Raw genomic sequence first — 125,843 nt, 5'->3', positions numbered from 1 at the left:
AAAAAAAAAAAAAAAAAAAAAAAAAAATTAATATATAGAAAGATGCACTGAAATAAATTCTATTTTAAAAATAAAAGTAATACTCAAGCTCATCCCTTCCTAATTATGTTATTATATTTTACTATTATCTATGTTCTTTGGGTTGTTTATGTGTATTGGTGGAAATACTACATAATGGAGGACTTCCAGTCCTGCCAAGGTGCAATAGCCCCATTCCTCCCAGATCCTCCCTCTTACAACTAAAAAACCCTAGACACTGCACAATAAACAAGCATAGGATGACTCTGAAAAGTACAAAAAAGAAGGCAGACCACCTGGGGGAACTCAGAATTTGAGGAATGCCATGCCAGCAAATTCTCTGGGTTTCTTTATTGCCTCCCATGTACATATGCTGGACAAGATGCTACAGAATCTTCCAACCCAGAATCTCCAGCAGACACAGACAAAAAGTACTCCAAGAGAAGCCTGTTCTCCTTAGCTGAAGGATGCAAAAGGGTCTGAAGTTGCTGGGCAAACAACAGACTGCCTTTGGGAGTGTGGGCAGGGAAGCAGACCATCAGAACTGGCAGTGTGGATGTGCAGCAGGATGCCCAGCATCAGTTGGGACAGGAGGCTTTCAGAGCGCATGGGCTGCCAGGGGGCTTGCAGAGACGTGGGCTCAGCTAAAATCTAGCCTCAGAGTGGGGAGCTCTGGAGTATAAGCGGCACCACAGAGTTGTCCCACTCTGTCAGTCAGTATCTGTGGGCATTCCCAGGGAGAAAGCATAACCTCAGGCATTTCCTGGGAAGGTCGCTCCCATTGGGCAAGGACAATTCCAAGGAGCTTTGCTGTGAGTTGATACCAGTCAACGTTGATAGCAGCTAGGAGATGAGTGTAGAGGCCTGGTAAAGGGATCAGGGTGGGGTATCAACAGCAACTGCTACAGCAGCTGACTACAGAAATCAGGAGAAGAAAATAACAAATTAAACAAAAGGAAAGGAGAAAAAATAAATTATTAAAAGAAAAGCAGAAAAGTAATCAGTTAGAAATCCGAAAGCTGGCTCTTTGAAAACAACCACCATACGGGTTTTTGTTAAACATTGTACTGGGGGAGTCAGCCAATGCAATTAGACAAGAGAACAAAATTTAGAGAAATCGAAATTGGAAAGAAATGGGTAAAACTCTCACTATTTATCGATGATGCATGTGTTAGGTTGATTGTATTGATGGCCCCTCTGCTTGACCTCTCCTTGATCCCTGTCCTTTGACACTGAAGTTCTCATAAAGAGGCAGAGTCTGCTTCCCCAACCCTTGAGTCTGAGCTTGGCCATGTGACTTGCTTTGGCCATTAAGATATTGGTATCTTTGAGAGACGCAAAGGCTCGAAAAAGTATTTGTGCATTTTCTTGCTCTCTTACTCCTCTGAAATCCCCCCTGAGAAGATGCTTGAGATAATCTAAGAACATGCCTGGACTAGCCTATGGGGTGGGGTGGGGTGTATAAAGTAAGAGACAAGTACGAAGAGCTCAGCTGTATCAGCCAAAGCCATCACAGACCAGCCTACCTCCAGGCAACCCCTAAACATGTGGAAGAAGCCAGTCAAGATCAGAAGAGCTGCCTATTCAACCTACAGCTGACTACAGATTCATGAATGAGCCCAGACAAGACTAGAAGGACCCCCCCCAGCCACCCACAAACTCATGGTCCATAATATTGATCAATTATTGTTTTGAACTGCTAAGTTTTGCATTATAGGTAACTGATACAATAGTCCTATATACCTGGAAGCCCGCAAGACAACTAAAATTACTACAAACAATAAGAGTTGGCAGGATACACAATTAATAGAAGTTAATGGCTTTCATATAGATACATAAACAATCAGTTAGAAAGTACATGAAAGAAAAGATCCCAGTTGCAAAAGTAATAAAACAAAAGAAAAATATACTTAAGAATAAACTTTTTATATGTACATAACTTACCTGAAGAAAACTTTAAAACACTCCTAAAGTACACAAGCAAAAACCTGAACAGATAGAAACATGGACCATTTGTTTTAATAGGAAGAAAGGCCACAAAGAAATCAATTCTCCCTAAGTTAATTTATGCAGTCAATATGATCTAAATAAAAACACCAATAAGGGATTTTGAAGTTCACATATGAAAGGAAACAAGCAAAAACAACCAGAAAAACCCTAAAAATGAGGAGCTATGATCGGTGTGATAAGGCCTCAGTAATTCAGCCGGTGCAAAAATAGGCAGATAGACCAATGGAATAAAATAGAATGTCGAGAAACGGAATTAAATACATATGGAAAGTTAATATATTTCAGAGAAAGCTGGGATATCAAATCCAAAACATTGAGATGTTCTAATTGGGTAGCCAACTGGAAGAAAAAATTAAGTTGAATCCCTATCTCACACCATATACTAGAATAAATTCCAAATTGATCAGGATTTACATGGAGGAAAACAAAACCACAAGGTATTAAGAAAAAACATAAAGAACTCTTTCATGATCTCAATGCAAAAAATACTTTCTAATATGATATAATATTTAAAAGCCATAAAGAAAAATTTGATAAATGTGACTATATAATAACAAAAACTTCTGCATGACAAAAACACCTTAAGAATAGTCAAAAGGCAAATGACAAACAGGGACAAAATACTTGTTACTGATGTCATTGCAAAGGGATGAAGCTCCCTAATTACAGAGCTCCTATAATTCATTAAAAACATACCAGCAAGCACAACAAAGGAAACCATCAACAAAACGAAAAGACAATGTAGTGAATGGAAGAAAATATTTGCAAATATATGACCAACAAGGGGTTAATATCCAAAATATATAAACAACTCATACAACTCAATATCAAAAAAACAAACGACCCAATTTAAAGTGGGCAGAAGAAAGACCTTAATAGACATTTTTCCAAAGAAGAAATACAGATGGCCAACAGGTACATGAAAAGATGCTCAACATTGCTGATTATTAGAGAAATGCAAATCAAAACAACAATGAGATATCACCTCACACATGTCAGAATGGCTAGTATCAAAAAGACCACAAATAACAAATGTTGGCAAGGATGTGGAGAAAAAACCCTTGTACACTGTTGGTGGGAATGTAAATTGGTGCAGCCGCTATGGAAAACATTACGGAGGTTCCTCAAAAAAACTAAAAATAGAACTACTATATGATCCAGGAATTTCACTCCTGGGTATATATCTGGAAAAAACACTAATTGAAAAGATACATGGGGCTTCCCTGGTGGCGCAGTGGTTGAGAGTTTGCCTGCCAATGCAGGGGACGCGGGTTCGAGCCCTGGCCCGGGAGGATCCCACATGCTGTGGAGCAACTGAGCCCGTGCACCACAGCTACTGAGACTGAACTCTAGAGCCTGCAAGCCACAACTGCTGAGCCCACGTGCCACAGCTACTGAGGCCTGCCCGCCTGGAGCCCGTGCTCCACAACAGGAGAAGCCACGACAATGAGAGGCCCGCACACCGCAGCGAAGAGTGGCGCCCACTCGCCGCAACTAGAGAAAGCCCGCGCACAGCAACGAAGACCCAACGCAGCCAAAATAAATAAATTTAAAAAAAAAAAAAAAAAAAGAAAAGATACATGCATCCTAATGTTCATAGCAGCACTATTTACAATAGCCAAGTTATGGAAGCAACCCAAGTGTCCATCAACAGATGAATGGATAAAGAAGATGTGGTATGTATATATATTATATATATATATATGTATGTATATATACACGATGAAATATTAGCCATAAAAAAGGATGAAATTCTGCCATTTGCAGCAACATGGTGAGAATATTATGCTTAGAGAAATAAATCAGACAGAGAAAGACAAATACTGTATGCTACCACTTATTTGCGGAATCTAAAAAATAAAACAAACTAAGGTATCTAGCAAAACAGAAGGAGACTCACAAACATAGAAAACAAACTAGTTGTTACCAGTGGAGAGAGGGTGGGGGAGGAGCAAGCTAAGGGCATGGGATTACGAGATACAAACTACTGTGCATAAAAGAGATATGCAACAAGGACATATTGTACAGCACAGGAAATTACAGCCATTACTCTGTAATAATTTTTAATGAAGTACGATCTATATAAATACTGAATCACTATGCTAGACACCTGAAACTAACATAAAATTGTAAATCAACTAAACCTCAGTTGAAAAAAAAAAAAAATGACCAAAAGGGGGCAAATGATTTGAACACATGGGCCACAGAATAAGAAATACAAGTGATACAAATATATTTTTAAATCTCTGCTCTCATATGCAGTAAGAGAAGCACAAATTAAAACTACACTGAAATACTGATTTTCACCTATTACATGAACGAAATCCAGACAGTCTGATAACACACTACGTTGGCAACGTTGTGAGGAGCTGATGCTCTCACACACTAGCCTGAGGGACGGAGGGTACAAATTGGTACAGTCTGCACGTGCAACAATTAAACAATATCTATCAAAATTACAAAGGAACCTACCTTTTGACCCAGCAATTCCACTTCTAGAAACTTATCCTTTGGACATCCTCACACATGTGAGGAGATATAAGCTATAGAATAATATGAGGTATGGATCCTCTTTTTTAATATAAACTGTAGTATTCATCAATTACAAATTTTGTAATCAAAAAAGAAAAATGTGGATCAAGAGAAACATCAAACTAAAAAGACCAGACAGCAAAGCCTATGGAAATGCCATTTGGTGTGTTTTACAGACAAGATTCTAAAACGTAAGTAACTATTGGTAGTTCTCTCTTTACACTTCCATTCAACTAACGTTTTGATTAAATGGTTGTTATTCATCTGTTTTAAAATCCCAAATTCAGAGCGAATTCCCTGGCGGTTCAGTGGTTAAGACTCTGAGCTTCCACTGCAGAAGGCACCAGTTCATCCCTGGTCGGGGAACTAAGATCCTACAGGCTGCGCGGCGCGGCCCAAATTCACATTAATTTCACATTACTTTCACATTAAACTAAGCTTCTTACTCATACAGATACCAAGCATCTCACTGGAGTCAAATTTTAGTAATGGTTATGTCAGTCTACAAAGAAAAATAGGACACAGGACAAGAACAGGTGAGGACTATTAATGCACAGATAATATATACACTGGCCAGAAGAACTGAGAAATTATTATAACCAGTAAAATAAACATACCTCAAGAAAATTGGGTTACTACTAAACAGCTCTCAACTATTAATACCCAACCTCCTTACATTAAAGAAATTTCTCAACAGGGACAAGTTAGACATTTTAATTATAGGTCTTTCACATTCCCCACCCCCAACTCCCAAAATGCACTATTAGGGGTAAGCATAATGTTCCATGGGCATAAGCTACTCACTGTAGTGTTGTAACAGCGCAACATTGCAAACATCTAAAACACCATCAGTAGAAAAGTGATTCAGTAAGATATGGTACAGCCATACAATGGGATATTACACAAAAAGAAAATTTTCTTTCTATGGCAATATGGAAAAATTGCCAAGATATGTTTTAAATGAAAAAAATCAAGGTGCAAACAAGTGAATATATTCCTTTTACTGCTGCTCTATATGTTTTTAAAAAATGGGGTGGAGAAGACTAGATGTTTGCTTGGTAGATGTTGTTTTTTTAAAACCAGAAACTAATAACAGTGTTTAGCTTTTGTGTGAGTGGGGTGGAGGTGGGGGGGAATTGGGCAGAGAGGGGACAGCACTGTACCTTTGTATGCTTTCTGACTTTTGAACCGTGTTAAACTAATACCTATTCCAAAAACAGATGTTTTAAAACGTGTTAAATTGTACACTTAAACATAACCACTAGATGGCGCTTGATCTTCATTCCAACTGCCACCCCCAAGGAATTCATTCCTATTTAACAAAGAAATTAAAGCTGGATGAAGAAGTTTTAGAAACTGTCTCCCTGAAAGCTTGAACATCTGCTTATCATAATATGAATATTTAAATTCCTAACACTTTTCAAGCAAAAAGGTAACCATCTCTGCAATGGAAAAGTCAGGGTTTCAGGAACATCTCAAGCTCTCCCAACTCCTATGCAACATGCGTATTTGTTTGTGCATTTTCTGTCTTTAAATACCAACCCCCACGTTTAGCAATCTTAATGGGACACCTTAAATACTATGTGTATAACGATACGGTATAAATCATAAACAACAATGGTTTTGGGTATTTTATAATAACAGATATAATTTCTCTTTTCTGGTTTCTTGGGTCTGTAAGATATAAAGATTTGGCAAATATTATTATCTCTGTGCCTCAAATGGCAGAGAGAGGCCCTATAGAATTAAGAGACTTGGCAGGCCCTGGGTGGATGGCGTTAGTGTCGAGATTAAGAGACACATCTGCAGGGGTGTGTCTGTATGGGGTACAGAGAGGGCCCTGCTCTACCCTCAGCAGCTCCACCATCATCTGACTTATCGGTGGTCTGTGTAGGATTTAGCTTGAGAAAAAATGGTTCCTTTACTAAGAACAAGGTTGAAAACCTCTGAACTAGGATATGCTACCAGCAAGAACTAAAGCAAAAGATACGAATCTCACCTTCCCTCGGAGAGGTGAAGGGTGTGGGCATCCAGCGTGAGTAAGACGAAGCCTTACTGGGAAGTTTCACACGTGGAATTAGGACCAAACCACAAGACACAAAGTTTCAAAATCGAATCATAAATACCTACTAGAGAGGCGAAAATAAAAAATACTGACAATACCAAGTGTTAAGAAGGTGCAGAGCAACTGGATCCCTCATTCACTGCTGGTGGGAAATATTTAAAAAATGGTACAGGCACTCTGGAAGAGTTTAACAATGTCTTATGAAGCTAAATACACACTTATGTTTATAACTCAGCAATTCCACTCCTGGGTATTTACCCAAGAGAAATGAAACCCTTTGTTTACACAAACACTTATACATGAATGTTTATAGCAACTTTATTTGCAATCACCAAAAACTGGAAACAACCCAAATGTCCCTTGAGTGGGGCATAGATTAAACTGTGGTACATCCATACAATAGGTTACTACTCAGCAATAAAAAGGAATGAACCACTGATACACATGACAACTGGGATGGATCTCCAAGGCATTGTGTTGAGTGGAAAAAAGCCAATCTCAAAAAGTTACATATGATAGGATTCCAATTTTATAACATTCTCAACATGACTAAATTACAGTAATGAAGTACAGATCAGTGGCTGTCAGGAGTTAGGGTTAGGGGGAGAATCTGACTCTAAAGGGGAAACACAGGAGGTTTCTCTGTGGTGATGGAATAGTTCTATATTCTGATTGTGGTGGTGGTTGGTTACACAAAACTATACGTGTGAACTACACACACACACACACACACACACACACATAGATGTCCTCCAAAAGATTTGAACAGACACTTCACAAAAGAATGACCAATATAAAAATGACCGATAAGTATAAGAGAAAACGCTCAGTGTCATTAAGTCACCATGGAAAATCAAATTAAAATCACAATGAGATACCATTACACACCCACCTGAATGGCTAAAAAAAAGTTTTTAATGAGAAATCTAAATATTAACAAGGATGTGGAGCAACTAAAACTCTCATGTTTTGTTGTGATAATGTAAAACAATACAGTCACCTTGGGGAAAGGTTCTGTCAATTTCTCATAACACTAAACATATACCTACTCTATGACCTAACAATGACACTCCTAGTATTTACCTAAGAAAAGCAAACTGTTCATAAAAATTCTTGTAGAAGAATGTTCATACCAACTTTATCAATGATAGCTCCAAACTGGAAACAGCCAGGGCATCCATCACTAACAGAGCAGATAAATAAACTATGGTCTAGTCATGAAATGGAATACTACTTAGCAATAAAAAGGAATGTACTATTGATACACATAAATGGCATGTATTAATTTAGAAAACATTATACTGGGATCACTTGCTCTGGAGGAAGCCAGCTGCCATGATGTGAGGACACTCAAGCAGCTTCGTGGAGAGGTCCACATGGGAGAAACACTGAGGCTTCCTGCCAACAGCCATGTGAGTACAGCTCCTTGGGGGTGGATCTGCCAGCCCCAGTCAAGCCTTTATATGACTTAAGCCCCAACCAACATCTTATGTACAACCTCATGAAAGACCAAGAGCCACCCAGCTAAGATGCTGTGAAACTCATGACCCACAGAAACCGGTTGTTAAGTTTTGAGGTAATCTGCTACACACCAATAGATAAGGAGTACACATGGCACTGTCATACACACAAACAACTGATAAGCATGAACTAGTATCTTATTTTAAAACACTTTAATAATATGTAACACACCAAGAACAAAGCAAGAATCATAAAAGTATAGCCTAATGAATTATCATGAAGGTTACACACACCTGTATAATCTCTACCCAAGTGCAGGGAAATCACATTACATGACCAGACTCTCCCCTTGGTCTCCCTCTCAATCGCTCCCTCCCTCCTGCCCATACTAGTTGCCGTCCTGACTTGTAACTCCATAAATTATTTTTGACTGCTTTTAAATAGTAAAGAAATGGTATTAGACACTATGTATTCTTTTCAGTCTGGCTTCTCTCACTCAACGTGGCTAATAAGATTCATCTTAGTGTCTACTGTAGCTGTGTTTCACGCATTTTCATGGCTGTGTGGGATTAAATTGAATTAATATACCACCAAAAATATGCTGTGTGAACATATTATGTAATTCCATTTGTATTAAATTCTAAAACAGACAAAACTAAAACACAGTAGGAACAAAAACAGAATAGTGGTTACCTCTGGGAGGGGAAGGGCAGGGCCTGGGAAGGGCATGAGGGACCTTTCTGGGGTGATAGTAATGTTCTCTATTTTGATAGGGGTTTGGGTTACATAGGTGAATGCCTCTGCCAGAATTCTGAGAGTGTACACTTAATAGTTTTGTATTTCATTGTACTTTACAGCAAAAGAAAAAAATCGGAGCCATGTTGACAGGATGTACGCCATGCAATGATATGATGTGACATGACGTGACAGGACAGGATAGGGTAAGATAGGATATATGGTATGATATATGATATGATATGATATGATATGGTGTGATGTGATGTGATAGGATAAATGGGATGGTAGGATATGATACGATATAATGGGATGTGATGTGATGTGATATGATGTGACGAGAAGGGCATCTCCCCTCATACACTTCCCCAGAACCCATAACCTCAGCCTAAACATGAGAAAAACATCAGACAGACCTGAATTGAGGGACATTCAACGAAATACCTGACTGATACTTTTCAAAAGTGTCAAGGTCATGAAAAACAGGGAAAGACAAAGGAATTGTCACAGCCCAGAGGAGGCCAAGGAGCTGTGACAATGAAACACGTGGTGTCCTGGATGGGGTCCTGGAAGAGAAAGAGGCCATCTCGGGGAAAACTGAGGAAACCTAAGTAAAGTCTAGAGTTTAATTCATAGCAACGTACCGATGCCGCTGCCTTCGTTTTGACAAATGTACCGTGGTTCTGCAAGACGTTAACAACAGGGGAAACTTGGTGAGAGGGAGATGAGAAAACTCTGTTATCTCTGCAACTTTTCTATAAATTGAAAATTATTCCAAAATAAAAAATCCATTTTAAAAAGAGACAACAAAGCAGAAACTAACACACCATTGTAAAGCAATTATACTCCAATAGAGATGTTAAAATAAATAAAATTTAAAAGAGACAACAAGCAAGGCAACAACAAAATCAAAAAGGCCGTTGTGTATTAAAACACACACACACACACACACACACACACACACACACACCACTGGACAGGAATAAAGACACAGACATAGAGAATGGACTTGAGGACACGGGGAGGGGGAAGGGTAAGCTGGGACAAAGTGAGAGAGTGGCATGGACATATATACACTACCAAATGTAAAATAGATAGCTAGTGGGAAGCAGCCACATAGCACAGGGAGATCAGCTCGGTGCTTTGTGACCACCTAGAGGGGTGGGATAGGGAGGGTGGGAGGGAGACGCAAGAGGGAGGACATATGGGGATATATGTATATGTATAGCTGATTCACTTTGTTATAAAGTAGAAACTAATACACCATTGTAAAGCAATTATACTCCAATAAAGACACTAAAAAATTTATTAATTAATTTAAAAAAAAAAAAGCAGCTGTGTGTGGGACTTCCCTGGTGATCCAGTGGTTAAGACTTCGCCTTCCAATGCTAGGGGTGCGGGTTCGATTCCTGGTCGGGGAGCTAAGATCCCACATGCCTTGTGGCCAAAAAACTAAAACATAAGACAGAAGCAATACTGTAACAAATTCAATATAGACTTAAAAAAAAAAAAAAGCAGTGGTGTGTGTTTTTCTCTAAGTCAAAATGAGTTTTGGTCTAGGGGAAAGAACATCTTCAGATACCAATGCGAATGCCCTCATGACAAGGAACATCCTTGGCACCTAAGCTTTTGACCACCATGTGACTCCTGGCAGCACAGATGTTCTGGAATAAAATACCAACAAGAACTTGAAAACCAACCCTGGTTTCCCAGTAGGGCTCTGCTTCAATAACCCGTACCTTGGTCCTGGTCTCTTTGGTAACTTCCTTCTGGAGACACGTCCAGCTCAGCCCAAGATAAACTCCCTCTTCTCTTTGAAATCAGCAAGAATCAAAAATGCTCCATCTCCATTAAAAGGTGAGGTGCACCCCGCTACAAGCATTCATGGCTCCCCAGAGGCAGTGAGCACAGGGGCCCATCTGCCTTCTAGCAAATACTGCGATCACAACTCGACCTCCGATGCCCCAAACCTTGACACCACCCTGAGAACACCACGCACAACCTGGATGAGTAGACGGTGAATGAAAGAGAAACTGTTGAGTCATCTTGCGGTAACTGTCAAAGGCTGCAGGCCCTGAGCCAGCGGGCGCCTGAGAAGATGCAAAGGGGGTCGTTTCTAAGTGCTGAGGTTTAATTCTAGCTGTGATGTTCCCTCAACTAGCGAGAGGTATCTTGGCTGATGGGCAAAGTCTACAAAGTTCTCAGGAAGAAAGGCTCTGAAGACGGAGAGAAAAGGGAAGAAGGGGAAGGAAAGATCCCTCCCCAGAGACAAAAACCTCACAGGAATCCCTGAAGGAGGCAGTGCCAGACCCCACCCCTGCATCCTGGGCCTCCACTGAGTGACCGAGTGATCATGGGAAGGGAGTTTCCCTCTCCATCCTTTTTCTCCCCTTCCTTCCTTGAGCGTTCATTAAGCGCCTACACCAGCTAAACACTGGAAATTCAAAACAAGCCGGGCTGGCTCCTACCTTCAAAGGGCTTGGAGTCCAGCGTGGAAGACAGAGCAGGAGGAAGACGGATCCCATACAAAGTGCACATGTCATCATTAGGCCTCAAGTGGCTGGATGGGTGCCACCTCCCAGGGGTGGCCTGGTTGTTTTCTGGAATGCAGAGCCTTTGGTCTAGCAATTACCCTTGCCTGGCTCCGTCAGGAGGACCCGAGAGAAGGCAGAGCAGTGAGAACCTAGTCGCTCTGCAGGATCCGCTGAGGAGTGGGGTGTCTGTGGGCAGAGAGAGGAAGTCCCAGGAGGGAGGGAGGGAGGCAGTGGGGCGAGGAGGGCAGGAGGAAAGGGGTGGAAGGGTGAGCAGGAAGGAAGAGAAGGGGGAAATGGGGCCGAATGAGCGGGGGATAGGAGCAGATACAATCTCCTGAGACAAAAACACGAACTGTCACCAAACTCAGGCATGTCTCTCACTAGGTAAAGGTACACGCGGCAGCTACTGCTGGGGCTCTTCCTCCCCTGCCCAGGATCCTGGCGATGCTGCATCAGCTCAGCCCGAGGGGGCAGCTCCTGACTGGTCCAGGTCACCACGGGGATCTCAACCTCCAGGACAGGGAGTGGTTTAGAAATGAGACTTGAAGCTTCAAACAAGGGGGGTTACTTTTTGGGGTGCGTGTGGGGAGTGCTGAGATGGGAGTGGCACCTGAGAGGTTAGCTAAGAAAGCAGTACTGGGTTTACGGCTGACAGCTCAGGGTCTTGGAGGATGCCCAGCCCTGTAGTCTACAGGTACAACCAGGCCTTAACTGGCTCCTCAGACCATGCTCCGACCACAGGATGGTGGAGTCTGCTGGCTTAGGGGGCTCCCTGTTTCCAATTGTAGTGACACCTCTGGTAACCCAAAGGATGTCTCTGGTGGAACATTATGGTACACAAATTCTGCAGGAGAAGATCTAGAGGGCAAATCCATCATCTTCAACAACGAATCCTTTCACTGGCTGTGTAGGAGGCACCCTCGGTGAGTCTAACATGCACAGGAGCCAGGGTTCCCTCCTAGACCTTGAGAGCTACCCGTCCACCTACGTGTCCAGTTACAGGTAAATGGGAAGATGGCCATGGAGATTCCCTCAGGGGCCCATGATGACCTAGACTTCAAGGCCTGGGGTCCCTGAAGGGCAAAGAGGAGGTCAACACTCTCCCACGGCTGCCAGGAGGGCATGGGGAGACACCCTGGGGGTCTGAGGGTCTCCCATGATGTCTGAGTTCCCACAATAAGTCCATAAATAGTGTCAAAAGAAACAGAGGTTTGCACAGGGTCCATAGAGCCGTCCCTGTGAGAAGAAGGGCAAGTAATCAGGGGCCCTGCAGTCACTTTTTGTCATGGTCATAACCACGTAAGAACCAGTCTCAGCTCCTGGAATCAACCCACCTGCAAAGCCTTATTCACAGAGGGAGAACAGGGTATAAATGTTGTAGCCTGGATGTGATTGTAAGGTAGAGGATGGACAGAAGGGAACTTAGAAAGAAAAGAGATGCTATCGAAGCTCGGTGCAATGAAGTAAATAAAAACAAAAACATATCCACACTAACAGGAGGTCACAGGAGAATCTCAGCTCCCTGGCAGGGAGAGAAGTGGGCAGAGGACTGCGGAACGGCACCCCGAAAACAGCGTCGGTTCTGAGATCTCATGACACAGTCAGAATGGCTTCCGTTAGAAAATAGGCCTGATTTCCTCCGAAATTGCAGTCCCTCCCAAGGCTGAGAGGAATGAGCACCCATGACCCCTAGTCTGTCTACACAGACATTGGTCCCTTGCATGCATAACATTTCCTTTTGGAATCAATCAGCAAGTCTCTGCCCAAAAAGCCAAGCTATTGCCCAGCTTCAGATCAAAGTCACGGCCAGAGGAAGGAGGAGGGAACTTAACAGGCAGTGTTTAAGTGCCCCCATTCAAGGCAGAAATGCCTGACCTGGCTTCCCAGGTGCTCTTCTGAGACATCCTTCACTCACTGCAGTGACCCAGAGACTCAGGAAGAAGCCAGTGATGGGCGCCCAGTGCTCTGTCGGTCTGGCACGCATTTCCCCTCTTCTGGGCCACATCACCTCCTTTTGTCTTTAGCAGCCTCCCACTCCCTCCCCCACCCACGCGGTTCTGGTTGGTGACCCGCCCCAGGGGCCACTTCAAGGAAAAGCAATGGCAATGGCCAGCTGGGCCAATGAGGGTGACCTGGGCCAGGCTGGAAGCCAAGAAGAGTCTCTCTCTTCCAGCCTGGCTGCTGAGCTGTGAGACATGCACCCAAAGCTCCAAAGGCCACGAGGTGGCCAGGGTCTGTCTGGACGTAAGGAGAGCAGAGCTGAGGACTCCTGCCTGTGTCCCCCTAGCAACCTGAACTCCAGCCTCTGTGCCTGAAGCCAAGGTGAGCTGTTTCTGTCTCTGCAAGTGAAACAAAAGTGAAATAAAAGCAAACTAATTTGGGTGCTTCTGGTTGAAAACCAAAAGTTTGGTTGAAACCCAACTCACAGTGGCCTGAACAGTAAAGGGAACTTGCTACTTCACGGAACTGCAGGGACAGGACAAGGGGCAGGGGTCAGGGCACGTTTGACTCCCTGGCTCAGTCATGCCCTGCCTCTATGAGTCACTTCCTCCTAGGGCACGCTTCCCTCTTGGTGACAAAATGGCTGCACACCTAGCCGGCCTCACATCCAGACTCCACCGCATCCAAAATGAGAGGGCGTGCCCATCCGGCAGATCTCTCAGATAAGCAAGGAAGCATCTTTCCCAGGAGCCCTCAGAAACCTCCCTTCCTATTTCATTGGCCAAAACTGGATCACGGGACTATTCCTGTAGTAGCACTGGCTTCCTCAGGGTTACGGGTCAATCCCTTTGTCAAGGTGGGGGGTTGATGAGGTGACTGGTCTACTTTCTCTGAATTATACAACCTACGGGAGAGGGTCACGTGCCCAAATGAAAACCTAGGAAGTTCTGGGAAGAGGCGTCATGTGAAGACAAATGCTTACTTCATTAACACTGTGGCAAACAAGGAAGAAAAGAAATTACTATTGGGTTGGCCAACAAGTTCGCTTGGGTTTTTCCGTAAGATGTTACAGAAAAACCCGAACAAACATTTTGGCCAGCCGATAAATGTTAGGTGTTATTATTGTTGTTTTCATTGACCTGTAATTACCCAAACATTTTGCCTTAAGTAGTACTACTATATTAGGTTTGTATCTTCCTTATGGTTTTTCTCCCTTTGCCGTAATTTTTTATTATTTATTTATTTCCCAATCATTTTTTTAAATTGACGTATAGCTGAGTTACAATATTGTATTAGCTTCAGGTATACAACATAGTGATTCAAAAATTGTATAGATTAGGGGCTTCCCTGGTGGCGCAGTGGTTGAGAGTCCGCCTGCCGATGCAGGGGACAGGGGTTCATGCCCCGGTCCGGGAAGATCCCACATGCCACGGAGCGGCTGGGCCCATGAGCCATGGCCGCTAAGCCTGCGCGTCCAGAGCCTGTGCTCCACAACGGGAGAGGCCACAACAGTGAGAGGCCCGAGTACCACAAAAAAAAAAAAATTGTATAGATTATACTCCATTTAAAGTTATTATAAAATACTGGCTATAGTCCCTGTGCTGTACATGGTAGCTCTATATTTAATTTATGAGGAACTCCCATACTGTCTTCCATAGTGGCTACACCATTTTGTGTTCCCACCACAGCGTACAAGGGTTCCGCTTTGTCTACATCCTTCCCAACGCACGCTGTCTTTTTGTATTGGTCTCTTAAAGCAGGTAGAAAACAAAACGTGGAGTTACAAACCAATGTTACAATAAAGCTAGCATTTATAATCACCCAGGTATTTATTGATACATCACAATCTTCTCTAAGGGAATTTCTCACATTAAATTAGTAAACAGAATTTATAATGATCAAATCCTGCAGATCCCACCTCTTCACTGTCTCTGTCCTCTCTTCTCTACGTATTTCACCAGAACTATTCCCTTTTCACACTTCATCATTATCCCCTTTGAGAGTCAAACGAGAGATCAAATATAAAAAGTGTGCAACCAGCTGCACAGACAGCCCTGTGAAGGGGAAGTGGGACCACTGAGTCTCCTGGCCTTTTACCAGCAGGGGTTTTAGTTCCTTTCTCTAGATCGCTCTTTCTCTCAGTCCCTCTCAGTCTCTTCCTGTCTCTCTCTCTGCCAGTATCCTGTGGAGGGACCCTTGGTTAGTTTACTATTTTCTTTCCTTCCAACTGTTGGTCCAACCGGGAAACAATTCTGCCTTTTACAACCATAACTGGGAGGCAACACAGGCTAAGTCATCATTTTAAATCCATGATAAAGACACTCACCCAGTTGGAGAACTAGCACAATGACAGTAACTTCTAACCACACCCATGTGTCCCCCTCCCATCTCTCTGCCCTCCCCCTCCAATCCTCTAGAATCTTGGTTTAGCATTCCTTTACTTTCATTTTATAGAGTTTCTCACATATCCAGGTATGTCTAAAGAGTATATTGTTGGCTTAATTTATGCTAACTTTGTAAAAAAAAAGGAATCAGCACATCAATGTTCATAACAGCACTATTCACAATAGCTGAGACATACAAGCAACCTAAGTGTCAATTGACAGAGGAATGGATAAAGAAGATATGGTACATATATACAACGGACTACTACTCAGCCATAAAAAAGAATGAAATAATGCCATTTGCAGGAACATGGGTGGACCTAGAGATTATCACATACCAAGTGAAGTAAATCAGACAGAGAAAGACAAATATTATATATCACTTACACGTGGAATCTAAAAAAATAATACAAATGAACTTATTTATGAAACAGAAACAGACTCACAGACATACAAAACAAACTTATGGTTACCAAAGGTTAAAAGGGGTGGGGGAGGAATAAATTAGGAGTTTGGGATTAGCAGATATAAAATTCTATATATCAAATAGATATACAACAAGGACTTACTGCATAGCACAGGGAACTTATTCAGTGTCTTGTAATAAACCATAATGGAAAAGAATATGAAAAAGAATATATATATTCATATATATATGTGTACATGTATATATATATGAACCACTTTGCTGTACATCAGCAACTAACACAACATTGTAAATCGACGATACTTCAGTAAGAAAAAAAAAGCCTTGGGCTTCCCTGGTGGCGCAGTGGTTGAGAGTCTGCCTGCCGATGCAGGGGACACGGGTTCGTGCCCCAGTCCGGGAAGATCTCACATGCTGCGGAGTGGCTAGACCCGTGGGCCATGGCCGCTAAGCCTGCGCGTCCGGAGCCTGTGCTCCGCAGTGGGAGAGGCCACAACAGTGAGAGGCCCACGTACCACAAAAAAAAAAAAAAAAAAAAGCCTTCTCTTTAGCAAGTTTGATGTTTATAATACAATATTATTTTCTATATTCACTATACTATGCCTTAACTCTCCAGGCCTTTTTTATCTACTGGTTGCAAGTTTGTACCTTTAAACAACATCTCTCTTATTCTTCCTACCACCCAGTCCCTGGTAACCACGATTACACTCTGTTTTTATGAGTTCACAGCTTTTTTAGATTTCACGCATAAGAGGAGCATCATTTTCTAACGAGCCTAAAGTCATACATGGAGGATCCCTGCTCACCATCCTTTCAGGCACCTGGGCTTATGACCTGTCATTCATTCTCCACGCACCCATCCCTCAGGGACTAAAAGATTCATCTCTGGAGAAATTAACCCTGACCAAAACAAAACACTAATACTGGTCTGCCACTGAAAGGTTGGTTCTCTCTGATCAAGAAAGCCTGTGGCCAAGGACCCTGCCTGATTACAATCAGCATTTTGCTCATATTACTCACTTCACTCCTATTTTGAACAAACACCCAAGACTGACTAGACACTTAACAAAAGCCTCCGACACAAAAGCCAGAGGTCAAAAGTACAAACGGGAAAAGAAAAAGGAACTCAAAGGAAATAGAGACAAAGCATAAAAGGAAACATCTCAAAAATTACCATCAACTATTCCCAAGAAATAAGAGACTTTGCAACCAGAAAACAAGAACAGATGCTATAAAAAAGGAATAAAGAACTCAAAGAACTTTTGAAAATTAAAAATACAATAGTAGATATTTAAAATCACTCAAGAACAGTTGGAAGATAAAATTGAGAAAATCTCCCAGGAATTACAATGAAAAGGTAAAGAGATGAAAAGGATTAGGAAACTAGAAGACAAGCCCAGGAGGTCCAACATGTGAACAAAAGGAGTCCAGATAAGAGAGCGGTGCAAATAGTTGAAGAACATGAGTTTCCAAAGAGCCCATCGTATGCCCTCCATAATGAAAGAAATGAAAGAAAGAGGCCCACATCAAGCCACAACATGGTGAAATTCCATGAAACCAGTGCTAAAAAGAAAGTCCTAGAAACTTCCAGGAGGGAGGAAGAAAAACAAGTCATATATTTATATATTAAAATGCCAGGGTGCAGAAGTGATCAGATTCATTAATAACAATGTTGGATACTTGAAAGCAATGGCATAATGTCTTTAAAATTCTGGGGGAAATTTTACTTCCAGCCTAGAATTCTACACCTGTACAAATATTCAGCCGATTTTGATAGTAAATATTTTCAGACATGAAGATCTCAAAAATCTCAAAAAGTTAACTCTCTGGTATCCTTTCTCAAGAAGCTATTAGATGAGAGACTGTCCTGGTTATCTATGGCTATGGTAACAATGTACCCCAAAACTCAGTGGCTTAAAACAACAATTCATTATCATTATATCTCACTACTCTTTCTAACAGGAATTTGGACACACAGGATCAAGTAGAGATGGCGTGTCTCTGCTTCTCAGTGTCTGGGGCCCCAGCTTAGATGACTTAGATGGCTGGAGGCTGCAGCGGTCGGGAATGGTCAGCATCTCTCTATGGGGCATCTCTACATGGACCAGCTCGGGCTTCCTCACAGCGTGGCAGCCTTAGGCTGGTAGAACGTTTCACATGGAAGCTTGGGGCCTCAAGAGACAGGAAGTGGAAGGTACCGGTCACTTTAGGCCTGAGCCTGGACACTGTCACTTCAGCCATATCCTGTGGGTCAAAGCAGTCATAAGCCACCCAGATTCAAGGGGAGGGTTCACAAAGCACACCTCTCAATGGGAGCAGTGTTAAAGAACTCATGGCCATCTCTAATCCTCCACAAAGGGTAACCAAAACAGAGAAGGCCTGGGGAAACAGTGACTTGACTATAGAGGAGATGCAAAGGAATTTCCCAAGATAATGGTGAAGACGATGGTAAAGCCAGTCCAGACTAAAGCCCCAGAAGGAGGCCTCCTGGATGGATGTGTCCGTGGCGGGCCAGGAGGAACAGAACTGCCAGTTAACTGACAGGTTTGACCAAATTGAGAGGAGTGCAACTGTTGTATCCAAAAGTTTGGAGGCCAGTGAGTGATGAGTTTATACAAAACTAAGCAAATGAATAAAAGGGGCAATTGTTAGCCCAAGAGAACACCAGAAGTTGTGAAAGAAAGGAAATGAAATATGGTACACTAAGGGGCATGGCTGAGAATAATACTTATGTAGTCACAGCGATGTGAACACTGGATAGTGATTTAAGTAAAAATGGGGATGCACGGATTTGGGGGAATAAGGAAAGAAAGTGGGCATTAGTGGGAATCTTCATTTTTTATATGAGTAAGTCATTATATAATCAAGAAGTAGCTGCTTACGCATGCTTTTAAGGAAATAGAGGTAAATAACATAAGAATCCAATGAAAGACTTGGAAGTGTTTGCCAGTGAGGAAAGGGGATGAGGGATGAAGGGGGTGGAACAGGGGTGGATGCTTCTCACTCCAAACCTCATAGTATTTTTTGTATTAAGTAGGTTCATACATTATATCATGAACATAAAAATTAAATTGTAAAAGAGCAAGCTATAGGACAAAACACATAGCATGATCTTGTTTATATAAGAAAACGTTCGCATGTATATGTGAACTCATAGGAAAATAGAAAAAGTAGAAAAAAACCCTACAACACACTAAAGTATTCAAAGTGGTCGGAGGACCAAAAGTCCATCAACAAATGAACGGGTAAACAAAATGTGGTCTATCCATGCAGTGGAGTGTTATCCAGCCTTAAAAAGGAAGGAGATTCTGTCATGTGTCACAATATGGACGAACCTTCAGGACACTCTGCTAAGTACAAAAGCCAGACTCCAAAGGACAAATATTGGATGATTCCACTTATGTGAAGTAACTACAGTAGTCAAATCGTAGAGACAGAAAGTAGAATGGTGCTTGCCAGGGGCTGTGGGGAGGAAGGAAGGGGGAGTTAGTGTTTAATGAGTAGAGTGTCAAACTGTGAGGATGCCGAAGTTCGTGGGTGATGGTCGCACAACACTGTGAATGTACTTAATGCCACTGCACACTTAAAAATGGTTAAAATGGTAAATTTTATTTTCTGTGTATTTCACCACAATCAAAAAAGAAAAAATGGTTGGGGGAGGGGACAGTTTAAGAAACTTTCACGTTTTCCATATTATTTGACTCTTTGCAATGAGAAGTTTTTCATGAAATACTTGCATGTATATAGAAGACTGAGGGGAAAAACTAAACCTTTGCAAAAGTTAAGGAAGAGAAATGTGCATTGCTCCAGGGAAGGAAAGAAAAGGCAGTGAAGAGAAACAAGGGGGAGGGGGAAACAGGCAGGCCCAGCGCAGCCAGGTCAGGGAGGGGAGCCCTGAGGAAGCGTGGTGAGGGGGTCTGGGGGACCCAGAAAGGTCAGGTGGGGCCTATAAGCCTTGCATTGTGCACGCCCACTCGCCCCCCAGGCCCTCAGGAGAGAGCTCCGGTTTGCCAAGAAACAAACTCAAAAACATTTTAAAATCTTATCTCATTTCAGATGTTGCTTTTAAATATTCCCTGCAAACCCCAGGGAGGAGCCTCAAGTGGCCCAGAATCCTCTGGGGTCCCAGTCAAGGACATGCTGTCCTATGCACCACAGGGCAGGTGTGACCCTCAGCAGCCGGGGCATTCCCGGAGCCTGGGGGACCCGCCACCAGAGTAGGGACAGGAAGGACTCGGCCTGGCAAGCTGGTCTTGGGGAGAGACGGGGGACCTTGGCTGTGCCCACACCACACCTGGGGAGGCGGACTAGTGGATGAATCCCTGCACTGAGGGCAGCTGTGATGTGCACAGAAAACTGCACAACCAGGTTTTTGTTTTTTGTTTCCTGGGCTCTTATGTCCTGGGAGTGCCGGACCCTGTACAAACTTCCCACTATACACACAGCACTCACACTAATGAACCCCACCCCCTCCCATACCTACTTGAACTTCAAAGGCCTGGGGAGGGGAGACCGGCCACAGGAGGCCTCACCTTGCCTCAGTGAATCTGAGCTAGAGAAGCTTTATTTCTGGCCTCCCATGGAGCGTTTTACTGCAGCAGAATGTTAAAAAAAAAACATCGAGAAATCAGGATCACTGCCTTCTAACCCCCGTAAGATCAAATCTGATACAACGTGAACTTTCAAGCAGATAGCACAATCTTTAATCACTGGGGAAAAACAATATGAAATTTAGGCTCTTATTTCAACTCTGAAATTATGAGGTCAATAAGCAAGAACTGGTGAGAATGGAAAAGTGTTTGTTAGGGTAATTTGTACCTTTTTTTCTCCTTTTTTTTTTTTCCTTTTTGGTGTCACACCACAGCCAGCAACACTAAACAGCTACTCAACAGTTTATAAGTGTCCCAACAATCCAGCGGCACAGATATTATCCCCATTCTTTTGAATCAGCAAATGTAAGCTCAGGAAGGTAAAATCACACTTGATGACAATCACACAGGCAATAAGCTGCCGGCTGGCTTTCCAGCCCCCGCCTGCCCTTCCCTCTGTCCCTAAGCAGACCGTTTAATTCACAGCAAAGAACCTTCTACAGGCCCAAATCAGTAGTTTGGATATTAGCATTCTTTCCCATCATTTAAACTGCAGTTACCTAAACTGAAAAGACAAAGAGATGACAGCCCATGAACGAAACTGAAAAGATGGAGGAAGATAGGAAAAGGGGTGTGACAGGACTAAATACGACTTAAAGCGGTAGGACCTCCTTGCCCTCTGAAAAATTATTGAGGCCTCCACACAAAAACCTGCACATAGATGTTTATAGCAGTTTTATTCATAATTGCCAAAACTTGGAATCAACCGAGATGGCCTTCAGTAGATGAATGGATAAGTAAACTGTGGTTCATCCAGACAATGGAATACTATTCAGCAAGAAAAAGAAATGAGCTATCAGGCCATGAAAAGATATGGATGAAGCTTAAATACATATCACTAAGGGAAATAAGGCAATCTGAAAAGGCTACATACTATATGATTCCAACTGTATGATTGTAGAAAAGGCAAAACTATGGAAACAGTGAAAAGATCAGTGGTTGCCAGGGGTGGGTGGTAGAGAGAGAAAAATAGAGCACAGAGAATTTTTAAGGCAGTGAAAATTCTCTATATGATACCAAACGATGGGTACATGTCATTATACTTTTGTCCAAACCCACAGAAAGTACACCACCAAGAGTGAACTGTAATGTAAACTGTGGACTCAGTGATTATGATAAATCAATAGATTCATTTCTGGTTAAAAAAAAATACATACACACACACACACAAACAAAAAAACACACAAAAAAACAAAAAACAAGTACCATTCTGGTGAGTGATGTTAATAATGGAGGGGGGGGCTATGTCTGTGTGAGGACAGGGGGTATATGGGATATCTCTGTACCTCCCTCTCAATTTTGTTGTAAACCTAAAACTGCTCTTTAAAATTGTCTTTAAAAAAATTATTGGGGGCCCCAAATATCTATTGGTATTTATCATTTCAGAAATTATAACAGAAAAATTGTTCAAACATTTATTAAATCATTTGAAAATAACAGTATTAAAATTTAATTAGAAAAGTAGCATTGTTCTGCATTTTTACAATTCTCTTTCATATCTGCCTTAAAACTGCTGGATTCTCATATCTGCTTCTGCAGACACGTTGGAAAACTATACATCATGTAGTCTCTGGGAACTACCACTGTACACTTGTGAGAAAATGAGAATGAAAAGGCCAATAACTGCTTCATATTATTACTAAAATAATTTCTAACTTGTGAAGCTCCTGGGAGTCCTGGGTACCGCCCGGAGTCCCTGGACCGTGCTTTGAGAATCATGACATAAAGAACTAGGTGTGAGAGAGAAGGAAAAAGAAGGTGGGGAGACACTCAAGGGCACACCCACCATCTCACACCTGTCAGCTTTCACCTTCCCTAAGCTCCCCTCTCCCCAGTGGGTACCACCAGGGCAGAAACCGCAGCTTCCTGGCCAAGGACAGGCTGCTTTTACTCCAAGCATCTCCTTCCCTCTCAGCCCAGCTCAACCTTCAGACATAAACTAAACGTGGGCTAAGTAGTTAATCTTTCTTCGGAAAATACTAGTGTTCTTAATTGGAGCTTTCTTAAACTAAAACTCCAAAGCCTGATTCTAAAAGTGGGCTTATCAGTCGGCCTGAGATGAGGTCAGCCGCCCAACATAGCACAGGAGAAACAGTCCCCATTGAGACACAAGGGTTGAGTTCTGGTCCTGACTGGCCGGTCCCTGGGTTATTTTCTCCCTCTGTAAACTTAGGCTGTACCAAGCCCTCTGCCCACTTCTCAGGGCTGTCCTGGCATCAAATGACCTCGTGGACCTGAGCCCACCTTACAACCCAAGCACCCCAGCTGCTCTTAGGCCGCCCCTCTGCACACCTGGACTCCGCGGGGCCCCTGGGAGCCTGCCCCACACTGACGACCAGATACACCCTGGGCAGAGCCAGTCCACCCCTGTGCCGGGAAAATGCCCTCACTTCCCGGCAAGCACGACCCGAGAGACGCTGTTCTGCCCCCGTTTCCGCGCTCCTGGTCCGGACAGGGTTGCACAGTGGCCCTGGGCGCGCTCCACTCCCGCCTCATCCTGCGTTTTCTGCCCCTTATTCCCTGCAGGGGTGGGACACGCGGAGGCAGGGAGTCAAGAAACAAGTTTAGAAGCAAGGCCGATCCTTCCAGCCACCACTCTCGGCCGAGCACCCCGCCCGCCGCTGTGGGGGCCCACCCGTGCACCCCGACTCCCGGTGTAGGAGGGAGCTCGGCGGGCGGAGGACACCTCCAGGGGCAGATGAAGTCGCCACCTCTGCTGCGCCCACAGGGCTGGGGAGGGCAGTCCATCATCTGCCAAGTCGGGAGGGACCTGCTTCTCGGGCACAGCAACCACACCCCCAGCTCGCCCTCGCCCGGGGCGCACCAGGAGGGCGCTGCCCGCAGGGACGCGCGGGGACCGAGGGGATGCGGCCGGCGGCGGGACGCACGGGGCGGGGTGGCGACGAGGCCGGTACCTGTGCCGGAAGAGCGGGCAGCCGCCCAGAAGCCAGCGCAGCTCGTTCTTGAGGCTCCAGAACTCACAGTCCAGATAGCGGTGCAAGGACGAGTCCCCGAGCCCCAGGTCCGGCGCCGGTTCCATCGCGCCGCCCGTCCTCTGGCGCGTCCGCGAGGCCGCTTCCCTGCGCACCTCCTCCAGCTGCTGGCATTTGGGGCCGAGAAGCGCACGCCCTCTCATCCGCATGCAGCCACCCAGTCTCCTCCCTCTTCAACTGCTCGTCCCCTCCCTCCCCCGCGCTGGCCCTGCCCCGACCGACTCCCTGGGCACCAAGTGAAGAAAGAACAGGCCAGGGAATCTGGGCTCTTACAGAGGTCTCCCCTGGAACAAACTACTGCCTGGCCCTGGGGCTTTAGTTTCTGCCGCCCATGCCCACGGCTCAGTTGTCCCTCCAGTCGCTGGCCCACAAGAAGTATTAGAACCCTAGAGGGGGAGTTGGTGAGGTAGACACAGGGTACGCTGTGGGCACGGGGGTCCTGGTTGCTCAGAGCTGTGACATCTTACTCAGAGGACCTCCTGTGCCAGCCTCTCTGCCACCGAGACCCAAGATGCCCCAGGCCATGCTCTGGTCTCCTTACGGAGTCCAAGCTCACTCTGCTCTCTGGGGTCAGGCCAATGAATGGAAGATGAGGTGCTGAGGCAAGGAATATGACTTTATTATGAAAGAGAGCAGGCCGAAAAGATGGCAAAGTCTCAAAACAACCATCTTATGGGGGTTTGGATGCCAGTTTCTTTTATAGCACAGAGAGGGGGAGGAGACAAGGAAGTAAAAAGGCGTAAGTTTTTCAAATATCACCTGGAATGGCCAGCCTCAGGGAGGGGATGCGTTAATTTCTGCTTTCTTGTAACCAGCCACAGGTGGACAGGGTCCAAATGTTTCCCTGAACAAAGGCACTTTGGTTTAACGTTCAGGCAGAGGGGCAGGGTTCCCCGAGGCAGGCCACTGTGTATAGACAGTATCCTTTTAGTGAACAAAAGCAGCCAAAGCAAAGGTTAAAGTAAAAGAAACATGCAGTCTGATTTGGCTCTTCCCTGTTACAGTCCCAACTCAGCTGCAGCTCAGCTCAAATCCTTGCCACCCCCAAACTGGGCATTCCAATGAACTTTAATATTACTGTAATCTGGGGGTGGCCAGGGCCTGCAGAGTAGCTGGGAGATGCAAACAGAACAAGGCAATGAACAAACACTAACTCATCTCCCAGCACCCTCCTTCTGTTGTTTTAACAAGTGACCAATGTTCATTCCTTTCCTCTCTCTAAGTCTCATATACTTTATTGATTCTCCTTTTAAGTATAAAGGAAATGTTAGCTTCCAAAGACCACCCTGCTGGGGAGATGACTCTTGGGGGTGTAGTGTAGCTGGCAGTTGGGTCGCTGTCTGCTGTCATTGGGTTAATGGACATCACTCGTATCAGTTTCCTACGGCTTGTGTAACAAACATTTATTGTTAAAGTTCTGGAGGTCAGAAGTCTAAAATGGATCTTACAGGACTAAAAATCAAGGTGTTGGCAGAGCGGGACCCCTCCTGGAGACTCCAGGAGGAAAATCCCTTTCCTCATCTTTTGCAGCTTCTAGAAGTTGCCTGCATTTGTAGGGTCCCAGCCCCTTCCTCCATCTTCAAAGTGCATCCCAACAACCTCTGCTTCCTTGCTGGTCTGCTGATTTTGACCTTCTTGCCTCCCTCTTAGAAGGACTCTGGTGATTACATTGGGCCCACCCAGATAATTCAGGAGAATCTCCTTGTTTCCATATCTGTAATTTAATCACATCAATAATAACCCCTTCCCCAGGTGAGATAACATAACAGGTTCTGGGGATTAGGCTATGAACGTCTTTGGTGGGCCATTGTTCTGTCCACCATACCACCTGCGCAGCTGCAAGTAACAATACCTACCAGAGGCCATGAATAAGGACTTTGGCTTCTCATATAACAGGGAGGCTGGGGGTAGGAAAGCCCAAGGGCTAATTCAGTGGCTCTACCCCAGGGACCCAGGTTCCCTTTCCATCTTTCGTCTCCAGCATCCTTTCTCAGTGTGTTATCTTTATCTCTCAGTCATCAGATGGATGCTGCAACTCCAAGCACCACTTTGTGCCAAGCAGAAGAGGGGCATTTCCTTCTATATCAGTCAGGATAGCATAGTAGTAAGAAACAACCTCAAAACGACACACACTGTGGTCACAAATACCCCAAACCTTAGGGTTTAAAAAGATAAGACTTTAATTCTCACCACGCCACCTGGGGGCTCTGCCCCATGCCCTCTTTCTCCAGGTCCCAGCTGAGAGAACAGCCACTGTGTGGCCACACAGGCTCTTCAAGCTTCCAGCTGGAAAGGACCTGTGTAACTTCCACACACAATCCGTTGTCCAAAGCAGTTCACTCCTGACTCTATGCGGGAAGGGAAGTACCATCCAGGACATGCCCAGAAGGCCAACACCCCAAATAATCTGGGAGCAGCACTTGTGGCTACGAACGAAATCTTGCCAAACATTTGACTCACTGTCTGTCCCATAGGCAATGTACACTCTCTACTCCCCAAAGGAGACAACCAAACAAAGTCCCAGACTATCACAATGTCAAGTCCAAGGCCCCTGGGGGGTGCACAGTAGTCTCTGCATCAAGTCAGGATGTGGTACCTTTCAATTCAGAGACCTAAAAGCTAAAAAGATAAGTTACTAAGTAAGCTTCCAAGTCTATGTAACTTTAGTGAGAAAAGAATCCTTTGTAGTTATAAGTCACTAAGATTTTGCTGGAGCTTTGTTTGCTGCCCAACCATAACCTAACCTATCCTAGAAGATCCTGGAAGAATTCTGATGCTGAAATAAAACACCAAAGTATGTGCAACTGGCTTAGAGACAGTGAAGGGAGAGGGCAGTGAAGGGAGAGGGCAGTGAAGACGATATTAAACAAAGCTGGATGGAAGGAGGTTCATGTTATGAAGTGGCAAACATTTGACAGCACTGTCACCAACAGATGACACAGCCTAATGAACTTATCACTTCAGAAGAAGATGCTAAAAACAATGTTAGCACTGCATGTTGGCTGCTATTGGTTGTGTTGGACAAGTTATTATAAGAGATGAACTTAGAAAAGAAGGGGTTTCTACACTGGCTGCATATTAGATTAATTTAGGGTGGTTTGTTTGTCTTTTACTGCTCAGTGGCGCACTCAGTGGTCACTTAGCCCTTGGATAAGCCCCATCCTTCCCATCTTGCCACCGCTGCTAGGCGCCCTGAGAGGTTTCTCCCGTGTGATCATGAGCAGCTCCGCTGCCTCTCCCACTGGACACAGTCTGACTCCATGTGGAGCCCTGGGCTGCGACCAGAAGGTGCATGTGGGGAAGGGAGCCTGGAGACACAACTCCCTTTATTATCATGTCACTTTGTGAACAGGGCCCTCCAGCAGAGTTTGCAATGAGAAAACTCAGCAGCCTTTGCTGACTGCTTCTCTTATCCCAGGAGCTAGACAGGTGTCCAGGGATAGGGAAGGGGAAGATTCCAGAAACAGCCACCACGCTGTCCTCAGGAATACCCACCCCTCCAAACAGCCACAGCTTCATTACAGGATCACCCCCGATGTGCCTGCCTCCTTTTTCTCCCCAGGATGGAATCTTTGACAAATGGACTCCAACGGGCACACTCCAGCCCCACCAGGCACAAGTGGCACATGCTGGGAATGCCCAGTGTGAACATGGACCAACGACACACTAAGGATTATCTCTGTATGTTGCATGCAGGGATCTCCATGACGAACTGTTTAAAAAGCAAGGGAAGAATGGTGTGTAAAATCTGCTACCTCTTGTGTAACAGGAGGAGTATGTGTGTGTGCACATTTACTTATGTTTTCAAAAAGAAACAAGGATAAACCAAAAGCTAATGAACTGTATGAGCTGTTTGTATATTTTGGAGATTAATCCTTTGCCAGTTGCTTCATTTGCAAATATTTTCTACCATTCTGAGGGTTATCTTTTCGTTCTGTTTATGGTTTCCTTTGCTGTGCAAAAGCTTTTAAGTTTAATTAGGTCCCATTTGTTCATTTTTGTTTTTATCTTCATTACTCTAGGCAGTGGAATTGAAAAAGATCTTGCTGCAATTTATGTCAAAGAGTGTTTTGCCTATGTTTTCCTCTGAGAGTTTTATAGTATCCGGCCTTACATTTAGGTCTTTAGTCCATTTGTTTTTGTGTATGGTGTTAGGGAGTGTTATAATTTCATTCTTTTACATGTAGCTGTCCATGCTGAACAGCAGAAACTAACGCAACAATGTAAAGCAACTATACTCCAATAAAAATTAATTTTAAAAAAAGCCAATGAAAATTATTACCTATAAGAGGAGAGAGGGAATGAGGATGGAAGGTAAACTCTCTGAATACAACTTGTTTTATAATTTTTACTTTGGAGCTAGGTAAATGTTTTACATAATTTTAAAAAATTAAACCTAATGGGAAAATAAAGTGGCCCCTAAAAATGCAAACTGAAACCAATTTTCTCAATTCTATTTCAAGTTGACATGATCACAAGAGAAAAACTATTCAACTAACTTTAAATTCATTACTTTGAACAGCCCACTAGGAATATAGCACAAGAAGGGTAAAAAGAAATAGAGAAATTTTATACTACATTTAATAGTCCTAGTAGTAGTAGTAATATTGGTGTTAGTTTGAAACTGTTTTGTGTATGCTGTAATATAAAACAAATAATTAACTAGATAAATGGCATTAGAATCCAAGATCATTAACATAAAAAAGTGACAAATACAAAATCAAAGAAATTAAGGCAAAATCCTTAGGTTAAATCCTTACCTTAAATTTGAATTGAAGGGACTTCCCTGGTGGCGCAGTGGTTAAGAATCCGCCTGCCAATGCAGGGGACACGGGTTCAAGCCCTGGTCTGGGAAGATCCCACATGCCACAGAGCAACTAAGCCCATGTGCCACAACTACTGAGGCTGTGCTCTAGAGCCCACGAGCCACAACTACTGAGCCCGTGTGCCACAACTACTGAAGCCCGTGCACCTAGAGCCCGTGCTCCACAACAAGAGAAGCCACCACAATGAGAAGTGCATAGCAACGAAGAGTAGCCCCCGCTCACCGCAACTAGAGAAAAGCCCACACGCAGCAACGAAGACACAACGCAGACAATAATTAATTAATTAATTAATTAATTTTTAAAAAGACTGATCTCAACAACAGAAAAAATTTGAATTGGAAACAGTATGACTTTACAATTTGTTTAACTTCTATTTCTGGGGTGTTTTGTCCTATATGGAGTAGCAGCCAGTCTGTATATGAATGCATGAGGGTTGAACCCCCAATCCCAACTTGGGGACACTGATACATGAAAGCTAAGAACTTAACCAAACAAAAAGTGGGCAAGAGAACGTTCCCAGCAGTGGGACAGCAGAATCAAAGACCAGAAGGAAACAGGGCAAGGCTACCACATACAGTTGCTTAGGTTGTATACTGTACAAGGGCACCACATCCAGAAATTACACATACTGAAGTAATTGATGAGGAAGTACATAGGTGGGTTATGAGACCTTATTCCTCCCACCTAACACCTCCCAACACATAAATCCAAACTGTCAAATATGGCATGCACACACTAGGACAGCACGCACATACACACATATGATCAATGAGACACACAGGCACTCAGCTGCAGCCTGTCCTGACTGGGCTTGGGCTTCCTGAGCTCACCTTTCTCCCTCACTTGCCACAATTACAGACCAATTTTCACATCCTGTTATACAAACCTGACACAGTCATCTCCTCTGGGAGGGGGCAGGGGACAGGTGGAGTGTGCTTCCCTGTGGTAAGAAGCAGAGGGGTGTGTGTGTGTGTATGTGTGTGTGTGTGTGTTAGACCTTAGGGACTGAGAATTGGAGAGGGGTCGCTCTCTCTGCTAAAGTACTTGAAGATTATTGCCAGAATATAGAGAATGGAAACTAGAGGGGCAAACAGCAAATGTCACTGTGTCACATAACAGGGTTTGGCACAGTGCCTAGTGCATGGCACTCACTCAACCAATGGACATCGCCGTTCTAGCCAGAGCAATTAAACAATAAAAGAAATAAAAGGCATCCAAATTGGAAAGAGAAAAGTAAAACTATCACTTTTTGCAGTCTGCACTTTTGAAGACATTATCTTATGTATGGGAAATATAAAAGAATCCACCACAAAACCACTAGAACTGATAAAATAATTTAGCAAATTTGCAAGATACAAGATCAACATACAAAAAGCAGTGGTATTTCTACACAGTAGCAATAACCAATCAAGAAATGAAATTAAGGGCTTCCCTGGTGGCGCAGTGGTTAAGAATCCACCTGCTAATGCAGGGAACATGGGTTTGAGCTCTGGTCGGGGAAGATCCCACATGCTGCAGAGCAACTAAGCCTTTCCGCCACAACTACTAAACCTGCGTTCTAGAGCCTGAGAGCCACACTACTGAACCTATGTGCCACAAGTACTGAAGCCCACACACCTAGAGCCTGTGCTCCGCAACAAGAGAAGCCACCACAATGAGAAGCGCAGGCACTGCAACGAAGAGTAGCGCCCGCTCGCCACAACTAGAGAAAGCCCGCACACAGCAATGAAGACCCAACGCAGCCAAAAATAAATAAATGAAATAAATAATTTTTTAAAAAAAGAAGCAATGAAATTAAGAAACTATTTTTCATTTACAATAGCATCAAAAATAATAAAACACTTAGGAATAAATTTAATCAAGGTGGTGCAAGACTTGTACACTGAAAACTACAAAACATGGTTGAAAGAAATTAAAGACCTAAATAAATGAAAAGAGAACCAACATTGCTGAGTGGAAGGCTATCACCACTGTGCCTCTAGTTGCCTAGGGTTAGTTAGAAATTTTTGTCATTCCCTGGGGAAAAGAAATCATCTACACATGAAGCATGCCCATGTAATATATATGATAATTAACTATTGTTGAAATCTTTATTTAACCTAACAATGATCTTTCCTCAGCAAACCAATTAATATTGATTCACGATCACATCAGCAAGCCAAAACCTAATATTTAAAGTTTCATGTTCTTGTAAGGATTCCATCTGCCCAGAAGTTACACCATCCATGAGACTAATCCCCGATCACCAAGTAACTCGAATGTTTTCCTTGTCTTTTGTTCATTTTTTATTTTTCTCTACCTTGTTCATTTTCTACAAAAATTTGCCACTTCCTCCCCTGCTTCACAATTCTCTAGACTCTTGAGAACAGAGACCACCTGCTTCATGAAGTATTAAATGAAGTTTGTTTGTATCACCTCAATTGTCTTCATTTTTTTTTTTTTTAACACCATATATATGCCTAGACTAAGCATCTGGTAAACTAGGCTCCAGGTAACTCATGGTACCCTCACATCACTCCTTTGTTTCCTAAAAGACAAGCAAAAGGACCTCATTCAGACTTTGATACACAGACAAGAATTATATTAGTGCTCAGCTACACAGACATTGGTCAGGACTATCCCGGAAGTTGATGTTTTTAAATAAACAAGTTTGAAACTGGATTTTAGCTCTTTTCTCTAGATTGGGAAGTGTCCAGCTCTTTGAAGGGACAGAAGCAATCCAATCTGAGCAAGAATACTAAAGACTTAGCAACTTGACAAGAGGAAAGGACTGCTGTCCTGAAAGCATAGATAATGTTATAAGGTAGAGAGGCATTAATGCTAATGAAATTTCGAGCTTATGCTCAGAGATGCAGACCACCTCCATGGTATAAGAAAAAGAAATGTCTGGTCTTTGACCAGGGTTCCTGGCACAGAGCTTCAAAACCACTGGTAATTTCTTAAGTGATCAAGTGTCTTTGTTATACTAATGAGATGACACCTGGTGGGTCCCTACATAACCTCAGGATGGGGACTGGTCAGCAGAAAGGTTGGGGCTTTGAGTCCTAACGTCAGTCAGACCTCCTGACATCAAGAAAGGGGAGGGAGGGTCGGAGACTGAGTTCACTCATGTGCTCAATGATTTAATCAGTCATTTTTACATAATGAAACGCCAGTAAAAACTCTGGACACTGAAGCTCAGTGAAGATTCCTGACTGATGAACACACTGACGTGCCAGGGAAATAACACACCCTGACTCCACGGAGAGAGGGTCCACATTGAGGACAGTCCCAGACCGTGCCCTATGCGTATCCTTTATAATAAAGCTGTAATCATCCACATAGCACTTTCCTGAGTTCTGTGAGTCATTACAGTAAATTGTCAATCTGGACGGGATTGTGGGAACCCCTGAAATTGTAGCCAGTGGATCGGAAGTGTGGCTAGCTGGGAACCCCTGGAACTTGTGGCTGGTGTCTGAACTAAGGATGATCTTGTTGGGGACCGTGCCCTTAAACCTGTGGATTCTGACTAACTCCCAGGTGGCTAGTGTCAAAGTTGAACTGCAGCACACCCAGTTGAGGTGGAAACAAAACACCTTCTATGAGAACCAGGAGAAGGGTTGGTCCATCATCACTCAAGAGAGGTGTGGTCAGCTGTCACTGCCTATATGGCCAAACTGCTACCTTTAAGATAAAGCTGGCTGGGGCCTGATGATGGTGTAGTTTTTCCTAAAAACCTGACACTTTTTTGAGCAGTGATTTTCCCCAAGAAGCCAGAATTACTTTCTTCTAATTAAACTCAGGGTGGTATTTTAGCAACAAAACTTTTCTGTAGGCTATACCTACTCTACTCATAACCCTAATTCCTACATGGCAATTCAAGTCCCCTTCACTCCAATCCTTGAAATGAAGACATCTTTTCAAATACACGGCAGTTTTGCCCAACATTCTACTTTTCAATGTAAAACTTTCCAACTATTCATTTTTTCCAATATAAAACTTTCCAACTATTCATTTTTTCCAGTAAGGGTGATTTATTATACTTAGAACTAAATGTGAGTTAACCATTGTAAGTACTTTTTTTTTTTTTAATTTATTTATTTATTTATTTTCGGCTGCATTGGGTCTTCATTGCTGCGCACAGGCTTTCTCTAATTGTGGCGAGCAGGGGTTACTCTTTGTTGCAGTGCGCGGGCGTCTCATTGCAGTGGCTTCTCTTGTTGCAGAGCACAGGCTCTAGGTGCATGCGTTTCAGTAGTTGTGGCTCGCAGGCTCTAGAGCACAGGCGCAGTAGTTGTGGCACACGGGCTTAGTTGCTCCGCGGCATGTGGGATCTTCCTGGATCAGGGCTTGAACCCGTGTCCCCTGCATTGGCAGGTGGATTCTTAACCACTGTGCCACCAGGGAAGTCCCTGTAAGCACTTCTGAAATAAATTCTCAAATAAGAAAACAGTATGTCTGGTCTAAGAATCTTTTGGTTCTGGGGCCTGTTATATGATCCAATAGTTGTCCATCCTAACAGGTCATCTCTCTATTGAAAGTGAGATGGAAGAAATTCCCTGGCAGTCCAGGGGTTAGGACTCCACGCTTCCTCTCCAGGGAGCACAGGTTCGATCCCTGGTCAGGGAACTAAGATCCTGCAAGCCAAGTGGTGCAGCCAAAAATAAAATAAATTAAATTCAGAAAAAAAATTTAAAAAAGAGAGAGATGAAAAGATTCTTTTGTGGAGGAAACGAATGAGGTTTGATTCACCATCAGTCAGCAAAAAGGAAAGAAAAGACTTATGAGAGCATGTAAAGGAAAAGGCAGAAAATACAGATCAGGCAACATCTCTGAACTCTACAAAATGTTTTTTAACATATCCATTTGGGGAAACTTTAAAATAAACAAAAGCCTCCATTTCTCAGGGATCCAAAGGAAAAATGGTGGGATCTGAAGTGACTGTTCTCATCCATCTTATTTTGTAAGTCATGAGAGATGGAATGGGTGACAGCAGCTGTGAAGAGAAAAGGAAGACAAGCTCTATCTTAGATGCTGGGGGACAGAGGGAAACTGGAGAACAGCCCTAAGCCCCTGACATTGATCACAGAAGTCATCCCACTCAGTTAGGGATGGAGAAGCCTAAATCAAGGGGAGTGAGTCCCACAAACTTAGGAAAGTGCCTTTGATGAAGGGAAGTAATATGTTTCATGTATGCTTTTGATTCCAAGACTAAAGTTTGCTGTATCTGGTTTCCTAAGTCTTAGGAGAACGACTTGCCCCAGAATCCAAGACCGCACAACTTACACAGCAATGGAAGGATACAATCAACGTTCGCGTACAGAAGCTGAAGAAAGAACTCTGTAGCTGACAAGAGGGATGAATTCCGAAGAGATGCACAGAGCTAAGGTAGGCCAGTTTGGAGAGAATACGAGCAGTCATTTATCAGGATGCAAGACAAAGCTTATGAAGACCTCAGAGGCCTCTAATAAGGGAAGAATAGGATAGAGAAAGGAACAGGGTCTCTGGTCTCTAGAACCAGGCTCAAAATGTAAATAACATCTGGGTATCACTTAGGTCCTTTAAACAAATACCAGCCTAGTACATAGGACTGAACATTCTATTAAAGATTCTTGGGGAGGCTGATGGGGGCGGGAAGCTGGGATTCCCATTCTTTCTCCTAGGCTGCAATGATACAAGAGTATATTCTGGGTTTTGACCACACAGGCATCTTCTGAAGTCACCAATCACTCTCAGATGAAAAACATTTCAGATGGGCTTTATTTTTTCCTTTCTTCATATCAACTTTATTCTTAATGTCAATACTTTATAACCCCTTAAATCACTTGTCAGCTTTCTGTAACTATTTTAATTATAAATCCCTAATCTTTTTTTTTTTTTTTTTTTTTTTTGCGGTACGCGGGCCTCTCACTGTTGTAGCCTCTCCCGTTGCAGAGCACAGGCTCCGGATGCGCAGGCTCAGCGGCCATGGCTCATAGGCCCAGCCGCTCTGCGGCATGTGGGATCTTCCCGGACCGGAGCACGAACCCGTGTCTCCTGCATTGGCAGGCGGACTCTCAACCACTGCGCCACCAGGGAAGCCCATAAATCTCTAATCTTATATGATGTTTCAGCAACATATCTAATACTGCTATTCTAAATTCTTTTAAATTTCCCAGTGGAAGGAAGATATATGTGTATCTGTGATTGTTTGCATCTGTCAAACAGGCAGTACCTAGAGAAAAATAATCACTTTTCTAAGCAGAGGTCTAACTTTGATATCATGTGACAACCCAAGAAATTGAGTGGAGAACCTTCTGAGGCTACAGGAGAGTGGAATTCAGAGAAACATTATGAAGACAAGGAGGCAAATTTCTTTTTTCATTTTACAGATCAGGAAACTGACACCCAGATTAAGAGTTTAAGTCATTTGCCCATTATCTGCTTCTTGGGAAAGTCAAGGTTGGAGCTCACGTCCCCTGACATGGCCTGGTTTTCCTTCTCCAATAAGTCTGGAAATTATGATGCTGGAATAACAAGTCACTGAAAGCCCAAATATGAATAAAAATACTTTACTCACTGGCCTTCCTATAACTTAGAGAATCTATTAGTCATTTGACAGAAATGGACATTTAATATTGAAATTAGCAAGCAGGTAAAGTAAATTAGAGTTTTAAAGGAAGAGAGACTTGTAACTGCACATTTCTGCCTCAGAAGCAGGAAAGGCAAACTTAGACACAGGTGGACCATTTACTCCCACCCAGATCAAAACAAGCCTCCCCCATCACGTTCTGGGGTGGGTTTGGGAAGATAAGATAACAGATTCACTAAGGCAACAGCAATGCCAAAAATTAAAGGGAGGGCTAGATCATTGAAGCAAGGATTATTATTTAACAGATTTTCAGATATTCCATGGCAATCACTACACTCTCAACACAAATCTGAGAAAAAAGCATAGAGGGAGAAGATTAAAGAAGATAAGAGTCACAGCAGATGAAATGTGAAATGCTGTCGGTGGCACAAGCTTCCAATTAGTGATTTTTTTTTTTAATGGGCAACATATTTGCGAGCCTTTGGGTATTTTCTGCTTCTATTGATTTATGTAAACTGCCAGCATTGGGGGGTTTATAGATTTGCTTCATCAAAGTATCAAACTATTTCTTCATCAAACTATTTGCAAGTTCTTCCTTTATTCCTGACACGTAGAGGTAATGTGAAGCTCTTAGAAGAAAACAATCATTCTAGGCTTAGGAAACAGCACATGAAACTTCCCTCAATAAGAAGCTCCTGAAGCCTTTCAACCTGGCCTGTCTCTCCCTTCCTTCCACGGTGCCCAGGAGGAAGGTCCAACGCCTGGTTACCTCTCCAACTCAACTCATCTGAAAACAAGCATCAGCCTTGCCAGCTTCAATGGCTGTTTCTGTCAATTCTTCTAGGCCACGAAATCATCTTTCTTTTCTTTTCCTTACATACTGAAGACATCACTGTGTTCTGAGAACTCTCCCTCCTTGAGATCTGATTCCCTGCTTTACCTTCTTCCATTCCCTCTGCCTCCAATACCAGTTTAAAGTCTGCAAATTACTGTCCTCTGCCTCTGCTACCCACCCCTCCCTTCCCCTGACCCCAGTAAATCCCGATTTATTGGGAACAGGGTCCATTAACCTAATAGGCACATTACGAAGAACCCATTGTGTGGGAGGGTCATTGTAATTGCCCCTCAGAACAAGAATAATGGCAGAGAGGGGCGTCCATAATTAAGGACAAAGGGAAGGCATTGAGTAAGCCAGGAATTTATTCCTAGAAACACATCAGATTCTAATAACTGCTGACAACCCTAGTACTTACTTCTGTTACTCCTAGATATACCCACAGTGATTGGCATCAGGGCTTTATAGGAGATCATTGTGACCTTTTCAAGGGGCAGTGTGGAAGAGGCATCCACAATACTTTACCCTACTCTACAAACAAGCCTGGTGGGAAAGAAGCTCCTAGCAGTAGAAAGGAAGGAGGGCAGACAATCTCTGCAGCTTCTGGAAAACAGGGTAGAGGTAAGTATAATTACCGTAAGGTCCTATAACCACAGTGCTATTTGTTCCCAAAAGGCCCAGTTTACTATCAAGATCAAGTGCAAACTCCTTAATCTAACATTTAAGATTAGACATCAAACTATTAAACCAGTCTTTCAAAAAGAATCTCCACTGCTCATTAGCAGGAGTCCTCAAGGGTGAGTTTCTTCAGTAACCCTGATTTACATCAGGAATGTCCTCCCCAGGCTCTCCCCAATCCAGATCCACCAGCACCCCCTGCACCCCCTGTTAAGGCCCAAGTCAAAAGTTAAGCCCCCCTTGCCCCATGAAGCTTTCTCTGACAGACAGCAGACAGGTCCCACGTCCCCTCCCTCCTATGGACTCCCCTAGCAGATAGGCTAAATCATTTGTATTAATTTAGCACTTAATACACATTAATTTAGCAATTAATATTTTCTATGTCTGTATCTCCATCTCCCAGATAATACTAGTTTCTTAAGGACAGGATCTGTTTCAGTAAGATAAGGTTGTAATTAGGAATAAATCCAATAGCAGTGGATGCCCAATCAACGTTTCCTGATTGTTGACTGAGGTGCTATCAGACAAGCTGAAGACCTAAAAATGTGTTAATTCCTACAATGGTTAGCAGAACCTAAACTTGCCTAAAGACCCCAGAGTGAGCACCCTCTGAGTTAACAACCCCACAAACTGGATACTTGTGTAGAACCAAATTAATTAATCAATGCCCTGAAAGAAATTCTGGACTCAGAGAGCATCAAGATTTCCAAAAGCAGCTAATTTTTTTTTTAGAAGGAATTTAACTTAAGGGCCCTAAGGGAGCAAAATATCCACACAGCTTCTCTAAAAGGAAGGTAATCACATGAATAGCTCTTTATATGTTACTTGCATTGTCAAGTGGCTCTTGAAAGAACCTTGAGAAGTAGAATGGGAAGTTACTAAAAGACCAAGGGGCAGAGAAGGTTAGGCTGACTGTTTTCCAACTCACTCTCAGGTAGGAAGCATCAGCGTATTACATATGTCTTCTTAGACATCTGGGCTCCGTGACAAAGAGGTCTCTTCATTTTTGGTTTTCGAATCCGTAAGTCCTCGGTCTCCAGAGCTTCTAGTTCCAAGGAAGATGATGAAAACTTTCCGGCCGCCATTCTATACTCTATCCAAACTTCCGTTCTTTAATTACCAGTTGGCTGCAGGAACAACTCCCAGTCCCTTGAGCCCTCATTTACTCTGTCCACACAGCCTTTCAGATCAGTTAAATCAAGCCTGGAGGTTTCCAAGGGTACCAACCCATCGCTTTCATTTGCCATGTATCAATATAATTTACATAACTAACCCTGAAGTGCCTACCGACGTGCCCTCACGTTATAGGCACTAAGCTAAAACCCACTTAGGCTCTTCCCTGGGCTTTTGATGACTCACTCCCTAGCTCTCTGCCACAGCATTTTAGGGTCTGGAACCAAAATTTCACGGGCTTCAGCATCTAGGTTCTTTCCTTACAGAAAGGACGCGGAACAGAAAACTGCGGGAAACCGGGAAGTGTGCCACTCGGCGGGCTTCCGTTTTCACCCCACCTGCCTACCTCTTAAGCCAGAGACGGGCATTTCCCCCAGGACTCTGCGACCTCAAAGAAGTCTCCACTCTACAAACGGGATTAATTTTCTTTTTTCCATAAACCAGACATAACAATTCTGGTTTAGTTATTTAAGTAAAGGATGGAAGAGGCACGACTCTCCGGACCCAAGGGCCGAGGCACAATTTTTTCCACCTCAGGAACCTCAAGTTAGTTTTTTTTCTCCTACGATACCTTCCCTAGGATGATGCTTTAACCGTGAAACCATGTAAGCCAGTTGCAGCTTGGACAGCTAAGGAAAAAAAACCCATTCCCTACTCCTGAGCCAACCTAGGGCGCCCTCACCACGCCGTACCCGGAATCCCAGCCCCCGCTCAAGACTCCGCGAGCTTTCGGTTCAACATGGCTGCGGGAAGTGAAAGGAGAGGCCGGCGCGCGGGATGGAGGCGGGGCTTGGTCTCCTGGCAACGGCCCCGGCGATTGGCCAGCCCATCTGCAGCTGAGGCCAATGGTCAGGCGCCTTGCAAACGCTCGGCGTGGGGACTGCGGCTGCGCGGGAGATTCGAATCGGCGGCGGCTCCTCGCTGGCGGCGCGGGTGGGGCTGCTGCTGGCTCGCGTCCTCTAGCCATGGATAACCCGGAAAATGTTTTTCAGTAAGTGTGGGTCTGTGGGAGGGGAGGGGCGGGGGCGTGATCCCCAGCTGCCGGCAGCCAGGGGGCTTGGGTACCTGGGTTCGGGCCTAGTGGTCTGCAGGTCCCCGGCCTGCCCCACCCCAGACCTGCCTCCCTTTGCCCTTCCCAACCCCTTTCCTTGGCTCCGGAGTTTGTCCCCTCCCACCGTCCCGCCACCCACCCCTACCCCATCCCAGCTGGGCTGTGGGCCACTAGGGAGCCGTGGAAAGGACCGCGCACCGTGTAGCCGGGACTCTCTACCGAGACCCGGGCCCTGCGGCTGAGCTGCAGCCGGAGTGGCAGTTTGGGGGGATTTGGACAGTTCCTGAGGCCCTCAGCGCTCCTTGATTCTTTGTAAGGAATCCGCTCTGGGCAGATTGCCGCTGTGGAAGTAAAACGTCTAACCCAACAAAAAACTAAAACTTACCTTTAGGTTTCATGAGAAACTTTCAAAACCACTCATTTTAAAATTCTGCGAAAGAGAGAGAACTTAAAATTGCTTTAACCCCTAATCCCACAGTCAGTTTTTAAAAGTCTTTGAATAACGTGCACTTTAAGGGGAAAAATGTTCCCTTATGTTTATCATCATTTATGTCAACCTGCTAACAATTTTTAAAATTCCTACGCCTTTGCTTTTTATTTGTATGACTTAGGTGATTTATCCAGACTGTTTCAAAAGCATTTAAAACACTTAAACCATATGCGACAGGAAGTAAAACTGGTTAGTTTTATCAGCACCAAGGTAATCTTAACTCTCTGGGGATCCGAAGACTCAGGTGGTTAAGTGCTGTCAAAACAAAAATTTGTTTGCCTTAAGACTTTTTCTTTAGCCCAGCCTGCAAAGGATTTCGATATTAGAGGCTCGTTTTCCCCCATTTTAAAAAAGAAATCAGGTATTTCCGACCTTATTTTGACTTTTTAGCTTTTAAAAATAAGTACTACATTTACATGGTTAAAAAAAGATTTAGAAAACTGTTCACTGCGCTCTATACTTGACTGCTCTCCCACTCCCTCATATGCAGCCATGTTTCTAGTTTATTTTTATATTTATTTTGCAAATATAAATATTTATATTATAATAACATGAACATGTCTATATACATATATGTACACGTGTGTACAATTCCTGCCTTTATTGCACGTAAAATGTAACAGAGTGCACACACTGCTTTTTTTGCTTAACACTATCCTTGGAGATTTCACTCTATCAATCCATAGATTCTTTTCTCCTTCTTTTTTACAACTACATGATATTTCATGTACCACAATTGATCTAAAAAGTCCCCCGTTGATGGAGACTTGGGTTGTGGACAATATTTTGCTATTACAAATAGTGCCGCAGTGAAAAATCTTGTACACGTGACATTTTGCATATATCTGTCCTCTAGATTCCCAGAAGTGGGTTTGCTAGATCAAAAGTAAATCCATGTGGAATTTTGGTAGATCTTATTACCAATTGCGGTGGCAGGGACTGTGTACACTCCCACCTGCAAGCAAATTGTAAGAGTGCCTGTTTTCTTTGCTTCCCATCCACACTTGTCACATTGTTGCAATCTGGTGGGTGAGAAGTTGTATCTCAATGAGGTGAATTTCTCTTATGAGAGAGGTTGAGTATTCTTCTGTGGAATACCTTTTGTTCATTTCTTAAATTGGGTTGGGTTTGGTTTTTTCCCCCCAACTTCTAGAAGCTCTGTTTGGTTATCCCAGTTTATCATTTCTCTTTTGACTCTGCTTGGTGTTTTGTTTTATTTGACACATAGAAGCTTTTAATTTATATATAGTTGACTTCATCTAGCTTTTCTTTTGTGGCTTATGGATTTTGAGTCATAAGAAACATTGATTTTATCTGTATCTTGAGGTACAAGAGCTAGAAGAAAGTATTACTTTCAACCCTTTTTTCCCTACCCCCCGAAAAAAGTCATGTAACAAATGTCATGTAGCGTCTCTGATAGAAACCTAGAGTGTTCCTTAGCTTGACTGTCTCTTACCCAGTGTGCAATCCCATCAGCAAGTCTCATTGTTTCTTTCTCCAAAACACCCAAATTCCACAATGTTCCCACCATGGTCCACCCTGTCACTGGGGCTCTGCAGTAGCTTCCTAACTGGTTTCCGGCTTCTATTCTCATCCCCCACCCGCTTCTTCACTTGGAGAGACAGATGCACATTTTAAAATGCAAATTAGATCTTGTCATCCCCACCCTTCTCCTAGCTCCGCGTACTTACATAGCTGCTTGGATCCCTGGCACCGATCAAATGTCACCCCCTCAGAGAGGCAGGCTTTCTTTCCCTGACCACTCTACCTAAAAACAGTAAGTCCCGTCACATTCTTAGCCCTTCTCCCATCTTTTGAGGGTTTTTCCTGTGTGCTTAATGTCACCTGACAATACTTTACAGTTTGGGTTTGTTTGTTTCTTTACCGCACTAGCACCTGGGGGCCCCTGGAGAACTTTGCTGTGCTTGGTTGTTTTTTTTTAAGCTGTGGTTGGGTACACGGAGGTCGGGCCAAGCAGAGTTCTCAGGGAGCCATAGCCACTGACTTCTGAGCATTGCCATTGTGTGTTCTTCCTCAGGGATGTTGTGTTCCACTGAGGCCCAGAAAGCAAACTGGATCTGGAAGTCCTGATCGGTGGGACCCTGGGCTGTCGCGCACCCTTCCCAAGCCCTCTTCAAGTCTTCCAGCCAAGCTCCTGAGCAGCAAGGGGAGGGGTCTGAGGCAGTGCCACGCCTGGGTCCCAACATGAGGAGGAGGGGCAGCAAACTTCTGGGTGCTGCCCCTCGTGGTGGTGGTAGTGACATCAGGAATCAGTGAGAGGAGAAGGAGACTCCTGGGGATAGACCTGGGGACCTTCTTTTAGCTGCTTCTTTATAAGGCTACCTCAGGGGCCTTGCGTCTTACTTTCTTCTGAAGAAACACTGACTGCTTCTGAGTGTTCTGACTTCTGAGGGAATGCTGTTTTCATTTTTATTATAGCATTTGAATTGATATTTAAGATTTCTATTTTAAGGTGTATAGTGATAAATATAAAATATATATTTTAGGAAGTATTCCTAATAATCCCATGTACATATTTTTCTCTGCTCTAGAATGTTTGAAGCCCATATGCAGAGCTACAAGGGCGATGACCCACTTGGTGAATGGGAAAGGTTAGCATTTCGTTTATTTATTTTTTCTGTAAACAAACTATATGTGCTGCCCTGAAAAATTAATGTTATCCGTATTTTTTCTAGTTACATACGATGGGTAGAAGAGAATTTTCCTGAGAATAAAGAATATATGACAACTTTATTAGAGCATCTAATGAAGGAATTTTTAGATAAGAAGAGATACCACAATGACCCAAGGTTCATCAATTATTGTTTAAAATTTGTAAGTATACTTTCAGATGTATAATCACATCTCTAGTCATGTTGTCCTTTTGTTTTTTACCCCAGATTTGAAGATCATTTTAGACTGTCTTTTATTCTGATACCTTATGTTTCATAAATTTTTTTTAAGTTGTATGGCCAGAGACACGTATTTTACAACCTTTTGGCTTCTGTACTGTGGAATCAGTGATTTAATTTTAAAATCCTTCATCTCTGTGTATCAAGTCTGAAATGTGACAACACGAGGTAGAAACCATTAGATTAAAAGAAGGTTCGTTGGATGAGAAGCATGCTTGGGGAAGGGGAGATAAGCAGGTACTCCCAGCGGGTTCCTGGGAGTAAATTAAATTCATTGTGAATAACTAAGAAAATATTAACTCTCAGAAATGAAATTTAGTACTAAAAGGAGAAGGCCGCCTCAGGTTAGGCTGGGTCTCTTCAATCTTGAAATAAAGGCTTGGGGGCGTGATTTCTAGTAATAAAATCATGAATGGAATAGGTAAAGTAAACAGGGATTTGTTCACTAAGTTTCCGAATATGAGGATTAGAGGAAGCCTGTGGAGCTTGAGCAAGTATAACTTTATATACTACGTTACAGAACCTGCTGTCTTGGGAAATAATGTGGGTTGTCTGGGGACATTGAATGTCAAGGAAAGGAACGAGCTTAACTTTGAGGCTTGCCATCAGAGGACCACACAGGCCTTCCCCTGCACAGTACGTCCTGAAGCCTCCAGGAAGACGAACGCTGAGGGCTGGCTGGCCTCGGCCACACTGAGACTGGCAGTGCCTTCGTTCTCATGTCTGTCTGCTTTGGATTTCTGCAGGCTGAGTACAACAGTGACCTTCCTCAGTTTTTTGAGTTTCTGTACAACCATGGGATTGGGACCCTGTCAGCTCCTCTGTACGTAGCCTGGGCTGGGCATCTGGAAGGCCAGGGGGAGCGGCAGCACGCCAGTGCCGTTTTTCGGAGAGGAATTCAGAACGAGGCCGAACCTAGAGAGCTGCTGCAGCAACAGTACAGGTAGTTTGAAAATAAAACTCCACGCAGCGTCTCCTACCTTGAAATGCAATGTTTGCTCTTAAAAGATTTTTATTGTTATCTGTTTGTACAGGGAAATCCTTCTCATTGGGGAAAATGTGGATGTATAGAATAGTAGAAAAGCTGCCCAGAAATATTGCTGTTAACATTTTTGTGCACTTCCTTCCAATATCTTTTCCGATGCCTATGTGTGTGTCTTAGTGTCTGTGTATTTTTACGGTAGACCATACTGTATGTCTGATTGTATGTACTGAGCTTTATACTGCTCTTAATAAATTATGCACTTTTATACTGCTTATAAAGTGGTTGTGAAGTCTGTCGCAGAGCTATGTCATAATTTAATTGTTCTCCAATGGAACATTAAAGTTGTTTCCAACATTTTGATTTTTATAAATAACAACATAATGAATATTTTAATGAATAACTTTGTTTTTCACAATTTTTGACTTTTTCAGTGATTAAATACACCTCATTTAGGGTGTTATTTATATATACCCTAATACAGAAAACTAAAGAAGCAGAAGAAACCCATCAATTTTAATTCGCATTTTTTTCTCCGCTTGTAATAGGATTGCAGGCGTTTTTTAATGCAGCCCTGTGTCAAGGTCTTTTTTCTTCATCATAAAAGTATTTCCTAATGTATTTCCTATTATTATCTAGTTCCTTCTGATAGATTCTCAGAATTGAAACTGTGGAGTCAAAGGGTGTATGAAGAGTGTTCAGGCTTGTGGTACATGTAACCAAATTCCCTTCTCAAAAGGTGGTACGGGTTTCTGCTGTCTCTGTCTAGCAGCATAGAGACAGCTTGTCTCTCTGCACCCCTTGCTGGCTCTTAATACACTCATTGTTTTCAACTTTGCTCCAGTGCGCATGCTCTTTTTAAACTTTATTATGAGAATTTTCAAGTATGCGTTAAAAAAAGAAAAGTTAATATAATGAACCTGCATTTACTTATCACTTGCTTTTAATTATTATTAATATTTGATCACGCTGTGCTGAAGGATTTTTTTTTAATTAATTAATTTATTTATATACTTTTGGCTGCGTTGGGTCTTTGTTGCTGCACGCCGGCTTTCTATTTGTTGCCGTGTGCAGGCTTCTCATTGCGGTGGCTTCTCTTGTTGCGGAACACAGGCTCTAGGCACGCAGGCTCTAGAGTGCAGGCTCAGTAGTTGTGGCGCATGGGCTTAGTTGCTCCGTGGCATGTGGAATCTTCCCGGACCAGGGCTCGAACCTGCATCACCTGCTAACCACTGTGCCACCAGGGAAGTCCCTGTGCTGAAGGATTTAAAGCAGATCCAAAACAGCAAAATATTTTACCCTAAACACTTCCATAAACATCTCAAAAAGGTGATTTCTTACAGAACCTTACATCATTTTCATACCTAACAAAATGAATAGTAATTCCTTAATATCATCTAATTTTCAGCTATTCTTCATTATGTAAAATGTTTCTGTTTTTTGCCCTTTTTTTAAACCATTGGTTTGTTTGAATTGAGTCAAACAACATTGGCATTTGTCTGCATTTGGTTGTACATCTCTCAGTCTCTTCATACTATGCACCCCTCCTCATATCACCCAAAAATGTCGAGCTTGGAGGTTACATGTTACTTGATAGATTGATTAACATGCAAAGATGCATGAAATGACATGTTTAAGAAGTCCTCACAGCATGAACAGTAATATATCTGCTTTTTAAAATAGTTTTGTACTTTAACATCTTTCTTCAAACCATTATACTTTTCATATGTTCCAGATGTAGAGAATACCTAAAATAGAGAGTTCAAACACCCCATGTTGTAACATGTACATACTTGATACCCTCAGAAGGAGGGTATGTTTGTTATATGAATTTAAGAAATACTAATATAAACGAGGCAAAAAGAAGAATTTTTCTAATATTAAGTGTATTGGGTATGAAGACAATCCCAGAATTTTTTTTTTTTTAATTTTGAAGCAACTCTAAAATTCAGCTTTACATTCTCTCTTAACCTCAGTCTTTACTAGCTTATAGTAAGCTGTCTATCATGTTTAGTTTTCACTTTTTTTAAAAATTAATTAATTATTTATTTTTGGCTGCTTTGGGTCTTCATTGCTGTGCGCAGGCTTTCTCTAGTTGCGGCGAGCAGGGGCTACTCTTCGTTGCGGTGGCTTCTCTTGTTGTGGAACACAGGCTCTAGGTGCACGAGCTTCAGTAGTTGTGGCATGTGGGCTCAGTAGTTGTGGCGCACGGGCTTAGTTGCTCCATGGCATGTGGGATCTTCCCGGACCAGGGCTCGAACCCATGTCCCCTGCATTGGTAGGCAGATTCTTAACCACTGTACCACCAGGGAAGTCCCTAGTTTTCACTTTAATATAATATATATTGAACTGTAAATTATAATCTATACTGATGCCTTTATTGCTATCTTTTAGGTTGTTTCAGACACGCCTCACCGAAACCCATTTGCCAACTCAAGGTAAATAATGCTTTCTAAAATGTCCAAGACGTTGGTAATTTAGTCTGATTTTCACTACTTTTTTTTTTGTTTTCCTTAAAAAACAAATCCATCCACTATTTCTTGATTATATTATCTTAGATAACAGGGGCAGTGCTATGATAATAATAATGCCTGATAAATAGCAGAGCAGGGGCTCTGTCATAGCACTTTAAAAGAAACCCCCCTCCAACACACACACACACACACACACACACACACACACACACACACACGCTTGGTGATTTCATTGTATTTTTAGGATTTTTAAAAAATAGAAATTGCCCCACATAGAGGACAATACCTACTCTGAAGTGAATCTGTTCTGAATTGAATCAAATAATAGATTACATTCTAGCATTAAGCATTGACTATCCTATTGTTTAAAATAACTAGAGTTTACATGTCTTTCAGGGACTTTCTTGGGCATTTTGAATTGATTAGAAAGCTACCTCTACCATATTTCTCTTATTTATAAAGTATTTTAGTTGCATTTTCTGAGACAGTGTAAATGAGTTTATTTTTTAATGCTACTTATTGAAAGATCAAGGGAATATATTTGTAATAATTTTATTTAATATGGTTTTACCCTTATTTCTTTTTATTTCATCTTTTTCCCCTCATAGCAAGAACCTCAGAACCTCTGAATAATGCTCAGATTTTAAACCAACTGGTAACATTAAAATCCAATCCAGGAAATAACTCAGCCTGCATTTCTAAGAATCAGGTAATAATAATGATTGTAGTTCGTGTGGGAACTGGGAAGGGTACGGAACGGTCATCCAGCTGCCTTCCTTGGGCATCTCATTTCTTTGACCTTGTCTCCCAAGACTCTAACCTCCATGTCAGCCACCTGTGCCTGTGGCACCTTTCCGGGCCTGTCATCATCCACCATGGCTCACCTCAAATATTAAATTTAAAATAACTCACTGATCATAACTTCCTGCATTGTCTGACCTAGGGAACCCTGCTCCACGACCTCCTGTCTTCGCCTCCTCCCAGCAGCCTCTCCTCCTTTGTTCTACGGGGCTCCCTTGCACAGGCCCAGGATTCCCTACCGTGGGTCACACCCACGTGGAGGCACCTGAGCTCACCTAAAACACTCCTGGCTTCGAACTATAACCTCAGCCAGGGCTTTACTACTCCCCGGCAATTATGCTTCCAATTTCCCAGTTCACTTTTTATGTTTTACATATCACTTATGTTTCCCATTTTACTCTCTAATGCCAAATTATGATGATTTTACACTTCTTTTTACTCTCCTCAAACTTGGGACCTGACTACCTCCAACCCCTTCCTCAGGAACTGGCAAAAATACTATTTCAGTGAAACAACAGAAGCCATCAGATGATGTCTGTCCATTTCTGCCACCAACCAATAAATAACTTCACCTTTCCCTGCCATTGCAGTGGGGCGAGGTGGCTCTTCTGCCCTGATGGCTTATTAGCATGTGAAAACGCTCTTTTCTTGCTTCCCAGCATCTTTCCTCTTCATAGTACTGTTGCTCTTTCAGAGTTTGCTAAGGACCTCCTTTAAGCTAAATCCCATGGAAATGCCTCTGTTCGTAGTACACATGTGCAGGTTTTATTAATGTAGCACATTCCTGATGTAGAATATGAATTTCCAACTTCGACAGATACTCAGATGATCCCAATTTACATCCTACTCATGTTTGCCAGTCTCATTGCTTCCTGTTGTCCCGACTGTAAGTTTCTAGGCAGCAGAGTTGGGTCTTGTTTACAGTCACTTCCCAGGACCTAGCCCAGGACATGACACGTATGAGATGTTCAGTAAATACTTGTCTAGTGAATGAATGCTAGCATTAGAGACTCCTCAACATAGAACAGTGCCAGAAGAAAATTTTAATGATTTTTTTTTTTTAATGTAGCTATTTGGAATGTTAAACTCATTACGCGTAGGTGCTGTGGCTCAGCTCCTGGACTATGTATCAAAGGGAAGTAAGTGCCCTTCTTGACTACCAAGCAGATATTTTAAAATCGCTTTCTTATCGGAGTCTAGTTGCAAAAGTTATCATAAAAGTAATAATGCAAACCTAGGCTTTCAGATATTAATTGTAACTTGAAAGAACATATACAAATCTACTCGATGATTCAGAGAGCCCCCCTCAAGTGTTTTCATATTGTTTTGTGAAGTAATTTGGATGATAGATTCTTTCCAGATAAGTGAGTGCTTGTGTTTCTTTTCTGTCTTTCTAGGGTTCAGAGCTTTCTGGAGTAACATCTTCAGCTTGTGATAAAGAGTCGAATATGCAAGTACAATCAGTGCATTCATCTATTACTTAGTTTCCTTCAAGAGCTGCTTCAGTACACTGTTGTAAATAATGTATTTTCCCCATTTTAGGGAACAAAGGGTGATCATGATTTCTAAATCAGGATATTCTGCACACCCACCTGTGGCAGCCAAAGCTGATGTGCAGCAGGTTGTCATGTATTGCAAGGAGAAGCTTATTCGTGGAGAGTCAGAGTTTTCCTTTGAAGAGCTGAGAGCCCAGAAATACAATCAACGGAGAAAGCATGAACAATGGGGTACTTGCAGTCTTACAGTCTGAGCTATCTTAGGTCACTTAATATAATTCTCATCTCTGAGTAATTACATTTTAGCAGATAATTGACTATACTGAAAGAATCTGCCAGAAAAATGTCTCTAGCTCATTCTGTCAGGAGCCTAAAAATCTTTAATGCTAGTGTAGCAACCACATTTGTCCAAAGGCTAAATTGGTGTCTTTTGACAGCAAAACTCGGGGTTGAAACAGCAATAAAGGAGATAGATATCCACACCAGTGTTGCCTTAGCTTTTAGTGAAGTAGATTTTTTTTTTTTTTTTTGCGGTATGCGGGCCTCTCACCGTTGTGGCCTATCCCGTTGCGGAGCACAGGCTCTGGACGCTCAGGCTCAGCAGCCATGGCTCACGGGCCCAGCCACTCCGTGGCATGTGGGATCCTCCCGGACCGGGGCACGAACCCGCATCCCCTGCATCGGCAGGCGGACTCTCAACCACTGCGCCACCAGGGAAGCCCCGAAGTAGATATTTTTAACCTTTCAAATAATATCTGTATGGATTTGAACTTCTTTATCTAGCTATTCTAAACCTCTGGGTCTGTTATTTGGACTGTGAAAGGATTAGGTTAGGAACTGGAGTTGAGATTTTTCAAGATCTGCAACTACTGTAAATAAGACATTCAGGAGTCCTCTGATGAAAGTGCCATGTTATTCATGGCTGTGCTATACAGTGGGTCAAGCTTTGTTCCCCAGGGAAAACAGTGTTAACACAGTGTTGGCACTTGGCTTTGCTGTAACAATGTGGACCTCAGGAAAAGGAACCTCTGTCCTACTCAGGGCTTTTACACCATCTAAGTATTTGTGCTGTGCCCACTCTGTAGGCCACTTTTTGTTCATTCATTATTTCTCTTTTGGTTGACAACTGAGAGGACAGTCAGTTGACGCTCGTGGAGGACTCTTTTGTGCCTTGCACAGATGCTAAAGTCTGAGCTGGACGGTTAGATTTGTACGTGATGTGGTTATGTTAACCAGTTACTGGAAATGGGACCAAGAGCAGTGTACTTGAGACACTGACCATTCGGTGCACTTTACTCTTACTCCTTCTTAGAAAGCACCTAGAGGTTTAAATCTTTTAAAAACTGTTCCATTTTCAAATGATTTGCACAGTCATGATTGTTCTACAAGCGGTGCTTAGTATCATACCGTGCTATTACCAAATATTTTTGTTGCTCATCATGTAAATTTTTATAACTTACACGCCCTGAACTTAAAAATAACTGTGCTACGGGAAGGTAAAAATTATAACTGAAAAGTAATACATATTTCAGTTCTCATAATCTAATACACATGGAAAAGACTAGTAAAAACTTTGCCGTCTTAAAAATAACCTTTTACTGATTTTGCATGGATTCCTCTGATGACCTGAATTTAAATTTCACATGCAAACCATATTTTCTCTTTCCTAAAGTTAATGAAGACAGGCATTATATGAAAAGGAAAGAAGCAAACGCTTTTGAAGAACAACTATTAAAACAGAAAATGGATGAGCTTCATAAGAAGTTGCACCAAGTGGTGGAGACATCACATGAGAACCTGCCCTCTTCCCAGGGGAGGTCTGAGGTGTGTGTGCTCCTTGCCGATGCTTCCCATGCCCAGTACAGGGATTTCTGTTTCTATTTGTCCTCTGTGTGCTCTATTTTTAGAGTTAATTCTGATGTTAATTTAGTTACTAGCTTTCTGAATTATTTTCCCCCCAACAATGGGGGAAAAGGCAATCCAACACGCTTCCAGAGACGAAGAGGTCACACTTAAAGAGCCAAGAATCAGAATAACGCTGGGCTTCTCAGCACCAACCCGGAAAGATCTTCAAAATGTAGAATGAGAAAGGAAGTTACAGGACAGAACGTGTAGTGTGTTTGTGTGTGTGTGTGTGTGCACGTGTGTGCGTGCGTGTGTGTGTGCGTGTGTAGGCACATACTTACATACTTAATTATTAGCATATATAATCCTTTTTCTGATTTTGGGGGGGTGTACAATGACTTATTTAATGAAAATTCAAATATAATGATTTCTTTAGTTTGTGTTGAGAAGCCAGCACGCACCTGCAAGAATGGGTCTCAGGACCTGTTTTTTCTACAGACTTACTGTGGCCACATTCCTGTTTTCAGCTCCACCTTCACGTCCATCCTGAGATGTGTTCAAATTTCTGAACTTCTCTGGAGATCAGCCTCCTCCAGCTGCTGTTTTAGGTGTTAGGATTCCTTTACTGTCATTTTGGTGAGGTTTCGGGAGGACGTGGGTGATAAAGCATGTGTTTAAGCCACTGTCTTTAACCAGAAGCCTGTTTATGAACTTATTTCTGTATATGAGTGGTATAAGGATATATTTGCCAAATGGATCTCCATTTGTCCCTAAGTCATTTATTTACCAGCTCAGCCTTTCCCTATTGGTTTAAAATATCTATCACATACTAAATTTTTAAGGTATAAGATCCATTTCTAAAATAGCTGTCTCTTTGTTTTAGTCAATAGGTTTCTTCTTGATCATTCCATATTGTGTGTTTACTATAGCATTGTTGTATGTTTTGATATCTGGTGGAGAAAGTCTGATTATTATTTTTTTAATGTATTTCTTCAGAAATGAATATTATGTTTATTTTTAATCTTTACTAATTTGGTATGTGAGAAAATGTTATAGGTCATTTTTAATTATCTTTTTTGATGACTAGTGAGAGTAAACTTTTAATATTTTGTCCATTTGTCTGTGAAATAACTATTCTTGCCCTAGATATTTGGTGCTTTTCTTTTTTTTTTTTTTTTTTTTTGCGGTACGCGGGCCTCTCACTGTTGTGGCCTCTCCCGTTGCGGAGCACAGGCTCCGGACGCGCAGGCTCAGCAGCCATGGCTCACGGGCCCAGCCGCTCCGCAGCATGTGGGATCTTCCCGGACTAGGGCATGAACCCGTATCCCCTGCATCGGCAGGTGGACTCTCAACCACTGCGCCACCAGGGAAGCCCTTGGTGCTTTTCTTAACAATTTGTGAGAATACTTTTCTATGGTGAGAAATTAACTCTTTTTTTTTAAGATTTATTTATTATTTATTTTTTTTATTTTGGGCTGCGTTGGGTCTTAGTCGCGGCACGCGGGATCTTTCCTTGTGGCGCATGGGCTTCTCCCTAGTTGTGGAGTGCTGGTTTTTCTCCTCTCTAGTTGGGGCTCGCAAGCTCCAGGGCGCCTGGGCTCTAGTTTGTGGCACGCGGGCTCTAGTTGAGGTGTGCAAGCTCAGTAGCTGTGGCGCGGGCTTAGTTGCCCCGCAGCATGTGGGATCTTAGTTCCCTGACCAGGGATCGAACCCACATCCCCTGCTTGCAAGGTAGATTCTTTACTACTGGACCCCCAGGGAAATCCTGCTCTTTGTCTTTTAACTTGGTAACATTGGAGTGTACATGTACAGTCTAAGTACATGTGAGTAGAAAAGCAAAGACTTCATGTTAAAGGCCCGTGTCCTTCCCACTGTGCGCCATGCTTTTGTGGCAGTCAGTGCAGTTTATATTCGTGTTTCCTACTCATTAAAGGGAAGATGGTTACTAAGGGTATTTTAATAGCAGGAACACCATTATGAGCATTTGGTAACATTGACTGTTAGTCTTTTCCCAAAATTAAGTAAGGAGAAATGTGCCAGTTCTTAAATACTAATGAATGCTCAGGGCTGGTATTTTATTTTATTTTATTTTTAAAATTTTTTTTCGATTTTTTAAAATTTTATTTATTTATTTTTGGCTGCACTGGGTCTTTGGTGCTGCGCCCGTGCTTTCTCTAGTTGCGGCAAGCGGGGGCTACTCTTCGCTGCAGTGCGAGGGCTTCGTGGGCTTCTCATTGCAGTGGCTTCTCTTGTTGCAGAGCATAGGCTCTAGTTGTGCAGGCATCAGTAGTTGTGGCACGCGAGCTCTAGGTGCGCAGGCTTCAGTAGTTGTGGCACGCGGGCTTAGTTGCTCCGCGGCATGTGGGATCCTCCCGGACCACAGCTCAAACCCGCATCCCCTGCACTGGCAGGTGGATTCTTAACCACTGTGCCACCAAGGAAGCCCCGGGGCTGGTATTTTAGTGGTTAGAAGTATGAGCTGCCAGTTGAGTGTGTGGTTAAGAAGCTACGGAAGCATCCACCACATAGAGTGACCTTTGTTGCTGACTGTTCATTTCAGAATACCTGGAGGGGTAAGGAGCTGGCTCAGGAGGAAAGGAATCTACTGAAGAAGACAGGTGCCATTCTTTGAAAAGCTGTAATACCTAATTAGCAGTCTGGACCTCATGGCTTTGTTTTTGTTTGTTTGCTTACCATGAAAGGTCAGCCCAGCACGTATGGGGCCACACACAGGCTCCCCGCAGGAACTGAGAGCTCCGAGTCTTCCAGCTGTCCATCAGCAGACCTCAAAGAATGCAGGAGAGACACCCAAAGAGGCATCTGTTGTTCCACTTATGGCAAATGCTGTCACCGCTGCTTTGGTGTCCCCAGCCGTCACCCAGAGTGTAGCTCCCCAGGTTCCTTTGGCAGCCCAGCCAGTGACAGATGCCATGTTGACGGTGGCCAGCAAAGATGCCAGGTAAGCCAAAGGTAGCCCTAGAGATGATAGTGATGTGAATGGTGTCTGACGGCTTCTTTACGTGACCTGCAACATCAAGAGCAATGTGTAAATGATGGATGAGTCTTGTTTTTCAAAATAATTTTTAGATGGGCATGTAGTGGAAGAAACAAGTTACCAAAACATTAGCCCCAATTCTTCAGCCTCACTTGTTGTTTCTTTTAGAGTATTTGTTTTACTTCATATTTCCCTCTTGAATTATAATTTTTCGATACACTGAAACTTAACAATCTTTTTGTAACTAAAGAATATACAGCTGTTAAACTGAAATTGCCTTTGCTTACTGGCTTTGACTGAACATATGTAGGGGTTCATTACAATCCAGATAGTTCCTTGACGTATATTCTTCTCATATTCCTTCTGTCTTTCCACCGGGAGCAGTTTGGGATTAATATCTGCTACACAATATGCCAAAATAGGTCTATACACTACTGTGGAGGTTTTTTCTCCAATTTTGAGGGATTTTCCTAGATTACAGAAATTACAATTACTGTCGCATCGCTTGTTTATATTTTCCTCTTCAGTCACTTTGGTGCTCTCTCTTTTTTAAACGTAAAAATTTTATTGATCTATTGGAACAGATAAAAGCTACAATGTAACTCACACCCTCCCCTTGGGCTAAACCCCTTGGCACAGATTATGGTTCTTAAGTACTGGCTCTCCTCAATGTCCAAGGTTAACTTTTACCAATGATTTCTCCTGGAAATAAGATTTAAAGTGATCATGCTTTTTCAGCCGCATTAGGACAATAATTCAGACCTGTGTCCTGTATCAAACCATGTATGTAAAAAGAGGACTGTTGTGTGGGGCTGTGACTTCATTAGTTCTTAGTAGTTAATTTACACAACAATAAGATGGTCACAACAGCAGCAATGACAGGCCCCCGGAGACACAGTTCAGCGTGTCCAGCTGAACCTTATAAAATTATGAAAATCTTTAACCTAATGAACATTCAGAAGCCTTTCAGACTGACCCTGACCTTAGCCTAGGCAAGGGACTGAAAGTACCCTCCTTACGCTCTCAGTGGCCTAGACGGCTGACCACGACAGAGAAAGGGCACCTTTCTCTGGTATCTCTATAAAACTCACGTTTTTATGACAGTTTAATGGGGATTTGTAAGATTAAAAGTGCTTTGCCCTTTTTACTTTATACCCTCACAGGGTCCATTAAGGGAGGCAATGTTAAATAGACAGATGAGGCCCACTATCACGACTGTACTTAAAATAAACTGTGATGTAAGTGTCTCACGTACCATTTTTTCCCCTCTTGATAACTGCTGAAGTCTAGAGGACAATGCACTGTGGCTACCTGCCCATCACGAGAGAGGTGGCCCCTGTGGCGAAGGCGCCAGCGCTTCCCCACGTCACAGCGCAGGAGAGTGGTGCCGGACGGCAGGCCCGGAGCTGGGGGTTAGCCCTTTAGCCTGTGTAATAAATGGGATCGTTCGAACCTCGTGTATGAATGATTATCGGGTGTTAAAGTACAGAATCACTATGTCAAGCAAACGTGAATACCTGGCCTTTATCTGTAAGAATTATTGTCCTCGAAAGGAAATGAAAGAAAACATAAAACATCTTATTCACTTACACTGTAGACCTAGGCAGTCCCATCTGTGTTTTAACAACAGGCTCGTAATTGCTGACATTTTTTACTGTTCTTTCTTGAGAGTTATTGTGTCTCAAGAGTTTTCTCTTCCAGGTGTATGAATAAAAGTACTCATGAATTCAAGCCACAGAGTGGAGCAGAGATAAAAGAAGGTAATGTTTAACTATTGATATAATACATTGCTGCCTAAGCTGTTTGCCCAGACTCGTCCAGGTCGCTCAAGGGTCTGTTTGGTGGCTGCAGTTCATGAAGGCTTCAGGCCTTAATGAACCTGGGTGTCAGCTTTCCCGTTCTTAGAAGGCAGGGGTTAGTTAAACCCCAGACCATTTCAAATAAAGGTAGAAATTCACTTGACAGTCACATCTTAGTTGGAATCCTTTGGAAACTTGATTTGTGAAAACTTTCCTATTAAATTTCTCAGCAGATTTTAATCTAAAACCAGAGTCATCTTTAATATGTTGTGAAGACGGAAAGGTGATTAAAAGTTTAATTAGGAGTGTTATACTTCCGTTTGGTACTACTTTGTTAGAGATATTTGCATAAAAGTAAGTTTTATAAATAAAATAAGACACCTGGATTGGGTCTTCATTCCCCCCACTCCTTCACGTACTGTGCCATCCTTTCCAATGACAGTTTAGTGGGAGCAAAGCTACTTGAAAAAAGCAGTGACACCTACATTTAACCAGGACCTGACTGAGCACTAGTAGAAGCCAGGCACTGTTCTAGGTAGTGAGAGATGCAGTCGCGAACAGAAAGGACAGAAATCCCCACCCGTGAAGAGGGGGAAAGGAAGTGTGGCTGGGGGGGGGGGGGGGGCAGGGGTTGAAATCTCAGGGGCAACTGGGAAAGACCCTCACAAAGAAGGTGATATCTGGGTAGAGGGGGGAAGCGTCCCACGCAGCCCTTGGAAACCTGGTTCAGGTGGAGGGAGCAGCAAGGGCAGAGCCCTCAGGTAGGAATATCCCTGAACTGTTTGGAGCACAGCAGAGCGGCCAGTGGCCACAGGGAGCAGGGGAGGAGGAGGAAGGTGAGGTGGGAGCCAAGAGGCTCAGGCTGTGCAGGGCCGTGTACGCCATGGTTTGGGCCCGGCTGAGGGAGATGGAAAGCCAATCCTAAGATATACAATGTCACTATTAACTATTTCTGGGGTATAGTGGAGCAAAGAGGGCTATTTATGACCAGTCTGCTAATTTGATATGATCTTAGATCAAGCCACTTAATCTCTGAGCTTTTATTTCCTTTTCTGTAAACGGATACTTCTTGCCTTACCTACCTCGTGGGACTATTATAAAGAGAAAAATGAAAGATATGGAAGCATTATAGTAATGGAAGTCCTTAGTGAGGATTATCAAGAATAATAAAAATGTATAATAAGTATAATAAGTTTCTTAAATTGTGCCTTCTAAACTATTCTGATTTCTCTACTGATGCTGCATTTTGTCCCCATTTCTTTAATAGGGTGTGAAACACAGAAGGTTGTTAACACAAGTTCTTTTCACACAACTCCTAACACATCACTGGGACTGGTTCAGGCAACGCCATCCAAAGTGCAGCCGTCACCCACCGTGCACACAAAAGAAGCATTAGGTATGTAAGGCCTTTTGTTTGAATGTGTAGCATCTGACGACAAATTAATGAAAGCTCTTTTGCAGCCATGTTTACCATTATTCTTTCTATTCTTTTAAGGTTTCATCATGAATATGTTTCAGGCTCCTACACTTCCTGATGTTTCTGATGACAAAGATGAATGGCCATCTCTAGGTCAAAATGAAGATGCATTTGAAGCCCAGTTTCAAAGTAATAACAGATTGTTTAATAGCTACTAAGTGGATAGCGTAGTGGGTGGTTGCCCACAGAAATAGCAAGGATTATACAAGAAGTGGTCCTGGCCTTGGTTAGCTTGTCACATAAGGGCATGGAGTTTGTGAAATAAAAAAATACAATGTTGTTTGGCAAGGTACTCAGTGTGTGCCCTAGACTTGGTTTGTTTCTTAAAAAATAATAAATAGTGCTAAAGAAGGACAAAATCTGCATGGGTAGGAATGGCCAGGAAAGGCTGAGTAGTTGAGGGATACTTGAGCTTTGCCCAGCAGAGGAATGTTCGGGCTGGAGTGTTGGGAGCCAGGACTAGCCCACCTTTGTCTAGAGTCAGAGGATTTGTGCTGGAAGCCAGAGAGAGATCACGATGAAGATAAATATAGAGCTAAGAGCTTAGTTCCTCATTGTAGGAAAGCAAAGACATGGAGAGCTTTATTCAGTGTCAGTGACCATAGCAGTGTGTTAGGAGAACGGCGAACGCTGCTTTATGTGTGGCAGGAACTCGAGATCGGCGGCTCGCGTGCTAACCCTTGTGACCATGGTTAGTCCCTTCATGTCACTGCAGAGTGACTTACCTCGTTGCCTAGTATTTCAAAAACTGACATCAGTTGTTTTCTGTAGCTCTTATTCCATTTTCTTATTTGTAGTTGAAGCTGCACCTAAAGGATAGTGGTTTGGGCCTATTTTAATAATTAACTGCAATTTTTTACCCTGGCAGAAAATGCAACGTCTTCTGGGGCTTGGGGAGTCAATAAGATTATCTCTTCTCTGTCCTCTGCTTTTCCTGTGTTCGAAGATGGAAACAAAGAAAATTATGGGTAAAGAAATATCTGGTTAAGATAACACTGGGGGAGATGCATGTTGCCATAGTGACAGGGACAGTGCGGAGATCCCTCCAGGAGTCCAGGTGGTGAGCTGGTGAGAGAACAGGACCTGCCGATCAAATGGCCTGGGCCCCAGCCCCAGCTCTGCCACAGATGAGCCTTTTGACCACATGGCTGGGAGATTGCTGCTGAAGTTCTTTTCCAGATCTGCAGAGTTCTGGGGGGTTACAAGAAAGTAGTCCTTCCATAACAAAAGTATTTGTTACAAAAGGAAACCGTATGGTTATAAATCATCAGAGAACCAAGGGATCCTATAGATTTGAAATTGTATTCGCTGTAAATGAATTCACCAGTACAGGTATCCATACGTGCTCTGTATCTATTTGCAGGATTGATAAAGTAGAAAAGGAAGTGGCTTATATTGGGTCACACTGCAGAGAACATTTGTTTGAAGGCTGAGCCCCATCAGGGTAGAGTAGGGTAGCACGAGGAAGTTTCACCATTAATAATTTAAACCGTGAAAGAGAGGTGTGAACTAAAGGTATCATGGTGTAGAAGAGGTTCATGTTCTGTAGCTAGACCAAGCACTGGGAATAAGAAATAAAATGTATGGCATCCATGCCATTCTGTTGGCCACGGCCCTAACTATTTTTTTGTCCTTAAAACTCAAAAAAAATAAAAATAAAATAATAATAAAAAAAAACCTTAAAACTCAGTGAAATAGAAAGTTCTGTATTTTCCACCCTCGCTTAAGTAACTGTAGATCTACTTTTATATACATCATCAAGTTAATTCAACCTGCACTCAGTTTTGCTGTAAAAGTAAGAAATATGTGTATAAATATTAACTAAATAGGAAAAGGGGAGAATGTTTTTAACACTAACTTAAGTGGTAGAATTTATTTCCTTAGCATATTTTGCTGTTTGTAATTTTGCAAATCTTTCCTTAGATTACCACAGCCTAAAAATAAGCCCACGGGAGCCAGGACCTTTGGAGAACGCTCAATGTGGAGGTTCACTTCAAAACCAAATGTAAGTAAATCTCTGCTTCATCCATGAAATGGGTCCCGCAACCCTTTTCTTTTCATTTTACCAAATGCTTGTGCCAGTCAAATGAGGTGGTATATTTAAAAAACTGTGCTGAAAAAATAAAATATTATGTGAAAATTAAGTTTTATAGAACATTATTCTATAATTATTTGCAAATCTATTATGCACCACACATTAAGAGAGAGATAGAAACTGAAAAATGAGTTTGATAATGATCCTTGCCCTCTGAGAGCCTTCCCTTTAGACAGGAGGACCCACTGGGGGCATATATATTTTTCCTAGACCTAAGAAGTTTAATACAGGCTATATGGGAACTCTGTATTATCTTTGTAATTCCTCTGTAAATCTAGACTTTTCAAATTAAAAAAAAAATAATAAGTAGGGACTTGTCTGGTGGTCCAGTGGTAAAGAATCCGCCTTACAAGGCAGGGGACACAGGTTCGATCCCTGGTCAGGGAACTAAGATCCCACATGCCGCAGGGCAACTGAGCTCGCAGGCCTCAACTAGACAGCCTGCGTGCCGCAAACTACAGAGCGCACGCGCCCTGGAGCCTGCGCGCCACAACTAGAGAAGAGAAAACCCTCATGCCACAACTAGAGAGAAGCCTGTGTGCCACAATGAAGATCCCGTGCGCCGCAGCTAAGACCTGATGCAACCAAAAATAATAAAATGAATGATAAATCTTTAAAAAAAAAAAAAAAAAAAAAGTAAAAATCGGTAAACAAAACGTGACTCTTGCATGTGATATAACTCCGCTGGAGTGTGTTAAAGATGAAGTGTCCCAGTTCTGGGGAAAAGAACAGACCCACGATGTCCTTGGCTCTGTGTTAGCCAGGGGTTACATCCATTTCTTCGAAAAAATTTAAATTCCTCATTTTTTTGAATCTTAAAAAGTATTAATGTGTTAAATTTCATCTATGAAACAAGGAGATTGCTACTTTTTTTCCGTTCATCTTTCGTTGTAGGAAGTACCTCACACTGACGAGTTTTTGGATGATTCAACCGTGTGGGGTGTCCGCTGCAACAAAACCCTGGCTCCCAGTCCCAAGAGCCCGGGAGACTTTACGTCTGCTGCACAGCTGGCATCTACGCCCTTCCACAGGCTTCCAGTGGATTCAGTGCACCCTCTAGAAGATAAAGGTGTGCCTCACACTATCTTAGTGTCTTCTGCCAACTTCAGTTCTTTTACGATTATAGTTTTCTTCTGGAAGATTTGAAAATCATAAAGAGGAAACTTAAAATCCATTCACTGTATTATTACATATATGGTTTTTGGTTTTGGCATAATGTCTTTCTAAAGTCTATGTGCATTTTAAAAGTTTGATAACTTAGATTTTAGGTAGAACGGGAGAAAAATCTATAGAAGCATTTAAAGGCAAAGATACAAAGTCCAACCCATTTGTATGGGATTATAGCTTTATTTCATGTTTTACAACAAACAAAATAGCCACTACAGACAGACTTGAATGTTAAAAATATGAACATTTTATTTTCTAATTTGGTAAGAGTAACAAACAGCAAATTTTAATCCTTGATATGTATCTACAAATTTTATTACTTTAGAGATGTAGCCAAGTACTATACTCGGAAAATCATATTTAAAAATTTTTTAGTGATCTGATAAAACTCACAGATGGTCCTTATTTTCCCCAGACATAACATTCTCATATCAAAGATCTTTATACATATGAACTGAAGCTTAATGAATGACAGTTATTGAATACAGATAATTATTACCTATTAAATACGATCCTGCAAAATAAATACAGGCATACCTTGTTTATTGCACTTCACAGACACTGGATTTTTTTAAACAAATTGACGGTGTGTGGCAGCCCCGTGTCAAGCAGCCCACTGGCACCAGTTTTCCAGCAGCATTTACTCACTTTGTGTCTGAGTCACATTTTGGTAATTCTCGCAATATTTCAAACTTTTCCTTATTGTTATATTTGTTATGGTGATCTGTTGTCAGTGGTCTTTGATGTTACTATTGTGACTGTTTTGGGGTGCCACGAACCTCACCCACGGCAGATGGTGAACTTAGTCAATGGTTGTTGTGTGTGTTCCCTGACTGCTCCACCCGCTGGTCATTCCCTGTCTTCCTCACTCTCCTCGGGCCTCTCCCCTGAGACACAACAATAGTGAAATTTAGGCCAGTTAATAACCCTACAGTGGCCTCTAAGTGTTCAAGTGAAGGGAAGAGTTGCACATCTCTCACTTCCAATCCAAAGCTAGAAATGATTAAGCTTAGTGAGGAAGGCGTGTTGAAAGTCCAGTTAGGCCAAAAGGTAGGCCTCTTTCACCATGTGGATGCAAAGGAAAAGTTCTTGAAGGAAATTAAACGTGCCACTCCAGTGAACATATAAATGATAAGAGAGCAAAACAGCCGTATTGCTGATATGGAGAAAGTCTGAGTGACCTGGATAGAAGATCAAAGCAGCCACAACATCCCCTGAAGCCAGAGCCAGGAAGCTGCAGAAGAAAAGTGTGAAGGTAGCAGAGGTTGGTTCGTGAGGTTTAAGGAAAGAAGGCATCTCCTTATCAAAAGTGCAAGGTGAAGCAGCAAGTGCTGATGCAGAAACTGCAGCAAGTTATCCAGAAGATCTAGCTAAGATCATTAATGAAGGTGGTTATACTAAACAGCAGGTTTTCAATGTAGATGAACCAGCCTTATATTGGAAGAAGATGCCATCTAGGACTTCCATAGCCAGAGAGGAGAAGTCAAGGTCTAGCTTTAAAGCTCCAAAGGACAGGCTGACTCTCCTGTTGGGGCTAATGCAGCTGATGATTTTAAGTTGAAGCCAATGCTGTTTACCATTCCAGAAGTCCTAGGGCCTATAAGAGCTATGCTTCACCTATTCTGGCTATTCTCTATAAATGGAGCAGCAAAACCAGATGGCAGCAAATCTGTTTACAACATGCTTTACTGAATATATTAAGTCCACTGTTAAGGCATACTGCTCAGAAGATTCCTTCCAAAATAGTACTGCTCATTGACAATGGACCTGGTCATCCAAGAGCTCCGATGGTGATGTACAATGAGATTATTTTTATGCCTGCTAACACAACATCCATTCTGCAGCCCATGGATCAAGGAGTAATTTAGACTTTCAAGTCTTATTATTTAAGAAATACATTTCAGGGACTTTCCTGGTGGTCCAGTGGTAAAGAATCCGCCTTCCAATGCAGGTTCGATCCCTGGTCAGGGAACTAAGATCCCACGTGCTGTGGGGCAACCAAGCCCGCGCGCCTCAACTAGAGAGATGCCCATATGCCACGGCAAAGATCCTGCCTGCCACAGCGAAGACCTGATGCAGCCTAAATAAAAAAAAAAAGGAAATACATTTCATAAGGCTGTAGCTGCCATAGACAGTGATTCCTCTGATGAATCTGGGCAGTCAATTGAAAACCTTCTGGAAAGGATTCACCATTCTAGATGCCATTAAAAACATTTCTGATTCATAGCAAGAGGTCAAAATATCAACATTATCAGGAGTTTGGAAGAAGTTGATGCCAACCCTCATGGATGACTTTGAGGGGTTCAAGACTTCAGTGGAGGAGGTAACTGCAGATGTGGTGGAAATAGCAAGAGAACTAGAATTAGAAGTGGAGAGAAGGTGTGACTGAATTGCTGCAATTTCATGATAAAAAGTTAATGGACGAGGAGTTGCTTCTCATGGATGAGCTAAGAAAGTGGTTTCCTGAGATGGAATCTACTCCTGGTGCAGATGACAACAAAGGATATAAAATACTACATAAACTGAGTTGATAAAGCAGCGGCAGAGTTTGAGAGGATTGACTCCAATTTTGAAAGAAGTTCTACCGTGGGTAAAATGCTGTCAAACAGCATTGCGTGCTACAGAGAAATCGTTCATGAAAGGAAGAGTCAATCGATGTGGCAGACTTCACTGTTGTCTTATTTTAAGAAACTGCCACGATGACCCCAGCCTTCAGCAGCCACCAGCCTGATCAGTCAGCAGCCACCGACATCGAGGCAAGATCCTCCACCAGTCGTAAAAGATTGACTCCCTAAAGGCTCAGGTGATGGTTCGCATTTTTAGCAATTAACTTTTTTAATTGAGGTATGCACACTGTTTTTTTAGACATGATGCTATTGCAACACTTAAGACTTCAGTACAGTGTAAACATAACTTCTGGGCTTCCCTGGTGGCGCAGTGGTTGAGAGTCAGCCTGCCGATGCAGGGGACACGGGTTCGTGCCCCGGTCCGGGAAGATCCCACATGCTGCAGAGCGGCTGGGCCCATGAGCCATGGCCGCTGAGCCTGTGCGTCCGGAGCCTGTGCTCCGCAACAGGAGAGTCCACAACAGTGAGAGGCCCACGTACCGCAAAAAACAAAACAAAACAAAAAAACATCTATATGCACTGGGAAACCAAAAAATTTGTGTGACTCGCTTTATCGTGATGTTTGCTTTATTGCAGTGGTCTGGATACAAACCCACGATATCTCTGAAGTGTGCCTGTGCTATGAGACCTGGGACTGCTTCACCTTTTTCTGCTAATTTACTAGCCAAACACTATCACTGCTGGCGTGTTTTTTTTTTTTTAATAGCAGTTGTTAACTGAAGGAATAGGGAAAGAACTGCAAAAGAATTTCATTCCCCTGGATGAAAGCTTATTGTAATGTGAAGTCTGAGCCTATAGGCCTAAAAGTTTTTAACTAAGGAGTAAACATTTTTTCTTACTGTACTAACCAAATATATTTCTTTCCTGAATTTTAAAGGAGGATTTAGTTGAAACTTGGACATTTGCCAAGTGCTATCACAGACTTGCTGCTTTAATTCTAAAAATTTAAAGCTGTTTCAATTTGGAAAACCTAATCTGTTTAACAGTCAAGAGTCTTTCATAAAGTCAATATTGACCTTTCTTAGTGTATTTGCCACTTTGATTGTATAAATAGAAGGTAATGTTCTAGTACTAAAAAGTGTTAGCACCTGTTCAGTGAAGCAGTATCTGATAAAATTTAATCTAGTGTAATAGTTGGCTCTATATTGTATTAGTATCACTTGGTAGAAGTATGCTCTGTATTTCTGCCCTGTCTAGTTTGTCTCTCCATAGATAGATTTCTTTTTTTAATTAAAGGGAGTGATAGTAAGTATTGCCAGGTTGCTTTCTGGTGTGAACCTCTGAGTCAGTTCAGTCAACTAAACGCTGACTAAATAAGGCAAGTTAGACTGAAAGACACCAAAATCTCCGCCCTCCACAAGCGTTTCAGCCTTTTATTCTCCATGGCCTTGGTATCGGCTTCTCCTCAAACAGAGTGTGCGCACTGCCGCCCGTAACTTCCCATGGTCTGGTCATCCTCCCACGGTGGACCTGCTGCTCCCTGGACTCTTTTCTCTTGAAGGATTGTGTGGATTAGATGTATAAGGTTGAAACGCTCACATATAACGGTAGAATTTTTTAAGTGATTTTTTCCCCCATTTTTTAAACATAGTACATTTTACCACGGAATACTATTTTGAAATTATAATGAAAGTCAGTGTAAAAAGGAATCCTGGACTTTATAACCATATAAAATCATATGTGTGTGTATAATGCCCATCTCTACTTTTCTGTATATTTCAGAGAATATGGTAGCAGAACAGTACACCCATGTGACTTTGGATTCTTGTGAAAGAAACAAGATGGAACCCTTGAAAGAGAGAAAGTTCAGGTATTGTGTGGGTGCATGTGGTCCTGTCTCTCTCCCTTTTCATTCTAACTTGCTTCTTAAGCTGTAATGGAATACCTCATTCCAGCCCTTCTTTAAGGGCTGCCAGAGTTTTTATCAACTCAGAGCTTTAAGTCAGAAGGTACTGTCTGTACATATAAATACAATGACACTTGGTACATCAGGGCAGTGAGAGAAGCAGCTGGGGTATCAGAGAATCCCTGGGGAAACTGTTTCTGTGACTGACTTCCACTGATTTGGGGAGCAGAACTGCAGATGCTCTTGCCAGCCAAAGACTGACATATAAAGACTATTGCAGAACTGAGCAAACACCTAATTGCTTCTGTATACCCATTATAATTGAGAAAATCAATAACTTTCTTTTTTTTTTCTTCTTTTTGGCTGTGTTGGGTCTTCGTTGCTGCGCACAGGCTTTCTCTAGTTGTGATGAGCACGGGCTACTCCTCGTTGCGGTGCGTGGCCTTCTTATTGCGGTGGCTTCTCTTGTTGCGGAGCACAGGCTATAGGCGCGTCAGTAGTTGGAGCACACGGGCTCCAGTAGTTGCAGCACGTGGGCTCAGTAGTTGTGGTGTGCGGGCTCTAGGGCGAGGGGGCTTCAGTAGTTGTGGTGCGCGGGCTTAGTTGCTCCATGGCATGTGAGATCTTCCCAGACCAGGGATCAAACGCGTGTACCCTGAATTGGCAGGCAGATTCTTAACCACTGCACCACCAGGGAAGTCCTAATAACTTTCTTTTGAGGAAGAAGATAGAATGTTTAAGCCTCTTAGGTTCTGATGCAAAATGCAGACTTCCCATACATACACTAATGCTTTGCAGAAGTAAAATTCTGCCATATTTGAATAGTCTGGTGAATGTCATAGACGCTAAAAGTAGCTACAATCTTTTGAGTATTTATTATATTCCTGCACAGCACTTAACGCTCTTCATGTACTGCACCCTTTAACTAAGCCTTATAATAACTTTAATTGTAGGAACTTTTCTTTTCCAGCATTATAGATGAGGAAACCAGATCCAGAGGGCTAAATAAAGGACCCAAAGCCATACGGCTTCTACTTTGCAGCCCTGGGATTTGAACCCCTATCTCTGATTTCAGAATCCTCGCTCTCACCACTATGCTGTACTGCTTCTTATTATCAAAAACCTCTTCTTGAACTAAGACCCCAGTAAATAAATGATTGGATTAAAGGACATGAGCAGAACTTACAAAAGAAAAATTAATGAATAAACATGTAGAAAAGGGTTAACTCACTAGAAATAAAATTAATGCAAATTAAATAGATTTTGCCTTTTAATTTAAAATTTTACTCAGTGGGCATAGTCTATTACTGCCCACCAGGAATCTTCCTTTGTGCAGCTAAACTTTTGACTCATAAGACTACCATAAACCACACTTGGCATAAGATTAATTTAGATGTATGTAGGACAAAAATCACTGTTGCCAGCAGGGTAATACTGTCCAAGAAACTATTGTCTTTGACTGCATGTGACAGTTAAGCTGCAAGGAAACAAGACTCGTGGGGAGACACCCAGGGACAGAGGCTTCCTTAGCTTCGAAACCTTCTTCCCAGGGAGTCAGTGGCTCTTGCAACACTCCATAGATTCAGTTTCCAGAGTCCCTGCCAGGGACAGGCCCATTACGAGAATCATTATACCTGAAGCCCGAATCTATGGATTCCCAGCACATGTTCATAATTCTCCCAGTCTAGATACAGCTATTTTTTATCATAAGCATTGATGACAGTGATACCTTACCTTTTAAGTTTTCAGTGGAGAAGGGGAAGAGCTAGAAAGTTAACCAAAATTCACAGTTTTGTGGAGAAGGGAAAAGGATTTTATTCATCGTTTATGCACCCACAATAATTTGGGCACTCATGTTGCTAGTAGCAATGTACATGGGTTTGGAAACACATCTGTTTTGTTGTAATATAAAATACTGGAGATATGTTCAATATCTAAGAACAAGGGAATTGTTACACTTCATCATACATCCACTGGATTAAATGGTGTACAGCATTAAAATCCACAGTAGAACTGTGGAGAAACCCAGCAGACACCACCTTTCCCAAATAATCAGGCTAACGTCACCCGTGATGACACATGGTGATGTCATGGGAGGAGAAGGGTCACCTCTGTGATATTCTCCCCAAACCAATACTCATAGTCTAGCCAGGAGGAAAACAAGAGAAACCCAGGGCTTCCCTCGTGGCGCAGTGGTTGAGAGTCCGCCTGCCGATGCAGGGGGCGTGGGTTCGTGCCCCGGTCAGGGAGGATCCCGCATGCCGCGGAGCGGCTGGGCCCGTGGGCCGTGGCTGCTAGGCCTCTGCGTCCGGAGCCCATGCTCCGCAACGGGAGAGGCCGCAGCAGTGAGAGGCCCATGTACCACAAAAAAAAAAAAAGAAACCCAAATTGAGGGACAGTCTACAAAATAGCTGGCCAGTACTCCTCAAAACCGACAAGGTCTTAGGAAACTAGGAAAGACTAAGAAAGTGTCACAGAGAAGAGAGTAAGAAGGCTGACAACTAATGCAGCATAGTGTCCACGATTGGATCCTAGAGCAAACATGGGGCCTTGTGGAAAACCTGGCGAAATCCAAACGAGGTCTGGAGGTTAGTCAATAGTAATATGACAAAGGTTGGTTTATTGGTTTTGACAAGAGAGCCACTTTAATGTGAGGTGGTAACACTAGAGGAATTTGGTGAGGAACATATGGGAATTCTCTTTTATCTCTGTGACATTTCTTTAAATCTAAATTCCAAAATTAGTTTATTATTTTAAAAATTCATGGTAGGAAAATGCCTATGTCAAGAAGTAAAAAATGCAACATGAAGTTGCATGAATTCATTTGTATAAAAATATATACTCGTGCATCTGTTTGTAGATATGTGGATCTAAAGGTGCAGAGAGAATATGTGTGTGGAGACGTATGTACAGTCCAAACTTGCTATTTGTATTGGTTCTTTTCTATAAAATCACTGCAAACACTGAATTAGCAAAGACTGACCCATTGCTTCTAGGGGAAATACACAGTTAGGATCCTACAGGCCTGTGGTCACAACACTTTGTTTAAAGACACTTATTTAGGGCTTCCCTTGTGGCTCAGTGGTTAAAAATCTGCCTGCCAATGCAGGGGACACGGGTTCGAGCCCTGGTCTGGGAAGATCCCACATGCCACGGAGCAACTAAGCCTGTGTGCCACAACTACTGAGCCTGCGATCTAGAGCCCGCAAGCCACAACTACTGAGCCCGCGTGCCACACTACTGAAGTCCATGCATCTAGAGCCCGTGCTCCGCAACAAGAGAAGCCACCGCAGTGAGAAGCCCGCGCACCAAAACGAAGAGTAGCCCCCACTCACCGCAACTAGAGAAAGCCCATGTGCAGCAACGAGACCCAATACAGCCAAAAAGAAATAAATAAAATAAATAAATTTATATTAAAAAAACACTTATTTAATATATACTATTGATTCATTAACATTGAACTCATGGCCAAGAGCACTGTAACCCATGCCTGAACAAAACTTACCCAACAAATATTTTCTCCACAAGACACATCACAGCCTTCTTGCACTTAGGAACGCTAGACAGCACTTGAGCACTGCACTTGGGGAACAGTTAAACAGCTAAATCACCAACTAAAAGCACAGAAATGCGAGAAAAAGAAGCACCCCACATCCCCACATCGCCAACCACACTGTGAGAGGACGCTGTTTACAGTATGAGCCGAAATGAGAAGGCAGAGCGCCACCTTGCTCGACCTCACCTGGGAACATAAATGTTGAGTGACTCAAATTTTTCATTGTTCTGCACGTCTTGAGATGACAGCAAAAGCACCATGAGTGTTGTTTGGGGTAACAAATAAATATTTTCACGTAGGTGAATTCACAGGTATGGAATCCTTGAGGAATGAGAATCGACTGTGTGTGTGTGCGCGTGCGTGTGTAGAAATGTACTGGTGTTCGGTTGTTGGACTATGGCTGACATTTTCTGTTTGTTTCAGTGTTATAAAAGAAGCCATTTTTGGAATAAAATCTTCAGTCCCTATTACAGTAGTGATGCTTAGAAGACAACTTGAGAAAATAAACCCTTTCCTACCAACATCTCCTACTAAAGAATATCCAATGTGTCACCTCACCTATTTAATATATTACCACGTTTCTTATTTTATTTCTATTCATATTGTACGAGCTGTGTATCTGCATATATTTGTTTGTATGAAGAAAATGCTTTAATAAACTCTTTGTGAAGCAGTTTTGAAATCTCATTCCTAGAATGAAAAGGAAACTGTTTTGTGGGATTTTTATGTGTTCAAACCCAATAAAGCTTGTAATCATGTGTGTTTATCTTGTCCCTTTAACACATCCAGTCCGATTGAAGAGAAAAGCTCAGAACCAGCGTTCCCCACAGATGTCTCTTCAGCATCCTTGCTCCGTCTGAGCCAACCTGCTGCAGCTGTGCTAACCAGCGAGGCCGAGTGGGGCCTCAAGGCCTGTAAACTCACAGACCCTGACTTTGCCCCTGCAGAGGATCCAGCAGACGCCAATGCCAGGTTCCAGGCAGAACCAATGCAGACAGGCTTGCTTGGGAATATCGACGCTCCAGGTGTGAACAGATGCTCATTCTTAATTGTTCCCTGAATAAGGACAATAACCTGTTAAAAGCTGTTCCATGAAAGAAGCTCAAAGAGCAGGGCCTTGAATGCCGTTGAGTAGAACGCAAGCTCAGACAAACTTGCATGCTGTATCACCGAGCATACAACAGTAACATACTTGAAGGACTAATTAATTTGTTTTAATTTTAAAAGGTATCAAAATAACTACTGTTGGAAAAGAGAGCTGGAATTGGAGGGCCCATTATGCCAGGCGTTTAATCTAATACTGTTATCCCCATTTTACAGAAAAGTAAACAGGCTCAGGGTTAAAGGACCCCACCCCCACCCCAAGGTTACACAGAAACAATCTTAACAGTGGACAAGAGCACAGACTCTGGAGATAGACTAGCTAGATTCTAATCCTAGCTCTCTGTCTTAGGCTGTCTTGTGATCTTGGCCAAGAGTATTTCAATTCTCTGTGGCCCTGTTTTCTATAAAGTGGAGGGGTTGGCAGTACCTACTTTAGGGTCTTACTGTTAGGACCAAGTGAGTTAGTAAACATCAAGGGCTCAGAAAAGTGTCCCGCATCTGCTTAGCACTAGTAAATATCAGTCATGTTGGATTAGTCTTTGATAACTGCCACTAATAGAATTTTTTATAACATTCTAAATTGGGCAGAAACTTTTTTCTTCCCTTTAGAAACGGTTTCTCTTTGTGGACCCAAAGTATATCTCATACAGACAAATTGCACGTAGGTAGTATGTGTTAAAAGGCAGCGTGTTTTATAAATAGAAGTGGAAAGCAATTTAAAGAATACATATATGATCGTGTTAGAAGTAACTAATCTCCAAGTTTCCCTTTAAGACATGTACCCATAATTGTGTTAAAGGCAAAATCTAGAATAGATGCCCTTGGTGTTAATTTCCTTTGTCCCAACTGAATATTGATTTAAATTTGTAGATCTAAAATGACAGATAATGAACTGTGCAGAAGTACCCATTTTGACTTTTGAAAATGGTTCTTTATTATTTGAATCAATGCTCTTTAAAGATAAGGCTTTTGAAAGCTTATTTAATGAATGTCTCCACTTGCTTTGTCTATGATTTATTTGGTAAAAGTCTTGGATACTGAATTCCTTTTCCTTTTTGTTCCTGTTCCTTTAAGACTTCACTGTTGAGAATCCCTGGGATGATGAGTTGATTGTCAAACTTTTATCTGGGCTTTCTAAACCAGTGAGTTCCTATGCAAATACTTACGAATGGCAGTGTAAACTTCCAGCCATCAAACCCAAGACTGAATTTCAACTGGGTAAGAACCATATGGGTAATAAAACTTTAAACTCTATTTTTCTCTGTGGGAAGTTGATGTTTATTCCTCCTGGCACCGCCCTCACCCCTACCCCTCCACCCCCTCTCCCACTTCCAGTAAAAAGTTTTATCTGTAGTATTAAGATGAGAACATTTTGTTAAGGCATGACTGTAGGATTTCGATTGCTGTTGGGACTATAACTTATAAAGGGCAATTTGGCAATATCTATCAAAATTTAAAATGCATATACTTTTAGACCCAGACATCCACTTTTAAGAATTTCCTGCAGATACACTTGGATATATTCAAAGTAAGGTGTGTGTAAAGCAACAGATTGGAAACAACATAGGCATCTAAGGGGACCGCTTAAATAAATTATGCGACATCTCCACAGTAAACTACAGCTCACTCTGCAGCTAGGGAATGATCTCCAAAACATGCTGCTAAGTGAAAGGGCAGACTAGTGTTATATGCTGCTTTTTATTTCTTAAAAAGGGGCAAGATAATATATATTCATATTTGATAGTATTTCCAGAGAACACTTGAAGGGTACTCAAAACTAATAAAAATGGTTAATTGTTAGTGGAAGGGGAAACAGGGTAGATGTGGATAACAGTGGGAGCAAGACTTCTCATAATATACTTTACACACACACACACACACACACACACACACATACATTCCCCTATTAACATCTTGTATCGGTGTGGTACATTTGTTAAAGTTGATGAGCCAATATTGATACATTATTATTAACTACAGTTCATAGTTTACATTAGGATTCATTCTTTGTGTTGTACATTCTGTGGGGTTTGACAGATGTGTAACGACATGCATCTGTCATTACAGTATCATACAGAACCGTTTCAGTGCCCTAAACCCCTGCGCTTCATCTATTCATCCCTTCCTCCCTCTACCTGAAACCCTAGCAACCACTAATCTCCTACTGCCGTCCCCACATAGTTGTAATCATTACAGTATATAGACTTTTCAGATTGGCTTCTTTTGCTTAGCAATATGCATTTAAGTTTCCTCCATGTCTTTTCATGACTTGATAGCTCTATCTTTTTCATCTCTGAGGAGTATTCCATTGTGGGAAGGTACTTTTGTTTATTTATCCATTCACCTATTGAAGGATATCTTGGTTGCTTCCAAGTTTTGGCAATGATGAATAAAGCTGCTGTAAACATTCCTGTACAGTTTTTGTGTGGACGTAAGTTTTCAGTTCATTTGGGTAAGTACTAAGGAGTGTGATTGCTGGATCATATAGTTAAGGCTATGTTTACTTTTGTAAGAAACTGCCAAACTGTCTTCCAACGGGGTTTGTACCATTTTGAATTCCCACAGCAATGAATGAGAATTCTGTTGCTCCACATTCTTGTCAGCATGTGGTATTGTCAGTGTTTGGGGTTTTAGCCATTCTAGTAGATGTGCAGTGGTATTTCACTATTGTCTTTAATTTGCAATTCTTAAATTATGTATGATGTTGAACATTTTTTCATATGTTTATTTGCCATCTGAATACCTTCTTTCCTGAGATTTATGTTCAGATCGTTTGCCCATTTTTCAATCAGGTTGTTTGTTTTCTTATTAAGAGTTCATTGTATATTTTGGCTATACAGTAGTCCTTTATCAGTTGTTTTACAAAGATTTTCCCCCAGCCTCTGGCTTGTCTTTTCATTCTATTAGCTGTGTTTTTTGCGGAGTATTTTCCATTTTAATCAAGTCCAGTTTATCACTTTTTTCCTTTCACGGATCATGCTTTGGGTGTTGTATCCAAGAGGTCATCGGCAAACCCAAGGTCACCTAGATATTCTCCTACGTTATCTGCTAGGAATTTTGTAGATTTGTGTTATGTATTCAGATCTATGAACCATTTTGAATTAACTTCTGTCAAAGGTGTAAGATCTGTGTCTAGATTCATTTTGCATGTTGATGTTCAGTTGTTCCATCACCATTTGTTGAAAAGACTATCTTTCCTGCATTGAATAGCCTTTATTCTTTTGTCAGTGATCAATTGACTATATTCGTTTGGGTCTATTGCTGGGCTCTCTCCTCTGTTTCATTAATGTATTCGCCTATTCACCAATACCACACTGTCCTGATTTTGGTAGCTTTTATAGTAAGTCTTGATGTTGGGTAGGGTCGGTCCTCCAATTTGTTCTCCTTCAATACTGTGTTGGCTGTCTGATTCTTTTGCCTTTCCATATAAACTTTAGAATTAGTTTGTCATTATCCACAAAAATGACTTGGTGGGATTTTGCTTGGTATTGCATTGAATCTATAGATCAGGTTTGGAAGAACTTCACAATGCTGTGTCTTCCTATCTGTGTATATAGAATATCTCTCCATATATTTAGATTTTTAAATTTGTTTCATCAGAGTTTTATAGTTTTCCTCATGTAGACCTTGTACATTTTTTGTTACATTTATACTTAAATATTTCATTGGGGGGGAGTTGCTAATGTAAATTGTATTGTGTTTTTAATTTCAAATTCCACTTATTCATTTTTGGTACATGTGGCATAGAACTAACTGTTCATAGTATTCCTTTATTATCCTTTTAATGTCCATAGGATCTGTAGTGATGCCCCCTCTTTCATTTCTGGTATTAGTAATATGTGTCCTCCCTAATTTTTCTTAGTTGGCCTGGCAGAAGCTTATCAATTTCATTGATGTTTTCAAAGAACCAACTTTTTTTCCCACAGAACCAACTTTTGTTTTCATTGATTTCCTCTACTGATTTTCAGTTTTAAATTTTGTTGATTTCTACTCTGATTCTTATTTTTCCTTTTCTTCTGCTTACTTTGGATTTAATTTGCTCTTCTTTTTCCAGTTTTCTAAGGTGGAAACTAAGATTATTGATTTTAGATCTTCTTTTCTAACATATGCATTCAATGCTATAAATTTCTAATACTGCATTTTCCACATCTCACAATTTCCATAAATTATGTTTTCAAAGTGTGTTATTTAATCTCCAAGTTTTGGGGGACTTACCAGCTATCCTTCTGTTATTGATTACCAGCTTAATTCCACTGTGATCTGAGTGCATACTTTGTATGATTTCTTTCTTTCTTTTTTTTTTTTTAATTTGGTGAAGTTGTGTTATATGGCCTAGAATGTGGTCTTTCTTGATTACTGTTCCATGTAAGCTTGAAAAGAATGTATATTCCACTGTTGTTAAATTAAGTATTTCATGAATGTCTATTAGATCCAGTTGATTGGTAGTGGTGCTGTTCAGTTCAACCATGCCCTTAAGGATTTTGTGCCTGTTGGATCTGTCAATTGCTGATAGAGGGATGTAGAAATCTCCAACTATAATAGTGAATTGATTTATTCTCCTTGCAAGTCTGTCAATTTTTGCCTATTTTGATGCTCTGTTCTTAGGCTCATACACATTAAGGATTGTTATGTCTTGGAGAACTGAGCCCTATATCATTATGTAATGCCTTTCTTTATCCTTGATAACTTTCCTTACTCTTAAGTCTGTTCTGTGTAAAATTAATATAGCTACACCAGCTTTCTGTTGATTAATGTTAGCGTGACATATCTTTCTCCATGCCTTTACTTTTATTTTTTCTGTGTCTTTATATTTAGGGTGTGTTTCTTGTAGACAACATATAGTTGGGTCTTGTATTTTTATCTATTGTGATATAGTTGGATTAATATCTACTCTATTTGTTACTGTTTTCTATTTATTGCCCTTGTTCTTCATTTCCTTTTTTGTCTTTCACTCTCTTTCTGCCTTCTCTGGTTTTAATTATTTATGTGATTCTATTTTCTCTCTTCTCTTAGAATATCAATTACACTTCTTTCTTTACTTTTTTTAGTGGTTGCCCTAGAGCTTGCAATGTACGTTTACAAGTAATCCATGTCCACCTTCCAATAACACTATACTGCTTCACAAATAGCACAAGTCCCTTATAACAGAATGTTACCAATTCCTCCCTCTTCCCCCTTATGGCATTACTCTCACTCATTTCACTTACCCACAGGCTGTGCTTACTGAACACATTGTTGCTGTTATTATTTTGAACAGCTGTTAGATCAATTAAGAATAAAAAATAAATAAATAAAAGATTTTACTTTATCTTCATTTATTCCTTTTCCTATACTTTTCTGATCTGAGTTTCTGACCTGTATCATCTTCCTTCCCTCTGAAGAACTTCTTTTTTTCTCTTTTATTAATTTTTATTGGAGTATAGTTGCTTTACAATGTTGTGTTAGTTTCTGCTGTACAGCAAAGTGAATCAGCTATACGTATACATATTGGGTTGGCCAAAAAGTTCGTTCGGGATTTTCCATACGATGTTACGGAACGAATGAACTTTTGGGCCAACCCAATATATCCCCTCTCTTTTGGATTTCCTTCCCATTTAGGTCACCACAGAGCATTGAGTAGAATTCCCTGTGCTATATGTTAGGTTCTCATTAGTTATCTATTTTATGCATAGTATCAATAGTGTATATATGTCAATCCCAATCTCCCAATTCATCCCACCCCCCAGAACTTCTTTTAACATTTCTTGCAAGGCAGGTTTACTGGTGACAGATTGCCTTAATTTTTGTTTGTCTAATGAAGTCTTTATTTCTTCTTCACTTTTGAAAGGGAAGAATTCTTGGTTTGTGGTTTTTTGGCTTTTTTTTTTTTCTTCTTTCAACACTTACTCCACTCTCTTCTTGCTTGTATGGTTTCTGAAGGGAAGTCAGTGTGATTCTTATGCTTGCTCCTCTATAGGTAAGGTGGTTTTATTCCTCTGGTTTCTTTCAATATTTTCTCCTTGTCTGATTTTCTGCAGTTTGAACATGACATGCCTAGATGTAGCTTTTTGGTATTCTTCCTGCTTGGCGTTCTCTGAAATTCCCAGATCTGTGATTTGGTTTCTGTCATTGATTTTGGAAATTTCTCAGCCATCATTACCCCAGCTATGTCTTCTGTTCTCTTTTTCTTCTTCATCCTAGTGTCCCATTACACATTTGTTACCCCTTTTGTAGTTGTCCCATAGTTCTTGAACATTCTTTTTCATTTTATTTTTCTCTTTGCGTTTCAGTGTTGGAAGTTTCTGTTGGCATATTTGTCAAGCTCACAGTTTCTTTTTCCAGCCACATACAGCCTATTGATGAGCCCATCAAAGATATTCTTCATTTTGTCACAGTCCTTTTTTATTTCTAGCGTTTCCTTTTGATTCTTTCTCGGGGTTTGTATTTGTCTTCTTACATTACTCTTGTATTCTTGCATTTTGTTTACCTTTTTCATTACAGCTCTTAGCATATTAATCATAATTTTTTTATTCCTGGTCTTATAATTCCAAAATCTTTTCTATATCTGTATCTGGTTCTGATACTTGCTCTGTCTTTCCAAGCTGTGTTTTTTGTCTTTTATTATGCCTTGTAATTTTTGTTAGAAGCCAGTCCTGATATCCTGCTGAAAGGAACTGAGATAAATAGCCCTTTAGTGTAAGGTTTATGCTTATCTGGCTTGGACTTAGGCAGTGTTTACTATTTTCTGTGGCTGTAGGTATCAAAGGCTGAAATTCCCCTTTGTGTCCTTATTTGTCTCCCCTGTTGTCTTTGGGCTTCCCTAGAGACTTGTTCCTAAATAAGGTCTGAGACATCAGTTCTTTCTGTGGTGCCTCCTCTCCCCACCCCCGCTTCGGTACTGGCCTCAGTGGTAGTTTCTGCTTCTGGGCTCTGCTATTCTCTGTATTCACCTGTCTCCTCAGTTTGGGGGGCAGCAGTTTTCCCTGTGACCTCAGTTCTCTAACAGATCTAAGAGTTGTTGATTTTCAATTTGTTCAGCTTTTTCTTACTGTGAGGGTAGACTGACGACTTCCAAACTCCTTACATGCCAGCTAGAAACCAGAAAGCTACTTTTTTATATTTGATTTTAAACACATGAATTCTTTTTTTAAAAAATTAAAAATCTGTTACAACCTTACCTCTGTCATCTTTCTACCGAATCCAATAACCCCAGTGTAACTGAAAAATATCAAGACAAATCCAGCTGAGGGGCATTCTACAACTTACCAGAACAGTGCTCCTTGGAGCTGTCATGGTCATCAGAACAAAAAGTTAGAAACTGTCACAGCATAGCAGAGTCTGAGGAGACTTGATGAATGTGTCCTAGAACATTAGGGGAAAACTAGTGAAATCTGAATAAAGTGTGGAGTTTAGTTAACAGTAACATACCAGTTTTGGTTCTTGTTTGTTACCAGTGTAACTTGGTTATGTAAAAGTTAGCAGTAGGGGAAACAGGATGCAGAATATACAGAAACTACTATCTTCTCAACTTTTCTATAAATCAAAAACTGTTCTAAAATAGAAAGTTTACTGCAATAAAAATTTTTTAAGTATCTGTTAGAAATATCGGTACAACTACGCTCTGCCCTTTTTATTCTGATGTAAAACGCTTGCATTTTTCAAAGGCGTGTTAGAGCTTTGTTTAGCACTTTGCAGAGGATGTCCACTTGTTCTTTCTGTCATCACAACAGTCTTGCCAAGTAGGCAGCACACGTACTCCCCCTTTAAATATGACAGCACTGGTAAAGAGAGGATGGCTGCCCGAGGCCCTGCTGCTCAGTGACAGGCCTGGGTCCTGGCAGTGCTGCCCTGGCTCCTCCATCACCTCGTTATAAAGGGGGTATTTTGTGGCAGGTATTTGTTTAACTTTCATGTAAGACTGGAAAAACATTTCCTAAGGGAGCTATATCCATTTATATTTATTAAAGCAATTCAAGCACCAAGAAAAATTTACAAATACTTCATTTTGATAGCCTTTAATGTTTTGAGCCTTTTTTTCATTTTGACTTAACTATCTCCTCAGGTTCTTTGCTGGTCTATGTTGATCACCTTCTTGGAGAAGGGGCTTTTGCCCACGTCTATGAAGTTACCCACGGAGATGTGAACGATAGCAAAAATAAGCAGAAATTTGTTTTGAAGGTAAATGATCTGTACAATATAGAAAATGAATTTTAGGGCTAGAGTTTGCCAGCCTCCTTTTTTTTTTTTTTTAAAGATAGTGGTGGTTTCACTTAGGTCTACTGTCAGCACTTAAGAAGCAAAACTATCCCACAAGGATTCAGAATTGCCTCGCCACTAAAATTACCTTGCAGCAGTTCCCACGCTGCAGCAACAATTCATAGCTTGTCATCACTTTCTACCCCACATCCTGCATTTGGATGAAGTGGCTTTCTTGCTATCATTTTCCAGAATGTGAGCTGGATATGAATGTCACATACCTGATTTGCAGGTCCAGAAGCCCGCCAACCCCTGGGAATTCTACATCGGGACCCAGCTGATGGAGAGACTAAAGCCAAGCATGCAACACATGTTTATCAAATTCTATTCTGCCCACCTGTTCCAGAATGGCAGTGTGTTAGTAGGAGATCTCTACAGCTATGGGACATTACTAGTAAGTGTATGGCTTTTATGACAAACAAGAACTGAAGTACATTTTTGGCTTTTGCCTTGCACATACCTTTTGCACTTGGCGCTTTTATTGGAGTGATGGGTGGGGGCAAAGCTCTTGACTTGAAATTTCATTAATCCTGTGCAACCAACTCAGGATTCCACTTTCCATTGTTTCTAGAATGCCATTAACCTCTATAAAAATACCCCTGAAAAAGTGATGCCTCAAGCTCTAGTCCTCGCTTTTGCTATCAGAGTGCTGTGCATGATTGAACAAGTCCATGACTGCGAAATCATCCACGGAGACATCAAGCCAGACAATTTCATACTCGGAAACAGGCAAGTTGCCCTTTTAACAGGTCCTTCTCTTACCGTTTCCCCAGCAGCCTTTTATTATCTGTGTTCACGCAGCCTGACCCTTGTTTGTGTTTAATATAGATTTTTGGAACAGGACAGTGAAGAAGATGATTTATCTGCTGGCTTGGCACTGATTGACCTGGGTCAGAGTATAGACATGAAACTTTTTCCAAAAGGAACCGTATTTACGGCAAAGTGTGAAACATCTGGTTTCCAGTGTACTGAGATGCTCAGTAACAAGCCCTGGAACTACCAGGTAGAGAACTAGAGTGAGAGATTTGAAAACATTTCCCTGTATGACACTCACTATAATTTCAAAAAGAATTTGGGAATCTAGATAGTTCGAGCTGATCTAGTCTTCTTCTAGCCCTGGATTCAGACGATGCTCCAGGGTTGTTTCCAGTTGTGGACACGTCACACCTCAGGAGGTTTGGAGCACAGTTCGAAAACCACAGCCAGTCCTGGGGGGAGGAGCTGGGAGGACTTGCAAGCGGCTTAGTGTTGTGTTTGCCTCTGCATGACAAAACGAAGGATGCGGTAGCTCAGGAAGAGCAGAGCTTCCCAAGACTCTTCCTAGGGAGGTGGCGGGTGATCTGCCGTCCGTGGAAGCCTCCAGCAAAGCCTAGATGGGCACTCATAGGACGTGTCAGTGTGGGGTTAATGCACACTTCCAGAATTCTTTAGAAGTGAAATCCTGTGACTATTTATTTCCTGTGATTTATCATATTTGCTGCATAACTTAGACATGGGAATATACTCAAGTGTAAAATACTGTATTAGTCATATATACCCATATTTTCTTTATAGATTGATTACTTTGGAGTTGCTGCAACAGTGTACTGCATGCTTTTTGGCACTTACATGAAAGTGAAAAATGAAGGGGGAGTCTGGAAGCCTGAAGGTCTTTTTAGAAGGTTGGTATTAGCATTGGTGCTACAGTGAAAAGAATAAATACAGTAGAATGTTGGATTCCATCTGGTGGAAAATGGATCTTTGCCACAGAAGACCCATGCCTTGAGAAGTAGGGTGAAATAGCATAACCCTGGGCCCTGGGTGCAGTGAGCAAGTTATTTAAGTGCTTCTGTTTCTCCATTTGTAACTTTTGTGTAACAAGTTGTGTGGAGACATTTCATTGGATCTTCAGTTTCTCCTATGTATAACAGATTCAACATATCCATTCTTTTTTTTTTTGAATTTTTAAAATTTTATTATTATTTTTTTAATAGATCTTCACTCGAGTATACTTGCTTCACAATACCGTGTTAGCTTCTGTTGTACAACAAAGCGAATCAGCCATATGCATACACATGTCCCCATATCCCCTCCCTCTTGAGCCTCCCTCCCACCCTCCCTATCCCACCCCTCTAGGTCATCGCAAAGCACCGAGCCGATCTCCCTGTGCTATGCGGCTGCTTCCCACTAGCTAACTGTTTTACATTTAGTAGTGTATATATGTTGATGCTACTCTCACTTCGCCCCAGCTTCCCCCTCCCACCCCATGTCCTCAAGTCCATTCTCTATGTCTATATCTTTATTCCTGCCCTGCAACTATGTTCATCAGTGCCTTTTTTTTTTTTACATTCCATATATATGCGTTAGCATATGGTATTTGTTTTTCTCTTTCTGATTTGCTTCATTCCATTGTATATATGTGCCACATCTTCTTTATCCATTCATCTGTCAATGGACATTTAGGTTGGTTCCATGTCCTGGCTATTGTAAATAGTAGTTCTGCAATGAACACTGTGGTACATGACTCTTTTTGCATTATGGTTTTCTCAGGGTATCTGTCCAGTAGTGGGATTGCTGGGTCGTATGGTAGTTCTATTTTTAGTTTTTTAAGGAACCTCCATACTGTTTTCCGTAGTGGTTGTATCAATTTACATTCCCACCAACATATCCATTCTTGATGCATTAGGTTGGGTTGAGGTTAGAGTTAAGTCAGATGCAAGAGTGGGATTGCCCTGCACGCTGAAGGCTACTTTTTAAAAAAATAATTTATTTATTTATTGGCTGCATTGGGTCTTTGTTGCTGCACACGGGCTTTCTCTAGTTTCAGCAAGCAGGGGCTACTCTTCGTTGCAGTGCATGGGCTTCTTATTGAGGTGGCTTCTCTTTTTGCGGAGCATGGGCTCTAGGCCCACAGGCTTCAGTAGTTGTGGCACGTGGGCCCAGTAGCTGTGGCTCACAGGCTCTAGAGCGCAGGCTCAGTAGTTGTGGCGCATGGTCTGAGTTGCTCTGCGGCATGTGGGATCTTCCCAGACCAGGGCTTGAACCCGTGTCCCCTGCATTGGCAGGTGGATTCTTAACCACTGAGCCACCAGGGAAGCCCTGAAGGCTACATTTTATCCTTCATTTATGCTTTGTCTCTCCAGGCTTCCTCATCTGGATATGTGGAATGAATTTTTTCACATAATGTTGAATATACCAGATTGTCATCATCTTCCATCTTTGGATTTGTTAAGGCAGAAGCTGAAGAAAGTATTTCAAGAACACTATACAAACAAGATTAAGACCCTTCGTAATAGGCTAATTGTACTGCTCTTAGAATATAAGCGTTCTCGAAAATAAAATATGGACACTCCCTAAAAGTCTCTTTGTAAATGCTGGCCTGCTCACTTTGAACCTTGATGTTTCCACATTTATTGTTTATGTAAATGTTTCTTAAAAATAAAGCCCACAAAGTATATCCCTGGGACATAGTTGTTACAAATATTTCAACAAAATACACAACACAGTAACATCCCTACGTAGCAGGCTGACTGGGCAGCTCTTGGGATGCAAGCATTCATGAGAGTAATCGGCAAGAGAACATTCTCTAAAAGCACTTTTTAAGCACTGACCTGTTCACTTTAAGCCAAAAAAGAGCCAAGTCAGGTTTGTTTGTTTTTTTCTAAATTTGGGGGTTTATATTTGTGTAAAATAAAAATTCCCCAAATATATTTAGCAGACTTAATGTTTTTATGAATTGAATGTGCCTGTCCTTTATTGTACTTGTTCTTCATTGCTATCCATGGGAAATATTGCAGGTATAAATCTTAAGCTTTGTTTTTTAAAAGCATGATTCAAAAGAATATCTCAGATCTTGAAAATAATCATGTAAGCTCCATGCATCATTAATTAGCTCTGAAATTATAGCAGCCAACTTAGCGTTTATTGACTTAAAGCTGGAAGGGTCCTATAACCTGAATTGACCTTCCCTCCTCTATCCCTCCCTCTTCCCTTAGCACGTGATGAAGACAAATGTGAGGGGACACCCAGTTCAAGAAGACACAGTGACTGGCTTCCGCTTCCACCCTCACTCCCAGCCACCAGGTTCCCCATTCCAGAGACAACCTCAGCCCACATTTTCTGACCTTTCCAAAAATTATTCCATGAATATATATATATATATATATATATATAAAAAATGTTTTTTGACAAAGCTAGCATAATTCTGCTTTTTTTCACCTAATGTATGGTGGAGAATGTAAGTACATATAGAATGGTCTCATTCTTGTGACGGCTGTGTAATATTTGGTTGTATGATATATAGCCATAACTTGTAGTGTAAAATCGTAGAAGCGAAATTGCTGGGTCAAAGGTAAGGGCATTTAAAATTTTGTCTCAGTATTGCAGATAATCCCCCTGTAGGGCTGTGCCAGCAGGGATCAGAGTCTGTTCCCCACACCTCCACCAACAGGACACGTCAGGCTCTTTGACCCTTGCCACTCTGACAGGTGACAAATGGTATTTCCTTGTGGTCTTCATTTGCATTCTCTTCTGAATTAGGCCAAATATATACATATATTCAAGAGCTATGTGTTTTTTTCTTTTTCTGTGAACTCTATCCTTTGTCAGTTTCTCACTTGGGATTGCTCTTTTTCAGTTTAAGTTGTAGGACCCCTTTGTATTTCTCCCAATTGGTCATCTGTCTCTTGACTTAAGATTTCTGTTGACATGAAGATTTTTAATTTTGTTTCGTACTCTGATTTATAAAGTTTTTTAAAGGCTTTTTTGTCTTTTGCATCTTAAAATGCCATCTTCGATTGAGAGAATAAGAAAAGAGTCTTCTAATGTTTTTAATATTAGTACTGATTTAAATACTTAAGACTAAACTTTTGGTTGTTTTAAATCAGATGTCACTTTTTCTTGTTTTTTCTAGCTGGTACTTTGACTATATGAAGACTACTGATTTATATAAAAAGCTTTTCAGTTGATTCTTTTGAAGTTTCCAAGTAAATAACCATCACTATGAAAATGCCGCTTATTTTCTATCTTTGGCAGTTTTTCGCTGGTGATTTTTCTCTTCCCTTCGCCATTGCCCAGGACCATGAGAAGAGGGCTAAACAGGGATGGTGCTGGACGTCTCTGTCTCCTGCTTTAGAAGGAGCTCCTCCCATGTTTATCCAGTAAGCTCGTGAGGCTGGCCTGCGGTAGCCTTTTTTAATCACGTTGAAGGAGTATCCATCCATTTCTTTTTACAAGTGTGAATCATAACATTATTTCACAGTTTTCTTGCCCCTCTTTTCATCTGTATTGGACCAGCTATATGCCATTCCCCTATATGAATGTACCATATTTTAGTTAAACAATTCTCTATTTAGAGACAATTAGTTTCACAATTTTATTGCTACAAAAAAGTGACTGCAGGTACAAATGTGTCTGCAGGATAAATTAATAGAATGGGATTCCAAATATGCTTTATTTTGAAAATAAAGAACGTAACCTATGCGATTGATTCCACATACACTGAAATTGGAAGGAAGTTGATCCAGGGACAAGACCTCATCAGACAAACCAACATTAAATTTACTCTTAAAGTGTCAAAAGTGAGCATTGATAAAGCCAGATTTGTGGAATTTTAAAATTTTTCCTCTTGAAAATGTCTGTTTTCAAAGGAAACAAGACTAAAGTAGATAAGGGTGCTATTTTACTAAACTAATAACGAAATGTGTCCATCCATGAGAGGCAGCTGTGGGTGCCTTCAGTCTTGGGCAGAGAGGACACTTGGCCTCGGCTTCCGGCCCCTGTCAACATATCCTGCGTCCCCGCCAGCCCGTTTGCTGTTACTGGATCTTCAACTCCTATCGCACCCAAGATACCTTCTATGCCATTCACACCAACAACTTCAACCTGACCAGCGTCATCTCAGCACTGCTGCTGCCCATCTGGTGTCCAGTCTATGCCAAGGGCTCCGCTTACATAAACTTCACAGTCAGATTTCCTAAGCAACAGCCTTGTCCCCAGGGAGGAAGTCTCCATCCAAATGAAAGAAGTTGCTTTAAGCACTTCAGGAAAGTAGGTGGGTTTTTTGGTCCATTTCCTGGTACAAACTACAGTGATCATCTTCATTTCATTATAAATTATACACACAAACACACAGTTCATCTGCACAAGGAAATAAGCTCTGCATCTACAGGGCCACCGAGACATCAGAGTTGGAAGGCAAAGAAACGTCCAGCTCACCCACTAAGGAGATGGAGTTTCCCCAGGGACAGAGCTGAGCAGGGGCCCAGCTCATCCTAAGTGCCCAAACACCAGCTACATTCAGCCTAGGTTCTGATTTAATACCTACTCGGGCCAAGGCCTTTCCCATTCATTCCTGGCAGCCCCGCTCCACGTGCTAAGTCCCAGCTAAGAACAAGGCTGGTTACTCCGGAGACTCAGAGACTCCTGTTACCAGTGCCTTCTCACCCTGGATTATATCTGTATCTAAGGCAATGGTTCTAAAACGTATTTTTTCATAAGACGCACCTGAGACACCAAAAGTGTGGTCCGGGCCTATCAGAAATAATGCTCCGAGATGCGTGGGCATCAGCACGATATGCAAACACACCTGCAAAGCTGCTTCCCTGCCACTGGTCCCAGGAGTCAGTGTCCCTGGTCCTCCTTTTACCTCATCCCTCCACTGAGTCCATCTGTCCCGTTGGTTCCATTCCGAATGGTTCAGATGAACCCATTTCTGGATTGGTCAGGCTGCAGGCAGGCTAAGCTCCGGTAACAGAACCCACACAGGGCAGCTTAGAGAAGACACAGTGATTTTGATCTCACGTTACAGTCTGGGATGGGCGATCCTTTACTGGCCCCGACCCTGCCGTCCTCAACAGAAGGCTTCCAGGATGTTTTGATTGCTGTCATATCCCAGCAGAGGTGGACATCGTTCCCACGGGCAAGACCTGCGAGGTGTGGACCCCAGTTGGGCTCACAGCCCACAGGGCAGACACAATCATGTTGCCCCATCCCCCTGCCAGGGAGACTGAGGAATGAAGTGTCCAGCTGGGAGCCCATGGGCCAAAATGTCAGGGTGACTAGTCCCCTAAAAGGCAGAAGAAAGACCTGGAGAAAAGTGGCAATGCTGCCACAACTCCTGCCCCTTGTCCCCTCCCTTGGACTGTGTGCAGCGGCTGAGGTGCTGGCGCCCCCTGGTGGCCACGGGGGCTGCTGCAGGACACTGGTAACCGGACCCCAAGAGTCTGACCCCGAGACTTTCCTACTGAAGGGCTCACACTTGAGAAAAAATTACACAACAACGTTTCCTCCACTATCGTTTAACACTGAACACGTGGAACAACATACAGGTCCATGAATATGTGAATTCTTCCATATCAAGAAACATCAATGGTATGGAACACTTGACAGCAGTGTGTGTGTGTGTGTGTGTGTGTGTGTGTGTGTGTCTATATCTGTCTCTATATCTATATCTCAACATGAAACAATTACTAGTAAGTGAAAGAAGCAAGTTCTTGAGCTATATATGATAAATGTCATGACATCCCACTTATGATAAAAAAAAATGATTATATATTAATATGCATGATATCCATTTAGTTCCAGAAGGAAAAACAACAAACTCAGCAGTTCCCACCGGAAAGGGGGTGTCAGGTTGTGAGTGGAAGAATGAGAGGGGAAGGGGTGAGGAGAAGGAAGAATAAAGAGCAACTTTTGACTTTTTACTATATTTCTGTATTGAATGTTTTACAGTGACCGCATGGTTTCTAATTTAAAAAATGCCCATCATATTTTCAAATTAAAAACATTAAGTTGTCACTCAGCATATTTAACCTAATCCTTTATATAAGGATAAATGTTAAATACACAAAGAAATAAGAGAGGTCTGGAGGGATGGCAGGACTCCACAAATCCCATCAGACGGGTCAGCAAGGCTCCCACCTCCTGGGAATCGTGGTGGTAATGGAATCCCAAACCCTGACGCCAAACACCAGCCTTCCAGGTTTCAAACCAGGAAGCGCCATCTGGAACAGCCCGGTCAGCATCCCCCGCCCCCCTCCTCCTCCCCAGTCCACACGATCTTGGGAGGGAGGTGCCACCTGCCCCGAGTTTGCAGGTGAGGAAGTAGAGCCCGGAGGTGGCATGGTCAGTGGGGAGTCAGGCATGAAACCAGCCCGGCCCCAGAGTCCCAGCCCTGAAGCTTTCGCTTTGCTCCGACACCAGGGGTCGCCCTCAGACCAAGGAAAGGGGCCTCCCAGGCCAGGTTTGGTTGCCACGCTGACATGTGACACATGACATGACACGTGACGGCCTCACAGCACTCAGAGCCCTCAGGTCAGGAAGCCTTGATTCCCACCCCCGATTCCCCTGCTCAGGGTAGGGCCTGCGACGAGGTGCAGAAGACGGAGGAGTCCTACCTACCCTGACAACTCTGGAAAGGACTCACTTGCTCACAATGCAGTTGTGATCAGGAGTAGCCAAATTCACAGAGACAGAAAGTAGAATGGTGGCCGCCAGGAGCTGGAAGGAAGGGGGGTTAGGGAGTTACTGTTGAATGGTACAGACCTTCATGTGGGGTGATGAAAAGCCCTGGAGGTCTGTTGAGTGTACCTAAAATGTGACTGTACATAAAACTACTGAACTGTACACTTAGAAATAGTTACAGTAGTAAATTTTATGTTGTATATTTTACCACAATGAAATGTTTTAAATAAAATAGAATAAAATGAAATAAATCCCTTTAATTTCCCAGGAGTAGGTCGCTGTTCTGAGATTTTCATCTGGAGAAAGCGACCTCAGGGAGCAACTTACTCAACATCTTGCTATACTTGTAATTTAATTAAAGAAACTTTGAGGGACTTCCCAGGTGGTCCAGTGGTTAAGACTCCACACTTCCAAGGCAGGGGGTGTGGGTTCGATCCCTGCTCGGGGAGCTAAGATCCCACATGACTCACGGCCAAAAAACCAAAACAGAAAACAGAAGAAACTTTGAGAGCCTCCCCCAAAAAAAAAGCAATTGTGACAGAATTTGATCTTCACATTCATATTTGTCTTCATTTCGAATAAACACTGCATCAAAAGCTACTGTACTAGAGCATGTTCCTTTAGCATATTAAGATATTTTAAATTCATTTATGTAACACTGTAGCATTCATTTAATAAAGTAGCAAAATATCATATAAAAATAAATGAAAGCTTTTATATACCCACTGAGAGGATTTACACACGTACAAACACTTGTATGGTAAGTGCTCTCCACAGTCTCCTTGTAGATCTTCCTTTCCTCACCTCTATGGTCAGCCCTAAGCATGACCTCAGGAGAGCACACAGAGCTGACCACTCAGGGCAGGGGAGGCCGATTCACAGTCTTATCAGAACACAGAAGAGAACCTGGGCTGGGAAAGTAACCTCTAGGTAGCATCTGCAAACAGTGAGGACAGCTTATCTTGGTTTCCAGTTGTGGATGCCTGTGGCCCTTACAGGCCCAGGGTCAGGCACTGTTTTCAAAACTGGGATTCTTGGGATGTATGTCACTGGGTGAGAAGTTCAGAATCTCCTCCAAGGAAGGGCCTTCATCCTCTGGAGCTATTTCAGACTCAAACATCTGCTGCAGCAAAGCATCCACGGTCTTGTACTCTGGGAGGAAGGAGAGGGGCACATGGGACCTGCCCGTGTGGGTCGGAGGGCAGCAGAGCTCGGCTTTCCTGAAGGAGGGTCTCTGAGCCCACCCCACTGAGCTCCCCAGACCCCGCAGGCTCTGGAGACCAAGGAGAAGGTCCTCCTTGAAGGATGGGGGAGGATGGCCGCCTCTGGGGTGGCATGCCCACATACATACACACACACACACACACACACACACACACGCCATCTCTGCTGTGCTGTGTCTAAGTGTACCATACAGTGTCCCCATCAAAGGCCCAGTTGAGATTCAGACAGGTTTGGGTTTACTCAGTCAATCGTTAATTCACTGAGAATTAATAAAGTACTTAAACAGTTATTAAGGCCCACATGTCCTGGGCACATGGTGAGGCCCTTGGGAACACAATGGAGAAGAAAAAAGACATGGCCCTGCACATGTAGAGCTTCGAGTCTGCAGGGAAGACAGATGGTGACCAGACAGTCACTCAGTGATCAATGTACAGCTGACAGGTGCTGAAAGGCAGGGAAGGAGAGCTGGGGGGTGGGGGTGGGGTGCACAGGAGCACCTGACTTCTCGGGGAGCCCGGAGGGCTTCCCTGAGGAAGTGCTGCCTGAGCAGAGATCTGCAGGAGGAAGAGCCTTGATTCTGCAAGGTGAGGTGAGAGTAAGGGGAGAAAGCAGCATGTTCAAAGGCCCTGTGGCAGGATGGAGCAGGGGAGCCGAAGAAGTAAAGGGACAGCAGGGCTAAAGGGCAGAGGCGTGGGGGTTCCTGGGGGAAGGAAGACGGGCTGAGGTATTGAGGGAACCAAGCATGTGGCCCCTAGAGGCCACGGCAGGCGCCCTTGAGACACGGTAAGCCCCTGGAGGTCGGATTTGCATCCTGGAAACATCTCACTGACTGCTGTGAGGAGGATGGATTGGAGGAAGTTTCGAGTTGGGTTAAAACTTACTTTTTGATGCAATTCTAAAGTACAGTCCTTTCAAGGCCTTCCTTTTGTTGTCTCCATCGTCCCCACTGAAGCCACTGTCCTTGGCGTCCACATTGTCAATGAGCTTCCCACCCTGCACTTCTTCCCTTCGGGGAGGAAGAGATGGTGTGAACACAGCCGGGTCCCTCAGCTGAGTTCCCCTCTGTCCTCCCAGCCATGGCCCCATGTCACCCATGTAGCCAGCGAGGGTCCCTGAGAACTGGCACCAGGCTGGCTGCCACGGGGTCTCGGGGGTTAAATGTGATCAGGACCCACCCCGCCATGAACATCCTGCTTCCAAAGTCCATGAGCCGCGTCGGGAAATGCTACTCACTCTTGGACCCCAACTCCAAGCTCTTGAATCTTCTTCTCAATGGCAGTTTCCACTTCACTTTTTTCTAACGAATATGCCACAAAAAACGCTTCCAAGATGAACGCTATGAAAATACTGAGAAAAAGGAAAAGGCAGAGGGTTTTACATCGAGTCAGCCATGGTCTAGGTGATGGGAAATCATGGCAGCAAAGAGTGTTCAAGCCCAGACAAAAAGGCCGCCCATCTTCGCAAAGAAAACACAACACGGGGAAGAAACAACAAAATGTCTCTCAAGCGTCAGGCACAACTTTCTTTCATCCGGAAAATCATTCTTCCTCTACATCGTTTTTAAACAGTGACTATTAAGAAGAAAATAGAGGGGGGGGTGGTTTCTGATTCACAATTTTTAAAGGTTTACTCCATTTATAGTTATTGTAAAATATTGGTTATATTCCCAGTGCTGTACAATATATCCTTGCACCTTATTTTATACCTAACAGTCTGTGCCTCTTAATCCCCTCCCCCTATATTGCGAAAATTTGGAATGCCTCACCAATTTGCATGTCATCCTTGCACGGGGGCCACATTAATCTTCTCTGTACAGTTTTAGTGTATGTGCTACCAAAGTGAGCTCGAAAATACAGTTTATTTTAAGGGGAAGCTTAGGCCACATAATTGGTGGTAGACAATTCTCCATGAATAGCTCGTGTTAATGCACAGTCTAGGTCCTCTGAGCAAAGGCACTGACAGCCGATTTAGGGATATACTGGGCTGGCCCAAAAGTTCGCTCGGGTGGTCTGTGACATGGAAAAACCCCAATGAACTTTTTGGTCCACACGATATGCGTGTCTCCAGAAATGCTCCACAACAGTAAAGCTTACTGTTACTTACTGTCTCCTCCCCAGCGACCACTAGGGTAGCAGAGACTTCATTTTGCCCTCCCCGGAGACTTGCTTACGTTCGAGAGTAAAAATAAGGTCTTTCTCTTTTTCTCTCTCTTTCCAGAGGGGAGGATGGGCAGGTCTCCCCAGCTACACAGACCGGGGTTTCCTCATTTTGGAGTTCCCCTCCTGCAACGCAGCCCATCCCACTGGCCCTCACCTCACGGTGCAGCGGGGATTAGGGCTCAGGGAGCTGCCCCAGGTATTGCTCTGGCGGCAGCTTCTGCGATGAGGAATAAACTGTCTTTGTCTCGGACCCAAGGCATCACACTTTGTCAGTATATATACAAGACGTACACGCACACTGACCTGCAACTTGTGAGTAGGGAATCCCAGTTCCTTCACCACTTCTGACTTAACATGATGCTGACGGAGCCCAGGGCTGTCACCATACTCGCATGCTTTTGGGGGAAGAGCTGAAAAACCCCTACAGCTTTTCACGTTGCCTCGGCCTATCCCAGCATTCTGGAAACCTCTCTAAGAATCACTCAGAAGCATTCCTCTCTCGTTCCCACTACATATTCCATTCAGACGGTGCAGGACAAGCAGCCCTGAGCAGTTCTTCCCCTCCCCTCCCTCGCTGGGACGTTCTTGAGCCAAAATCAACAGAATGGTGGCCAAAGCAGCCCTGATGTGACAAGGAAGGCCCGGGGCTGGGTTGTCACCCCAAGAATTGTGGGCCCTGGGCTCTAAGAGGGATACGACAACCAGAACACATCTCTGGGGGCGGGAAAAACAGGGATAAAGGGACCCAAATTCAGGTCCCACAAGGAACAGGGGAGCTAGAATCAGAGATTGATAAGCAGGAAGGAAAGCCCTCTGGAATGGTGAGATGTCATAGCAGCTTTCAAACGGTGCCTGAGTTCTCCGCGGAAGAGAAGTCAGGACAGAACTGGAACCAATGAAGAAAATTAACTAGTAAGCACATTTCCATTCTACCTGTGCAAGGACAGGTGAGGACCAGAGCTGGACGACAAGGAAATTGACTCGTATAGGTTCTAATGAGTCCCAGGAGTTGTGCAGATTTCAGCAAAGGGTGGACACAATTCACAAGGACGTTCTAAAGGTGATTTATCCCACCGGGGAAGGGTAGGGAGACCGGCCAGGACCCCAGAGCCCTTCTGACCCAAACAATTGGCGAGGCTATGAGATGTATACTATATACTGACGTGCACGGCTGGCTGACACTGAAGAACACAGATGTGAACAAAAGTAAGATGCCTCCCTTCTGGTGCCTTAGCATCTAGCAGGGGAGATGGGACCCACCCACAATGTACTCAAGGGTGGAGCCAGGGAGGAGGGAGGTGCGAGCAGCTGTAGATCTGAGAGGGGGGATCTGGAACGGCCCACCCGGCAGGAGCAAACTCACTTAACAATGAGGATGACAACCACGATGTGGAAGCCGATGAAATACAGCTTTGACGCCTGGTGAGTCACGAGGGCAAAGCCATCTGCGAGGAGTGGGAAGCTAAGGAAACAAGCGTTCAAGGAGCCGAGACCCAATCCTCCCGGAAGGTGCTCTCAGCATCCCCCGCCACACCCGCCTCCTCGGAAAGGATATCGTGCCACTGGTTAACCACGGTGAGCTCTGTCAGCAGGATGAGAGAGGCAGCCAGGTCATTGAAGTTGTTCCTGCAGTACCTGCCTCGGGCAAACGCTGAGTCTTTTAGGGCTGGGTTCCCACACTCCAGGGCATCAGGACTGGTGGAACTGGGGTCAAAGAAGTGGACTTTGCCGTGGAACACTTCCATCCCGATGATGGCAAACACGTAGTAGACCACCTAGGGTGGGCGGCACCGGGCACGAGTGGGCAGGTGGATGAGGGGAGGCAGGAGGACGCAGACCCGGGTCAGCCTGTGACAATGGCCGGCAGAAAGGGCTGCGACCCTCATTCTGGGGATGGCTTTCGCCACGGCCACAAGTTCCAGCAGCATCAGGAACAGGGTGGGAAGGGTCAGCCCACTGGCCACTGGGCTGTTCAGGGACGGGGCACGGCCAGCTGGACCACACCTTGACCTCTGCTGTGGTCTCAGTTTACAAAGACAAAATGATGCTGTGAGCAAGTTAGTGGGTTAAATAAATAATATCAATAGTTAGGCCTCTAGGGAAAAAAATAATAAATTGGATCTTTACCTCATTTGTTTTGTTGTTTTTTGTTTTTTTGGATTTTTTTGGCTGTGCCACACGGCATATAGGATCTTAGTGCCCCGACCAGGGATCAAACCCGTGCCCCCCGCAGTGGAAGCGTGGAGTCTTAACCACTGGACTGCCAGGGAAGTCCCGTTTACCTCGTTTCCTATATCAAAATAAACTCCAAAGGTATCAAAGAGTTAAATGTAAAAACCAAACTGTAAAGGAGCCAGAAAAAAAATCAAGTAGAGAAAAGCCTTATAAGCATGATATAAAACCAGAAACTGTAAACTAAAACATCAACAAGTATGACTACGTAATTAATTTAAACTTTCAGACAGCCGAAAAAATACAACAGAAAGCCTTTATTTAGGAAAAACAAACAAGTGATGGATGAGGAAAAATAACTACTCTGTATACAACGTTCCAAGGGCTTATTTCCCTGATCGGCAAAACGCTCTTTCAAATCATATAAAAAAATACAACTAATAGAAAAATGGACCAAGGATATGAATTAAGCTGCTTATAAAAAAAGATAAGCATAAGTGGCCCAAAGAACATGGAAAACACACTCAGCTTCTGGAATAACTAAAGAAATGCACATCAAAGGGACACAGTACCATTTTCTCACCCATCAGATTGGAGAGTATGGAAATGTTTAATAAACCCAGCTGTGAGGGGTGCAGAGAAACAGATGCCGCACACACTGGCATTTGGAATGCACAGGGAGCACGTCTTTTGGAAGGCAATTCGCCACCACTGATCCAAACTGTGGACACATTTACCTTGTGACCTAGCAGTTCCACTGCTAGGAATGTACCCAACAGAAACACTCACGAAAGCAAAGACACACACAAGATGGGCTTCACCCCATCATCTGTGATGGCAAAGAAGTGAAATCTCTAGTGGTCGGCCAGTGATCAGCCATGTTCTGGAGTCTTCCCTCAGTGGGACACTTTGCATCAGAGCAGAACTCACATGGGTGCATGTGTCCTCCAGGACATGTGACAAAGACATTGGGAAGACATTGGATGGAAAAAAGTGCCATGTTTGGTACAGATGATCCCATTTGACACAACAATAAACTGGATACACATACATCTGGAAATGACATGCCTGTTGTATGGATGGAAATGTTTAGGAAGCGTGACGAGAAACTCTTAATCATGGTTGCCTCTGGGAAAGAGGCACGCGGTGGATGAGAATGCGCGACCTGCAGTCCATCTTTCATTCTTCTGTACTAATTGAATTGTTTTGTTTTGTTTTGTTTTACCACTTTACCAGAATAGAAAATAAGTACCCTGCAGCAGATATTCAAGCTTCCTCATCCATAGCATGGAATCACTCCTGGGTGGGGGGCCCAGTCCCCTCACAGCCTAGCGTGGCTACGTTCTTACCACTGGGCTTCTGGAGGAGCAGGTGGGCTTTCTTCTGAGCAGAACAAAGAAGGATCGGAGGCCAGGGGGGCAGAGCCATGCTCTGGAAGGAGCCTACACCCCTGAGACCACCTGCTGGCTAGGAATACCCCCCTGGACCGTGGGTGAGAAACACACTTTGACGAGATTAACCCACTGAGGTTGGCTTTATTACAGCAGCCAGTGTACCTGGACGGCTATATGCCCCATGTTTCTACACACTTGATATTTCTAAAACTGGCTCCTAGAAACCCCTTGAATCTCATTGACTTCATCTCCCTTTCTTTCCCTCACTTAAAATAAAGCTCACAGAGACCTGCTAAGAATGAACATCTTATCGCTTGCTTCACATAGAATAGGAACAGAACACTCACCAAGACCAGACCGCCGAACGTCAGCATCGTGGGGCCGATGTTAATTAAGGTGGTCACGATCACCCGGAATCTGGGATAAAACAAAGTTTCGGACACAAGGCAAAGGGAAGATGTAAGTAAAACTGACACCACACTAGCATGTTTGGTTTCATGCCCCTCCCGCCAGTCCTGGATCTGTGCTGTAAATGCTGTCAGGAATCCGCCTTTACAATTTTGTCAGCATCAGTCCATCTACTGAACTGAGGGGGGAGTTCACCTGAGTTTCCCCTGAAGCAAAACAAAGCAAGACCGTTTTTAAAAACATAAGAAAGGTAATCACAGAGAGTTTCACTGGTAGGACACAGGTGGGTATTGAGGCTGAAAAACCATCCACCCTCATCTGCTTTCTTCCCCCAACCTTTTTCTTCATCAAAAATTCAGCCTGGGGCTTCCCTGGTGGCGCAGTGGTGGAGAGTCCGCCTGCCGATGCAGGGGACGCGGGTTCGTGCCCTGGTCCGGAAAGATCCCACGTGCCGTGGAGCGGCTGGGCCCGTGAGCCAAGGCCGCTGAGCCTGCGCGTCCGGAGCCTGTGCTCCACAACGGGAGAGACCACAACAGTGAGAGGCCCGCGTACCAAAAAAAAAAAAAAAAAAAAAAAATTCAGCCTGTATTAAAGCGGACCTGGAGACTCAGCTGACCCGGTCTGCTCCCCTACTTATTTTGCGGGGGGGCAGGCCAGTCCTCAGATGGCAGTCCCCACACACTCCTTGAAAGGAACCTGGCCTATCCAAAACAGGGTGGGTTTTTCCGGGTTTAGGGATCAGACTCCTAGGTTTGCATCCTAGTTCTGCCTCTTTCTAGCTGTGCACCACTGGGGGAACTACTTAACCTCTCTGAGCTTCATTGTCATCACGCAGGAACTAAAGATCATTAAAGCCCCTACATCAAGGGTTGTTGGAGGGATTTAACAAGACAATGGTTAGCACACTCCGTTAGCATTAGCTGCCATCGTGACCACTGTCCAGTCACCAGGCTGCAGGCACAGTTGAGGGACCACGTCGCAGGGTTGAAAGTGACGGACAGAATCCCTGCCCTCAGAGAGCTGCACTTCGGGGCTCTTCACCACCTTCTCGGGCTCCCTGCCCCTCCCCACCGCCCCCAGAGAACCCAGGTCCTCTATACAAGTTATATCCCGGGTTCACAGCTGGGCGTGTTTCTAGTTCCCAGGCAGGGTGGTTTCTGTCAAGCCCGAATATGGGGAACTGCCCGGGTGCAGCTGTTTCCCATGGCTTCATCTTTACCTCTGAATGCTGACAATGATCCGTAAGAGCCGGAGTATTCTCAAAATCAAGACAATATCCAGTATCTGCTGACTGTTGTATTTTCTCGCTGGAAAAAGAACACAACCATCTAACATTCCGGTTTCGGAGCGCCTCTGGCTTGTCCCTTTTATGCAGTGAGGTCTGAGACTCTGTGGGTCCTGGGGAACTATGCACTTCACTTCACGAACAGGGTGACGGCTCTGAGCAATGAGGAAGTGAGGACTGCCTTCAACCAGTAACTCCCCCGGCAAATCAGCACCAAGGTGAGCATCCCCTCCAGCCCTAAAACTAAGAAGCATGAGTGTAGGAACAGACTTCAGACCATAATCAAGAACTGACTGTGGATCCCGCTCTACAGAACGCACTTCAGCAAGCCGTCCCTCCCCCCAGCATTCATTTCATAGTCATGTTAAGAAGCTTCTCTATCTCTAATAATCCCCTCTGCCATCTACAGGAAGGAGTGTGCAGGGCAGTGGCGGCACAGGTAGAGGAGCCAGAGGAGGGTAGAAAGGAGAGGGTGGTGGGCAGAGGCTGATGAAGAGCTCCTGCTACAGCTGGACCCTGGGTTGCGGGCCAACATGGGCAGAGGGTCAAGGATGAGCCCTGAGACCAAGGGCAGTTTGGAGAGATGACCAGCTGAGTGTTTGGTGTGGTGATACCTACAAATGAAATCTCTACCATACAACCAGACACAAACAAAGCTACCATCCCTCTCCAGAAAGCGGAATAGTTTTACTAATTCTCCTGTGTCCCCACTGCCTCGTCCCAAACACCCTAATGGTACACCATGGATGTTCTACAAAGTTTACTGATTGAACACACGCTCCCGGGAGGCGGGGAAGCTGAGAGCCGGTGACACTGACCTGACTGAATGGTGGTGTTGGCCACAGTGGCCACCAGGGCTGCGATGATGATCAGCGTATCAAACCTAAGATTTGGTGGAGAAGCAACGTCAGTGAGGAGTCAAGGGAAAGGCCTGTCAAGCTCGGGATACAGTGAATCCTGAGAAAACTCTGAATCCAATCTCTTACGCAAAGCAACGATCCAGCCGTCAAATTGATTTCCATAATTTTTAGGACAGCAGGTACAAAGCAAGAAACACTGTGTTTGATCATTTACTGGCTGCTCCAATGAACCATCGAAGGAAATTTGTAGGAATCAGCGAATTCATATCACTCTGTCTTCCAACATAACTATATACTTGCAAGAATACTTTGACACATTTTCAGAATACATAGTGTAATCTTTCTCGGTATTCATCTTACTAAATGCATTGCAACATTATTTATTTATTTATTTTATTATTTTATTTTTTTATTTATCTGGCCATGCCATGCGGCTTGGGGGATCTTAGTTCCCCTACCAGGGATTGAACCCACACACTTGACAGTGAAAGCACAGAGTCCTAACTGCTGAAGTGTCAGGGAATTCCCTGCAACTGTTAAATTAAAGGGGAAACTCATCATGCCGTGACTTTTCTCACAACGGTGCCACTGCCTTGGATAACACTGGTCAGTTGGCCACACGCACACCTGAGTGAGTTTCTTGGCACTGGGAGCAGTGACCACAGAGATCCAACCCTGCTGAGCTGTGCACTACCCGTGATGGCTGACATTCAGTGGTACTCAAGATGGTTTGCAGCATGTGGGTGATGGTTTAAGACCGGGAGGTACAGAGCCTGGAGCAGAGAAGGTCACAGGAGAAACATCCAGCCCGGGAAAGAGCTTGCTGAGGGTCCTCATCGTCCAGCCACGCAGGCCAAGTTTTCCAATAACAAGAGTAGGGAGCGGGCCGGGCAACCATGGAAGGAATTGTCTCATTGGGTGCGACATTCTAAGATCCTTTCCAGATCCAAGATGCCGTGATCTGTGATTCTAATTTTAGACAGTCATTCAAACTGACATCCTAAATGACAGCTTTAAGAACCAGATGTTCCCCTGCCCTCAAGACTTCATTATAAGAAGCCTCGGGCTTCCCCGGTGGCGCAGTGGTTAAGAATCTGCCTGCCAATGCAGGGGACATGGGTTCGAGCCCTGGTCCAGGAAGATTCCACATGCCACAGAGCAACTGAGCCTGTGTGCCACAACTACTGAGCCTGCGCTCTAGAGCTCACGAACCACAACTACTGAGCCCACGTGCCACAACTACTGAAGGCTGCATGTCTAGAGCCCATGCTCCGCAACAAGGGAAGCCACTGCAATGAGAAGCCCGCGCACCGCAACGAAGAGTAGCCCCCGCTCGCCACAGCTAGAGAAAGCCCACGTGCAGCAACGAAGACCCAACACGGCCAAAAATAAATAAATAAATTTATAAAAAAAAAAGAAGCCTCAAAACTAGGCAGATGGAGCTTGAAACACTCCACAACGTTATTCCCCAAAGTGTGACAGAAAGCCCCTCTCTTCACCCATGGCCTCCTCCCCAAAACACAGACTCACCAGTTCCAGAACTGCTTCCTTCCAAAATAGGCTCTGGGTTCGTACGTGTACAATTTCAGGAGAATTTCAATAATATAGAGAGAAAGGAAAAGCCATTCTGCATAAGAAATTAAGGGGTTTTTCTCATCCAAAGCAATGAATATGGCATTTATTAGAATGATGACATCATAAACCCAGACAAAAATCCTGCCAGGAGGGAAAAAAGAAGATTCTGTTACCATACATTTCAGTTAAAAAAAAAAAAAAAAAAAAAAGCAGGTTCAGAGCCCTGCAGGAACTACTGTGTTTCCTGTCAGTGTGATGAATATGAGATACTCACCACCCCCCATCCCACCAACACACACACACACACACACATACTCACTCAACATGGAAGGAAAGGTTCCACCATGGTTAGGGCTCTGAAATTCACCTGCCTCTCACTGACACTGGTACACTGGTATAGCCTTTCCCACCAAGGAGAAAATGAAGACAGAGTGAGGGGGAAGAACAGAGGCCTAGTTTTCCCAGGTTCGCCTTTTGGGCACAGTACCTGGATCAGACGAAAAGCTGGGTAGAATCAGGGGGCAAGGAGAAGGTTTAGGGCTTAGCCCAGGACCATTATACCTTGACTACTTGACCCTGGAAAATTAACATCCTTAACTCAGAAAGCTTCTGAAAAACTCTTTACTCCTATCGCACACAAGTCTTCCAGGGGACTGACGTGCCCCACTTTCTCACCAAGTCTGGGGTGAAAAGGGGTGAAAAAAATAGGACAGTTGGGCTCTGACTCAACTTTTTAATTACAGAGCAGGCTGCCCCTCACAGGCATCTGTGCTCTGTGCTCCAGAGAATCCTGGGTGAACCCTGGGCGTGGCCATGGGAAGCAGGGGAGCGGGGGCTCCTACCCTATTGTCCTGGGGAAGCTGCAGACTCTAGGTCTCAGCCCCGGATGCCACATGTGGTTACACAAACATCCACTGTGTGAAACACACCAGTAGTTCAATATTGAGATGAATGGAAAGGAGCCTCTACATGAAGGGCCTTCGTAAATATACAATACGGGAGCTAAAAGGGATATTCACCTACATCATAGGCTGGGCTACTTTCAAGGACTTCTATACCATTCACTTTTTTTTTTTTTAATTTTTGCATGTTATTTTATTTATTTTTTTATTCAGCAGGTTCTTATTAGTCATCCATTTTATACACATCAGTGTATACATGTCAAACCCAATCTCCCAAGTGAACCATTCACTTTTATGAAACATTAAATTCAAAGAAGGCAAGAGGGGAGCCTCTGCTGATAGGGGTGTTCCAGGCCACACATAGTAAAAATAAACTCTCCAGCCGGGATAAAGGACTCTTCTGGAGTCCATCTACTTGGGAATAAAAGAATTAATTGGCATTCTTTTTTTTTTTTTTTTTTTTTTTTTTGCAGTACACAGGCCCCTCACTGCCGTGGCCTCGCCCGTTGCAGAGCACAGGCTACAGATGCACAGCCTCAGCGCCCATGGCTCACAGGCCCAGCCGCTCCACGGCATGTGGGATCTTCCCAGACCGAGGCACGAACCCGTGTCCCCTGCATCGGCAGGCGGACTCTCAACCACTGCGCCACCAGGGAAGCCCTAACTGGCATTCTTAACGGTCATTCCAGTAACCCTAACTCATGTCTACTTACCAGATACTTTACAAAATGCCATATTTGACATCAACTTCCTAATGACTCTGATGGGGCAGGAACTTCCTGAAATCAGAGAGTGGTCAGCTTCCCTGGCTCAGAAAGCACAGCCAGTCTGTGGCCCTTGAGCATTAAAAAAAAAAAACAAAAAACACCGAAGAAGGAAGCATAATCTAGAAACCTGTCCTCTGGCTAAGGTTAAACATAGCAGAACCATTTCCATGCCTTCCCAAGAAACCAGAAGCAGTGAGCAGGGGAATGGTTTATAGCTTCAGTGATGAAACACATTCAGTCCAGACAGCATTAACAGATTCCTCTATTTTCAAAGCAATTTGGGAGAAAACCGGCCCCGTCTCACTTGCCTGTGCCGAACCATCTTCTGAACCAAGAGGCTTGGGGACGACTGGTATACCCGAGGCATCCAGGCTTCCAGCGGGTGTCTCTTGATGTTGATGGTGACCACCTGGATGTTGAGGAGGTCAGCCAAGCGTAGAAAGTTCATTTTGTCTGCAATGAAAAAAGGATCCCCAAATACATAGCTGCTGTGACACTAGGGTTCAATGGGTGAAACAAAGCCAGCACAGACTCTTGGATCTGCGTTTCACAGGTGAAGATATGAAGCCTCAAAGGACGAAGGCCCAAGGCCAAGGGGACAGCGAGTGGCACAGCCTCCCGCTTGTCCTCACTCAGACCCTGAGCCAGCCCAAGGCAGCCAACCCAAGCATGTGACTTCGCTAGCTCACAGACACCGCTGCCTCACTCCCTGCCTTCCACCTCACTCAGCCATGATGGCAGTCCAGCCATTATGGCAGTCCAAGCAAACCGATACAAGGAACGATTTCTCCATGAATTGTTAAATGAATTATTTTAAAGTGAACACTATGCCTTCCTTAAATTCTGAATGGAGACTTAAAGGTCCTCCCGGAGTAAGAAATCAAGGAAAAATTCTTTATGCTTTAAATGTGCTATCCCCTAAAAAGAAAATAAATAGATAAACCAAACAAACAAAAAGCCTCACTAGGGTGGAGGAAAAAAGGAATTTCAAGCTTAATGATCACCTTTTTTCTTTTAACAAAGTCTCTGACAGACTCTCGGCTTGCACAAACGTATTAAAATGCTGAAGAAACTAGGTCTTAAAATGATTTTCTCCTTGACACAGGTGTCTTCCAGATAAAAACTTGAACTAACAAATCAGTTTATAAAGTCTGGCCCCCACAAGTATAAAATATGTAAAACAACCAAATATTCATTTAAACAGTATTTCTATATTCTAATTTCTTAAAAAAATCAGATGGGAACCAGGGAATTCTAACTTCATTTAATGTTCTTAGTGTCTCTACCTAATTAAAAAAATTTTTTTAAGATATGCAAATTAACAATAGACCAGCAATTAGTAGTTGTAAAAAGGCCATTGGGGGAAAAAACAAGCTTTCTTTTCTTTTTTTTTTTTTTGGTAAAAAGGACACATTTTAAAGATCTGGTTACACACTTAAAATCTAAGGACTTTTGACCAAAAATTAAAATGTTCTAAAATTACTTTATAAATCAAATTAAAATAATTTAAAATTTGAATTCAAATGTATTTAATGCTCCCAGGAAAGGAAAACTAATAAATTGTTTTGTGATTTAGGGTTTAAAATGTGGCTTCGCATCTTCTTCCTGATTTTATCCAATGTAAATACAAAGTGCAAATATAGAGTTTTAGTTCATGCAAACTTTGTTTTCTAAAGACGCTAAAAAGTTTGGAACTTCAAACATCCCTCCCCCTTATCTTATGGGTCAATCGGTATCATGATCTCAGCTAACATTTAGGTGTCTTTAAACCTTAACATAGGCCGGAACCAAGCGGCATGATTCAAACTGTGTTGTGATTTAAAAACTCGCATCTTTATCAACTGGCTTGTGTAAATCACATGATATTGTAAACCAAAAGTCCCTATAGGGTAACTCGCTTAAACTATATGGATACAGTGTCCAGAGTTTCACGCTTCTCTGACAAATCCTTGGTGTCAACAGGGAATCAACTACCCATGATTTCTTAAACATATTTTCTAAAATTACTAATTGAGTTCGGGGCATTGGCCTAATGCATATTGAGATAAATAGTCAATAACTTGTATTTACCTAAAGACATAAGAAAATTACCAAAGAAGTTTCCAAAGAAATTAAGATGCTATGTCCCCATGTGTTAATATGTTTGTTCTTCATGACACCCAAGTGTCAATAGTTAGACTGACCTTATAAACAAAGAAACACTGTTTATCTGAGTGTGTCCTGGGGACCACGTGTATCTTTTCTGGATGAGCAGGAGATACCCAAGTGTGAAGCCCTCACCAAGCCCAACAAAGACTCCTAAAAGCCCCTGCTCCTGGGTTTGCAGCAGCTCATCTTGTAAGAGCAACCCAGGAATTCACGCTACAGGAGGAATCGCAGAGACAGTTATAAAGCCCTAAAGCTTCATCAACATCTTCAGAGTCTCAATTCTCTAGAAGCAGCAGAGGTATTAAATGATCAAAAGAGAATTCTCAAAAACAGAGGGGCTGAGGTCTAGGAATCCTGGACTGACATGGGCCACCATCCCACACCACTTCTTGGAGTGGGAGATCCAAGGGGGCCCAGGTCCCGACCTCTCCTCCAAGTCCTAGAGCAGCGCTCCTCCCTGGAGAAGTGTGGTCCCTGGGCCACGGCTGGTCCTGTCCTCACGCTCCCCGACTCACCCCCATGAGATCAGCCCTGAAAATTTAGAAACGTATAGAACAATTGACAGGATCATTTCATGTCTGTTGACTCTAATAATGAAAAATTGGGACTTGCGTTTTACATGTTTTTTTGATTTCATTTTTGTAGTTATTCATTTTTGTTGTATTTTACCCAAGTGTACAGCTGCATGACAGGCTAGCGATTTAAAAGCTTCACTGCACTTCCCAAAGAGCTTGGGAAGCATGGTGCTCAAGGGCTGCCCAGCCGCCTTTCCCCCACCGTTAGCAGAATCCTAACCCTGACATGAGGATCTCACAGTGCATCACCGCCAATCCCTAATGGGGGCACCAAAGCCATCTCTTCAGGGTCTGAGAAGCCTGGATCCTGGGTGGCTGAAGGGACGTGCCCAGAGCTCAATGGAAGGCACCTGTCAAACCCTGCTGACGTCCATCTTGGATCCAAAACCCTCATTATAAGATGCTGGCATCACCCACTTAACAGTGTCTTGCCACACAGTTCTCTTTTCCCTGGACACTCATGTAAGTTCCAGACAATCACTGTCATTTCCTTCTTCTCACACAGGCACCGAGTCCTAAAAAGCCCACGGCTCTGCTGGACTAGTTTGAGAGTTTTCGTCTCACATAAATTTACATTCTTTCAGACCTCCCACTCCATTTGGGTGTGTTTCCATCTAGACTTTTCTTGAAACTAGAGAAATGTGTGTGCCCTACAGTTTGGGGTGTATTTTAGTCATCTCACGTCTTTCCCCACTGTTACCTCATCTTCACAGTCATTTTTAATGTCACCAAAATTTCCCGTTAAGTGACCCTCAGAATTTGGGGCAGCTTAGAGTAATGATAAAAAGCAGGGGCCTTGGAGTCAGATGGCCTGTACCACACTGCAGCTGTGTGGCTCTGGGCAACCGACCAAATCTCTTTGAGTCTCAGTTTCCATATTGACAGATGAGGATAACAAGACCTACAGCTCAGTGAGTCTGGGGAAGATCACATACACACAACAATCATGACAGTGTCTTATGCGTGGCAAGCATGCTACCAATATGAAACATTATTGATAATAACTATCAACCGCTAATACATGAATATTTAGGGGACTTTCAACTTTTCAAATGCTAAACGCAATTTAGACGTTTATTTATACAGCCCTTTTGCATATTTTAGATGAGCTCCCTAAGGCAGAATCCTGGGAGGGGAATGACCGTGTTACAAGGTGAAGGGCTTCTGGAAGGCTCCTCACATGCTGACAACACACACCACGACACCCCTTTCGGAACACAGCGTCAGGAACCTAATTCCACTATGACACTGCCAGCAGGGAATGCCAATATACATTCTCAGTTGCAAACTGAAGAAAATGAACAAACATCCCATCACTTTTAGAAGCCCCCCCACCCCACTTTCTGATGCACGGGGAAGAGGAATTTCAGCGGCCAAGGCTTCTTACCCACATAACCCTTCTGTCCCTCGTCGGAGATCCTCAGAAGGAGCTCCAGGTGGGAACTGCTGATGTCTGGCGCCACGATCTTGGCCAGCTGCCTCCACTGGGCCTCCTTCACCACAAACTCTGTGCCCACCTTGACTTTCAGAATGTTGAAAGCCTCTATCATTTTGTGACGCTTCAGGTATGCCAGTGTGCGAATCTCATTCTTGAAAAAACAGAAGTGTGTTTTTTTAAGAGGAAGACTCAAGAAAGTCTTGATTTTCCACCTTAAAACATTTCAAGGCAATGGAAGAGTTCATCTGAGTGTGTCCTGGGGACCATGTGCATTTTTCTGGATGAGCAGGAGATACCCAAGGGTAAAGGCCTCACCATGCTTGACAAAAAGTCCTCAAAGCCCCCGCTCCTGGGTTTACAACAGCCTATCTTGTAAGAGTGACTCAGGAATTCACGCTACAGGAGGAAACTGCAAAGAGACGTCACCACGGTTCTGCCAATTCACAAGGTACCAAATCCCTCCCCGGCTCCAGGGATGGGTAGCTAACCCCCACCTGCAGAAACAGAACTCAGCTTACCAAGTGCAAATGAGGGAAGCCAGGAAGGATAACCTGTGTGGTGAGAAACAGAGCACCAGGAGGCAGACAGGTCCAAACTCCACACTGCCCAGGAGGAAGGGAGATTCCAGAAAAGAAGGAAATCAGGTTTGCTGCTGAGAGAGAGGGAGATGCAGGAGAGGGAGAAGACAGATCTACCATTAAGTCAATCAAGAAAGAGAGGCGGAGGGGGAAGAAATGCAGGGAAGTGAAAGCAGGCTAGAAGTGGTCAGAAGGAAGAGGTCCAGGGCAGGAGGGTCAGCAAGGGTTTGCCAGGAGCTGCCATCCGGCTTGACTGTGCACAGGGAGTCTTCCGGACAAGGAGAACCCCCCTCATGTTACAATCGGCCACGTCGATGCCCACCCCTACTGCTCCCCTTAAGCTGATTACATGGCTAGACCTTAAATTCTTTTTTTAAATTGAAGTAGAGTTGACTTACAATGTTGTGCTAGTTTCAGGTGTACAGCAAAGTGATTCAGTTTTACATATATATATATATTCTTTTCCATTATAGTTTATTACAAGATATTTAATAAAGTCCTCTGTGCCATATAGTAGGACCTTGTCGTTTATCTATTTTATATATAGTAGTTTGTATCTGCTAATATCAAACTCCTAATTGATCCCTGTCTCCCTTTCTCCTTCAGTAATCATAAGTTTGTTTTCTATGTCTGAGAGTCTGTTTCTGTTTTGTAAGTAAGTTCATTTGTATCACTTTTTTTTTTTTTTTTTTTGCGGTACGCGGGCCTCTCACTGTTGTGGCCTCTCCCGTTGCGGAGCACAGGCTCCGGACGCGCAGGCTCAGCGGCCATGGCTCACGGGCCCAGCCGCCCCGCGGCATGTGGGATCTTCCCGGACCAGGGCACGAACCCGCGTCCCCTGCATCAGCAGGCGGACGCTCAACCACTGCGCCACCAGGGAAGCCCTGTATCACATTTTAGATTCCACATATAAGTGATATCATATGATATTTGTCTTTCTCTGTCTGGCTTACTTCACTTAGTATGATCATCTCTAGGTCCATCCACATTGCTAAAATGGCATTATTTCATTCTCTTTTATGGCTGAGTGGTATTCCATTGTACATATGTACCACATCGTCTTTACCCATTCATCTGTTGATGGACATTTAGGTGGCTTCCATGTCTTGGCTATTGTGAATAGTGCTGCTATGATCATGGGGTATATGTGTCCTTCTGAATTAGAGTTTTCTCTGGGTATATGCCCAGGAGAGGGATTGCCAGGTCGCATGGTAACTCTATTTTTAGTTTTTTAAGGAACCTTCGTACTGTTTTCCATAGTGGCTGCACCAGTTTACATTCCCACCAGCAGTGTAGGAGGGCTCCCTTTTCTCCGCATCCTCCAGCATTTGTTATTTACAGACCTTACATTCTTAATGGTACAGCTGTGTCATCGCCTTTGACTCCTCAGAACTTTGGTGTTGGGCACAAAAAACACATTTAAGATACGCTTGCTGACTGATCCACGTGGCAGAAGATTAATTTTCGAGAAGCGTTAACTAAAAGAAACACTTCTTGGGGGAGGGGGAGCCACAGTTCTGTCCAGCGCACCAGACCCTCTGGGAATGCCTCTTCCTGCTCAGAAGGAGGGAGTCAGAGGAGGAGGGTTACTGGGAGGCCTGGCCTTGGGGTCGGGAGCAGCTGAGGTGCCCACAATGCACAGACTTCTCAGAGCCTGGACAGGCCAGACACCTTCAAAGTGAGGTTGGTCGAATCTCAGACTCAGCCCACCACCCACTTCTCCTTAGCTGCGAACATTTAAGTTCTCCCCGACTTTCTACTTGCCCCCTGGTGGGAACATCCCTAAGCAAAGAAAAATTCATAACAGAACCAAAAGGATCTAACTCAAAAGGCTATGTCTTCCCTTAAAGAAAATGACCCTTGGATGAAATGTATCTCTGTGCAATTAGTTTTACAATCCTAGAAAACAGCCAATGAGAGGCGTGCTCAGGTGGGTGACAGTGGGGCCCGCAGGTGAGATGACCCAGGTCTCCTGGCAGATTCCAGAAATAAAACACGCTGTGCCCCAAGCCCTCAGAAGCCTCTGCCCATGCAACACCTCCAGGAATTCTCCAGACATTAATCAAAGAAGAAGGCACCAGGGCAGAAACTATTGGCTTTAAGGTATTTTTGCTTCTGTTAGAGGTGGGGAAAGGAGCTTGGAGAATATCCCCAACCCCAATGATACACAAAACATTTCCAGGAACCATGAACTATCAGATGCATTAAGAGTGAGGAAGAATGGATAAAGAAGCTGTGGTCCATATATACAATGGAATGTTACTCGGCTGTAAAAAAGAACTAAATAATGCCATTTGCAGCAACATGGATGGACCTAGAGATTGTCCTACTGAGTGAAGAAAGAGCAGGACAAATATTATATGATATCACTTATATGTGGAATGTTAAAAAATGGTACAAATGAACTTATTTATAAAACAGAAATAAAGTTACAGATGTAGGAAATAATCTTATGGTTACTGGGGGGAAGGGGGGAAGGGATAAATTGGGAGATTGGGATTGACATATACACACATTATATATAAAATAGATAACTAATAAGGACCTACTGTGTAGCACAGGGAACTCTACTCAATACTCTATAATGACCTATACGGGAAAAGAATCTAAAAAAGAGTGGGTATATGTATATGTATAACTGATTCACTTTGCTGTACAGGAGAAAGTAACACAAAGTTGTAAATCAACTATACTCCAGTAAAAACTTTAAAAATAAAAATAAAAGCGAGGAGCAAAGCCAGGACCTCCTCCTGCACGTGAGGCTGGGACACACCGTCAGACCCATTGCAGACTGGCAAAGAACCGCCTGGCCCAGCAGAGGACAGCAAGGCACCAAACAAGCCTTCAGATTCACCAAAGCAAGAGGTAAATGGACACATTCAAATATTTAGCAAATGCATTTGCCAGCCTCCCTGCTACTGCACCCAGCCAGGCACCCTGACCCCCGGTTCATGCATGTTACCTTTAAGTGCTTCCTATAATTGTTGTAGACGACAGCCAGAAAGACGGACATGAAGATGTAGGTGTTGATGATGATGTAGGTTATAAAGTACAGAGAATACCACCAATTGAACTCATAGGCAGGCATCCTAGAAGGAAATAATTATCTTTCATGGTTTCCCGTGCCCTGGGTCCACAGTGCATAGAAGGCTGACCGTAGGTGACATCCCACATGGACAATTCACATGCTCGAGGCACAGGAAAACATTCTCTCTCTCTAACTCTCCCCCAAACTGTGCTATGGGGCCTCAAAGCCATAACCATCGTCAGTGCTAAAGAGCTCGCTCCAGACTGCCTTCTGAAATTCTTATTGCCTTAGAGAGGTGCCAAATTTCAAAGCAGGCAGGACCTTGGAGATCCCCCCATCCCTTCCTTCACAATGAGAAAATCAAAGCCCAGAAGGAGAGCCACTTGCCCAGAATTACAAAAAGAATCTGAACTATCGCTTGGAGTTATACTCAAGGCTCTTCAGGGACACCAGACTGCCTTGCTGGCGAGCAGATCATTTTCTGTCCACATTGGGACAATGAGAATGAAAGGCGTACCGTTAATAATGGTGCTGGGACAAACGGCATAAATCAGGATGCATGCTCACTCCACCTTTAATGGAAACTCGATTTTGTGCAGGACGGGATGTTGAGGGGGGCAGCCTAATGTTTGAGGGGAAGATCTGAGAAAACACGAGGAGGGCCAGGAACTTCACCTTGCTCACTTTTTGCCAGAGCCAGGCCCAAGAATGAGCAGGAACCCAGAACAAGTTGACGTGATGATCCTACACACAACTAGACAACAGAAAGCCCGCCCCTCTCCCGCAGTGCAGTATGGGAGGAGATGGGGTTGACGTTTGCAGTTAGAATTCTATCTACACTCTAGAACCCTAAGAGCTACCTGCTCAGGGTAGCACTGGTAAATAATCTTACCTCCATGAACAAGGCAAATCCATAATATACAGGACATTAGGGGGGAAAAAACCGTAACATTTTTCTCCTAAATAATGTCCACGTGCGCGGAGAATTTTCTTTCCTGTTTCATTTAGCCAGAAAACCACCTCAATGCTTAGGAGAACAAGCCATGATTCCTTTACAAAAATGGCTTAGGCGTTTCAACTCAAGACTCAAAGAAGATTCCAAAATAGAAAGTGGGCTCAAATATTTAAGTTGTATCTCCAGAGATGTCTCCTGTTGCTTTCATTTTTTAAAACATTCATCTAAATTTAGTTTTCAATAGAGTGGGTAGGCTATCGTTAGTGCCAACACTTTGCACTCTTCAAAAACTTTACAAGGGGGGGGGGCTTCCCTGGTGGCGCAGTGGTTGGGAGTCCGCCTGCCGATGCAGGGGACGTGGGTTTGTGCCCCGGTCCGGGAGGATCCCACATGCCGCGGAGCGGCTGGGCCCGTGAGCCATGGCCACTGAGCCTGCACGTCCAGAGCCTGTGCTCCACAACGGGAGAGGCCACAACAGTGAGAGGCCCGCGTACCACAAAAAAAAAAAAAACTTTACAAGGGACTTCCCTGGCGGTCCAGTGGTTAAGACTCCGTGCTTCCACTGCAGGGGGCATGGGTTCAATCCCTGGTCAGGGAACCCCAGGGAACTAAGATCCTGCATGCTGCACAGTGTGGCCAAAAAAAAAAAAAAGAAACAAAAATAGTACACAAACATTTTACAATGAATATGAATAAACAGAAAAACAGGTTTTTTTTTCTTACAGCTGCTTTTAAGAAAGTGAATTCTGTTACGGTAACAGATGCCCGTGAACATGAATTGGGGGCTCACGTACATGACATCGGGGCTGTTTGCGGTAGTGACCAGCACGTAGAGCTCAAATGCTATGTCCAGGATGTTGGTGAAGTAGGGTGATCCTTCCACTGTTTTGAGACCCCTAAAAAGGAACCAGCAACACAGAGTGAAAAGAACCCACAGACATAAATGAAGCTGCAGTTTCCGACACACTTTTCCCCTTTCGAGAACCCTCCTGGAGTGCCTGAACGAGGAAGATAGCATCTAGTGACCGATGCTGCCACGAACGGGCTGAACTCAGTCGTGGGAGAATTCTCAGGCAGAAACTTCCAGAGCAGCCTGCTCACCTATCCCCGAAAAGCTTCAAGGCCATGAGGGAGAATATCAACATGCTGAAGATGAACAAGAGGAAGACGTAGAGGATATCAGGCAGAGTGTTCCGGATACTTCGAAAAGCCCTTCGGATCTGTGAAGACAACATTTCATTTCGTTTACGGGCAATCAGCTAATTTTCTGCAAAAACAAAAACCACACCCCCCCTTAGCAGATGCAAACTGGTATATCGAGAATGGATAAACCACAAGGTCCTACTGTATAGCACAAGGAACTATATTCAGTATCCTGGGATAAACCACACGGAAAATAATATGAAAAAGAATGTGTATATATATATATATATATATATATATGTGTGTGTGTGTGTGTGTGTATAACTGAGTCGCTTTGCTGTACAGCAGTAATTAACACACCATTGTAATTCAACTATACTTCAGTAAAAAATAAGTTTAAAAAAACACGCCCTTTGGTATCCTAAATCATATCCTTACCTGACGACTTTCAGGGAAATTAATTAGGAAGACTGGCCTCAAGGCCCTTGACCATCGAACTCCGTGGATGTTAACAGCCTCCAGGGACCCATAGATAATCAGATCAATCAAGGTCAGCTGTGAGAGACACGGGACAGAGGTGTTGGTGCTGCCAGAGGACAGAGGAAGTGGCCGTGTGGGTGCATGTTCACTGACCCAGAAGGACGGTCACGATACGTCATGGAAAAAGGCACGTTTCATGAACAGCATAATCTGGTTTCATAATAGACCGTTAGTAGCAGCTGTCGTTTGAGACTTTACTATGTGCCACGTCCTCTAATAAGCTTTCCACAGATTATTCCGTTTATCTCACCACACCCCTAAAGTGGGCACCATTCCTGGATGGAAATGCTTGAAGCACAGTGAGGGAGATCACGTGGCCCCGGACACACAGCCAATAGCGGGGGCAGACCTGGGACTGGAACCCAGGTAGTCTGGCGTCAGAGCCCCAGCAGTTACCCACACATGGTTACCTACATGCACCCACAGTGTACTGTACTTGATTTTTAACTTCTCTTCAATCCTGCATATGAGATAGGTTTTCTAGCCTAGCAATGGGGTAGAAGTATCTAGACTACAGAAAATTTTTATCATTCCTTATTAAGGTCAGTTTGTGATCCTGAGGACAGGCAAAAGAAGAAGGACCCAGTGCAGTTTAGAAAAATATAAGTTAAAAAAGAATAATCTACCGTCATCAAAAGTATTAGCTCAGTCCCTTTGGTGTCAAGGCATAGAGGATCGAGAGAGAGCCAGCACAGGGGAGAGAAAGGACAGAGACACAGAAAGACGCTGGTGTTGGCTGCTGCACTGCGTACCCACTGGAGGGAACCAGGGTGACTGTCCCAGGCCAGCATGGATGGACAGATCACCAAGGGTTATGGTATCTGAGGGGGCTTCCCGGAGAAGGCAGTCCCTGACATAATCTTAAAGCAAAGAAAAAACTTTAAAAGGATAAAACTCAGAGAAGTCAAGAGCCATGGCAGGCAGACAGTAAAGGGACTCTCGGGAAGCAGAGGGTCCTGGGGGTGGGGGCAGAGGAGAGCAGGAAGTGACCAGACCCCAGACCGAAGGCAGGTGGCTTTGAGGGCCAGGCTAAAAAGCTAAGTCTTATTCCCAGGGCCTGGGGAATCCAGAAAGTCTTTCAAATAAGGGTGATGGAGGCAAAGGAGTGAGACCCATCCTGGTAACAGATGCAGGACAGATCTGGACGGGGCAACCGTGTCTCCTCATGCAGTTCACTCCATACACCTTTACGGAGCGCCTCTTACGTGCAGGGTATTGTTCTAGCTCCAGAGAGAGAGCGAAGAGCTAGCTAGAGAGTGCCTGCCCTCGAGGGGTGCGTCCTCCAGCGGGAAAGAGCAGCATTGATGTTAAGTATGCTCTCTGGCAGGTGGCGGGACCTGCTCTGGAGAAAACCTAGGTGAGGCAAGGGGCTGAGGATGTAGGGGGAGGGGCAACTGAGCAGCACAGGGAGGAAGGAGATATGGGGGTGGGGAGGGACACAGAGCTTCAGCCACGACGAGGACTTGGGCTTTTTTCTGATGGGATATGGGAAGCCGCTGAACGATCTGAAGCAGGGAGCACGCTGACCGGCCTTAGGACTTGGGCTTGAAAAGCGCGTGTGAGCCCATCATCTTCTAGGCTGCATGCTGGGCGTCTCAGGAGGTGCGGAGGGACCTCCGACCCTGTCCTAGGAGGGGGCCATGTAGCAAAAAGGGCCACAAAAGAGGTACCCGCTCTCCCGGACGAAGAGCAGGGGTGCCTTTTTCTATTTTATATACTCTTTATTGTTTGGATTTCTCTTTCTTCCAAAAATAACCTCTCCCCACACTTTTTTTTTTTTTTTTTTTACAGTTTTCCCACCCATCTCATCCTCCACCTTCCTGTGTCAGGTAACACTGTTTTCTGGACTGAACCCAAGCTGGGGTCACAGATCTCATCCCAGATTGAGTGTTCTTGCATTGGTTTTTTAATAATAGAAAGTGAAGGTATTTCTAAAAAATAAGACCAGACAGATACTCTGTGTATTCTCGGCATTCAGCAGACGTGTGAAGGGAAGTCGGAAAAAAAAAAAAAGAGAAAGGGCAAGAAAACACAGTGGACATTCTAGGCCCAAGAGACACTGCACACGGAGGAAGAGCATGCGGGGCAGCAGGCAGCTCCGGCGGCTGGAGTGGAGGGGACCACGTGAGGCACGTTTGCAGGATGGGTGGGTCGGAGGGCTCAACAGTCTGTGGGGCTCACAGAGTTTTTTTGAGCAAGGGAGGGTCGTGATCTGAGGTGTGCTTCTGAGAATTAACCCAGCAGTGGCATCTCAAATGCATGCATCAGGGATCTGAGGTTGAGGTGAGTATGGCAGTTCCTGAAAGGGGAGACAGGGCTCTGGACCACACCGTGAGAACAGAATGGCGTGCAGCAGAGAGAGAACGCGCGGCCACATCAGACCACGGCAATGGTCCCAGCGGGGAGAGGGGGAAACGGTGCAAGAGGCATCCTGAGGGGGTTTGGGGAAGACGGGGATGAGAGAGAACGGAGGGAATCTTGACAAGGAGGACTTGGAGTGAGTGATGGGAGATAAAGCACCACAGACCAATGAAAAACAGCTACGGGAGTTGTGGGATGAAAAGGGTGGGTTTGGTCCCTTTGAGTTTGAGTTGAAACACTGATGGGGAAACAGCAAGTAGGTGGCCAGAGAGTGAAGAAACTCAGAGGGGAAACCAGTATCAGCTACAGCCTGGGGACCCCTACCCACCAACTGTTCGTGGAAGCTCTGAGAATGGATGGCCCTCCAGGGAAAGAACATCAAGTAGAAAGAGCAGAGACGAGGACTCTGAGGGGGGTTAACTGGGAAGAACTGTGGTTCGGGCAGGCTGCCTGCTGTGCTGAGATGCTAATTATAAAGTACCCTCAGCTAATCACTGCCTGGGCCCCTCTCTCATCACAGCAGCATTTCAGAGCACATTACCCCTGCCTCACTTGGCATAACGTCTTAGCATATGTCCTTCTAGATTTTTCTATGGATCTCTAACACTCCTTCCTCTTTTCTTTTAACAAAGATGTGCTCCAACTGTACTGTAACCTGCTCTTTTGGCTTAATGGACCATAAGCATGTCTCCTTGAGAATAGACACGTAGGTGCATTTAAGGCCATTTTAACAGATGTGGATGTACCAGGTTTTATTTATTTCCTATTGTCAGGAAATCCAGCTGTTTCCAATTTTCCAATACTATGAACAACTCAGCCATGACCAATCTTGTGGCTAAATCTTTGAACACATCCTTTTTTTCCTAAAGACCAAGTCCCAGGATTGGAAATCTGGGAGCAAGCACACGCACACCTAAGGCTTTTTGAAAAGAACTGCCAACCAGCCTTCCAGAAAGACCGCTTATTCCTCCCTCGAGTAGAGTGTGCCGGGTTCTGTTGTCAATCTCGGTAATATTGTTTTATAGGCAAACACATGGTATTTTATTGCTGCTTTCATATGTAGTTCTTAAAGTTAAACATTTTTTCATGGGCTTCCCTGGTGGCGCAGTGGTTGAGAGTCCGCCTGCTGATGCAGGGGACATGGGTTCGTGCCCCGGTCCGGGAAGATCCCACATGCCGCGGGGCGGCTGGGCCCGTGAGCCATGGCTGCTGAGCCTGCGCGTCTGGAGCCTGTGCTCCGCAACGGGAGAGGCCACAACAGTGAGAGGCCCGCGTACCGCAAAAAAAAAAAAAATTTTTTCATATATGCAATTATTTATTTCTTCTTTTATGAGATGTTTTCACCGATTTTGAGCACATTTTTTATTGCAGTTTCTGTCTCTTTTTTCTTTAATTTGGAAGTGCTCTTGATATGTTAAATAGTCACACTGTCATATTTTGCCTAATTTGTGCTTCAGTCATTGTGATCTGCTGGCAGTTGTGCTGATGGTGTTTGCTGTACAAACATTGGCATTATTTCTTTTTTTAAAAAATTTATTTATTTTTGGCTGCATTGGGTCTTTGTTGCTGTGCGCAAGCTTTCTCTAGATGTGGCAAGTGGGGGCTACTCTTCGTTGCGGTGCATGGGCTTCTCACTGCGGTGGCTTCTCTTGTTGCAGAGCATGGGCTCTAGGCATGCGGGCTTCAGTAGTTGTGGCACGCAGGCTCAGTAGTTGTGGCTCGCGGGCTTAGTTGCTCCGCAGCATGTGGGATCTTCCCAGACCAGGGCTCGAACCCGTGTCCCCTGCATTGGCAGGCAGATTCTTAACCACTGCACCTCCAGGGAAGCCCCGTCATTATTTCTTGAACCACCCCAAACCTACTGAGTTTCTCTTCATAGTTTTCTCTTCATAGTTTCTACCTCTGACCACAAACTCTCAAAGGCACTCATGAACACTCACCACTATGGTTACCACGATGCAGATGTTTTTCGTATCCTTCCAGAAAACCATCTGAGGAGTGACTTTCGCAAAGTGTACAAGTCTCCCAGAGAATGCAGTCAGACAGAGTACTTCTGCTATCGAGGTAGCCTGTGACAGAAGAGAGAGAGGGAGCCGGCGCCCTGCCGCTCAGAGGCATGGCTTAATTCTCTCTTACCACTCTGACCTCCGACCCCCCTGACACCACCCTGTGAGAATTAGCAACGTCCCTTAATTTTACTGCAAGTTGCAGCAAAATTCCTTGCTGGTTGGAATGCTTCCTTTTTCTTGAGAGGAAACCTGCCCTTGAACCACAACTCCCATGACCCAGCTGGCAGGGCTTCCTTGGGGTGGGGTCTGAATCAGCAGGCAGAGGACCCCCGGAAGGCATTTCCTCAGAAAATGAGGGGGGGGCGGTCAGGGATGGCAGAAGCAGGGGCATCCACTATGCTCTCAAATTCCCCACATTCATACTCAGAATAGACACCTAGAAGTTCAGTTTCTCTAATAATAACGCTCCAAAGATGTGTTTCGAAACGCCAGGTCATTCCTTAGACATCGCTGCCACTGCTGTGCCACTGCCTGTATTTGTTGGTTAGAGGAGAGAACGGAGGCCCCTGGGCCCACTGCAAAGTCCTGACCATCTCCTCCGTGGGCTTCAGGGCATCAATTCCAAACTCCCCACAGGCAGCTAGATTTGCAGGCTGTGTGTGCAGCCCATGCTTTGCCTGCGATTGCCAGGAGACGGTAAATCCTCCCGAACAAGGGCACTCTCCTCCATTCATGGGGAGAGGAGTACGGCAAAGTAGGACAAGATGGGAAAAGGGACGGTTTGGCTCAGGCGAGGAAGATGGAAAGGTCTGGGATGAGGATGGAGGGAATGAACTTCCTAAGGGACAGGAGGAAGGGGCTGGGGCTGGGCCCTGAAAGCAGCAGGTGGCACAATTCCCCCATCCCCACCCCAGCCCTCATGAGGCCTGGGCTCCGATATGGGCTGCAGCCCCTTCAAACTTTCTAGCTCTCAGCCTGTTCACCTTTCAGGGGCTATAAAGACTCCCTGTCAAGGCCAGGCTTGCAAAAGGGCCTGGGGCAATCCCAGGACACCCTTGCTCAAGATAAGATTTTCTTGGTAATGCTGAATCTGGCCAAAGCTCCCCCCCGCCATAATACATTGGATTTTAGAGGCTTGAAGTACAAACACTGGCTGAAGGAACACTCTGGAACTCAGGCAGCCAAGCCCACGCTGCATGTGACCAACAACAAACAGAAAGGTGAGGACTCAGAGGGAGGCAATGGGCTGAGAAGAGACCCTGTGGACCGCTCACCCCGGCCAGTGCCATGGGGAGGGCAGGGGGGTAGGGGGACCGACCCTGTCCAGGTTTGTGAATGCACAGCTCTGCTTCTGCAGACTTGGTGTTTGTTTCAAAAGTCACTGGGCTAAACGTTTTCTACCCAGAGACTTCATTAATCGGGACATCTTCATCAAACGGATGTGTGGAAGACCGCCAACTCTAAGCCCCCAATGAACCACGCTTCTGGTTTTCACCCCCTTGTGCGGTGTCCTCCCCTGTTGACTCAGGGCTCGGGCATGTGATGGGCTCTGGCTTTGGGACATCAGCAAGTGTGGTGTGTGAGGAGGTGGACGGTGCTTGCTCCCTGGGATGCTCTTTCTTGGACCCCACCCACCCACTGGGAGAAGCCCAGGCCATGCGGAGTGGCCGTGTGGAGGGGAGCACAGCTCCAGCCAGGTGAGCTCCCAGCTGCCAGCCAGACGTCTACCACCCTAGCCAACATGAAAATCTGCCCGGTTGAGCCCAGTCACCTGCAGAATCATGGGAGATAATAAAAGGCTGTTCTTTAAGGCAAGAGGTCAAGGAACTCTATCTGTCAAAGGACCAGACAGTAATATTTTAGGCTCTGCAAGTCACACAGTCTCTGACACGACTACTCTGAGAGGCAAGAGCTGGGTCGAGTCAAGAATTAATGTGAGCAGGTCATCAATTTATTACTTAGACTCATCTGGAGTAGCTGGGTACTTTCATGTATTACTTAAAAGCACCTATAAATAATGATTTATGACTATGATAAAAGCTGGAAACGTGGCAAGTACAAGTCATATATTACACTATATTATGACATTGCCTACCCAGCGTTAGATAAATACGCTTTTAAAACATCACTTGTCTGTCCCGTTTGTCCCAGTAGGCACAGAAGACCAAAAACTGCCACTCCCTTGCCAATGCCTGATGAAAGCATCAGCTCGGCGAGTAGGCAGAATTCTTCCAACCCCTCCCAGCAAGAAAAGTAGGCAGAATTCTTCCAACCCCCCCCCCCCCAGCAAGAAAAATAAAACCAAATCCATACTTATTGAAATTTGAGGGGGAAAAAAAAGGAAGAGGCATGGGACCCAACTCATCTCTCACAAAGTCTGGTTAGCCATTCTGTGCTGAATGCTTACCAAGAAAGGCAGCGGGAACAGGGCCGGTTCCTCAAAGAGGGCAAGAGCGAGGTCCCCCCAAATGAAGAAGTAGGTGGCTGCCCGCATTGTCCAGTGGTTATAGAAATGGTAAAGTCTGGAGCAGAGAAGAATAAAGAAGGTTATAAACAACGAGCAGGAGTTAAACAGCACCCCCAAATCCCATCAGAAGAAGTGTAGTGGGAGGTAAAACACAAAGTCCCCTCTCGGGCCACCTTTCCTTTCAATTCTAGAGAGTGAGGGGTAGCATTCAATTGAGCGCACACTATAAAATGCTAACGGAAAAAATCAGGGATATTATCATATCTCAAAGCACATTCTCTTAACAGTCTCAAGCTAGGATTAGCACGCTCCCCGTGGGGAGGTGGTGACCCTAGGATGTACTTTTAGAGGACTGATGCAGAACAAACCCTCATTAGAGTGACCTGTTATTACGTGGCATCAGCCTATCAGGGCATGGTGGACTCGGAGAGATCTCGTGGTCACACGGGTCTCTTCCCATCAGGAAGACAGTCCCCCAGCATCCAGGCGTGAGGTATTCACTGCTGCCTTTCAGGCACTGACACTCAGTCCTGATGATAAGAATTTTTTTTGTCTTATCTTGAGCCATATCTTTGGTTTTAGTTCAACCCCTAGGGGGTTAGGGAGAAAAAGCTGAATTCCCATGAAAAGAACAAACACGTAAGTCGCGTCAAAAGGCAACAGAAAGGAAAAGGACAAGTCGTCTTTTCATTTAGGCGCCTCTAAGTGGACAACTATATCTAGGAGGGAAACATGATGACATGTTTTTAATTTGGATGCTTTATCTCCTGTCCTGGGTGTTATTTACTCATTTATCTGTTCTTAGTATATCTGTTGAATGCTTCCCTACCTGTGAGGTACCATGCCATTAGAACCAAAAAAAAAAAAAAGGATAGGATTTACCCAACTCTGTGTGCCATACCCTATATACTTCTCAAAATATTTGTGGAAACAATGCCTTCAGTTTGGGTTCAACTTCAAGCATATGAAGCGCTAAAGGAGAGGTGATTCTAGGGGATAGTTTAACACTTTAATTACCTGACAGCCTGAGGGGATGTTTCAAATGGAACGTTTCTGTTGTACTGAGAGTCAGAAACATAGGCAGCTGCCAGGAGAAGGTCCTTATTGGGAGAAAGTAAGGGGAGAACAACAGTCAGAGTCGGAAAGGATACTTTACTTTTTCGTTGATAAGTATTTATTGAGTATAAAAGGAAACTCCTCTTCACCTCTCCCCTGGTCCCCACTCTCGCCAGACAGAACCAGCATTAATGGTACTGTATGTTCACCTCCAGATGTTTTCCTGAGCAATGAGAGTCCTGCAGTGGGGCTGAGGCACTGGCATGCTTAACTTTCCTGAATTTAAATGTAGGTTCACAGAGGAGGAAACGAGAACAAGAAAGCACTGAACAGTATATATAGATGTACTTAAATGGTGTATTTATACATACATATATAGGGTTATGTACACGAATATATATATACACACACACATATATATAAACATAAAATTATATTTAGGCTACTTGATAGTTGGTTAGAGGGATTTTCAAATTTAATTTTGACAAGTAAATTATTGCCTTTCTTGACAATTTTTGAACTAAACTCCTTCTCAAGGTATGACCTCATTCTATACATACACATAATTTTAAAAGAATAAAATTGTTTTCATATGACACAAAGCTTATTTTTTCACTCAATATATTCTGGACTTTTTTTTCATGACAATACTTATAGATCTAACCCATCCTTTTTAACAAATGCCTCTTCCTTTAGGTAGTTTCCCTTTTTCAATATATTTTGAACACAATTACATTGAATATTTTAATATATATTTATTACACACACGTACTTTTGTACCATAGGAGTGTTTCTGTAGGATAGAGTATAACTTGTGGATGGAAGGTATGTCATTTTCTATTTTGATAGGTACGACCAAATTGTCTACCCCAAAGTTAAGCATTTTATATGCCTCAAAATAGCACATGATGGCTTCCCTGGTGGCGCAGTGGTTGAGAGTCCGCCTGCCGATGCAGGGGACACGGGTTCGTGCCCCGGTCCGGGAGGATCCCACATGCCGTGGAGCGGCTGGGCCCGTGAGCCATGGCCGCTGAGCCTGCGCATCCGGAGCCTATGCTCCGCAACGGGAGCGGCCACAACAGTGAGAGGCCCCCGTACCGGAAAAAAAAAGCACATGAATATACATGTTTTCCTACTTTTCGCCAACATTAATATGATTTTAAATGGTTGATAACATCCAATCAACCAAAGGGGCATCTTGAGATTTAGCTTAATTTGTCCATGACCCGTACAGCTGAGCCCCGCTGGTGATGGCTCACACTTCTGATTCTATATAAATTAGAAAAAGAATACATACAAACAGACTAGCTATTTAGACCTCCTTATGTACTTCAGAAGTAAACACAACCTGACTATCCAACTGGTTACCGGAGTTACCTCCTCAAAATAGAGGACATCTTCCTGCCTGGACTGGTATGGAAATCTCTCACTGGTCAAGAAAGTTAATTTTGAAAATGCATGAAGTATTCGGAGAGGTCAAAAGATTCCAAATTTTATATTTAATTTCCATATCAAACACACATAGTAGATATTTGTACACATAGTAGAACTGTGTTTCCTAAATTTATTTCATATTGCAACACTTTAAAAAATAAGTTCTATTGCATTAAAAACACAAACATTCGTTATTATGTCTTTTTAATAGACATTTCACCAAAGAAGATATAAGGATAGTAAATAAGCACATGAAAAGGTGCTCAACATCTTTAGTCATTAGGAAAAAGCAAATTTAAGCCACAATGAGATACTACTACATATCCACTGGAATGGCTAAAAGTAAATACTGACCACACCAAGTGTTGACAAGGTTGTGGAGCAACTAAAACTCTTGTTGGTAGGGATGGAAAACAGTGCATTTACTTTGGAAAACAGTTTGGTGCTTTCTTGGCCATTCCACTCCTAAGTATTTACCAAAGAGAAAGAAAGCATACGTCCACATAAAGACTTGTACATCCAGCCCAAGAATGTGGCTTATGCTAGACATGCCATTCCAAAGTTGCACTGGTATACAAATGTTCACAGCAGCTTAATAGCCAAATACTGGAAACGACCATAATGCTCTACAAACAGGTGAATGGATAAACAAAATGTGATATATCTGTACCAGGGAATATTACTCAGGAATTAAAAGGAATGAATTACTGATAAACATAACAAAACGGATGAATCTCAAAATAATTGTGCTGAGTGAAAGAGGCCAACCCCTCCCCCTCAAAAAGAGTACCTACTCTATGAGTCTATCTATATAAAATTCTAGAAAATGCAAACCAATCTATAGTTCCAGAAACCAGATCCGTTGCCTGGGGATGGGGCACTTGGGACAGAGAGATGAGGCATGAAGAAACTTTTGGGTGTGATGGATACATTCATCACCTCGAATGTTGTGTTAATATCACAAGTGTATTTATACACCAAGGCTCATCAAACTATAGACTTTAAATGTGTGGTTTAGTACGTATCAATTATAGCTTAATAAAGCTTTAAAAATTGCCCTCCAAAAAAGATTACGGTTTGGATTAAAAACTGATGTGGAACAATAACCCCACAGGTGAATTAACTGCTGTAAGAACCCATCACCCTCTGATTCATGTTCATTCTCAGGGCAATTCTTAAGGGCAGTTTATTAAAACCGAAGAAGCATCATGTAAATGTGTTAAACACTTATCACACATTTTCTTTTACATATTTACAAAAAGATTTTAGAAATATAGTAGAAAATCTAATATCAATTATTTTTCCATGGAACATCTTGAACATTGAGAACACCAGAGTTCCCCAGGATATGCTTAGAAATCTATTTTAGGTATAAAATGCCTAGCATCAGCAAGAGTTGATTTCTTTTTTTTTAATGAACACATGTTAATTCAAAGAAAGTTTCATTAAGCCTCAAAAAGCTCATACTGGGACAGCAAAGAATTCTGATATCAAAGTTTTTTAAAAGGAATATTCAAAGCAAAATGTCTCAAAGGCACTACTGTTCCCAATTTTAAAAGATGACGAGGGAATTCCCTGCCGGTCCAGTGGTTAGGACTCCTGCTTTCACTGCCGAGGGCACACGGGTTCGATCACTGGTCGGGGAACTAAGATCCCATAAGCCGCACAGTGCGGCCAGAAAACAAAAAAAACAAGCAAAAAAAATATGATGGTACTAATATCTACCCCCAAAGATGGGTATGACAGACCCAGCAAAACAGTTTGTCCACAAACACGAACAGGAAAAACACGCTCACCAGCAATTCCTCAGCCAGCCGAGCCCTGGGGGTTACCTCCCTCAGATCCCGCCCAGACTCCCGGCATTGAATCTACAAGCACCACGGCACCCCATCCAATTGCCCCCTTGCCAGCTGAACTTATGCCTGTCATGTTTAAATACGCTGACACTTTCATAATAGCTAATTTACCTTTACAGTAACGTTTCAGAGTGTTCCCATTCTTAACTGCTATTATGTTTCTGACAGTCTGTCTCCTTTTAAGATCTCATCTGCTCTACCTTCTGGTTCTTCTTGTCTTCCCTCCCTCCATCCCATTTGTGTACAACTTCTAAGTCTCCTACCCATCTTTGCTTGGGAAGAAGTACTCTCAACAGGCAAACTTATGGTAAATGGGCATTCTCACTTGTATTAAGGCCATTTGTATCTTCCCATAAAATGAATTTTTTTCATCCACCCCAAGAATGTGGTTTATGTGAGACATGCCGTTCCAAAACTGCACATACTTTTCAAGGTTACATGAGAACCACTGCCCATGTCTACCATGAAAATGGCAAAGACCGGATATCAGGCGTTTCCCCAGATGCAGCTGATAAGTGGCTTCGTACATCAAAACAGCAGCCCCACCCTAGGGGAGGCCCTGCTGAGCCCCTGGACAGTAGATCTCACCTCTGAGGCAGAATACAATCACCTTCAGACGTTTTGCTTGTAAAGATCCTGTTGCCCAGACCAGTTGCATCAGAATCTCTGGGAGGTGGGACCCAGGATTGAATTTTTAAAGTTCCCGGGTGCTTCCAAAGTGCAGTCAAGATTGAAACATCACTGGTCTAAATACGGTCATTTTACTACTGCTTCTCATAGGTTTTGTATTTTCTTGGCACCCTGACGATAACTGACTTCTCCTGATTTTCTTTCTCTCCTTTTCTCAGGGCCGTGACATTTCCTTTCCGCTCCCCAAGACTTAAAAACGTATTTAAGATGTTTGTGTTTTCTCCTCCCACCCTCCCCACTTTGTATGCCTTCAGTCTGAGGAAGGTGAATAACTTAAATCCCTCTGGGTGAGAGGGATTTAAGAGGGAGGGAAAAATGGATTCCAGAAGCTCTGGCGGACAGCAATGAAGTGTAGGAATAAACAGCTGTAAGCGCCAGATACCTTTAAATCAGGCAACAGGAACCTTGACAAAACTGAAGTTGTTGATAGAAGTGCTTTGCAAAAGCCAATATGACTTGCTTAGATATAGAAGAAAATTAACATAAGGTAAAGAGAAGTTACCATAAATTTCAAGTAAAAAAATTCTTCCCTGTCTCAGTTTTTCCCTGTGTCATTACAAGCACTATACCTTCTGTCTGTCTGTCTGTCTCTGTCTCCCTCTTTCCTCCCATAGGTTATGGGCACTCTGATGTCCAGAATACAGTAGGTCATTGCTTTCCCATGCACCCCCATTCAAAAGCTTCAGGAGACTTCTCTTTGCCTGGAGTGCCCACGGAATCAACCCCCTGGCTTAGCACTTAGGGGCCTCACAATCTCCCCTCTATCTTGGATCCCTCACTTTCCCTGCAGGAACCCCCTTCTCTGGCCCAGATTGGTGGACTGACTATCCCACTCCCACACCTGATCTCTTGCTCGCCTAAAACCAGGAACATCCTTTCCATTTCCATTCACGGGGACCCATCTCAAATTTCACTCTCTCCACGAGGGCTGCCCATACCAGCAGCTTCCATTTCCACATGGGAAGACGGCCAAGGGAAGCTTGTGAAGTATATGGTGAGCATTCCACACAAAGAAGTGGCTGAGGGTAAGCTGGGCACGGCAGCTGAGGCAGGAAAGGTGAGAAAATAGGGCGCCGCTCGGTGTGGGTATAAGCACCTCATGTCCCTCTGTGCAGAAAGCGACAACCTCCCGGCCAAGGGCAGCCTGAACATGTGTTTTCTTTGGCCCAGAGAGCGCTTTCTGGATGCTGGCTACTGAGTCAAATTTTTTAAAAACTGGAGCAGACACAAAAATGTGAACTTCTGGTTTCTCTTCAAAAGATCGTAACATCTGGCCATGTTGGCTTGTCTTGCAGTAAGTTTTTGCAATGCACCCTGATACTCAGTCTCCTGAGCAAATGCTTATTATTTTCCCCAATTCTGTGGGTCAGCCGGGAAGTCATTCTGGTCCAGGCCAACTTAGCTGGTCTCTATGGTCATCTGGGGCTAGATGGTCTGCAACAGCTGCACTCACACATCTTGGCCATGTGCATCACACAGTCCCAAGAGCCCCAAAACAGGGTGATCTAAGAGTTGGATGAACAGGTTTAAAAATAAGAACATTCAAAAAGAAGCACAGGAACATTCACAAAGAAGCACAGGAAGTATCAAGAGGTGATCACATACAGTCACAAAGAAACAGCACAGGACACCGGCTCTCAGCCGTGGCTGCACTTTCAATCCTTGGTAGCTTTAAAATTGCTGTTGCCTGGTCCACACCCAGACCAATTACATCAGAATCTCAGGGCAGCTACATTTCTAAAAGCAGGTAATGCTGACCAACAGTAAGGCTAAGAATCACTAGCATTGGATTATTTCTTTTTCAAAGCTGAAAGTGTTGGTCAAAGTACCAGAATGGGTGGCCATCTGAGTAGCAGCCAAAAGAAACTCCAGGCAGAAAAGGGTTCTTAAAAAACTGCTTTAAAGGAGAGGGTGGAAATGCATTTCAGGTGACTAGGCAGTTTCTTATGAAGTGACCCCAAACTAACTTTTAAAAAGGTTAACCCGGTCATACTGGCTACCCAGGGTCCAAGGTCAGAGCTTCAGTTTAATGACCCAATTATCCCTGTTCTGCTGAGAAGTACCTGTTGGTACCAGGCTCTTCACCTGTTACGCCTGCTCCCCTGGGGGAGGTCTTTGAAAGATACTGAGACATAAATAGCTGGCCCTTGCAGGCATGCATTAAGCCAACGCCTCACACAGGACTCAGCCAGGACTCTGGGCTGTTTTCAGACCTCGCATTTCTTGAGGTCTCAAATTAGTAGTTTTTTACATTCTTCTCTTATTTTGAGAAAGAAGCATTAAGTACACACACAGAGAGAGAGATGGACAGTCTCAAGCTAAAAAAGATTTTCTTGCCATAGAAGATGGGTGAGCACTGTCAGTTCCACCATTTTGCAGAATGAGGGGAGCAAGACCTGGGTTGGGTCAGAGCTGGGGACCAAGAATCCTTTCCCTCCTCTCCTTGAACTGCTCTGCCCTGCTCGTTCCCTTAAGGGACAGGGACATGGTAGAATCCACCTGTTGGAAGTGGCCAAGTCCCTTTGGGATGCCAGCAGGCCAGGCAGCAATGACCGGGGCAGGGATTTTACAGCCCACCTGCCCTGTGGACCGTCCCGAGCAGGCTGCAGGGGCCACACTGGCACAGCAGCCCAGAGCTGAAGGGGCCACTCAAGGAGAGGAAGACAGCTAAAACACCCTTCAGCTCCAACCCACTGGCACAACCAAAGGAAATGCAGCACGCGTGAAAAGCCTACGTGTGCCAGGCACCGTGTCCTGGGCCTGAGGGACACGGTCTTCGAGACTCCTCCGAGATGGGAGTGATTTACCATCGCCACTTTACAGAGGGGGAAACCAGAGGCTTTCAGCGTCTTGCAATTCACAGCTAAAATTTCCTGAAGCAGAGCCGAGGCTCTTTCCATTGGAGCCTTGCCTCCCTCTCCACTCTCTGAGTTCTTATCCAGCGAAAGGAAACAACCCAAGAAGGCCTCTTGAAAGCCCCAAGCCTTCCAAAGCTCAGGCTGTCGGAGGGAAGGCAGAGCTGAGCGACTTGTGCAGCGCATCTGCTTGGCCCGCAGGGATCGGAAGGGCCAGCGCTGCATCAGCACTCCCAGCGCCACATCCTGCAGCCTTCTTCCCGGGCGTTTCCCTGCAGCAAGACCCTCGCTTGTTTTCCTGCCGCCATGGAGCGCCGTGCGGCGGGCACGGGCCACCCAGACCCGGGGGCGCGCCAAACGGGGACAGGACCCCCAACACGCAGCCCGGGCCCCGATTCCGGCTTGGCCCCCGTCCGGGGGAGGCGGCTCCGGGCGGGCCTCTGGGTGCAGGCTTGACAGCTCCCATAACGACCCTAATGTGCGGGGTTGCGGCCTGGGGCAGGGCGCCTCTGCGCTCCAGCGGCGGTGCGCTTCCCGCACGCGGAGCGCCCAGAGGACCGGGAGGACCCAGAGAACTGAGGAAGCCCGGGGGCGGAGGGGCTCCGCACCCGCATCCCCGCCCCGGGGCCCTCGTTCCCCCAGCCGGCGCTGGCTGGGCCCGGGGTCGCTCTCCACCCAGGAGTCCCGGGGACGGTGGGCGCGGAGCCGGGGTACTCTGCCGTCGGCGCGCGGCCACCAGCCCTCGGGGCGCCCTTACCTCCTGGGCCGGCGGCTCCTCGGGGGAGGACGGGTGTGGGCGATGCAGCCCAGCGGCTCGGTGGGCCCCGGGCATCGCGGCGGCGGCGCGCGGAGCGGGAATGGGGGAAAGTCGGGGCCGCGGGCAGCGGACTCTGCCCTCGGGCGGCAGCAGGCCGGGCTCGGCGCGCTCCGCTCGGCCCTTCACGTGACCGCGGTGGGGCCCCGCGGACGGAGGACTGGGGGCGGGCGCGGCGGGTCTCGGGCTCTGGGCCCTTCCCGCCCGGCCTCCGGGTTCTTGCTGGAGCCGGGGGCGGAGACTTGGTCCAGCCGGGGTCGGGGGCGGGGCGCGGATCCGGGGTGCCCGAGGCGAAGGGGGTTAGAGGCCAAGCTGGCAAAGGGTCCCAGCCGTGTGCCCCGGGCGTGTCACTGAGCCCGGGTTTCTGTATCAATAGAATAGGAACAAGACCTTCCTCCCAGGGTTGTTTCGAGAATTAAATGAGTTAATACATTTAGTGGCTGCCACTGGCAGGTGCCCAGTAAATGATGGTTTCCTCCCAGTCCTAGTAGAACCCCCTGGAGAGCTGGGTGTGGACCCAGAGAGAAGACACCTGGGGCAGATGCCTCCGGGGAGGGGCTTGCAAACCCTCCTCCCTTCCCCCAGTCCCAGCCTGGACAGGAACTTGGGGTTACAGAGCTGCTGAATTTTTGAAAGAAAGCAGAAATCTAGATTTTCATGAGGGTGTTCCTGATTTTTATTAATGTTGGTCATGAATTTAAAATAATGATAATAAATACTTGCAAGCCAATTCTTAGATGGGCTTTGGCCTGGAGGGCAGGTGGTCCTCAGCTCCTGTACCAACGAGCTTCACTGACACCTCCCAGAGGACGAAGAGGCCAGGCAGGGCAGGGACTGGCCCTGGTCACCGAACAGGAGGCATGGTGTCCCTCTGGGTTCATTAGAACCCTGTGCTTTGTTCTGTTGGATGCCAAGGTCCAGCACTGTGGCAGGCAGAATTATCTCCCCTGCCCCCCCCCAAAAAAAATTCCACATCCCAACCCCCGGGATTGTGAAGCTGCTACTTTATTCCTCTATAGAGACTTTACAGCTGTAATTCAGGTTACTAATCAGTTGACCTCAAAAGAGTGATTATCCTGGATGATCTAAATTGACCCAGTGAAATCACATGAGCCCTTAAAAGCAGAAGAGGAAGGCTTTCCCTGGTGGCGCAGTGGTTGAGAATCTGTCTGCCAATGCCGGGGACACGGGTTCGTGCCCTGGTCTGGGAAGATCCCACATGCCGCGGAGCAACTAGGCCCGTGAGCCACAACTACTGAGCCTGCGTATCTGGAGCCTGTGCTCTGCAACAAGAGAGGCCGCGACAGTGAGAGGCCCCTGCTCGCCGCAACTAGAGAAAGCCCTCGCACAGAAACAAAGACGCAACAAAGACGCAACACAGCCATAAATAAATAAATAAAAATTTAAAAAAAAAGCAGAAGAGGAAGGCAGAAGGGGTGGTGAGAGATGAAACTCCGGGAAGGACTCAGTGTGCCTAGTGGGAATGCTACTGCCTTGAAGATGAGGGGAACTACAAGGAACTGAATCTGCTATCAAACTGAATCTGTCATCAATTTGAATGAGCCTGGAAGGGAATTCTTCCCAGAGCCTCCAGAAGAGAACACAGTGCCTTTATTTCAGCGGTTTGAGACTCAGAGCATAGACTCAGAGCTAAATGGATGTTCGTTTAAGCCCCTAAGTTTGTGGCACTTGGTTACATGGCAAGAGAAAATGAATACAGGACACTGGCCTTTCAATGCCAGATTCAAGTTCTTGCAGTGAGGCTGGCCTACAACGAGAAGGTCAGGTGGCCCCAGTTCCTTAGTAGGCACACCAGGCATTGCATTTGCCACCATCCACCTCCTCTGGTTGTTCCCTCTCAATTCCAACATCACACCCTCTGGGAGGCCCTTCCTCAACTTCTCCCAGCCAGTGGATCACTTCCTCTCTGTGGTCCCATGCTCTT

At 43.9% G+C, this 125,843-nt stretch overlaps 3 protein-coding genes, 1 long non-coding RNA gene and 1 pseudogene across 7 annotated transcripts in view; 1 reads left to right on the top strand and 4 right to left on the bottom strand.

Annotated features, from left to right (window-relative positions):
• ACOXL (acyl-CoA oxidase like) overlaps positions 1 to 24,557 on the bottom strand; it is a 332,334-nt gene extending 307,777 nt beyond the window's left edge. The window contains 1 exon segment of the mRNA XM_027129018.1: positions 23,672 to 24,557. Within this exon segment, the coding sequence (XP_026984819.1) occupies positions 23,672 to 23,898 (227 nt within the window). The 5' untranslated portion in view covers positions 23,899 to 24,557.
• An 8,830-nt stretch (positions 24,558 to 33,387) lies between these two features.
• Positions 33,388 to 38,628, bottom strand: LOC113632100 (uncharacterized). The gene is made up of 2 exons (XR_003437665.1): positions 37,567 to 38,628; positions 33,388 to 33,550 (listed from the first exon to the last, which is right to left on the bottom strand). It is a non-coding gene; the product is annotated as an uncharacterized LOC113632100 (long non-coding RNA).
• Positions 38,629 to 38,689: 61 nt separating this feature from the next.
• On the top strand, positions 38,690 to 80,208 carry BUB1 (BUB1 mitotic checkpoint serine/threonine kinase). 4 transcript variants are annotated; one of them, XM_027129014.1, is made up of 25 exons: positions 38,690 to 38,802; positions 41,905 to 41,964; positions 42,049 to 42,187; positions 43,011 to 43,207; positions 45,641 to 45,684; positions 46,329 to 46,429; positions 47,919 to 47,971; positions 48,064 to 48,248; positions 49,690 to 49,841; positions 52,565 to 52,821; positions 54,559 to 54,617; positions 55,924 to 56,052; positions 56,152 to 56,262; positions 57,002 to 57,101; positions 58,057 to 58,138; positions 59,123 to 59,297; positions 63,745 to 63,832; positions 68,214 to 68,449; positions 69,603 to 69,746; positions 76,570 to 76,685; positions 76,996 to 77,157; positions 77,335 to 77,492; positions 77,592 to 77,766; positions 78,318 to 78,424; positions 79,886 to 80,208. In XM_027129014.1, exons 1-25 carry the CDS (start codon positions 38,777 to 38,779, stop codon positions 80,079 to 80,081), a joined length of 3,252 nt encoding a protein of 1,083 aa, XP_026984815.1. In that variant the 5' UTR covers positions 38,690 to 38,776; the 3' UTR covers positions 80,082 to 80,208. The 4 variants fall into 4 exon arrangements, with proteins under 4 accessions (XP_026984815.1, XP_026984817.1, XP_026984816.1 ...); XM_027129016.1 differs by lacking the exon at positions 38,690 to 38,802 and adding an exon at positions 39,477 to 39,713; XM_027129015.1 differs by lacking the exon at positions 38,690 to 38,802 and adding an exon at positions 41,030 to 41,129.
• Positions 80,209 to 84,791: 4,583 nt separating this feature from the next.
• LOC113632095 (two pore calcium channel protein 2-like) lies at positions 84,792 to 124,061 on the bottom strand. The gene is made up of 19 exons (XM_027129013.1): positions 123,842 to 124,061; positions 116,211 to 116,293; positions 115,134 to 115,248; positions 112,658 to 112,786; positions 108,255 to 108,371; positions 107,775 to 107,893; positions 107,468 to 107,569; positions 105,653 to 105,779; positions 102,062 to 102,263; positions 98,260 to 98,404; positions 96,238 to 96,423; positions 94,666 to 94,730; positions 93,782 to 93,869; positions 92,502 to 92,571; positions 90,144 to 90,363; positions 89,952 to 90,042; positions 87,663 to 87,776; positions 87,311 to 87,435; positions 84,792 to 86,357 (listed from the first exon to the last, which is right to left on the bottom strand). The coding sequence occupies exons 1-19, from the start codon at positions 123,914 to 123,916 to the stop codon at positions 86,212 to 86,214; spliced, it is 2,319 nt and encodes a 772-aa protein (XP_026984814.1). The 5' UTR covers positions 123,917 to 124,061; the 3' UTR covers positions 84,792 to 86,211.
• LOC113632209 (uncharacterized) lies at positions 88,175 to 88,275 on the bottom strand (annotated as a pseudogene).
• Positions 124,062 to 125,843: the final 1,782 nt, after the last annotated feature.

Source organism: Aethalodelphis obliquidens, unplaced genomic scaffold, assembly GCF_003676395.1.
Source record: "Aethalodelphis obliquidens isolate GAN/ISIS:26980383/991018 unplaced genomic scaffold, ASM367639v1 scaffold35, whole genome shotgun sequence".
NCBI lineage: Eukaryota > Metazoa > Chordata > Mammalia > Artiodactyla > Delphinidae > Aethalodelphis > Aethalodelphis obliquidens.
The sequence above is the reverse complement of the archived record's forward strand: the minus strand, read 5'-3'. Positions and strand labels throughout refer to the sequence as shown.

Bases quoted from the DNA above. Each gene is read 5' to 3' on its own strand.
- LOC113632095 (XM_027129013.1), bottom strand. From the start codon at position 123,916: ATGCCCGGGGCCCACCGAGCCGCTGGGCTGCATCGCCCACACCCGTCC. The intron at 112,787-115,133 runs GTAAGCATTCAG...CTTCTGTCACAG, and splicing joins TGTTCCCGCTGCCTTTCTTG to GCTACCTCGATAGCAGAAGT. The intron at 102,264-105,652 runs GTAACATGCATG...TGTTTTTTCAAG, and splicing joins ATTATAGGAAGCACTTAAAG to AATGAGATTCGCACACTGGC.
- BUB1 (XM_027129014.1), top strand. From the start codon at position 38,777: ATGGATAACCCGGAAAATGTTTTTCA. The intron at 38,803-41,904 runs GTAAGTGTGGGT...TCTCTGCTCTAG, and splicing joins AACCCGGAAAATGTTTTTCA to AATGTTTGAAGCCCATATGC. The intron at 49,842-52,564 runs GTGTGTGTGCTC...TTACCATGAAAG, and splicing joins CTTCCCAGGGGAGGTCTGAG to GTCAGCCCAGCACGTATGGG.